This window comes from Phacochoerus africanus, chromosome 2, assembly GCF_016906955.1.
Source record: "Phacochoerus africanus isolate WHEZ1 chromosome 2, ROS_Pafr_v1, whole genome shotgun sequence".
NCBI classification, from domain to species: domain Eukaryota; kingdom Metazoa; phylum Chordata; class Mammalia; order Artiodactyla; family Suidae; genus Phacochoerus; species Phacochoerus africanus.
The window spans coordinates 152,993,239-153,137,417 of NC_062545.1; the positions used below are offsets into that span (position 1 = coordinate 152,993,239).

Consider the following 144,179-nt stretch of genomic DNA (forward strand, 5'->3'; position numbering starts at 1 on the left):
ATTGAAGAAAAATTATTGTGTATCTTATTGAAAAATAAAATAAACAATAATACCATATAGTATTCACTTACTGACAATTTGGGAGGTAATTTCAACTCTCCAATGATTTCATCAAAAAACAGCTTCTTTCAATATCCCACATCATCATCTTCAGTACATTAACTTTAGCCTTAAATTTGTTCCCTCACAGTCAGAGTGGCCATGAAATAAATCATCTCTCTTTTTTTTTGGCCACACTTTCAGCATGTAGAAGTTCCCAGGCCAGGGATCAGACCCTCTTTGCAGCAGAGACCTTAGCCACTGTAGTGACAATACCAGATCCTTAACCTGCTGTGCCACAAGGGAACTCTGAAATCATCTCTTTATACATCCCCAGGAAACATGTCTTTATAAGTATTTATCTGGAGTTCCCATCGTGGCGCAGCAGAAACAATCCCAACTAGGAATCATGAGTTTGCAGGTTCAATCCCTGGCCTCGCTCAGTGGGTTAAGGATCCGGCATTGCCATGAGCTGTGGTGTAGGTTGCAGACACAGCTCGGATCTGGCGTTGCTGTGGCTCTGGAGTAGGCCATGGCAACAGCTCTGATTAGACCCCTAGCCTGGGAACCTCCATATGCCATGGGTGCAGCCCTGAAAAGACAAATAAATAAATAAATTAAAAATAAATAAATAAAATATTTATCTGATATTGCTTATAATTGCTGCGGGCTTGCCTCTAGGCTTATGTCATAATAAAAAGAATAATGGATTACATCATCTGTAACTCAGCATTGGTTTTTCCTATAAAACAAAGCAGTCGTTTATCAATAAACAGCTAAAACATAGAGATGATGCTTTATTTCTTCTTCTTTGTCTTTTTTTTTTTTTTGGTCTTTTTAGAGCCGCATTCTTGGCATATGGAGGTTTCCAGGCGAGGGGTCTACCAGAGCTGGAGCTGCTGGCCTACACCACAGCCACAGCAATGAGGGATCTGAGCCTTGTCTGCGACCTACATCACAGCTCATGGCAGCTCCAGATCCTTAACCCACTGAGTGAGGCCAGAGATCAAGCCTGCGTCCTCATGGTTACTAGTCAGATTCATTGCCACTGAGCCATGGCGGGAACTCCTAGATGATGCTTTATTTCTTAAAATGAGCAAATAATATAATTTCTTTTGTATTCATCTAAAGAATATTTTGGTTAATTTAATTTTCCAAGGTTAGATCTTACTCTTAACATTTTACTAAATGTCAATTCTGGTAATTTGATTAATTTAAGAGATAAACATTATCTTTAAGTCTTATACTCTATTATTATGTCAATATTCCTTTTATTTATTTAACCATTGATTCATTTGCACATTCCTTCATTTATTTATTTTCTTTTTCAATTAAACAAATGTTAACATAGTGGGGAGGCGACAATAAAATGTTTAAATATGTGAATTCTACAGCAAAACTTTATGTTTGAATCTACTCCTTGTTGTAGCATTCAGTTTCACTGTATCCAAGTTTTTCTATCTGGGAAAAAGGGATAAAATGCACTTACCTCATATGCTTATCATTTTTGTATAAATTATATGTAAATTGCTTAGAACAGTGCATGGTTCCTAATACATACTGAATAATTATTAAACAGAAATAAGTATATACAACTGAAGTAAAAGTTACACTGTTTTAATAAGTGCCACATTTAGCTATTCTAATGTAATTAAAAATCATAGGCATCAAAAGCAAAAATAGGCAAGAGGGAGGGACTACATCAAATTAAAAAGCTTCTGAACAACAAAAGAAATAATCAACAGAGTGAAAGACAAATCTATGGAATAGGAGAAAACATTTCCAAACCATATATCTAATATGGAACTAATATTCAAAATATATAAGGAAACTAAATCTCTATAGGTTAAAAAAAAAAAAAAAACCCACACCCATATAACCCAATTAAAAATAGAAAAAGGATCCGAATAGACATTTCTTCAAAGGCATATAAATGACCAATAGATATATGAACAGAAGCTCAGTATTAATAATAATCAGGGAAAAATAAATCAAAACTGCAATGAGATCTCACCTCACATCTGTTAGGGTGGTCGCTATCAGATAGAAAAGAAACAAACAAACAGAAAATAACAAGCGTTGGTTGGGAATGTGGACAAACTGGAACCTTATATACACTGTTGATGAAACTATAAAATGGTGCAACCTCTATAGAAAACAATTCAGAGTTCCCTCAAAAAAATGAAAAAGTGAACTGCCATATGATCCAGCAATCCCAATTCTGGGTATTTATCCAAAAGAACTGAAATCAAGATCTCAAGGAGGTACTGGCACTCCCATGTTCACTGCTGCATTATTCACAATAGCTAAGAGGTAGAAACAACAAAAATGCCCATTAATAGATGAATGGATAAAGAAAATGTGGTTCATAAATACAGTGGAATATTAGCCACTGAATTATACCGTATGTGACGACATAGGTGAACCTGGAGGATGTTACTCTAAGCAAAGGACATACTGCATGATTCCATTTACACAAGGTATTCAAAGTAGTCAGTTTCATAGAAGCAGAGTAGAATCATGGTTGCTGTTCAGTGGTATAGAGTTTTAGTCATGTAAGACAAAATTATTTTCTACTCAACAACAATGTGCATATAAGTAATAATACTGTATTGTACACTTACAAATGTCTTTTTTTTTTTTTTTTCCTTTTTGCCATTTCTTGGGCTGCTCTCGCGGCATATGGAAGTTCCCAGGCTGGGGGTCAAATCAGAGCCAAAGTCGCCGGCCTATGCCAGAGACACAGCAACACAGGATCCCAGTGGTTCCCGAGTCAGATTCGCCAACCATTGAGCCACGATGACAGGAACTCCTACACTTAGAAACTTCTTAAGAGAGTAGATTTCACATTATGTGGGTTTTATTTTTTTAACCACAATTAAATCAATCGATTCAAACCAGAAAAACTGCATTTGTTTTGGATGGATATACCACACAACCCATGGTCAACTGATGGTTGTATTCCTTACTTTCAAATTCTACTTCAGATAGGACAAAACCTAAAGAGTTTGGGCTACATTCTACTACACCTGCTGGAGTAAGATTTTATTAGACAAAATTACTGCTGGAGTCCAACCTGACTGGAGTGAGATTTCATCAGACAAAATTACTTTAAATTGTCATATCAATTAAGACTCTTCCTGTGCAAATCACAGTATATCAAGGCAAAATGACTTTTGCAAAACTGGACTTATTGATTTGTAAAACTGAAAAACCTAGGAGTAGAACTTCAGGCACAATTTAATTCAGAAGCTCAAATTCATTCAAATATATCCCTGATCTGTTTTTCTCTCATTGGCTTTTTTTCTGAGGGTCCACATCATCCCCAGACTCACTTTTTCCTCTCTGGCAGTTGTCCCACCCCGAATGCCCACATGCTTCTTTCCCAGTACATCTGCATTATCCTATATTCAACAGGTACTATATTGTTGGAGGCATGAATATGTAATGTAACAAAGAATGGAAAGAAAAGACTGCCACCATACAGTGGCTGTAGAAGGTCAGTCTGTGCTTTACAAAGTCTTGTGACCCTCTCATGACCCTTGAGGCAAAACAAATGAGAGCAACATCAAAAAATGGCTTCTTGGGAGTTCCCGTCGTGGCGCAGTGGTTAACGAATCCGACTAGGAACCATGAGGTTGCGGGTTCGGTCCCTGCCCTTGCTCGGTGGGTTAACGATCCGGCGTTGCCGTGAGCTGTGGTGTAGGTTGCAGACGCGGCTCGGATCCCGCGTTGCTGTGGCTCTGGCGTAGGCTGGTGGCTACAGCTCCGATTCGACCCCTAGCCTGGGAACCTCCATATGCCGCCGGAGCGGCCCAAGAAATAACAACAACAACAACAACAAAGACAAAAGACAAAAAAAAATGGCTTCTTGAAAACCAGATTGCTGAAGCCCTGATGTTGCTGGTGGAAAACCATCAGCTCTGACATTCTCAGGACTGGAGCCTTGGGGGATTTATGGGAGAGGCCATAGATGGCTTGAAGCAAACAACAAATTACAGCCTGGGAGGGCTAAAACATTTATGATTACTTTATGTGCTTGGGAATGACTGTCCTAGCATATCTTGCTTGAAGTAAAATACTGATGTACCCTGCACATACAAAATAGTAAATAAAAACCATGAGTTGGCTCAGAGGGTTGCTATTGCCTTTTGAAGGCGATAGTCCCGGATCCCCATTCTATTTCTGTATCTCTTTCTTCTTATTTCTGCCGCACCACTGACTTAGGGGCCTGGGTTGACGAGCAGGCCTCATCACTATATATATCATATATGTAATATATCACCCTAGGTAATATAATTTATAGCATATATTAATTATTAAATAATAATTAATTAATAACATCATTACTGATGTAATCCAGTGTTTCAATAATACTCAACAGATCATCTAACCATTCTGTAAAGCCCTAAAGTATATAGATATCTGTACCAAATGACTCTCTGAATGTTTGACAGAAACAGTGTCATTAGGTCTTTGCCTTGATTTGGTCAAGTGTTCATTACTGACCAATCACTTTGGCCATAGAATTTAAAACATTAGTTGGCTGACCTTAAATCCCCTTCTATCATGGATGTAGGCGGGGAGTAATATATTTTTATACTGCATTTGAGGAAAGTGCAAACTTGTTATATTTTAATAATCTCTTTACAAGCTATGTTCCATATTTCATTTGTTTTATCCAAATTCTGCTTACAGTAATAGACTTTCATTTTACATTCAGTATTCCAGAAGAGCAGATTTTCTTTTCAAGCACCTCTATCCATATGCATGCAGTTATGAATCCTGAGTTATGTGCCTAAAATGTAAAAAATGAGTAAAAGGTATATACTAAGAATACATTATAAAAAATCCGTATTGCTAAGGGTAACAAAAACAATTGGTTTCATATTGAAAATAATATTCAGATTTTCTAGGGAAAGGCAAATCCTTCATTTCAAAATGATGGACAAGCTGGTACTTGAAAGCAAATTTTAAATTGATAAAATAAGGTATTACATTCCAACATGTGAATATTCATTTTCTCCTATCTGTCTGTCTATCTATCTTCATTTATTGAGCATTTTTCCCTGTTCTGGGGAATCAATATTATAACTATTTTATTCTTTTTTGAAAGTCATCTACACTATTAGCATTGTTACCCAGTAAGTTGGCCTTGATGTGAAAGCCTGTCCTGTGGCTGTGTGAGGTGTGCTATTTTAGGACATTGTGATGGCTCTTCATGGATCAGCCTGACCTCTCATTTCCTTGCAAATCTACTCTGTTTATTCAATACAAAACCTTCTTGAAAAAGAAAACAAACACTCAAAAAGAAGAGGCTTTCTGTAAGAGCTTTGTTCTTCCCTGGAGGACTTTGTTGTCTGAAAATAATTTAGGAGAAATGCCCAAAACAAACGAAAAAGATAAATGTCTACTCACTAAGATGACAATCCTGGCCATATATTTGGCATTAATCTGACTAACCATCTGAATTCTCTGGGATCATTCCTCATATGTATTTTAGGCTTCTCTAGCTGTAACATTTATTACAAATATTTTTCCCATTTTTAGTGTTGAGAAAAATTTTCACATTGAGTTTCAGGTGGAATCTTCACGGTAGCTACATGAGTATTATGAGGAACACCTCATTCAAACTTGGAAATAAAATTGTTTTGTAGAGCAAAAGGAAACAGCTGGGCATAAATCTAACACACTAACAACAACAACAAAAATCTAACACACTAGGTAGTCAATGTATAAAAACATGACTAGCTCTATTTTCTTATTTCTAAACTCAGTCTACTCTCATGTGTTAATATTTGTTCAAATACAGGAAAAAACCTATTTTCTAAGCTGAAGATACATAAGCACTTATGATTTGAAACTCAGTCTCTCAACCCCACCTTCACTGATTCTAGATCAAAGGCTGGGTTCAAGGATCACCAGGTCCCAGTTGGGGAAATTCTGTTATTTTCTCGAGGGGAACAAAATTATTAGTAGAACCTAGGAATTGATGTCATGCTGGGAACAAAATATAAATATCAATAAGACATTTTTGATATGGGGGACTTTACTATAACTCAGAATTTAATGACTTGCCAAGGATACCTCAAGCTAGTAATAAAAGTTAGCTACTAAATAAATCACTGGAGTATATCTTTGAGGCGTTTGAGGAAATGATGGCTGACAGTGAATCCTCTGGAGATGCTGCTATTGAGGGCAGATGGGACACTCATGCTGACCCAGAGGATTGAGGGAAATCTGAACATTCAAAGTTCTGGCAAGCCACCAGGGTCTCTCCATCCCTAAGAGAATAATTTCACTCTCCATTAAGTTAAAATAATTTTAACTTAGTCCTCTCAGATTTTAACTCAGATATTAACTTTGTTCTCATAATCTGACCTGTGAGAACATTTAGCTTTTGTAATACCAAAGCATGTGTCCCATGTTACAGTCGTAAATGATAACCTAGAAACAGACATTTTAAAATAAAATCTTCAATTTTTTCTTCTATGCATATATAACAATTATTTTTCTTACCTGTCTGTTTTTTGTTTGTTTGATTTCTGTGTTTGTTTGTTTTTTAGAAAGGCCCACTGTGCTCAAAGGACTGTGTTAAGACAGCTTTCAGAGTGCCCATGCAAATACTACTGCTTCATGTCTTCTTCAAAAACCTTTTCTTTCTTGTCACTCCATTAGAAAGCACCTTTGTAAGAGAAAGTGTAATTATGACAGGAGTCATGCTTTATATATAACCTAGTAATAACTATAATAATTTTTAAAATTTTCCAGAGAAATGTATTGAAAAGTTAACTGTGCATGTCAATTAGAAAATTATTCTGAAGGCTATTATTTTAAATGATGCATTTACTAAAAAGCACTGATGACATTTTCCCTTGATTAAAAAATATCATAACTATAACTGCTTGGCAAAAATTCTGCTGTGATATCACTCCTCCTTTCTGAAATTGGTTTTTGTCTTTTTTTTTCAAATTTGCACTAAAACTGGAACAAAGAGCAATTTCAAAATTCTCTTTTTGTCTTACAAAAAAGAAATGAAAATACTTAAGGCATTTCCTTATAATGTTTTGAGTATTACAGAGAATGGACAAAGAAAGAAGAATCGATAAATGACTTTGCTATTATGATATATATGTATATAAGATATAATTTTCCATTAATTTATTTCTGTGCACCAAAGCTTGTTTCTCTCTTCAGAATTATTTCATGAGTCAGATATAAATCCTGTCCTACTTTAACATTTGGGTTATTTTCAATAAGTAATTCTTGGCTTTTATTATTTTTCACATCATATCCAATAAATCACAATAATGTGATATGTTCTAAAATAGCCAAAACAAGTAAATTTAGGTGATAACTATTATTTTATATAATTAAGGATAAAAAATATATCTGGCATTCTCATCGTGGCACAGCTGAAACAAATCCAACTAGGAATGATGAGGTTGTGGGTTCGATCCCTGGACTCGCTCAGTGGGTTAAGGATCTGGCATTGCCATGAGCAGTGGTGTAGGTTGCAGATGGGACTCAGATCCTGTGTTGTTGTGGCTCTGATTTGACCCCTAGCCCAGGAACCTCCATATGCTGTGGGTGCTGCCCTTAAAAAAAAAAAAATTATATCTAACCCATAAGTATCATTCACATACTTAATTTTAAGTAGTTTTGTTTGTATTCATTAACGGATGTTTAACATGGAATATGTGGATTTATTCTTCAGATTAATTTATACTTTCTAAATATAATTAAATCCCTTTTTAACCTAGGATTGGAAGCCCATTTTCTCCCCCAAATAATAGTGAAGGGATAGATACAAAGATGGCTCAGTACATATCTTCAGAGATGTTCCTTTAATTTACACTGGTTTGCAGATTGCTAGCAATTTAGTTAGGTCAATGGTTACCAAAAAACTTCATGTTATTATTATTTTTATGGTTGCACACACAGCATATGAAATTTCCCCTGGCCAAGAACTGAATTTGAGCCTCAGTTTTGATAACCCACTGCACAGGGCTGGGAATCAAACCTGTGCCTTAGCAACCAGAGCTGCTAGAGTCAGATTCTTTTTTTTTTTTTTTTGTCTTTTTGCTATTTCTTGGGCCACTCCTGCGGCATGTGGAGGTTCCCAGGCTAGGGGTCGAATCAGAGCTGTAGCCGCTGGCCTATGCCAGAGCCACAGCAACTTGGGATCGGAGCCGCGTCTGCAACCTACACCACAGCTCACGGCAACGCTGGATCATTAACCCACTGAGCAAGGGCAGGGACCGAACCTGCAAACTCATGGTTCCTAGTCAGATTTGTTAACCACTGCGCCACGACTGGAACTCCGAAGTATTTTTTTTTTTTTTTTTTTTTAGAGTCAGATTCTTAATCTACTACACCACTGCAGATACTCCTCGATGCTATTTTTTATAAGCTACTATCAATTAAAAATGAACCAGGAGGAAAATAATTTTTTTTTTACTTTTTTTTAGGGCTGCACCTATGGCATATGAAGGGTCCCAGGCTAGGGGTCCAATTGGAGCTATAGCTGCCAGCCTACACCACAGCCACAGTAATGCAGGTTCCAAGCTGCGTCTGCAACCTACACAATTCACAGCAGTGCTGGATCCTTAACCCACTGAGCTATGCCAGAGAGTGAACCTGAAGCCTCAGGGTTCCTAGTTGGATTCATTTCTGCAGCGCCACGACAGGAACTTCCAGAAGGAAAATATTTTTTTCTAAAATATTGGCATAGATTGGAAGATCATGGAGTGGTTTTTTTTTTTTTTGTCTTTTTGCTTTTTCTTGAGCTGCTCCCTCGGCACATGGAGGTTCCCAGCATGGAGTTATTTTTATTCCCCTCACATTTCTCCAGATATAATAACGCATTGTTCCTGGAGGACAATTATCATTAAATGTGAAACAATATGGACAATGATGACATAATCTGTTAAGTCAGGTAAAGATGGCTGAGTAATGGAGTGCTATGAAAGTTTTTGCCCACAAGAGGCTAATATTCTTGTCATATAATACAATATGTATGAACTAGGAAGAAACTCATATTTTATTTCCCTAGTCATTTTAATAACATAGCCTGTCTGGTTTAAATGTGAGATTTAAAAGATTTTACCTGTCTTCTATTTTATGAAGGTTTTCTACTCTGTCAGGATACATTTACAGATAGAAAGGAAATGGCTTCATCAAGACTGCTTAAAACCACTTTCATATCAGAATATGGAGGATAACTTTCCAAAACACTCCCCTATTTGGCAGCAATTATTTGAGTGTTGTTGATAAACTAATACCATGACTTTCATATAGAGGTCATGAAATGGAAGAAACAGAACTTTACATCTCCTAACAATCTAAATTGAAATATATTAGGAAATTTTCAAGAAACAAATATAATACAGAATGTGTCAGAAGCACTGTTGATTTCAGTCTTTTGTGTGTGTGTGTGTGTGTGTGTAACATCAACCATTTTAGCTCTTTTAAAAAGCCTTGAAAAAGATGCCAATACTGCAGATCAATGAATGAAAGATCCCTAGTGGATGAGGAACTTTCTTATTTTCTACAGAGAACTACATGTATGTAGATAAACACTACTTGCTTTCAACTCAGAAGAACAAGTGTCCTATACCGATTCTTTTTACAGTTTTGAAAATCCTTCTTACTATTCATTGCTATAGGGTGCAGGCTCAAAGGTAACTGATGACAATTTGACTGGATTCAAGGGGCATTAATTCTGCCTTATCTTCTATAAGTAGTCTCTATTTCAATGCTAACTTTGGAGAACTGTGACAAAGCACCCTTTTCTAGAATAGCAGATTGAACTTAAAACAGCTATTGGTTTATAGGCTTTCTCTTTCAAAATAATTACATCTTGAAATGTGGCCATATGTGTGCAAAACCTTCCTTTGGAGAAGCTGAACTTTCCCCATATGTTGGTTTTTCTTAGAAAAAGATTGCGGTCCCCCATTTTAGGGAGGCAGCATTACTCTGCAAGTGGTGGTCCCGGACTCAAAAGTGAGAAGGAAGGCACTTTGCAAGGCAAGCGGGCTATGGTTGATGGTTCAAAGCACTTGTGCCTGTGTGTGTAGGAAAATGAAGGAAATCTTCAAGGAAAAAGTTTCAGCCAGAACCTGGAAGGATTCAGGGAGCATAATAAAGCCTCAGCACCTGCCTGTCTCATTTTCTTGGTGGGTGAAGAAGTGAACAGGTACCAGGTCTAGGATGCACACACTCACTCTATCAGCACTGAAGTTTGAGCAGAAGTGCAACTCTTTAGCCCCAGGTACTGCCCTGGAGGCAGGGAAGGTCAAAGATCAAAGAAGCCCTCACTGTTGAGAATTTTGTCACACCCAGGCATATTGGCCACTAGGATATGTGAGGGATAAAGAGATGGACAAAAGGTTTGCACGTTCTCTTCCTCTGGGATGTCCTTCTTGAATTTCCTGGATTGCGCCTTCTGATGCGAGGACCACCCACTAGTCTACCAACACTTCAGTGGCCACTTCCTTGGCCAAGTTACAAAATGTGTCCTAGGAACATGACCTGTGTCCTGGGAAAGCAAAGAGAAGGAAAACATGTTAGACAATACTTGAGCGGCTGGATCTAGCAAAAACCAGTTTCCCTTCTTCTAGCTTCCAATCGCTATTGAGAAATAACAGTGATTTTCCATTAAGATGTTTAAAGTCGTCATTGTTTCATTGAAGGATTAAAAAAATATCATCTTCGTATATTTTTGGTGGCAAAAAATAATTACCATGCAATCTTAAAGGTTTCAACATTCTATGATCAACTTGAGTCATTCGCCGTTTTTTCAATGACCCTCTCTCTTTCATTTGTCATCTATGCATATCTATTAACAGTTCTAATTGTCTACTAACCACTCTTCCTCCAATCCACTCCCATCCATTCACATCTCCTCCCCCCCCATCCCCCCCCCCATATCCCTGGCACACTAATCCCACGTGGGTCATACAACCTTCTGCCTATTTCCCCTCCTATCATTTCACAAGTCTTACGCGGTGGGCAGATACACCCCGGTTTTCTGAGACGCTCCTCCAGGAACTCCATCCATCCATTCACCCTTTGATTTTTTTCTCAAGCTTGTAGCTCCACTCTCGCAGGCACCAAGTTTTGGTGGAGTTGGCTCTCTGCGGCGCGCAGTTTCCCTCTCTGTGTTCTCAATCCTTCTCTCTCTCTCTCCTTTTCTCCCTCAAGCTCTCCATTCCCTCCTGCTCCATCTATCCACTTATTAAATCACACACCCACGCGTGCGCGCGCGCGCCTCCCCCCGCCCCCCGCTCCCAGTCGATCACTTTACCCCACCGTCGAGGACTCGCAGCTGCCTGGAATCAAAGAGCCAAAAGCTGGATGGAAGGAGTCTTGGAGGTTCCTTCCGGGTTCGGGGACGCGCTCCAGCCTTGGGGGTCACCACATTAACCCTCACCTCAAATTACTGGCAGGAAGACCTCCACCCTCTCCCAGCTGCTTTGCTGGGAAAATGAGGGCAGGATGGCGGCGAGCATCCCCCTAGCACCCGCGCGCACACCCACGTGGGCTGCCCAGCGCCGCAGCAGCAGGTGCCGGGAAGTGGAGGTCAGGGGTGAGCCCCGCGGCAGCAGTAGCGCAGCCGCGACCTCTCTCACCTCCCTTTCCTCTCTCCTGCACCTTTTGAGATGACCCTGGTCTAAGCAGCGCAGCCTCTCTCCGCTTTCCACCTCCTTTAATTTTTCTACGCCCACCTCCTAACCGCCATCATCCGCAACTGGAGCCCCAGTCCAGGCAGTGATGCTGGAGACACAGGGTCTGCGTCTGAGAGCCCCTGGGGTCCCAGGCCGCTAAGGCGGTGGGTGGCCTAGGGTCGATGGCCTCTGCGCGGCCCCGAGGTGCGGCTGGCAGCGGGCTGAGTCCGCAGCGGCCGGAGGGCGGGACGCAGCCGGAGGGAGGAGGTGGTGCTGCATCGTTCAGGGGGGGACTCCCCACACTCCTCTTGCTCCTGCCTCGTCCGGCCGCCTGATGTTTACCCTTCTTCGTATTCATCTATCGCATTTTACAAGCTGGGGCTTTTTCCTCAGCAACTCTTTCTTCTTTTTTTCCCCTCCCTCCGAGTTTAACGGGCTGCGCGCGCGCGCGCCTGTCTGTCCATGTTGGAGTGGGGAGAGGAGATGATCTGTGTTTGCCTTGGGGTTTTAAATATCTTGAGGAGGGTGAAGGAGAATTGCAAGAAGCCGGTGTCGTTGCTGAAGCAGCTTGTTGGGGGCGACCTCGGAATCAGGCCAGGTGATAAAACGCAAAACTTTTAATGCCGCCTTTGCCTCTGGCGCGCCCCTGCCTCGTCTCCCAGTCGGAGACCAGAGTAAATAGCAAAGCCTTAATCCCCGCTTCCCCTGGACAGATGGAATATTGGCGGGGAGGGGGGCAGAGCTACCGCAATTTCTAATAGTTAAAAAGTGAAACATTGAACCCAGAAGGGGATTTTCACATCATAAGCCCTCCCCTTTTCGCCTTTTTTATCCGGCATGAGGATTCAGCTCGGGATTTGCCCGCGCCCTTCTGGTCCCCTCGGCTCAGACTGGTAGAGTGACGGATCCTAGCTTCGTCCTCCCCCCTTCTCCCCCCTCCACCCGCACCGCCTCAGGATCGGAGCCGGTGTGATGTCCTTGCTGCTACCGCCGCCGCCCCATTCTGCCGCGCACCAGCCCCGGGGGCGCTGGCCGCTCGGAGCTGCCGGATTTCACTCCGGCCCCGGGCTTGCAGGAGGGTCGCGCAGCCCCAGGCTATGACTCAGGCACCCACTTGGTAACTCTGCCTTCTTCCTGCTCCCTCCCCCCCCGCCCCCGTCCCCGCCCCCCTTTGCCACCCCAGTTCTCCTCCACCACCTTCCAGCCCTCCTCGCAGACGCCCACCCACCCGCTCCTCATTCCGCAAGATCGCAGAGGTGGCGCGGAGCCCGGCGAGCTGATGACGGACCCCTTCCTCCTGTCTTCAATGCCTCAGCAGAAGATCCCCAAGGGCTGGATAGAGGAGGGCTGCTGGACAACCTCCCAGGGAGGCTGCTCCGACCTGCTGCTCGTGGTGTATGAAACTGGAGACTGAGCGAGCCCTAGCCGCCGCCGCCCGCTCCGTCGCTGCCGTCGGTCTACACTGGCCCCCGCCTCACCGCGACCGCCGCCCGGCCCCGGCCCCGGCCCCGGCTCGGGGCGCCCCAGGGCTCGCCCCGCGCCCGCCGCCGCCCGCGCGCCCTCCTGACAGCTGCGGCGGTGGCGGTGATGCAAAGGAGGAGGGTGCTGCCGCCGGCGGTGCTGATGCTGGCGATCGGCGCCCGGGTGTGAGGCGAGCGTCATGGTGGAGATGCTGGGTTCGCGGCGCTGAGAGAGCGAGCGAGAACGAGCGCCAGCCCGGGGCGGAGGACGCACGAATTCGGATCTTGCTGCTGTGTGGGCTCGGATCTCTTTCTCTCCCCCCCCCCACCCCCGTTTGGTCTGGGTTTGCATCTTTAAAACCTTTCTCCACTCTGTCCTCTCCCCGACCACTGGAAGTCTTCGCGTCTCTAAATGGAATTAGTGGAGATCGTAGCCTCTGGTGTAACGAACAGACATGATCTATGGACGCAGTTTGTTTCACAGTGAGTACCTTTCCCGCCGCGCGGGTCCACTCCCGGTTCCATCCTCCCCGCCTCCCCTCCCTCGTGGCCGAACGCACAGGGAAAGCCTCGACACCATCGCCCTCCCGCCGGACCCCGCAGTCCGCGAGAGTCTGGGGCAGATGTAAACTTTCTGTATTGCAGCATAATCAAAGCGGGCCTGGGGGCGGCGCGAGGCAGTGGTCACTGGATCTCAGCATCTGCCGAGGAAAACAGTCTTTCCGTGGTAGGAACATCCTGGGGCAGAGAACAGAGAGTAGTTCGGGAATGGGCACGTGCGGACGAGGAGGGAGAGTGGGCCCGAGTGAGGTCTCAGGTGGAAAGGGAGAGCTGAGGTGAAAAGGAATATTCCTTTTAGGGGCTTCTGGAGCCCAGCGGGCCCCTATTCTCGCTCGTATAGGTAGTTTGTGCTGCACCTGAACGCTGGGTTTGAGAGGAGGACGCGTGCCAATCTCAACTCTTCCGGAGAGTAGATAGACCTCTTGTGTTGCTTTGTGAGTGCGAGCGACGCGTGCCGTCGGCGGGGGGAGGGGGGGAATGGAATTGAGGAAAATAGCAGCAGAAATCATCAGGTAAACAGCAGTATTAGGAATTATGTGGTGGCAATCTCACAGTACAAAGCAGGGATTAGAGTGCGTGTGCCACGCAGTTAAAACAGCGGCTTTGTTGATGTGTTAATCTTAGTTCAGGTTCCCCAGTGTGATTCCGTTAAAACAGGAAAAGCAGAGCAAAAGCACCAAACCTGTATTTTGATATCGATGGCTGTGTACGTGTGTGTGTAGAAATACAGCAAGTTAAAGTAAGACACTTTTTTTTTTTCTGCTTAAACATAGGCAATAAAAACAACTCATGCTGTAATCTAAAAGCAGAGGACCAGGCTGGAGTAAAATAATTGATACCATGTCTCAAATATGAATATCAAGGCTAACATACTTTTCTTGGAATAATCTTTGAGCATAAATTTGTAAGATCCTGTAGTGAGCCTTAGGAAATAATTGTGAATTAGACTTCTCTTTTCCAAATGCATTTTAAGTGGACTTGTGATTATACATCTAATGGAACTTAGAGCGTTTAGGTAATCGAGCAACTAAATAAATAATAAAAATGAAGTAGCAAAGAAAAATCATAAATTATGAAGACTAGATTACTACTTTCTTGTTTTAGTTTTTGTAAAAATATTAAGTAAATCAAGAATAGGGAAGTAAAACTGAAGGTAAGGTTTCAGTGGTCCTTGTAAATGCACTGTTAAGTTACAGATCGGAGTCTCTTTCTGATACTGAAAAACTGACTAAGGTGTTAACAGAAATAACCTTTCTCAAAATTATAAAATATTTTTGAGTAACACTAAATATAAAATCAAAGTTAAGGGTAGAAGGGATTAATCTCATAGCTTAGACTGCTGAGGACTATATTTACTTGGTAGTTGAGTGTTTTATAAGAAACATTTTTATTATGCTGCTTAATGCGTTCAGTCCACTTAGTCTGTTTTGCTCCTGTTCCCCTGCCCCACCTACCATAGGACTTGCCTAAGTATTTATTTTCTAAAATCGATAACATTGTTGATGGAAATACAACTTTTTCAATATTTTACCTGCTGTCCCTCTGTCTTTCTTTAGAGATGCTAGCAAAGTCATTCACAAAGAGCAGTTCAGGCATACTCCTGAAATCCTGCTGTAATGTGACTTTAGTAGGTGACAATACTGTCTCTTAGTCTTGAAGTCTGCATTTGCCTTAGGAGTTTGGGTCTCAGCCATTCTTAACTTGCATTACTTCTTGAAGAGATACTACATTGTTCTCATTTGTGCACTCAGATTCAGTTTTTGCAAGTTCTGAGTCAACTCGCAACAGTTACCAAAAATAAAATAATCTTCCTCCATATCATTTTATCTTTAAATTGTTATTTTGTTACAGAATTTAATCACTTCAGTGTACATTAATCTTTATATTTTTTCTTTCTTTGTTTCAGTTGTAACAAGTTTACTCATCCTCCATCTCTCTGGGGCAACCAAGAAAGGAACAGGTGTGTTTCTTTGGAAAAATGCAAGCGGAAACCCTCTAATTTCTCGCATTTTCCTATTTTTCCCATATTTTTAATATTCCAGTATCTCTGCACATTTTGCAGTGCATATAATTGATTGGTTTTGACTAAGACAGCATTTAGAAGTTAATTTACTAATGGATAATATAAGGATGTCCTCTCTATTTTTATTTTTTAAATTGCATGTGTTCTTTCTTTCTTTTTTTACAGACAAGCAAACCACCTCAGAAACACAAAAGTCTGTGCAGTGTGGAACTTGGACAAAACATGCAGAGGGGGGTATCTTCACTTCTCCGAACTATCCCAGCAAGTACCCCCCTGACCGAGAGTGCATCTACATCATAGAAGGTGAGAAAGGCAGTGCCAGAGCAGGAGAGAACATTAAGCCTAGTCTGGCCATCTCTAAGCTTTAGATGGACAATATGCATATCAGTATTGCAAAAATTGGCTTTGGAGACCATGTACATTAATATCTTTGAATGAATCAAAAAGCTGTAAAATCTGGAAACAAGCTAATTATTGAAATTATTAGTAATGATTTACAAATAGGTAAATTCAGGGAGATAAATAGAAATCAACAACTTTATTTTGTAGTTGATTGAATGGACTTGGAATTCTAAATTAATGGAATGTATGCATGGTTGGCATACTGTAACCTAATGTGTAACACTGTTGGCTGCTAATATTTTATTGGCTTAACAATTAGTGGAGTAATCTATACATTTGTTACTTAACTCTTTAAAAATAGGAAGCACAAACAACATCTTCATGTCAGAAGTAAATCTATAATCATATTTTCTGAACATCAGTCCAAATAGCAGTTGCCTTAGTTTGTGCTAACAAGCGACATTTTCATATTCTTATGCCAAAGTGAGGGTTCCAAATGATGATGCTTCTTTTCATCATTTTCCCACAGCTTGAAGGATAAAAAGTGCTGAGAAAGGGATTCACTTCTCTTAGAACTTTTTCCATTTCCGTTACCCTTGTAAACACCTCCCTAAGTACAATTTAATATATATATATATATATATATGAACATTTCATGTAGTGATAGAAGTTTTCAATATTTTAAGTGTTAGTACCTAAAAACCCCAAACTTATAGCCTCCTCAACCTCTGAGCCACAAACACACACACACACACACACACACACACACACACACAAACATACACACACGCACACCCACCCCTACCTTACTAAGAAAGGTAGGTATGCTCACTACTTATAGGTGAGGGGCATGTTAATTTGGTGTCTTTCAGATAAAAAGATTTTCTGTTTAACTGATTTCAAGAATTTTATTTAGAAAAAATTCTTTTTCTTTTTATAATTTTTGGTCCAAGATCTTTCCTCTTTTCTTGTCATGCTTCAAGCTGAACTTTTAGCAAAGATACACCATATTACAAGATGAAAGAAAAATGATAAATTCTGAAAATAAAAGGATAAAGCTGAGAAACTGAGCTCTGGCAGTTTTTCTTCCTTTTGTGATTGATAGAAAAGGAAATCAAAATGTGGAAATTCTGGGTTAAAATTAATTGTTCTTTATATCAAGTTGATATTACATATCTGTTATATGTAGTAGTACATATAATACATAACTGTTTCATGTAGTACCTGTTTAAAATTCTCAGTGGATTGAATTTGAGAATGTGTAAACCTGAGGATACAGATACTGAGGGCCAGCTGAGGAAATTGAGCATCCTTGGATTTTGGTGTTTGAGCGGCTCCTGGACCCACTCTGCCACAGATACCTAGGGATTACTGTGAACTTCCATATGCCACAGGCATTGCTGAAGAAAAAAAAAGCGTAATATGAACAAATTCTCTTATTTAAAGGATTAATTCAGAAGAAAATTTTGGCATGTTGTGTTTTCAAGTTTATTGATTATTTAAATGCATTGCTAACATTTGATTTTAATACCATGCACATATTGCATTTTCGTAGTCATATCAAGGAGAAAACTTAAAAGTTGGGAAATAAATAGAACCTCTGTTACTATTAATCATACTTCTATGCCTTTCTTGAAATACTTCATATTGGCCTTTTCTTTCATTCATACCTTTATTTAACAAATATTTATTGAACAGCTACTAAAAAAAAACACTCTTATAGGTCCAGTTTAGAGAGTATTGGACAAAATAGATATGGCATGTGCCTTATTGAGCTTACGATATAGTCTGGGGACTATGCCAGTAAACAATCTACGTGGCCCCAAGCTTAGCAGTAGGGAGCAAGACAAGAAGGCTTTCAGGAGGAAAAGATGCTCACACTCAGTTTTAAGGAACATTTAGGAAGGTAGTCATTCACTATGTAGAATAGTATATGCAGAGATCGGAAATTTGATATGGCTGGTTACCCTAGGGCTTTTGCATGGGGTGAGGAGAGGCAGATGAGGAGGCTGAAGGGTAGGAGGCTCAGCTAAAGGAGAAGCTGCTGTTCCATTTTCTACCAATGAAAGTTTGGACTTTTTGTTATAGACGATGGAGTGCCATGTAAATAATTCAAGAAGAGAAATAATGAGGTGAGATTTTGATCAATAACTGGAGGGAAAAAATATAAACTAAAACTATCATGAAAGACCAAGTAAACCATAGGAAAAGCGTGAACTACAGAAGTGACATCGGTGGTGGAGTCCAGGGAAGAAATGAGAGGTATCTGGGAAACTGAATCTTGAGTGACTGGATGTAGAGATGAGAGAAGAGGCAACTCCAGGACTATCCTAAAGGTTTTGGCTTGGTGACTTGTTAGATGTAATTCCATATTTGGGGAAAGGGGGTTTAAAGGAAAAATAATATTGTTCACTTTGGTGTTTATGGAGCTGTCACATAAAGATATTGGGTATGTGGGTCTTTAACTCAGTGGAGAGTTTTGGGATGAAAGTTTATATTTATAGGTCATAAATATAGAGAGTTCTGTTGAGGCTGTTAATATGGATAAAATTATCCAAAGTGTATTTGGAGCACTTTAAATCTTTCAAAAAAATACAGATTCCTGGGTCTGCCTCCAGGAATTCTGATTTAACTAGTCTTAGAGGGACCTGGAAATATTATTCTGTTATAATCTCTCTCTGTGCGGAAGCCAGTGGCATCCAGATCACTGGTCTAGAAAGAGAGCAAAGACATAGAAGAGATTTCTGGAAAATAACAGCTAAGAGAGGGCGGAAGAAGGAGAAAGGAAACATGGCCTGGGAAGGAAAAGCCAGAGAATGTCAGGATTATATTTGATTTCATGTCTCTAATTTTCAAGTAATCATGTATCTCAGTTCTATATACATCTCAATACCCCTGCATGCAAGGCTTTAAAGTCTTTCAAGGGTGATATTCAATGTATATTTAAGAACTGGTGTGGAGGGGACAGTGGTCATTCAGAATGATTGCTGACCATGTGGGAATCAGGCCCTGCTGTGCCAGATTTTAACTTTCAAGTTTCTGGAGGGGGTTGGTCTTTGAAGAGGCTCAAATGGCTACAAAGCACTCAAAGGACTCCAGACAGCTGTTTACTAAGTAGGATAAAAATGTGGATATTTCAACAAGTGTAATGGCTATGATGAGGGTTCCCTGGCTGAGGATCAGTCTGGAACACCAGAATTTTGAACCATTTTGGCCTTGGAAGAATGGAAGGACACTGGCAGATATATCCATGTGGAGGTTTATAGAGCTGCTAGCCCTATCAGGGTTTTCTAGGATTGTTTAGTGAGCTATAAACACATTTATGAAGATAAACTTATTTACAACTCACCCAACTGAGATACTTTTGGAGAAATCTTCAATGACATGCACTGTACTTGTGTGTGAAAAAAAAAAAAGGTGAATAGATATGACTTTTGTTGTTAGTGAGTAGATTTAGAGAGGAGGTTTTTTTTTTTTTTTTTTTTTTAAAGCAAGATTTTCTCACAAAACAGCAGTTGGATCGGAGATATATAGAGAAGAAAGTGGGAAAACACATGAAAGTCTGCAAGAACAAGTTGGCTTAGAAAACATGATATGACTGGAGTGGCATGAGCTTGGGCTGTATATGAGGTGAAAAAACCCTGGGCAAGGTGGGTTTGGGATACCTGTTAGACCCCTCTACATGATGTGTTGATCATTTTCCTCTAGCTGATAAGAGAGTTGCTGAATAAATTTAAATCTGAGAATGACATGACAAGATTTGCGCTCTAGAAAAATTACTCTTAATATCCTTATACCCACACTTCGATTTAATCAAGACATCTGACTGGGACTCTTTTAATGGTTGCCTCACTTCTTGCTGAACAATTTCTCAAGTGGTTTCTGACCATAAAACTGGTTTCTCCTGAAGATGTGGGAAGAGTGACAGAAAGATGCCTCTTGACTTTTTAAACCGTAAATTAGCAGCCTTTCAGAAAAATACCATGATTTATTCATTCTGTTGGACATCAAAATGGCTATTTTACATCAGAATTATTTTTTGTGCAACCTCATCAGTCTTAAGAATCATCCCCTAGGCTTTCTTATAGAAATATTATCTCTTAGGATGTTAAGTATAAAGAAGTCGTTTTGTGTTTCTATTCATATCATGCTCTAAGCTTGATAAAAGATGTACAAATATAGTCTATAGCAAAATCAGAAAAATCAAACTGCAGATTTAAAAACCACCTTCTATTTTTTTCAGCTGCCCCAAGACAGTGCATTGAACTTTACTTTGATGAAAAGTACTCTATTGAACCGTCTTGGGAGTGCAAATTTGATCATATTGAAGTTCGAGATGGACCTTTTGGATTTTCTCCAATAATTGGACGTTTTTGCGGACAGCAAAATCCACCTGTAATAAAATCCAGTGGAAGATTTCTTTGGATTAAATTTTTTGCTGATGGAGAGCTGGAATCTATGGGATTTTCAGCTCGATACAATTTCACACCTGGTAAGTGGGGCTTTTTTTTTCCCCCTATATCTTTATCTTCCTTGGTTTTCTATTTTCATCTTATGACAAGTTTTGTAAGGTAACTTTATACTTTTCTAAGAGTTTCCCAGTTTTTTTGGGGGGGCCAGACCTACAGTGCTCTCTTCTCATTTCATAAATTCTGAAAGGAAAATTATTTTTCTTTAAAATTTAGCCTACACTAGTGGTAAAGCATAATGACTCAGGGGTCTACACATGGTCATCAGCAATACATTTAATTGATTGGACTTCCATTATGCTGAAATGTGTAATTTGAGAGGCAGTCTGTAATAGAGAAACTAATCATTCATTGAATTACAATAAACTTGAAGAGGCAACTGCAATATTATAAAATGTATCCATCAAATGATCTTCGGAGAACTTGGATAAAAAAATTCAGTTATTCTGAAAATTATAATTTTGAAAGCAAATGGATCTTAGTATAAAGCAGTCTAATCTCTTTTTAGAAATGCAAATTTCTAAGAGTTGTGATGAAAGGAAAAGGGAGCCCTACAGCAGCCAAATATTGCTTTGCAAGGCCTGGTGCACGTATCTGCTATTATGTAATTATTCATTCTATGTCAATTTTCCTTTTAACCTGTTAATATTAAAAAGGGTCTGTGATGTTGACTGGCTCACTTTATGATGAATTATCATTTATTACATAAAAACTTGTTATCACATTTTTAAACTGCAGGACCATCAGAGAGAAGCAATTTGAGATTTGATGAAGTCATTTTTTAACGGACAAATGACAAGTTACATAAAGTACATTATTTATATAAAAGTATATATTTTTAAGTTTGTACATATTGTTTTACACAGGTTATAACAGGCAATAAATTGATTCAGAATATATGTAAAATTTGTTCAAGTTTCCATTCCATGTTACAGAAATAACATCAGAACAGGGCTATAATGCTCAATTCAAAGGACTAAAATTTTAAAAATAACAGAAGGTTAGTCATGACTTTCATTATGATATTATGGTTTAATAACATAATTTAAGTAGGTCAGATGTTAACGTTACTACATGCATTAGCCTTAAACATTAGAGATATTTTTGTCACATTTCTAAGAGATCGTGGTTTTTATTATGCTTTGCTAATATTGTGTTGTTCACAGAAGTCATAAGTATTTCACATGCGGCAATCAAATTAATTTGATGTGTTTCAAAAAGGTGTAAACATTGAGATGATTAGTGCTAGAGCTTTCAATGGAAATATATATATTCTCTTAAATGATAATTTTGAATTTGACCAGGACCTAAAGATAATGGCAGATGGCATGGTCCAGGCTTTTGTAAGTTATATTTTCATCTTGAGATTGGAGATCATAGGAATAATGCTAGGATTTAAAATTATAGTTTCAGGAGTTCCCGTCATGGTGCAGTGGTTAACGAATCCGACTAGGAACCATGAGGTTGCGGGTTCGATCGCTGGCCCTGCTCAGTGGGTTGGGGATCCCATGTTGCTGTGGCTGTGGTGTAGGCTGGCGGCTATGACTCCAATTCGACCCCTAGCCTGGGAACCTCCATATGTTGCGGGAGCGGCCCAAGAAATGGCAAAAAGACAAAAACAAATGTAGTTTCATAAGAAATATAGAGTCATGTAACATTTTATCAACTTCAGCAGTGCTATCCAGGTTCCCACTTCTCCTTGAGATGCATAAATGGTGGTGCTCTAACTGTAATCCTGGGTTTTTCAAAAACCTCTTTGTCCCTGTGCAATATTCTTTGCTACTTGTTTCTTTCAAGCCACCTTACCTCATCTGTAGCAGGAGATTTTATTACCAGGAGCAACCGAATCAAAAGGGAAAGCAAGGAGATGATTCCATGAAATTAAGGATGAGTTAAGGATGGAACAAAGCTTCTGTTGTCACTTAGATAAACGAAAGTATGCCAGGACACATACACTTGACATCTGGGGGAAAAGTAGGATCATAAAAAGGGAACTTGTAAAGCTTCCATGACTGCAGAAGTGTGCCATTGCCTGAGTGGCATAGTAATCTACAACTCATTCTTTAAAGAGGCAATATTGAGGAAGCCACTTCGTTAATGAAGTAGGAGGGGGGTCAGGATGAGTGAGACTTTAGACAGCATTTAGGGAATAGGGAGTTAGGCAGGCTTTAGTTTAATGTGGGCTTCATTTTCATTTGGTGATAGGCTTCAAGTGGTGGTTTGTGGAAATCGAGGGGGGCAGAGTTACTCAAGTCAACCTAATCATTTAAGTTATCAAGCACTGCTGAAATCTTGAGGGTCCCCAAATAGGATGCACATTGCAGGGTGGGGGTTCTTCCCACCAGGTCACTCTGAGAGCCAGACTCCAGCACAGCTGTGAGTTTGGAAGCAGATGGCTTCCAGCTCTGGCTTTCTTATTGTTTGCTTGCTTTAATCTTTGGGCAAGATCCTTAATGTTCTATGCTTCATTTTATATATATATATATATATACACACACACATATATATATATGTATATATATATTTTTTTTTTTGTAAAAGGGGAATCATATTGACGACCTCACAAGACTGATTACCAACCAGTGCACATTTATGAATTTTTTCACTGCCTGTAAGATATCATCTATTGATAGCTAGTGTTTTATTAATTTGATCATGTGTTCTTTAAAAGTAAATAAGACTTGGTGTAGTTTATTGGGAGAACAGGTGTCCTAGATTTTTTAAATTACAACTGCTCTTTCCCTGGTTTTCTGGAGTGATTGTGCAAAACCAGTACATACACAATGTCACTCTTCCTTGTTAGGTTTGTTTAAATGGGCCTAGGTTCCTGCATGAGGGTTACAGTTATTTCTGATAACAGTCATAGAATATGTTAAAGCAGAAGTAGCAGTGGTAAGACCAGGTGGTCTTTATTATTTTTGAGAATTTACCACAGTCTGTGATCTGGGTCTTAATTTATAGTCTCAGAAATGATGTCAGCATGTTGAGAATTGCCCCAATCTTAGGAATGAATCACATCAACCAAGCTAAAAAGACTGAATATATGTATGTACATGTAAACATTTGTACACATATGTATAGGCACACAAGTAAACATATATACATTTTTCAATGAGAATTCTTGTAATCTAACAGCTCAATGTTTCTTGTAAGCAATGGTACATGAGTATCCGGATTATAATCAGAAGACTATACTGTGTGTGCGAAATCCAAATATTGAAGCTTACGTTTATAACATGCATGTTTAACAGCATCCGGCTAAGGTACGTGATGACTCATCTCTATACTGTGGGTCATTTTTTCCAATGATGCTCTAGTTCTCAAACTGCCATGAGTCAGTTCCCCTGTCTAGTCTTCAGCTTCCATCTTGCCTGACCAGGATGCTAATTTGTGTCAATTTTTATTTCAAAACTTGTTTCTATCTCTTAATATCTGAATGTCCTTGACTCTTCATACTCAACTTTAAAACATAGCCCTTCATTCCCTGACTTCAGCAGCTGTGCTTCTGAACTGGGGGTAGATGGAAAGTAGCCAACTGGAGGTCATGTGTGCACCTAGAGGATAGGAAGGCAGAGCTAGAGAAGATGCCAGAGAAACACTCGTAAAGGGGTTTTCCTGTATCTTCTGGCACATTTTGATGACTCCACAGTTTTTCTTTTACGGATTGTGGTTATTTCTGGAGACAGTGCCATTGCCTGAGCCCACAGAGCAGCGATGAATCACCTGGGATTATAGTCTAGCAAGCATAAAAAGGATTGCGAAATAGAACAACAGTCAGAGAGAAGTCAGCCAGTCAAACCCCAGGGTCTGCCGAAATGAAGGACAAAGTGAGGTTTGAAAAGGGGCCGAGGAGCCTAGAGTCTTGGTGGGAGGCTCCCAGCTAAAGCCTGTTGGGCAAACCTCTCATCTTCCTTTGTAGACAGAGTTGTGTGGTGAGGAAGAAATGAGTTCAGAATCACTAAAAATGTTAAAAAGTTACATGATGGCAAATTTGATAACCCACAGATAATTTAACAAGAAAACAGATAAAAGTGTTCATTGCACGCAAATGATAGTATTTTCTCCTCTTAATATTGTTTTCTTAAAAATGATTTAAACCAATATATATAGAAAATGAATAATGAGAAAATATTTTGTAATAAAGTTACTTTAATAATACTGGAATAATATTCACCAAACTTATAATGATGATTGCCCTAGATGATGTTGGGTGTGGGAGGTGGGAAGGAATCGAAGGGACCAATATAGAGAGATAGTGGAAATTTACCAGCATTATTAGTCATTCTTAATTTTTGAAAAGGATATTATACTGTTTTCAATACTACTTATATAAGTAGAATTTAAGTCAAGAAAGAAAATACCTTTGTTATCATTTTTCAATGAATTTTAATTAGAATTTAAAGTGCATTTTTAAGTTAATTTTTAAATTAAAATGACTTTTTAGAAGGGGGAATACCATTTCTCCACATTCCACAGTATTTTTTTTACTTAGCCTGAGAATGCCTTTTAAGTAGAGAATAACTCTCCCCTGCAGCCAGCTGCCTCCATGCCTCAATTCTCTTTGCCACTTGAAAGTGTAAACTAAGGAGAAAGCGTGTACCTGCACCTGTTCTACCCCCAGCCCAGAGGCATTTTGGGGGACCTTACACAACATTAAGAAAGAGAACGTCCAGGAAGTGCTACTCTTGGAGAAAGTAACCCTCTCAGTCTCTTTAGGAAGAAATATCTTGTTAGCCTTACGCTTTCCTTAGTAATGGAAAGATTTTTATCCTCTTTCCAGACATAAAATATGATGTTTTTGGAATCTCTGTCTTCTGATGTTATTTTTTCTGAACTTGTTTTATGAAACAATGTTCCACTCACACTATTGGAGAAATTTAATTTAAGGATTATACCTCCAAGCACCAAATAGGCAAATAAGGACGAATGAGGTATTGACGTGACAGTGAATGGAGTTGTCAGATATGCTGAAATTATTGCAGTACTGTGTACTTAAATGGTGCCTCTCATTTGAGGAGCCCAGAGTGTTTTAGGGAACATTCTGTCCAGTTCCTAGACTCCTCTCAAACTCCTTGCTGATCAACTTCAAAGGCATTGAAGAGGTTACAGTGCATTGCAGTGATTTAGATGGAGTGTTTTAAGAAGATTTCTATGCATATTAAATGAAATATATTATTTAGGTAAAATATTGTCATGGACTTGATGCTACTTTAATTATCCAGTGCAGTGCTCTTTATCTTCCCATCTGAAATGTAAACGCATGTGTGAGTGTTAACCGTGTTGAAAACTCCTAATTTTTCTTGTCTAGATAATCAGGTATACGTGCTGGTAAGAAAGAGAAGAAATATTTCATCTATCTAGCTATGTCTTTTTTTCAACAACCACATGTTAATTTGGATGTCATACTAAAAGATGAAAGCAGTAAAGAGTTTACAGGCTAAGGTTAAAAGAAGGGCTTTATCTGATTATTTTTTGTATGTAAACAAAAGATTGAATAAAGTTAGGTCAGATAGTATTGTATTGTCTTTCTATTATATTTATACTATAGACCCAGAATACCTCAGCCCCAGCAATGGCTGTCAAATGTATGAACAAAATCTCATTCCTTCTTGAGGCTTATTTTTCAAGAAATAAAATTAAAAAACTTGAGAGTCACTGTAGGCACAAAATTATTAACATGAAATAGGTAACAAAGATATTTATATGCTGGCAATTCATCTATCTCTTGCTCTCATCCACCCAGCCTGTGACTGGGTTGATCTGCGCTATACAAAAGAGGACTCAAGGGGAGGGTTGAGGAATGCAGAGAGAAAAAAAAGAGAGAGAGAGGGAGACAGAACGCTGTTTGGTCTAGGTGGGTGTTCAGGAGAGAAGTTAAGAGTGGGAGAGAAAATTTCCAGGATTAGCTCCCATCTGTACAGAAAATATTGAAAGCTGAGGCAAAGGAGTCTCAGGAAAGATTTTTTGAAAAGGTTCCTGTACAGAAAGGATGCCTTCCTCATCTTGTTTCCTGGAAAGGTGGAGAAAAGTGTTCAGATGTGCTTATACTTATTCCCTGGTTAATAGTTGGCCTGCATGTTTTTGAATGTGGTACGCTTGAGTCTGGACCACTTGGATGGAGTCTCAGGTATATTTCCATTGTAATCGGTGTGTATTTTCTTTGAATCTGAAAGAGACCTTGGAGTTCATCTCATTCAACCTTTTATTTTTAAAGAAACCAGTGATTTGGTGGAAATGCATTGCCCAGGTTCATGAGCTCTGTGTAGAAGTTAAGTTACTGCTTGTATATTAGTTATATAAATACTGTGCTGATCCACCTTCTACAAAGGGTACAGACTTTAATTACATCACATAGGGCAAGTACTTTCAGTTTAGTTATATTAAGAAATTTAATCAAGGGTTAATACTATATCACTCATATTTCACAATTACTGGTGTATGAATTTTAGAATTCACCTTTCCCATGTGGCCTGAAATGTCTTTCGGTTCACACTGATGAAAAAGGAAATGATTTGTTTTTCTCCCTCTGCCTCTATTATAAAAACCCTCCTTTTCAACCTACCTGAACCTGAAGTGTATGATTCATTTCCTGTTCTTCTCAAATATCTGCTCTTACTGACCTGATCAGTTGTGTGTATAACGTTTTCGGGAGCCTGGGACTTATGTGCTAAATACTCAAGTGAAAAACTTTAACTTCTTTCTCCTAGATCTCCCATAATCATCCTTCCTTCTTAACACGGGTGTCACTTTGACTTTTTCTTGTGGCCAGTTGCTCTTAGTCACCAACATCATCCTTCTCTCCAGGGCTGTTGTGCACAGTTGTCATGTTAAGGACACCAGGTTGAGGGAGAGAGAAGGATTGATTCTGTTCACATCCAGATGCTCAGGAGCAGAGCGATATCCAGAAGTGGGTAGTGTTTACTAATTTTCGTAAAGATGTCTTACTAACCAGCCCAGAACAGGTAATGATAGATCATAATATCACCTCTGATCTACACAGTTGTCCCAACATCAAAGCACCAGCATCTACCCATTGCTTAAATTGTCCTAAAGTGAAATTGTATGATGTGAGCCAGAGAAACATCCAAGAAACAAAAGAGAGAAAGAATGCATATACCCTGTCTCCACTTTGGATTCTCATAACTATAGACAACTATAGGTGTCTATAGTTACCAAGCTCTTTGGTAAAATCTTCTAGAAAACTCTAGCATTTAACTTACTATTGCATATTCAAGAAGTATGCTTTTCAGATTATAAACTTCCTACCTATTTTGCTTAAGAAAATATTATAATCTAGGCTTCTCTTTTTTAAATTTAAATTTAACTATTTTAATTTTTCTAGGCTTTTCTTTTTTAACATTTTCTTTCACAACAATTGGCAGATAGTTTGAGGCTTACGGTCATTTATGTGCAAAATAAATCAAGTAATTATCAGGAAAACAACCCACAGTGTTATCTTCTTGACCAAGAATGTTTTCCTGGTTTAGAATTTGTATGCTTTTATAGCTGTTTAAACATAGCTCATGTAACTATTCTTAGGTGATTTCACAGAACAGCTTAGTTCCCACTATGCTGTATTTGCCATTCACATTTGTTCAACAAATATGTATTGATTTATTATGCTAATACTGCAAAAATACAGCACGTTCAAGACCCTATTCTCCCTACAATGAGTTCATATTCTATAAAAAGAGAAAAATTGTATGTAGTAGACAGAACAGTGCTCTTCCACCTTCAAAAAAAAGGAAAAAAAATATATCTATGACCTCAACTTTGGAATCTGTTTGTATATTTTGTTACATGGCAATGGGAATCAAAAATAATATATTGGATTAACAATGTATTGAGCTTACTTTAATACAACAATGTTAGATTCTCTGGTAGGGACTAAAGTAATCACACAAGTCTTTCAAAGTGGAGGAGGGAAGCCAAAAAGTCAATGTCAGAGTGAAGCAGTGTGACAAAGACTCAGATGTCCATTGTTGGCTTTGAAGATGGGAGGGGCCCATAAGCCAGGGAATGTGGGTAGCCTTTAGGGGCTGGAAAAGGCAAGAAATGGATTTTCTTCTAGAACCTCCATAAAAGCAATAACATTTATCAATGCTTTGATTTTTACTCATTGGAACCCATTTCAGATTTGACATCCAGAACCACAGGGTAATATATTTGTGCTGTTCTGATAAATTCCTGAATATTTGTTACAGGAGCAAAAGGAAACAAATATAGCAAGTAACTAATGTTTAAAATATGTGTTAAGATTTGAGAACTCATATAAAAAGTAAATGAATGATGTAAGAATTCACCATTGAGACAGAGTATGTCACAGTTTGGGTCTATCAATTCCAAATTTTAAAATACTTTTGTTCCAAATGTAGAATATCCAATGCTCAAAGCTGGACTTTCCTATATTTAAATTGATACTCTATTTCAATATGTACATCTCTCTCTATATATATATATACATATATAAATATATATATATGTCATTTGATTTTATGTGAATGCCATCTTTTTGCATAAATATGGCAGAAACCCCCACAAAATAGCAACTTGTAATCCTTTCCAAAGATGTGCATGGTATGGTGGTATTTTTGTTTGTGGCAATAATAGCTATTTGTAGAACCTGGCACTCTTCAAAGCCTCTGCCTCTTCATGGCATATCTGCCTGATGCCTTTGCTTCAAAAGAGCGATGCTGTCTGTTCTTGCTTGCACAGTTGGCTAGCTTCCCACCTTTCCACAGCTATGCTGACTTGCTTGAAATTCTGCTTCTGCACATCCTTCTGGCATTTTCCCTTTCCAACTAATCAGATACCTCACTTCAACCAGACTATCACAAGAATTACAAGAATTACGGAGTGATTCTAATATAGTAGGACTATTCACAATCAGCTGGGCATGTGCCACAAAAGAACTAAATTTGACTTTTTTAAGAAGGAGGACATATTAGTCGTATATTTGTCACTTCTATTCTGTTGTCTATTGATCATAACCCAAATCAGAAGACTGTTCTATTCCCTTGGAGCTTTTCTTCTGAAATTTGCACTTCAAAGCCCCAAGGAATTTCTCTAAGTGATTCAAAGAGAAATGAGATACAGAAATCAGTACTACCTTAACACATTCCCAGACTCTATTATGCTTGCTGGTGCAGTCTTGAAAGGAAAGTGTATTTCCTTTAGCAGATTTGGCGGGCAAACAAAGTAGAATTTGTGGAAGGGTCAGTGGCTATGATGATGAAGTAGGAAAGCACAGATGAGGGTTGTCATGGCAATGGTAGGTGAAGTCTGAAATAGAGGGTTTCCATGGGCATGGAAATGAGTCAGACTCTCAGAGATCTGCTGTTTTAGATAATTGATTAACTAGTGAGAATGTTTTTACTGGCTTTTTTGGATGTGCATATTACTTTCAAATATTTTCAAATAATATTTACATCTCTTTTTTTTAAATTTACAATATTTCTTCAATACCTGCCACAAGGCAAAGTGACCAAACCACACACAGCTCCCCACGCTGCACAGTAGGACCCCATTGGTCATCTACTCCAAACACAACAGTTTGCATCCAAAAACCATGAACTGCCCGTCCATCCCACTCCCTCCTCCTTTGCCGAGACCTGCCTCTGCCTTGCAGATAGGACCTTCCATGCTGTAACTCGGACTCCATAAAAAAGTGACACCATATGGTACCTGTGCCCCTCCTTCTGGCCCACTTCACCTAGCATGAGAATCTCCAGTTCCATCCACGTTGCTGCAAATGGCATCAGTGTATCTCTTTTATGGCTTAGTAGCATTCCACTGCATATATGTACCACATCTTCTCAATCTACCCATCTGCTGATGGACATCTAGGTTGCCTCCAAGTTTTGGCTATTGTAAACAGCACTGCATTGAACATAGGGGCAATTACCATGTAAAAATAATAAAGCTATGCTTATTTTTGGGTGGCTGCTGTTTTACCATTTGTATCATTTCCATTCTGTCCACTCCATGTGTTATCCTCTTGGATCTTGCTCTGCTTCCTCCTGTCACCCATCCCTTCTCAAATCCTTTCAGTGACCTGAGCAATGGTTACACACCTCTTTCCTTGACAAACGCTAGGCAGCAGGTCTCCCTCTAGATTCTCCTTTCTGCTTACTGCTTTCTACTCACAGGCTGCTGAGTTTCTAGGCTCTACATCCTATCTTTTGACTCTGCCGGACCAATTTTTGGGTCTGCCCCCACATTTGCTAGAAAAAAAATTCAGGTATTATTTCCATCTTAACTATTTCTGAGCCCTCAATATCAGAGACATGTAGCAATTGTGTGAGTAAATACATTATTTAGTTTCTGATTCAAAATTTCAGTGTTGGCATTTATGTTTATTGGGCCAAACTTTTCATGTCTAGCTTAAATTGGATATAGTTTTTTTCTTCTAGTAACAATTTATAGGTTCTGTTCTAGATCATAAAGTAATCACAATAAAACCTAATTTTTTGTTAACAGGTTCTGCTCTAGATCATAAAGTAATCACAAAAAATGTAATTTTTTGTTAACTTTAGGCAATTTGGTTCTAAGAAGGTGATCTGGTTGGTGTTCTCATTATCTGTGAATGAAATGTTCTTTTGTGCCCATGAGGTACCCATGTTCTAGAAAAGTTCTTCAATGGTTTCAAGTTATTTTCAATATACCTTATATTTCCTCATCAGGGAAAAAATTCATAATTAGAGGCCATAATTTAACCATTTAACATATTTAACTAAAAAGAGTTTATTTTAAAATATGTCAGGAGTTCCCAACTGTTGTGCTGTGGGTTAAGAATCCGACTACAGCAGCTCAGGTCTCTATGGAGACGCAGGTTTGATCCCTGGCCCAGTACAATGGGTTAAAGGATCTGATGCAGTTTGCAACTGTAGCTCAGATTCAGTCCCTGGCCAGGGAATTTCCATAAGCTATGGGTGCAGCCATAAATTTTTTAAAAATATAAATAAAGTAAAATGTGCTGGATGCTCAGTTCCTTTTAAAGAACACTGACAATAGGAAAATCTTTTCTATAATCTATCTGTATGGGTCTTCAGTTTTCCACCTCTGCGTAAACTCATTTATCTCATAGTTTCGTATATAAATAATAGTGACACATGGTCAAATATGGGCCATTGTCTAAGTTTAAATTTTGTCTTGGAAACTTTCTTATGTGACTTTTGGCAACAGCAATTTACTTCATCTCTTAAAGTTTCAGTTTCCTCATGAGACCAGCACCTGACACGTTATCATTATGGATTTTGCTACCTAATGATACAGTCAGAATACTACCATTACTTGACATGTGACATGATATTCCCTGAGACCACATCTAAACCTCTGATTCATTATTTCATAGATTCATTCAACAACAGTAAAAGATCTAGACTGTACTAAATGCTTAGATATGAAAATGATTGAGATGCAGAATTAACTTCTGAGGAACTTATGGTGTATTTGAGGAAATGAATATTTATACCCAGTATACTAAGTGCCATGGCAAGTGTGCAGAGTTCTGGCATGTGAAGGCTAAGTGGAGGCATCACCATATGTGACATGAGATTGGTACCTCAGGAGCATTTCCCTACACAGTCCTCACTGCATCTTTAGGATCAGGATCACGGGTCCTCCTGTGCTCTCCCAGCCATAGCTCCATCATGCCCTGGTGAAGTGCATTATTAAAGACATTCTTTTTTTTCCCATCATCACCAAACTTCTCAAAAGGAAGGAACTTTGGTTTACACCTTCAACTTTCTAGAGCCTCATCAGCGTCTAGCTTTAGCTGATGTTTACTGAAATTTGTGTGAATGAGTAACTGAATAAGTGAATGAATGAATGAAGAAAAAAAAGGAGGAGTGAGATACCAGGTATGGAAAAGTTGGTAAAATGTATAGTGGGTAGTCAAGACCGTTTGGAAAGTAGATGCGTGCCTTTGAAATGAGAGAAGTTGAGGCGTTCCTGTCATGGCGCAGTGGTTAACGAATCCGACTACAAACCATGAGGTTGAGGGTTTGGTCCCTGCCCTTGCTCAGTGGGTTGCCGATCCGGCGTTGCCGTGAGCTGTGGTGTAGGTTGCAGACGCGGCTCAGATCCTGGGTTGCTGTGGCTCTGGAGTAGGCCAGTGGCTACAGCTCCGATTGGACCCCGAGCCTGGGAAGCTCCATATGCTGCGGGAGCAGCCCTAGAAAAAGCAAAAAGACAAAAAAAAAAAAAAAGGAAATGAGAGAAGTTGAGATGAGCCTGATTCAGGTAATGAGTGGTTCTATAAAGTCTGTTGATGATATAAACATAATTTCAGGAGAAGTGGGAAACACACTGATATTTTGAACTGAATCGCAATTTTGAGACCTCTATTGGAGGCTGTGACTTATCAGAATGTGGAGAGTGGAGTGAGGAGAGAGAGAATGGAAGCACAGAAAACAATGATAAAACAATGAAAATAATGCCGGTAAGAAATTTTAAGAATCAAGATGAGAGTTGTGTGTGTGACATTGTTGTGAAAGAACAAATTTGGAATCAGTAAGATTTAGTGACATATTAGATGTGCATGTCGAGAAAGGAAACCAAAAATGACCCAAGTTTCCATTTTCAGTGATTTGGTGATTATATCATAATTTATGTTGGAGAATAAAAGAATGGAAAACAATAGGTTTGTTTTTAAAGATGTGGAAAGAGGAGCACCAACATGACATTTTTGTGGGCACATTGCAAAGGCTGTTAGCAATTTAGAGCTGAAGCACAGAGGAGCAGCCAGGAAAGGTGAAGTAGCGAGATAATTAGAGAACTAAGCACAAAACCTCAACTAATTATGACATCCACAAATTAAAATAGAACGTTATGTGCGTTTGAGCCAATACTCTTGACTAAGTAAATTAGAACACAAAATGTGTATTTTGGAATTTTACATCTCATTCAGTCTTGGCTTCTGCTTTGTGGACGATTTTAGCCAGTTATCCTTGGCATTGGTTATCGGTGAACTTTAACAATGCACTTTATTTTTTGAAATTAAGGGAGAGTAGTTCGTTCCGTCTGATGCTTGGGGTCCTCCAATGATTAGGGACTTTTTCCCGAATTATGAAAGGAACTACTTCCATAAGACTGGTTACAAAAGATGAGCTTCCTTGGAGTATTTTTGGAAGGTGCTAGAGTAGACATGAGCTGCTGAATATTAAATGATAGACCCATTTAATAATATTTTCTTTTTCTTTCTGTATGACTTTTCTGTACCCCCTTTTAGGAAGGATCTCATTTATTTATACTTACTTTTGAAATATATACCTTCTCTATTATCAGGATGATTTCAGGTGTCCTGCAAGATTTGAAGAAATACGTTTGGTCCAACTTAATAAAAGGATATGGGGGGGGGAGAATTACTTTTTCCTCTTTGTATTTTCCATGTCATTCAGGCAATATTTACTGCTCTATCTGTTGCTTGAGTCTCTTGGATTTACGCTAATTGCAATTACAAGTTGTAAAACTGTAAAATAGCAATGGTATTCACTATGGGCTACCATTTAGATAGTAGGCATAAGAACGGGGAAAAGGTTTTGGAAAATATTCTCATACATACATCCTACATATTTTTTAAAAAAATGCTTTCTTATCAAAAGTTTTTGGATTTGTTTATTAGATAAAACATCTCCCAAGTTTCTTCACAAAATTGTCCAGCAGAACGATATGTGATAAATGCAGCCATTCAAAATTAACTTAAGTGAAATAGTGGTATAATTATGCAATGATTCTTGCTTTCTACAATGTGATTATAGATATTTGTCTTAATAAAACTAAGGAAGTATTGAGTTCTTATTATAAGCTGGGTGTTGTTCTAAGCACGTTACATGCTTTATCTCATTGGATTTTTATAGCCCAACTATGGGAGATATTATATATCATCACCATTCATGTTTTGAACTTTTGAAAAAGTATTTTAAATGTTTCAATATTGTGCTCAAGGTCATCTGCCCAGCAAAACTCATATTTGAACACACAAAACAGTATATATTTAGGTATTTGGTTCAGGGCTTAACTTCTCAGAATGATTAATTTTTTCACCCCTTGTGATTTTATTGCAGAGTATTGAGATATTTTCAGTGTTCCTAAAATCTTTTCTGTATACTTTGCCATCTTTCACACAACAGCAACATTTCTCCCTATGTTGTAATTAAGCAAAAAAAAAAAAAAAAAAACCTGGATTCAAAAAAATCTTAATTATGATCTATTTTATTTTTGGCATCATCATCACCTTCATCATCGTATTAATCATCAATACTAGGCATCACTAATAAAAATAATAATATAGCTGCTTATCATTTAGACTTTATAAATCAATTTGAAACCCATACAAAGAACATTTACTTTTGTTAAGCACATTATAATGTGTATTTGCTGTAGGAAAGGATTTAACTGCCAACAGTTAGATATCAAATAACTGTTCTCCAAATCTATGCTGCTGGTAGTGGTGAAGAAGGGTCTCCCTCCCTTGGAAAATACTTAGTATAGTGCCTGGATGACATGGGTTAGTGGTGCTCTGTAGCGCCCAGCCTTATAGTTACCATGCATCTGTTCAACTTCATGTCTACAGAGCTTTTTATTACTCTTCTGCTGTAGTCATATCTTGTATCACCATTCTGCTTTGAATCCCTAAAACAAACACTGATCTCACTAGAAAATAACCTTCCAAAAAAATAAAAAATAAAAAAATAAATAAATAAAAAGAAAATTGACCTTCCTTTAAACTTAATTAGCCATAATCTTTTATCTATAGTATTGGTTAAATCCCAGAGCATGCTTTCCAAAAGGCTTTCTCTTTTTCTTTACCTCTGAATATGCTGTTGGAGCAAACTCAAGTTTCTTACTGGATTATATAATGTGTGTTTGTGGAAAATTTCTCTAGGCCACCACCAGACTTTGTGAGATCTTTATAAATCATCTTTGGTAATTATGTCCCTGTTGCTTGCATCACTGAAGGACTAATCCTTGAAATATGAAATGCTTGACTGGCACCCAATGTTTGTTTGCTGGAATGTTTGTTTACTTTTAATTAAAACTCTGATAATATGCATGATGGCATCTAGATGTAAGGCAAATAACTGCTACATATAGTAATTGGATGTTACTAAATCAAAGATTCAGACCTCAGAAATATTCTGTCTTCCCGTGGGAATAAAAGTCACATTGACCAGGAAGAAAGGAGAAAGGGAATTGTGTTTAGCCTCTTAATATCATCCATTTTCGAACTTTCCAACTCCTGCTTACCATGCTTCCTTCTCATCTATTTTCCATGTTCACTTTGGAATTCTATCTGTTGCCTCTTTCATGCAAATAGTTATTCTGAGCTAGTGTCCTGGCTGAAGAATGGCCCAATAAACCAATGTCTACTGGTGAGGAATTTTATTCATCCCAGCCAGGGAGATCTGCACTTTCAATGATGACTCCCAAGGACTGAAAAAATAGGTTGGTCTCGAAGGAATGAAACATGGAGATTATTCTTCCAGGTGATGAGATAGACTATAGAGAGACAGAAGGCACTGCTGACTGTGAGAGCCTGGCAAAGCCTTGCTCAGCAACTCAGTACCTTCATCACCTCCTTCCTACAGAAGCTGCTAAATAACAGGTGCAGAGACCGTCTCTGTCCTCCAGGACAGGAGCCTATCAGACACATCTCATTGTGGTAAATAGAAAGGGCTGAACTAAAAACAAAAGCAACTTAATACTTACCTTTCTTAAATATGCACGAATATTGGAACCTCAGGAAAAAATTAGCCTTTTCTATTCTCTTAATGTGGAGAGTATCTCTATTTACACTCTCTATATATTTTAGGGAGAGTCTGTACTTTTTTGCGACAAGAAGTGGGCATTTTAAAGGCATTTGGGCTGTTCCACTATTCTGTGTTAGGTAGCTGACTCACCTTCAATAGAACTGAATTTATCTCACCTTCAAGGCACTTACATGGCATAGTGATGCCAGGCCCTGGATTAAGAACGGGGCCCTCTGACCTTGGGCCAGTCCCTCACACTTTAGGTTTCCATGCGCTCACTTATAAAAGGAGAACTTGATGTCATGCAGGACCGTTGGAGCTCTTACATGCTAAAATGGCAGAATTATGCACTCTCCCATTAAGACCTTTGTAAGAAATATCGATCACTTGATTTTGCAAAACACATTTGAGCTGTTTTCCTGGCTCCCCTGTTTTGTAGATGAGCAATTTGAACTTTGGAGTATGTATTAGTTAGGGCTGCTGTAACAAAATATCATAGATTGAGTGGCTTATGAACACTAGACATTTATTTCTCACAGTTCTGGGGCTGCAAGCCCAAGATCGAGGCACTGGCACATTGTGTCCAGTGAGAGTCCACTTCCTGGCTCTTCCTCCTTGGTGTGTCTTCAGAGGGTGGGAGGGAGAAGGCAGCTCCCTTCCCTGGGGTACCTTTCACGAGGGCGCTAATGCTACTCTAAGGGTCACCTCCAAAGACTTGTTACCTCTCAATACCATCATCTTGAGGATTAGGTTTTCATTATATGAATTTTGTGAGTGACACAAACATGCAGTCTATGGCAGGGCAGTTAAGTGCTTCGCACACACCACGATGACCAATAACTGGAGGGGCTAGTGATCACACCCACTCTTTCTAACCCTTCTACAGTCTTTATGTTTACATGAGGAGTCAGTGCAATCTGACTCTTCACTTCCTATATTCAATAAAACTTGCCCTTGATGTTATTCAGTTCTCACCAGTAGCCCTGAAATAAGAAAACTATCATTTATTTTATTAACTTTTTTTTTTCTACTTTATAGTAAAATAAGTTTAAACTTGTTAAAGGTCATGTGGGTGCTGATGTTTTGTGGAACAGTAGAAAAAATACATAGGCAACGTCTGCTTAGGTTCTCTATGCATTATTTCCTTTAACCTCCACTTCGCCCCTAAAATCTTAAACATTGTTGTGAATATTAATAGGATATGATTTTTTTCCTGTTGCTTGCAGATTTTATTCAAAGCCTTACATTTGCTAAAAAATAGATTTAAAAAAAAAATCCTAAAACTCTAGCAACTACTGTTAGATATGTCTATGTAGAACTTAAGCGACTAAGTTGTGTTTCAAATTTCACACCCAACTTCCAAACAGCTTTTATTAAATAGAAAGCTGAAAATTCACCAAGCCTTAGGATAGGAGAGTTTTGGTCTTAGGGTTTCTCTAAGAAAAACTAGTCTTAGAAATTGTGGGTTCCTTGTGCTCGCTGCCGCAGTACATATACTAAAATTAGAAATCGTGGATTCCTCCTAGATGCGCAGGAGCAGAGCAGGAGAGAGGAAGACCCCAGAGGGATCTCTGCCTCCTGGAGTGTGGGAATGTGGGTCCTGGAGTGTGGGAGGGATGTGAGCAAAAGAATGGTGGCTGCTTCTTCCTGGTAGCCTGTGACAGGCTAGAGTCTGGGTGGAGCAGCCTGATGGCCCTAGAAGTGTGGGGGGAGGGAAGGGCAAGCCTGTGCTCTCAGGCTACTTTTAATGTAGCAAGAATGCAAATTTCTTGTGGGTCATGTGGTCACTGTCCAGCCAGGTGGACCAACAGGAAGTCAAACCGAGAGGTGTCACAGCAGTTGTCTCAAGATGTCAGTCAAAGAGAATGGATCAGGGAGGAAGGATCCAGATGGCTCACAGAACTGTGCCCTGTGCATGAGAAGCACTCACAGTGACACAGCAGCAGCCAAGAGATAACAAACTACGTATTTCATTGGCTAAACATACAAACCTCAAACCTCTGCTCTCCCTTTCCTTTTTTTTTTTTTTTTGTGATTTTAAGATGTTATTAGTCACTTACACCTGAGAGTGAATGAGTTTATCGGCTCTTTCCTGAGATTAGGGGGACTGGGCACCAAGTGCTTAGCCAGAGCAGCAGGTCTGGACTTGAGGGAGAACAAAGCAGTGTAGAAGACCAGGAGACAGTGTGAGGTCTCCATGGGGTGGGGCAGGGAAAGAGCACTGGAAGCAGCCCTGGGGATTGGGGACAGAGGGGATGGACCGGCCTCCAAGAGGTAAGTGGAGACACCTGCTGGACTCAGACCAGACACATGATCCTGGGCTTCTCACAGGACCATTACCTTCTGCAAATACATAGTTGCAAAAGATGAGCCACGCATGGGAACCAGGAAGAAGAAAGAGCAATCTCCTCTTCCCTCCTCAGGGTTCTCTTAGACACTGATTAGGGATAGAGATGGGGGAGGGGAGATGTTTGATGTACAGTTATTTGATTTGGAAAATCTGGAACATCTCCAAGTGATCTTAATGGTCATAAGAAGAAAGTTCTAAAAAATTGAGAAGTTATAGGACGCTCCCAAGCTCCCATTCACTGATGGGGAAAGAAAATTCTACTTCTGACTAAAGCTGTAGTTGGAAGTAAGATTATTCCTCTTTGAACCCTATAGTGATATGCCTAATAAATTGGTTGGGTATGTAATTACTTTCCTATATTAGAAAGAAGAAAATAGAAGCTTAGGAAAGTTTAAAAACTCACCCATTCTCACCCAGTGTTACAAGTTACAGTAGAAAAATTAAAATCTTTTGCAGTCTGACCCTATCTCTTGCTCTTCATTTCTAAGAAAATTAAAAGTACTTCCTAAGAAAATTAAACTGATGAATTAAACATAGTTATAGATATCTTCACAGTAAGGAAGAACAATATTTTGACTCAACTTTTCTGACTAATGCAGGGATTTTTTAATCTTAAAATCAGGCTAGGAGTTCCCTGGTGGCTCAGTGGGTTAAGGATCTGGCAATGTTACTGCTGTGGCTCTGGTTACTGCTGTGGTGCAGTTCAGTCCTTAGTCCAGGATCTTCCTAGTCCAAAAAGAAAATAATAAAAAAACAAATAAACTCAGGCCATTGGTATTATTTCATTTATCTTACTGCACTTTCTCTCAAGATCCAATTTTGAATTCTGAACAACTTACTAGGAGTCCCCCAGATGTACACATAGATATTATATTTGTGATATTCAAATTTAAATTCATTAATTTCACATCCCAAATGAACACCACACACTGAAAACCTTCCCAAGTCTAAGCCTTTTCCTATGTTTTTGTTGTTATTCAAGAGCATCACGGATCACCCAGAAATTAGCTCCAAATTATATGAACCATATTTAATTTTCTTTTTCCTACTCATTAAGTACTCATCACTCACTAAATTCTCATGAATCTATCCTAAATGTTCTGTGATTTCAATCTTCTTTCTTCCTATTCACATTATGTTTGCCCTGACCCTTAGTAGGTCTCCTCTGGCCAAGTATAATATCCTCTGTCCTTTCAATCAGACACATTTCCCCCATCTCTCTAACCCATTACTGCCAGAGTTAGATGATAGAAAAATCTAATTGTTTCCATCTCCCAATTAAAACCATTGAGTAGCTTAGTGTATCAGTTCTTATCATGACAACTCTGGACCATAACAACCTAATGTCTGTCCAGCCTTCCTCCCCCATTTTACTTTTGACTCAAGTCTTCCATTCATAAAAAAACTATTTGCAGTGACAGTCTTCTGTACTTTTGCACATGTCTCTCCTGTCTAGAAAGTCTGTCAAGTCATTCATTTATTTAGGCATTTATTGATTGATCAAGAAATGTGTTTTGCACTTGTGTGGAGTAAGTCCCCACTACACTGGGCATGGGACTGATGATCCAGACAAGTACAGATCTTAGTCTTAAATATCTTGAATACCTGGTTACAGATATTAAATAACATATTTGAAATGACTAATTAGTTACCCCTGTGGATACCAGGGGTGCTTGTATGTCTATCTCTCTCTTGTTGCTCTTTCACATTGCATTATAATTATCTATTTACATAATTTTCTCTCACTAAACTGTGAGATTCATGAGGAAGTAACTGTGAATCATGAGTCATATCTGTGTTCCAAACATTAGCCATATTGTCAACATATGGAAGAGTGTACTTCAAGTATTACCTCCTCACCCATTTATTTCTCAACCCACTGCTATTTTTCACACTTCCAATTAAAGAATACCAATATTACCTCCCCAGAAAACTCTCTTTCCCCTCCGAATTTCATATCTGGGGTAATGGCACCACCAATCCCATGCCTACCAATCCATAAGCTTTGCAATTATCCATCTTTCTTCTCTCTCACGCAACCTTCACATCCTTCAGAAACACTTTCTGAATATTTCTTGAATCTTTGGCATACTTCCCTACTTCAGCACTAATTTCAGACTCTCCTAATTTCTTACCCGGGTTGCTAGAGCAGATGTTTAATTTGTGTTGCTACTTCAGAATTGCCCCTCCCATAACACCCAAATATCTACTAGAGTAAGTTTTCTAAAATTCGCACTTGATCATGATGGTGGCCTAACTAAACTCCTTTTTTGGTGGCTCTTTGCCTCCAGAATCTAAGCTCTTTGGCAGGAAACATGGGGGCATTTTGCGATCTTCTTCCTTTTCCAGTTGGATGTCTAGATGCTCCAAAGTCCAAAACTCGATCTAAAGTATCTTGCACCACACTCACAGCACCCCATGCACCACGTTTTGTGCTACCGAAAACTCTATCATTGACTAAAAAATGTATACAACCTAAAAGTTGAGAGTTATGTTTTATTCAGTGGACAAAACTGAGGACTTAAGCTCTGGAGCCAGTATTTCAAGTAAAGAAAACTGCTCCAAGTGAAACAGACAGCACTAACAGCCTGAATCTAGCCAGAACAGAGATTGGGATTTGAACCCACGTGCCGTGCCAGGACTCAAACCCAATTTAAACCCAGATTGGGACTTAAACTCACGGTTTTAAATTAGAATCACTCACCCTGTGTCTGGACCTACTGAGGTTCAGGTTCTTCATGCCTTTGCGCAAAAGGAATTCAGTAGGAGACAGAATGATACGCAAGACATATTAAGAAAGGACACTTGTGAGAGATGCAAGCCTGCAGGCAAGGAGAATCTGATGGGCTACAGTTTTATCCTCCCAGGGGAGTGTGGATTGGAAAAGACCGACTCTTCCTTTCTGGGAGTAGTATCTCCTCCTTGGTATCTGGTAAGTTGTATATTCAAATCAGCAGAAGGGGGGTCCTCAAACTCTTGCCCTTGGTCTGAATCTGAATGCAGGCCTCACCCATCCCCCACCCAATGACCAGAGGCACTTCCACTAGTCTAGCAAGCCTGCTTTGTTCTGATGGCTTTTTTGAGCAATTTAGTAATTTACAGTGATTGCCCAAAGACCCCCAGATTTCCCTCTCTGTCTTCTCCAACTACCTGTGTCTACTCCATCCCTATCACAAGGAGGTGAGAATGAAGCAAAGATATATAGAAGTTACGCAAAAAAGGGCAAGTAGTTGGAACAAAATATGACAGTTATGAAAAGAAATCCAGATATCTCAAGGTAAAGAATTTAGTGCTTTTTTCTTTATGGGAAAATGCAAGGTCTGGGCTCTGAAATCTTTCCTTTGATGTCCACCTCTGCTTTCAGGGGCTTGTGTCCTGTGCTTTCACACCCAGAGGGCTCTCCTAGGGAGTGGCTGCAGTCTAATGGCTGCTAGCTGGCAGGTATTCTTTGTTTCTTTCCTGAGTTCCCTCAGGGTTCAGGGCTCACCCTAGGAGGTGGCTGGAATCACTGAAGACTGTGACATCCTTTGTTTACTGATAGGGCTTCTATTATTTTTTTTCTCATCTCCATCGGAATAACTCTTCCATTTAGGAAACTCCAAGTTCTAGCACAAACTCAGATGATTACCCGCCTCTGTGATGTCTGTCTTGTGCACATCCTACTCTGGCTTTCAAGGTCATTCTAGTACAACCTTAGCAATAAGGCCCCACTCCCTGCCTAGCATTCTGTGCATTCTTCAACCCAGAAATTATGTCCTAGGATTTAAAAAATCACCAGGGCCTGGGAATTACCATATAGTTAACATATTTTTGCCCAAACATTGTGCCAGTAACAGCTCAAGATAGTATCTTATTTCTCCAAACACTGAGGAATTTGGAGATGATTTCAAGGCCAAAAAATAATACATGAATAAAATAATGAATTACAAAATATAAATTTTTTCTCCAACCTCATTATGATCTGAACAGTAATGTTATGAAATCAACTACTAAATTATTTCCATTAGTTCTGTGTTACTCACAAAGAAATTAATGTTCAGGGAGTTCCCACCATGGCTCAGCTGGTTATAAACCCAACTAGTATCCATGAGGATGCAGGTTTCATCCCTGGCCTCGCTTAGTGGGTTAGAGATCTGTTGTTGTCATAAACTGTGGTGTAGGTTGCAGACTCAGCCTGGATCCTGCATTGCTGTGGCTGTGGTGTAGGTAGGCAGCTGCAGCTCAAGTTTGCCCCCTAGCCTGGGTGTGGCTATAGGTGTGGCCCTAAAAAGAAAAAAAAAGGAAGGAAGGAAAGGAAAGGAAAGAAAAAGAAAGAGAAAGAAAAGGAAAGAAAGAAAGGAAGGAAGGAAGAAACAAAAGAAAGAAAAAGAGAAAAAGAAAGAACAATTCAATATATTGGTGAAAGTTTGTGTGCCTTGCACAGTGAGGCCAAATAAACTGAGACCTTGAAGTTTATAGCAGAGAAGGTTTATTGCAGGCAGGCTAAGCAAGGAGAGAGGTGGCTTGTGTTCCCCCAGAAAGCCTGAACTCCTTGAACCAAAATTGAAAAGCATTTTAAAAGCCAGGTAACGGGGGATAGGGGTTGCAGGGTAAGTGATCAGCTTGTTACAAATCTCTGGCTCATGATATGAGGAAATAGGGTGGTGTCACAGAGGTTAACAGTACCAGTCCTTAGGCTTCTGGAGGCCTGGGGAACACATTCCATTGGAAGGGAGTGGGATGGAGTTTCTGCCTTTGTAAAACAACTCAGGGAATATGCATCAGATGCTGTTATCTAGTTACTAGGGAGAGAAGCCAAAGCAGAGGACATGAGGGGAGGGCCACCAGGGATGGGGGTGGGGGTGCCCCCATAGAGTCCCGCTCAGTTGCAAGAATAGTTTGATAGCCCTTCAAAATATCTTACCACTTAAAAGCGGAATTGGGAGTTCCCGTCGTGGCGCAGTGGTTAACGAATCGGACTAGGAACCATGAGGTTGAGGGTTCGGTCCCTGCCCTTGCTCAGTGGGTTGCTGATCCGGCGTTGCCGTGAGCTGTGGTGTAGGTTGCAGACGCGGCTCGGATCTGGTGTTGCTGTGGCTCTGGCGTGGGCCGGTGGCTGTAACTCTGATTAGACCCCTAGCCTGGGAACCTCCATATGCTGCGGGAGCGGCCCAAGAAATGGCAAAAAGACAAAAAAAAAAAAAAAGCGTAATTGGAGCTTGGGCCCAAATATTGTTTTATGTGTTATATTGTCTAGTATTGAAACTGACAACACTTATGATTTGAACCTAGCCAGAACCCAGACTGGGACTTGAACCCACAGTTTTTAAATCAGAATCACTCACCCAGTGTCTGGATTTACTGAGGTTCAGGTTCTTTGTGCCTCAGCACAGAAGGAATTCAGTGAGAGACAAAAGTGATAGGCAAGAAATAGATTTATTAAGATAAGATGCTTGTGAGATATGCAAGTGGGCAGATGAGGAGGCTCTGCCCCCAGGTTCTGGTGGGCTACAGTTTTATCATCCAAAGGGAAGCGGGAGTGGGAAAAGACTGCCTCTTCCTCTTTCTTAAAGTAGTAGCTCCTCCTTGGTATCTGGTGACAGAGCATTTGACCCTATAAGGTCACACTAGGACTGTCATGGTACTTATTCAAATCAGCAGAAGAGTGGCCCTTAAACTCCTGGCCTTGTTCTGAACCTGAATGCAGGCCTCACTCCACCCCCCACTCAACAACCTGAGGCATATCTCACACCTCCACTGGTCACGCAAGCCTGGCTCTCTTTCTGATGGCGGTTCCCCCCAACCCACAGTGATCACCCAAAGCTCCCCAGATGCCCCCCATCCATGGTCCCCCACTGGGACCCCCACAACTACCTGTGCATCTGTCCTACTCCATCTTTATCGTTATAGACTGTATTTCTGTGGAAATGGTTCTTGTTAAATACTAGAGATCTGGCATAAAGTTACACAGATTTAGAGCCCTTTAACTGGTGTTCTAAAGGTTTTGATACAGCAGAATAACCTGGGGTTCAGAGGGAAGTATCTCACTTCAGAAAGTTTGTCACTTTGCAGTCATGTGGCCTTTGGTGCCCTTCAGATCTCACACCCATAAAGCGGCAACAATACCAAGCTCATTGCGTTACTGTGACAATTTAAAGTCTAAGGCAGAGCATATGGCAGAGGTTGCTTTATAAGCATTTGTTGCATTAATTATTTTTCTCTAGATTAGATGTAAGTATTAGCATCTTTAATGATCATTTTAGCAAGAAACATAGTTAGATCTGTCCTCAGGGCAGGAAAAATACTTCTTTCTTTCTTTCTTTTTTTTTTTTTTTTTTGCTTTTTAGGGCCACACCCATAGCATATGGAGGATCCCAGGCTAGGGGTCGAATCAGAGCTACAGCTGCTGGCCTACGCCAGAGCCACAGCAACACCAGATCCGAGCTGTGTCTGCAACCTACACTGCAGCTCATGGGAACACCAGATCCTTAACCCACTGAGCGCAGCCAGGGACCAAACCTGTAACCTCATGGTTCCTAATCGGATTCGTTTCTGTTGTGCCATGATGGGAACTCCAGGAAAAATATTTCTAATGGGCACTTTTAGTCATAAGCTAAATGAAACCTGCAAATTCCTTGTTTTGATTGAATGCATTATTTAATTAAATGACCATTTTGCCTTATTTTTCCCTGTTTTTATTTTGTATATCAAAGTCTACTTGGAGGTTTTCTGGGGCACCAAAGCAACAGAAGTAGAGAAGGGACTGATAAGACAGTAACTTTCTGTTTTCTGTGAAAAGCTCTTTGCTGCCTTTTGCCATGTTCTTGTTAGATTTCTCACCACTAATTGTTACAAGTCCACCTCTCCCTGCATTTACCCTGTTGAGAGAAAATGTTTTCTCTTCATAAAATATTTCTCTCTGAATCTGTCTTCCTTGGTGACTTTTATTTTCTTTAAATGCCTATAGCATACCATTTATCCACTATATCCCTGGATTTGGTAGTAGTTATTTTCTATTGTAAGTTTCAAGTCAATGTGGTAAATATTCCTAGATAGGTTTTATTTCCCGTCACCTGATGCTGTGTCTTAGTGCCTACCCTGGGTCATTTTAAATCAATATATACACAATGATTATAGATTGGTGACCAAAGAAACTAAAGTACCATAAATACTTTAAAAATCTTTAACTTAATAACCCTTTTCTACTAAACAAACTTCAGACTATCCAAGAGTCTTTCTAACTTTGGGGTGTTTTATTTGTTTCAAGTTACCAGAATAATAAGCCACACATTAAAAAGTTGAATAAAATAATATCACTCACTAGTAAAAATTTGCCATTATGAACAGCTTTTTATTACACTTCTATGTTAATAAAATATATGTATAAACACCAAAACCATAAAATTTTAACTAAAGCTGAAGTATAATAAAGATGCTTCAGTTTATCCATTTCTAGCAGCCTGTATAAACATGAGGGCAGCCAGCAGAATATATTATGCTAGTCTAGTCACATATCAATCCCTTGGATGATGCTAAGAAACCAGAAGATGTTGTGTAACAGGTAAACATCAACCACCAGATGTTACCTACAAGCTCAAGAGATAGAGTTATAAGCATTGCAGTGTATGGGTTAGTAAAAGCCATGACTTGGCTTTTACTTAAAGAAAGATGACTTGGCTATTTCTTACATCTTATGCAGTATAATTTGGAAGTGGCTCTTCCTGAAGGATAAATGTAAAAAAATAAAATTCAAAGTATTTACATTTCCCTGAAAGAAATTTGATCTTTATGGGAGTGATGCAAGCAACTCTAATTTCACACCTGAGCCTTATTAACTATTGCAAACAGTAATGGTTTTCCTAAAATTATTTTGAGTTATACTGAAATGTCTAGGAGGTTGTGAAATATTTTTATAAATGAAGTTCAGGGACTACATTTGTATTTTATTTTCTAAGAATTACAAGACATTTTACATGGCACCAAAATTTAAGAGTAAGCACATGGAAGAACTAGCAGGAATTTTAAAGATATCACCTAGTTCTTCTACCCGTTACTTATTTATTCATGTGCTAGGCACTGGCAATAACAGAGAGATAAAACTCAGAATTCTCGTATCTTACCTTGGGAGATAGAGCGTACAATGTGTTATATGTGTCATAATAAAGGTAACATGATTTAAAGGAGAGGTACCTTGAACTCAGATGAGCCTAGGCAACAGATAAATATTCTCAAGAGGTAAATCCAAATCTGATCTCAAAGCACTTAGAAAAAGAAGCACTAGAAAGAAGGTATGAACAGTCCTTCCAGATTCTTGGACCACAATACCCAAAGGCAGAAATAATTGCTATTGCTTTTCCACTAAAGAATTGCAAGCCATTTGGCTTAGTTGACATAAAGGCTATGCACAAAGGTATAATGAATGGTGTATTTGGAAGAATTATCCAAAGTGAAAGTCAGTATTTGCTATGCTAATGTATTTGAGTTTAGTCTTGAAACAATGGAAACCACCCAAAGATTTTATGTATGGAGATGATCATAGTTGAAACACAGAAATATTGTTGGATCACAAGATAAAAAGTAAATTGGGAGAGGATGGAAGTGTTTATGAATCAGGAAGCTGTAAAAGATGTCCAGGTGAATTAATATGAGTTCTGGTGGTAGCACTGGAGATGAACAAGAAGATATAGCTTCAAGAGTTATGGAGATGTTAAAATTTATGGTGTATGTTCTCTGATTATATGTGAGGAGAAAAGACAGTGAGTTACATTGGAATATCTCTGGTTTGAGGCACCTTTGAAATCAAAAGTGAAGTAACCTAGTATCTTTTATTATCTGACATAGCAGATTGTAATTCCTATGAAGAGATAGATCATTTTTAATTCATTGCTTTACCTCCACTTGTTGAATAGAATTTTAAATTGTAGGAGAGATCTGGTCGGAATCAATTATGTTAGTCATTGGCATGGAAGTGGTTATAGAAATCATGGGTGTAGATGGTATTTTTCAGCAAAGAAATATCAAGAAAGATAAAGACAATATTTGAGTAGGTATACTGGCAAGAAAAAAAGATAGATTGCTATCTGAGAAACCTAAAATAAATACTCTGGTGTGTACTAACTAGTGTCAGAGCTTCACGTGGTGGGGGTACCAGAAACCAAAGAAAAGAGAGCTTTTTTCAAGGAAGTTAGTTTGTGACGTACAAGATGGAATATAATTATCAACCACTTTTTTACAATTAGAAGAAGTAATTGATATTTCTATCAAAAACAATTTCTCTGACAACAAGGGACTAAGCAGTGAATAAATCTAGGCAACTGGAGCCTGAAAGTATGGAATAATCTTTCAGGGACTCTGACTCTGAAGGGAATAATATGATGGGAGGATGAATAAAGAGTAGATGATTGAATGTGAGGGGCAATCCAGGGGCAAGGAGGGGGGTTAAAGTTCATCTTTTGTTGCTTCATTATGCAAGACTTGACTTCACTAGGAATTAGCCTTTGCTTCTAAATCCACCTCTTTCCTTCCCATCCAACCCCCAAAACGAACTCTGCTGCCCCCCAAATTCTGACATTCTTCATTGTATTTGCTTATTGAGGAATCACAAGCCAAGCCACAGCCCCTATGACCTTTGTTAATTTTTCTCATATTTCTGCTTCTTGCTTGGAATCCTTGTTTAGATGTCCCAGTCCCTTCCAGTGGCCAAGAAAAGTGATATGACAATGATTTTCTGAAGACATATGTGATGCTGCCGACATTGCTGAAGTTCACACCCAGATGCCAGCCTGTTTCCAATGCTTTGGATACTGTCCGTGGTGCTGAACATGTGGACACAGATGCCACAGCTTTTGCCAATTTCGGCAGCACCCTTCCCACTCTCTCAAGCCTGAGCCAATATAGCACTGCTGTTCCTGTCTCATGTGGGGGCTGCTTCCTCACCCATGCTGTTGCTTCCCCAATTCTGCAGATGACTTATCTACGCCATACGATAGGATGATAAAGCAGTAGATATTTTAGTACTTCCTCTTTGATTTCAGCCATATATGTAGCTCTGAAGACTGGTCTGAGATCTCAGAAACATACCTAGGAACTCTTGCAAATTGCCCATCTTCTTAATTTGTACAACCAGGAGTCTCTTTTCTTGGCTGAGATTAATTTTCCCTCCTCAGTGGATACACTCCAAATATATTCAGGAGCATCTTAACTTGCCTGGGTCAATCCTGCTGTAATGCACTTTAGCCTCAAACTATAATAAGGTGATGCTTATCCCTACACATGGGCATGTTGTCTTTAGAGTTACACCGATGTGATAGAACAGTACAGCAATAACAGCTCTATCTTCTGCTCCTGACGAAAGAACAGTGTGTGTGCTGCCTCAGTTTCAGAGAAATTGGCCAACCATTGCAATTGTTCCCTAGGGTTTCTATCCTGTCTTTGTTATTCCTTTTATTTTTCAGTTTAATTTTTGGCAAAGGAAGAAATAATTTGCTCAAATTCCAAAAAATAAACATATTCTAAAGTAAAACAAACACAGATCTATTTTAATAGAGAAAGTAGAAGCTGGATATTAAAATACACATTTATATTTCACAGGTTTGAGTCGTGACAGGTGGGTCAGGAATGTGCTATGACTGAAAATATAGCAAGAATAATAATAATAAATTGTGTTATAATAAAATTTAAAAACTAGTTGGAGTGTCTTAGTTATTTTGGACCCTTATTCTTCCCCCATCAAAGAAACTGAGACTTGCCTTGTCATGTTCCATTAAAGAAAATCACTCTTGGGATTTGAGTTGGTCTATAGATCAACTTGAGGAAAGCTAGTGTTTTCAATATGTTGAGTGTTGTATTTTATGACCATGGTGCATTGTTTAACCCTCCTCCTATTTAGGTCTTACCTAATCCCTTTCACTGACATTCAATTCTAATTCTTAAAATTTCTTCTTTTATCCATTCTTTATTCTTTTTTGCAATGATTGTGGTTTTCAATGTCTAAATGAAGTTCCTTTATTTTTGTTACTAACTTCTAATTTAAATTGTATTGTGCTCAGAAAATGTAGAGTATGTCTTGTTACCATTTCCTTTGTTTTCTAATTTTCTTGCATTTGAAACTGTGCTCAGATCATTTTTCTTTGGGAACTACAGCCTTGAAATTTCCTTTAGAACAGGTCTCTTGGAGATAAAATCTTCCCTTGTTTACTTACTGTCTAAATATCTTTATTTCCTCTTCATCCTTGAAAGATCCTTTGGCTGACTGACAATTCTAGGTAGACAGGTATTTTTTCCCAGCTCCTAGTAGATATTATTTGACTGTGTGTTGGCTTGTGTTTTTGCTATTTAAATGTCTGCCATCACTCTAACTGTCATTTCCTTTAATTGACATGGCCTTTCTTTCTGCCCCTTCAAGGTTTTATCTTCATCTTCCCTTTAGTAATTCTACTGCCACATGTCTACATGGATTTCCTTTTATTTATTTTCCTGAAAGGTATTATACCTTCTAGATCAGTGACTTCATATTTTCATCAGCTCTGAAAAATTGTTTAGCTATAATTTCTCTAAACACTATCAATTTTCAGTTGTGTTCTTTAATGCATTTATATATAGAAATTCTGTTTCAAATCTTTATTTTTTATTTATTATCATATATTTCCTTTTACAAATACTTCTTTTCAAAACATCACATATATGTCTACTGAAAGTATATTCTATATTTGTTGACTCCAAATTCTAGGGCCTATTGTATATTGTTTCTGCTGGCTGTTAGGTAGAGAGGTGACCCTTCTCCTTTTTGTGAGCTTTTTATATTCTCTTTTAATCTATTGCCATGTATGGACTAATCTGGGGAAACTTTCCTCTTAAGATGGCTTGTTCTGCTTCTGCTTTGTTTCTGCTGGTTGCAGAAGGTAACACCTGACCAGTACTACCTCAAAGGTAATGGTTTCCAAAGTTGAAAGCCCCCATAGAAGTGTCCATATAGGAATCAGGTATTAGTACAACTCTGTTTCAGCATGCCTGAACATTCAGACTAATTTATATTTGTATGTCTGTTCCCCAAATTCCCACCTCCTCCATGTCTACCTACCTTGGATTCCAAGGGTTTGTCTCCAAGCTACTGCAGGTTACTTCAGCCCGGGCTCCATCAGTACAGCAGGGGCCCAGCTCAGGCTTTTGGGATTGTTTGAGCCCAAGAGTCATCCTGCGACTAGTGAACCAGGGAGGTGTCCATGAGTGTGACTGTCATGGGCCTATCCTTAGGGAAGAGTGTGTACACGTGTACATGCATGTGCATGTGCATGTGTGTACTTGTGTATGTATGAGTGTGCTGCTTCTCAAAACTTCCAGTCAATTAATATGACAAGAAATAGAAGTCCTCAGAGTCATTTTCAAACTGTTATTTTCCTACAATTATATTAAACATCAAGAAATAATGGAGACACTAAATATTAAATCTTGCAAATGTACTTCTAGGCCTTTACAAATATCAGAAGGTTACCATTAAACAGGTAACTTATAAATTTGAGAACAACCGCTGGGTATATAGAAATACTATCTACAGTTTCCAAGCTATCAAAGAGTTAGAAGGGAATACAGAAATCTAATCAAGTGGAAGGCAGGAAAATAGGAAGTGTGAAGAAAAAGGAGATTTAAGAAAACACAAAATTTGGTGGCAAAAATAAACCCAGATGTGTTACTAATCCATGTAAATAGTAACAGTAAATTCTCCAATTAAGAAAAAAACTGTGAGAAGTAGACTACATTAACGGAAAATATCACCAATATGATATTTATAAGAAACACACTTAAAATTAATTTAAATATACACATACAGGAAGATGGAAAATTAAAAAATATAAAAAGATAAGAGAGACATTAACTAAAAGAAAGCCACCCATTTCTCATCTCTTTCCGTGTCTACCATGAGTGGTTTAAGAGTTCATGGCTGGAGATTTCTTATTTTATTTGCACCACAAGAATAAGTGATAGCTTTTCTTGTTCTATTATTCTAAAAGCAAGATATAATTTAGTACTTAATCTAAACCTCTCTTATGGTAATTTAAGTTACTTTTCTAGTCTCAAGAAATGAAATGAATATTGGGGAACAATTTTCATGTCATGATGTCTTCAGTAGCTAATGAATATTTCCCAGAACCTTTTCTACTGTTCAAAAGGGACACCTAATTCATCTGTATCAAGTACACAGAGCCAGATAGTTGTAAATTCAATTCAAGATCATAATTCTAAGATTGAGGCTCAAAACTTTTATGAGAAGAGAAACATACTAATAGAAGAATGCCATAGAAATATAATTAGAAATAAAGATACCTCCAGCCAAGTCCCAGCACATGATTTGGGTGTATTACTCATTATTTCATGAATACCCACTAAATGTTAGGAATTTTGAGAACTATGTTTATTGAGATTAAAACAAACTAAAGAACTCTACCTAATCTCAAAGGACACATCTACTCCGTTAGGGGTTTTGGATGAGTAAACATTATTGCCATAGAACAAAATGCTGTAACCCAGACATAAAATTGTATAATAAAGTCAGACGCTATTCCGAAGAGAATACTTTCCACATGGCAGCCAAAGTGATCTTTCAAAATATTGTCCAAGTCATTCCTCCACGCAAATATCCACTGTTTTTCTTTTCGATCGGAGCCCTTCCGTTGCCAAGCTCCCCTTCAGTAAACGGCCAGAAAGTAAATAATTTGGGGCCACACCACCTCTGTGGCATTTATGCAGCTCTGCCATAGTGCAGGGAAAATAGCCCCAGATGAAGCTTTAAAGAGTGGGTGCGGATGTGTTCCAATAAATCTTGTTCATAGACAATAAGTTTTTTCAAGATTTTTCTTTCTTTTTTTTTTGGAAGGAGGGAGGTTGGAGAATTTATTGCTTCTGCTGCTTTTATTGCTCTTGTTTTTCCAGAAATTTGGTTGTATGTGCAAGTTTAATCACTTATTTTTTTAAAGTGCTTAGAGTACAGTGTCTGCCGAGAGTTAAGTCTTCAGCTTTTATTCCTATGACAACTCATGTTATTTTGATAATAGCAGCACAATTATTATCTATCTTACAGTTATAAGATACACAAAACTTAGGGATAGAAAATGCCACTCTATTTTATAACTAAAATTATGTTCTTGACTCTGATCTCATGGTTTGGCTTGGCAGTAAACAACTTAATTTTATCCAGTGAGTTTTCTTTTTTTTTAAAAGCCATAGTCAAGAGTCATTCCAATTCTTTTGAAGCCTCCTCTGCAGATGGCTCTTGCTCTGTGCTCCACTTCCCAAGTCCTGTAAGGAGCCACAAGAAGGGTTGTGTTCCTGATCTTGTTTGCTTTGTTATCCGAGTCAGGGCATTGCTGTAGCTGCCATCCTTGCAGTCTGGTCTGTGGCTTGTGTATGCCCAGCACTCATTCTCTTCCATGGCCCATGGGTCAGTCTTCCACTTCCTGGCATCATGAGCCCACAGGGGCTGACTCCCTTGCCCAGCCCACCCACTTGCCCAGTGATCAGTTGTCCCTCTACTGCCCACCTCTCCCTATATCTTCCTCCAGTCTCTGGAGACTGGAGCCCCAGTCAAGTTCCCACATAACTTCTTGTGTGTATGTGTGTATATGTCTATTTTTTTTGGGCTGTGCACATGGAAGTTCCCAGGCCAAATTAGGGGGTGCAGCCACAGCAGCACCAGAGCCTAGCCACATCTGTGACCCACACCACAGCTCATAGCAATGCCGGATCCTTAACCCACCGAGGGGGCCAGGGATCAAACCCGTGTCCTCATGGATAGTAGTTGGGTTCATTACCACTGAGCCATAATGGGAACTCCCTCCCACATTACTTCTAACATCTCCTGTATCTATAAGTCACACACAAGTTCCCCTGTAGCAGTGCGAAGTCAGAGATACTATAAGACTTCTACTGCCCTTCTCCCAGAATCTTCTCTACTGGGTTTGTTATGAGATAGCTGTGGTCACAGAGGCATCTAGGGGATGCCTCTCACTCCTCAGACCCCAGCAGGGGAGTAAAGTATCAGCATCTCTGCTCTTCAATTTAGAGGAACTTGGGACAGTTGAGAAGAGTAACAGGAAGCCAGCAGATGAAGGACCAGCATGTAACCAAGGTGAGCAGTGAGCATTATGACCCATTATACCCTCACACCTTTCCCCTTGCAGTTCCTTTATTCTAAATGTTTATTTATTTGTTTACTGCCTTTTAGGGCTACACCTGGGGCATATGGAAATTCTCAGGCTAGGGGTTGAATCAGAGCTTCAGCTGCCAGCCTACACCAGAGCCACAGCAATGCCAGATCCTTAACCCACTGAGCTGGGCCAGGGATCAAACCCACATCCTCATGGATACTAGTTGGGTTCATTACCGATGAGCCACAATGGGACTCCCTGTTTACACTAAATCTTGGAAGAGCACTTGAACCATGTAACAAGTAAGAGTGTGGATTCTAGAGTAAGATTGCAGGCATTCAAGTTCTGGTTCTCAGGGTTCCCATTGTGGCTCAGCAGTAACAAACCCAACTAGTATCCATGAGGATGTGGGTTTGATCCCTGGCCCCGCTCAGTGGATGAAGGATCCAGTGTTGCCATGAGTTGTGGTGTAGGTCGCAGACACAGCTTGGATCCCGCGTTGCTGTAGCTGTGTTATAGGCTGGCAGCTGCAGCTCTGATTCTACCCCTAGCCTGGGAGCGTCCATATTCTGCTGATGTGGCCCTAAAAAGACAAAGAACAAACAAAAAAAAGTTCCAGTTCTACTGCATTTTTGAGGTATGACCTTCACCAGTTTTCTCAGTTACCTGAAGTCTTTCTTCAATTTTAAAAACTGGGATGATAGCCACCCTGTGAGAGAGGTATTACTTCCAGGATTAATGAGATCATCAATGTTAAAGTTCCCACACAGGGCCTGGCATATCGTAAGGGCTTGCTAAATATTGCATGAGTCTTCTGAGATAATTCCTATACTTTTATTTATTTATATAAAGAGGAGGACAGAAAGGACAAAGGAAGCTCAGCTCCAGGAGACAGAATATAGGAGGTAAGGAATCAACAATATCAAGTAGTGTGTCAGACAGGTCAGGAAAGGAAAGGGTTGTGGGGCTGTTTCCTAGGCAAGAGGTGGAGGAGAGAGAGGCAGGATGGAATACAGGGACTTGTGTGTCATCTGCTTTGGTCGGGGTTCTTCAGAGAAACAATCAATTATATAGGCATATATATGAGACATTATATGGGATTGGGCCCCATGATTTGTGGAGGCTTAGAAAGCCAAAGCTTTGCTTTGCAGCTGGAGACCCAGAAGAGCCTGTGGTTTATTTCCAGTATGTATCCAAAAGTCTGAGAACCAGGACAGGTAATGGTTTATTACAGTGTAAGTGGACAGGCTCCAGACCTAAGAGCCAGTGTTTCAGTCTGATCCAAAAGCAGGAAAAGATAGATGTCTTAGCTCAAGCAGTCCGGCGGGAGGATTTTTCTCTTATCCTAGCCCTGTTTTTGTTCTATTTTCATCTTCAACTATTCTGCGGCTAAGGTCCACCTCTGTGAGGGAGGGCCATCTTCTTTACTCTCTTTACCAATTCCAAATTTAATCTCATCCAGGAACACCCTCACAGACACACCCAGAATAGTGTTTGGCCAAATGCTTGCGCCCCAGTCAAATGGGCACCTACAATTAATGGTCATACCATTTTATGTGATTTCCATGACTGCAGACCAAAGGCACCACTAGTCCAAACAAATGGCCTGGGTTGAGAAGGGAGAGCACTCTCGTGCTTAGTTAGGTAAAGATGGAAAAGGATAATGTGTCCTGCGTATTCTGAAATCAATTTTGCTTCCCAGTCTGGGTGGTTTCCAACATAATAATCTTCTTTGTTTAATTGCTCTACATGGAGGTACCTTGTAATGAGTGGAAACTTTAGAAATGGGAGCTTATAAAATTTAGTCCTCCCACAGTTATTGTTGGTCTTTCCTGAAACATGAAAAGTAAAAATAATTTATCCTTCTCTTATTGTCTGTATAGAAATTAAATGAACATCAGTGGACATCCATATGTCAAAAGGCCTTTCTGAATTTTTTTAGCATAGCTTATAGATTTGAATTTCCTCACTTACATGGCTTTAATGTTGATCATATTCTTCACTCCCTTCTAATACAAAAGCAGAAACAGAACCCTTTTAATTTTTCTGGTGCAGAATAATGCCATCTGTATGTTTAAGTTTTTATTGCATAGCTCACATCAAGAAAATAAATCTTGAAGTAGAGACTAGAGAAATTAATGAAATAGAATGAGAATTTAAGTCTTAATATAATATGTAAATTTAATACCCTGAAACTACAGTCTTTTTATATCAAATATATTTCAAAATTAATTTTATGTATTTAAAGAAAAGGTAGTTAGGAAGGGCAAAATGGGGGTATAGGATTAAGAGATACAAACTACTACGTATAAAATTAACCAGCATCAAGGATATATTGTACAGTACAGGGTAATATCTGCATTATTTTATAATAAATTTAAATGGAGTAGAACCTATAAAAATATTGAACTGTTTTGTATATCTTAAATTAATAGAGTATTGTAAATCAACTGTACTCCAATTTAAGAAAGAAAAAATATACTTTTAACTTTTAGCATGTTTTATTTAGAGATTTTTCTGTGTTTAACAGGATTTTTTTGCTTAATGTTATTTTATTATTGTTGTTTGTCTCACAACGAGAAAAGTTTCGTGACAGTTGACAATAAGAAATTTAAATGTTTGAAGAAAGAAGTTTAAAATACAAATTAATAAATGAAATGATAATTATATCAAAAATTTTAATGTTTTAAAATACTTCAAGTTTTTTTTTTTTTTTTAATTCAGATTTCAGGAGTTTCCATTGTGGCACAGTGGAAATGAATCTGACTAGTATCCATGAGGATGCTGGTTAGATTCCTGGCCTTGCTCAGTGGTTCAGGGATCCGGAGTTGCCATGAGCTGTGGTATATGTAGGTCGCAGATGCGGCTCAGATCCTGAGTTGCTGTGGCTGTGGCGTAGGCCGGCAGCTGTAGCTCTGATTCAGCCCCTAGTCTGGAAACCTCCATGTGCCATGTGTGTGGCCCTAAAAAGCAAAAAAAAAAAAAGAAAAAGAAAAGAAATTCAGATTTCATTATATATTTTAGTGTTGGCAGTCTTAAGATTAATTAAAAATTTTATTGCTAGAACAAAACTTAGGAAAGTTATGAAAATACCCCTGAAATTAATCCTTTATTGATGTCAAATATTTTTGTAATCATAGCATACTTAATTATGAAGTTTAATCAATTGTCAAAATTTCATCACTTTTACAGTTCTTCAGAAGCTCATCATTTTCTGTAAAGCAAGCAATATCAAATGTACGAAGAAACTAAGGTTTGTTAGAATTGAATATACATCATTGGAATAAAATGTGTCACAATTTCCCCATGTCACAGTTTTATATGGCAGACCTCTCTTATTCCTGTCACTTTGGGCATGATTACCCCATGATTGCTGTGGCCTTACATCCAAGCTCTCCAGAAAAATTCTCAGTAGAATTTGCAAAGAAAATTGAGGGACAAAAATAAAGGGAGAAAGAAGATGAGAAGGAAGGAGGGAGAAAAGGGACCCATGATTTAGATTAGCCATGGCATTATGTCAATGGCAGATTAAAAAAAGATAGCTCTGTAAAGTTTATGCAAAAGTAATTCATCTAAATCAGTGGAAAAAAAGATCTCATTAGAGAGGTATATTTGTGTGTTAGGAATAGAATATATATATATATATATATATATATATATATATATATATATACTAAATATATATACACACACACATAACTATACTTCCGTTTTATATTTTTAGCTTATTTTAATTTTCTGTGCTGTTAATATTGGAAAATTATACACATAATAAAATTACAATGACCATTATGGGAGTGTCGAAACAATGCATTACTTATTTGTTTTATTTGACTATTTGATAAATAAGAAAATCTTTTAGAATGTTATAATTAGCATAATATGTTACAGTATAAAATTTTCCCAAAGAAATATTGTAATAGAAATAAAACATTATAATATATATTTTTATCAAGTCAATCATATCTCAATAACCAGTGAATCCTCTAGGATAAGAAATGCCTCATGGGTTTAATTATTTATTTATTTATTCTGATGCCTCATATTCAATTTTAAAATGCTAGGCTGCATAGAGTCTTGTTTTCTAAAGAGTAATCTAGAGAATATGGTAAAGGGAATATTTTGTTCTGAAAGCAAAACCCTATATTCTTATTTTGAGGAAGAATGACATGAGAAACTTCTTCAGAGCAGAATCCATGATATATGATATTGTGAATATTTTTCTTAATATCCTGAAATTGCAAGAGGCAAGTGCATGAGAGAATTTTATATTTCCACTTGAGAATTTTATTGACTTTGAGAGTCTTCTAAAACTGAATACATGGCATGGTTAAATTCATTTTATATAGTCTCCCTACTAATTTCCAAATAACTATTGTTAAATGTGTAAGTATCCTTTTAGTTTCATTTTGGATCATTGCATGGTATTTTTGATTAATAATAGCTACTAAAAATCAGGATGTACAAGTGTTGGATTTTTTTACTGTCAGGCCATCAAAGACTAATGTTATTTAAGAGAGAAAAAAAAAAGTGCAGGTCGGTGTGCAGGGTAACTGCAGTCCTGTCAAGACTCACTGGATGGGGCTGCACTAGTTTCTCCACACGGCTCTTAACATGGCTCAATTCTCACTGGCTGTGGGGGTTTTTTCTGTTGGGTAGTTCACAGTATGAGGACTGAATTTTCTTAGAGCAAATGAGAGAGAGAGAGAGAGAGAGAGAGAGAGACGGAGACTGAAGTAGAGAACTAAGTTGAAGTCACCATTTCTGGAAAAATCTTAGGAGTAACACCCCATTACCTTTGCTGGAAGTGAGTCATTGTTTGTTAGAAGTGAGTTCCTAGGTCCAAGAAGTGGGGAATGTTGAGGGCCAACCTCGTAGCCATTTGTTGCATGGTATTTCAATCTCTATATGTAGAATATCATCTTTCGATATTGAAAACAACTTTTGTTGGAGAAAAAGAAACTAAAATTTAGTGGATTAAAACAATAAAGATACATATTTCTCATGTTTTTGTTAACCGACTAGTTGGTCCTTTTGCTTCACATGAGGATGAGCACTGGGGTGGTCCAGCGCCCACTCCCATGGTAAGCAGTTGGTGTTGTCCAAAAGTTGGGAATTCAGCTGGAGCTTTCTTCATAGCATGTTTGTTGGGCTCTGTAAGAGGGAGTGGACCAAGACTGAGTGCCTCTGAAGGAAGCAAGCTATATTCTTTAATATCTAGCTTCAAAAGTCCAAGATGGCACTCTTTTCTACTGGTCAAAGCAGTCTCAGGACCACCTCAGTTTCCCAGGGAGGGGACATGACTTGTACCTCTTAATGAGGACCTGTCATCCCTCTCAAGGGAGAGAAGGAATATTCTTCAAGAGCACCTTTGGAGATGGACCACTTCAGTGTGCCCTTTGGCTGTGACCATCATATACCATTCACAAGCTATAGATACTTACCTCTTTCCATAGCCCTCAAAAGTGTCATCCCTTATGGCATCAGCTTGAAGTCCAGTATCTTATCCACTTTATCTGGTCCAACTATACAGTAGATTGCAAAGTAGCACTCCATTGACACAGGTCTTCAAGTGGGGTTCCCTGAATGGTGAGACCATAAACCAACAGAACACTAAAATCTAACAAAAGTTGCTATTTCCTCTGACTCACAGAGGGCACCTTCTTTGTTCCAGGCCCCTTTTCTGCTCCCTGGAGAGGTTCTCCACCTCTACTGGCTCTGTTCTGTTAAGATATCTTTCCTTCCTCCCTCAAACTGTCCCAGGTTTGCAAGTAAGTGGCTTTCTCAGCCTTCCCGACTTGAGGGAGTTGGCACCCTAGAACCTTCTTTTCATCTTAAGTTATCTGTTTCTTTCAGTGAAAGCTGGGATACGAGTCACCAAAACGTCGAGGCTTTGCTGTTTACAACGTCATCATGCATTCTATTGAGCACATTCCTGCATGCTTTGGGAAGATGCCCCTGAGATTCTTCCAGCCTGTTACCTAGCTGTGTAGTTGTCTCAGGTTTTTCTTTATGACTTTGTGAAGTTTTAACCAAGAGTCTTAACAGATGCTCTGATCGTCCCCCTTGAGAACACAGTTAACTGTCAACACTCTAAATTTGATCTTTGCTCCAGACTTTCTGCTACTTTCAGAGTCATTTTTACACTGGACAAGTAGGAAATAAACAAACAAAAGAGTCCAGAGTTGCAAGATTCCTCTTAAGAATCTGTACCTTATTTTAGGCACCTAAGAGAAACCATTTGGCACTTTCCACATTCTGCCTGGAAATCTCCTGAGTAAAATCCACAGCTTCATTGAGTGTGTTTCCTCTCTTCCATGTTACCCAGGCGATAGTGTCACAGAACTTACGTCCCTAAAAACACAGCTGCCTGTGTTGTATCCAGTAAGATTTTTCTAAGCTGTTCTCCCAGCCCCATTGACGGTTTTTTCAAGTGATTCTGACCTCCAGCCACCCAGTGCCAAAGCACAGAAAAAAATTCTTTTACGTAGAGCAGTAGCAGTGTCTCCCATCATCAACAGAGAATGAGTGGTCTCATTGTTCTGCACCTTCACAAAAAACTTGACATTGTCCATCTTAGGTTTTATTTTCAGTCCATTAGCTGAGTGATGGGATCACGTTGTTGTTTTAATTGACCTTTTCTTGGTTATTTGAAGGTTAAATGCCTTGGATTTTATGTTTTCTGGATACCTGGATTTCTTCTTTCGTGCAACATATGTCAGGACGTTTGGCCATCTTACACTGTGTTCTCTGTCACATACCATTGGTCTGTAGATATGCTGGATGTCATGATTTGAAGGTTATGTATGTTGATAATACCTTCTTGTAGGGTGTGACTCAGGTTGGCACTGAACTTTTGGCACACTGTCTACATCACTCCAACATCTTCTGGATTCTATTTCATATAAGTGCTGATCTAATTACTCTTCTTTTGAGGAAATGGCTTTTCTTTTTCCCTGGCTGGTTAAAATATTTTCCCATTCTCAGCAGTTTTGAATGCTCTGAATAATCATTTTCTTTCTCTTTCTAGAGATCTGTTAAGATTAGCATCTCTCAGAGTTCCCACTGTGGTGCAGGGGAAACAAATCTGACTAGGAGCCATGAGGTTACAGGTTTGATCCATGGCCTCACTCAGTGGGTAAAGGATCTGGCATTCCCATGAGCTGTGGTGTAAGTCAAAGACAGGGCTTGGATCCTGCGTTGCTGTGGCTGTGGTGTAGGGTGGCAGCTGTAGCACTAATTCAACTTCTAGCCTGGGAACCTCCATATACAGCAGGTGCAGCCCTAAAATGAAAGAGAAAAAAAAAAGATTAGCATCGCTCCCTCTGTCCTGTCTTTCAACATCTCTTGCATTCTCTCATTCTTTATCTCTCTGTGCTACACATCGGAGATGTCTTTCAATGCATTAATTTTAATCTGCTGTTAAATCTGTCTATTGGGTTTTTATTTCAGTTATTATTATTTTTTTGAATTTCAGTTGTTGTGATTTTCATTTCTAGGTTGGTTTGGTTGTTTTTCAAAAGTACTGGGTTCTTTTTGACAACTATCCCCTGCAGAGGTCAATCTTGTTTATAATTTCTTTAAACATCAGCATAGTTTTTTGGTTTCATTTTATTTTGTTTTTTAATAGTCTGACTTGTAGTTCCATTCTCTGGAGTCTTTGAAGGTCTGTTTCTGCTACCTTTGTTTGCACTGGCTCTCACTTGGTTTATGTTTTGTTGTTAACCTTTTGCTATAAATAGCTCATTTCTCCTGGAAAATTATTTGTGGAAACTCTCTAGTGCCTGTACTTAAACTATATTCCTACAGAAAGCAGCTGTATTTGCTTCAGCCTGGGCTCTCTACCCATTTATATTCCTTGTAAATTAAATGTAAGGTTTAAAGTATTTAGGTAATCCAGGTAATTTGTATTGGGGCTGCAAATCTATTGGATTGATAGGATTGGGCTAGAATTTCCTATTCACATCCCTCATCCTGGAAGATGCTTTTATTCAGTTGGATGCTGTGGTTTATGTAGTCCAGTTTCTTGTTTCCTTTGATGGGAACCTCAAACCCACTGTTACAGGCTGGAGAGCAAGATGGGTTATGAATTAACATTATAGACTTTCCTATGAATCAGACATGAGTATATTTTTATGGTCTTTCCTACATTCTTCTTGAATTTCTTGTTATTGAATGTTGTTAAGTTCCCCAGCTCTATCCCTGCCTATTATTTTCTCAGGGACATGCTCTAGTTCTTCTATCCTGATAATTGTTAAAGAAGAATTATATATGATCTGTATGTTATTTGTTTTGCCGAACTTTGGCAAGACATCCTTTCATCCTCATTTTTCTCAAACTTTTCTCCAACCTTTTTTTTTCTGTTTATCTTCATAAAGAAACTTTTCCATGCTTATTGACTTTTTTCTTTTATACTTCCTTTTTGTTTTTTCCTGGTTCCTTTGATTTGTCCCTGTGATGTGGTAACCAAGTGGCCAGCAGTGACATGGCTATAGATGGGTACACCAGAGGGGGAAGTGTTGACTGGTGGCATTCCTGGTGATGCATAGTCTTGTAGAATGGGAATTCTAGGGCTCTGCGGGAGAATTAGGGCTTCTCAGTGTGATAAAGCTCCCTTTAATCCACACCCCGTGGTGTAGGGCCCCCTGGTGGTGACTGTGCGTTAAGTAGATCCCTAGACAGTTCTGGCCACTCTCACTTTATTTTCCTCACCTTCTGGCCCACCCCTAAATTCAAGTTTTCCTGGGCCATACAGTTTATAGGAATAATGGAAATTATTTATAACAGAATCAATTTTCTTCAGGTTAATTAATTGCAGGAAATTTATCCTGAAGTGTGCTATACTCTGCTAATTTCAGGTCTTACATTATGTCTTTGATCCATTTTGAGTTAATGTTTGGATATATTGTTAGGTTAAGGGTCAGAATATATTATTTTGCTTGTGGATGTATATATGGTCTTCCCGGCACCATTTGTTGAAAAGACTGTCCTTTCACAGTTGAATGTCTTGATGCCCTTGTCAAAAATCAATTGACCATATATGGGAGGATTTATTTCTGCTTTTTATGTTGATACAGCTCAAAAATTACATGTGAAGCACTGGAGAAAGGAAGGACTAAGGCAAAGAGTCTGGCTAGGATTCTGATGCCTTAAGGTGATGAGGGCTGGGATTAAGATTGTAGTGGACTGGAGAGAGAGGTTGGTAGTAAGAGATTGTGCAAAAATAATTGAAGCTCTTGGCATCTTGCTGATAGAAGGAACAGTGTAAAGAAGTCAGGTTAATTGTGTTTGTGAAGTTCTCAGCTCAGGAAAGCTCATAAGAAGGCTAACAATTGATAAATGAAAAGTCTAAGGGAATAAAATTAATGGGATTCTATCAATTTTACTCTCTGACTAAACAGGGGACAACTGATTCTCTCCTTCCAACCTAAAATTTATGATATTGGTTTATATTGCTGTAGACCATTACTCTGGGGAAACCAAGGGTTATTTTCACAGAGTTTTTTTTTTTTTTGGCTTTTTAGGGCCAAACCCCTCAGCATATAGAAGTTCCCAGGCTAGAGGATGAATCAGAGCTGCAGCTGCCAGCCTACCCACAGCCACAGCAACATGGATCCGAGCTGTGTCTGCGACTTACACCTCATCTCGCCACAACAACAGATCCTTAACCCACTGAATGAGGCCAGGGATCAAAGCCACATCCTCATGGATACTGATAGGATTCGTTTCCGCTGAGCCACAATGGGAACTCCCTATTTTCACAGCTCTTAATGAAGTAACTTTAGGTGCTTTTGTATTTGAAATATAGAAAAATGAGCAAAGAGAATGTAGATTTAGCATGTGTCTCAATAAACAGGTCTTAAACTGTAGTCTAAGAGCAATTGAGCCATTTCAGGGTTTTACTAATGCAATGCCATTTTCTCAAGTACACAAATACATTTTAAATACCAGTGGAAAGGAATGTCAGTATAGCACTATTAAAAATTTGAAGACATATTTCAGTGAACACTTCGATTTTGTATTCGATGCAGGCTGAGAATGAGCTTGATTCTTACAATCCTTAGGAAATGATAGGTTTCGGGGCCAAATGGACCCTGACCATCCAGTTCTGCCTGGAGCTCCAGCAACTGTAATTCTTCCCAGTCTCCCAAGATGCAGGTTACATTTTTGAGAAATAACTCTTTCTTGGAGACGGAAGACTTTAGGGAGCTCCCAGTCTAACTTTCTTAACCTGTGGTTCAAAACCAGGTAGCCAACTCTGATCACTTGTATTCTCAAGTGAAATACTCATGAAAAAAAAAGACCAGTTTCTGACACTCAATTCAAACCTGCAGAATCAGTGTGATATTGAGGAAATGAGTGCCAGGAAGATGAAGAGAGATGAGAAAAATGGAGAGGGAGGGATCCTGATTTTTTGGTAATTGTTTAATTCCCATGTACTTACGATGGACCAGGGCTACTTGCTAGTGGAAAATACCAAAAAGTGAGGATCCTTGCAGTTTTCAGATAGCTGCAAACAGCTAGGGGCAGAACTTTGAAATTGCCAATCATGGTCTTAGACACAATGCTTTCTTAAGTGGCTTTATACATACTTAGATTAGCTTCATTTTGTTGTTATTTAAAATTAGGGAAGTTCCCTGGTAGCTCAGAGGGGTAAGAATCCTGTGTTGTCGGTACTGTGGCTCAGGTTGCTGCTGTGGCACATTCCCTGGCCAGGGAACTTCTGCATGCCACAGGTTCAGCAAAAAAAAAAAAAAAATTGGGGTGCAATTTTTTTTTTTTTGCCATTTCTTGGGCTGCTCCCACGGCATATGGAGGTTCCCAGGCTAGGGGTCTAATCAGAGCTGTAGCTGTCGGCCTAGGCCAGAGCCACAGCAACGCAGGATCCGAGCTGCGTCTGCAACCTACACCACAGCTCACGGCAACGCCGGATCGTTAACCCACTGAGCAAGGGCAGGGATCGAACCCGCAACCTCATGGTTCCTAGTCGGATTCGTTAACCACTGTGCCACGACAGGAACTCCTGGGGTGCAATTTTTGAGCTAAATTGACTTAAAAGACCTTTTGCACCTAGTATATATTGTTTTATATTAAGGGAAAAGTGAATATATGGAAATTTAAAAGGTATCTAGCATTGTTTGGATATTTGTAAACATTCAGAATGAACTATGTTATAAGTTTCCTGCAGGAATTCACCTGCTGATCTCAGGAATTTGAGGAAGTGAGATGAACTTTCCAAAGTTAAATGCTTTTTTTTTTTTTTTTGTCTTTTTCTTTGAGGGCTGCACCCGTGGCATATGGAAATTCCCAGGATAGGGGTTAAATTGGATCTGTAGCCCCTGGACTACACCACAGCCACAGCAACTCGGGATCTGAGCCGTGTCTGTGACCTAGACCACAGCTCGCAGCAACGCCGGATCCTTAACCTACTGAATGAGGCCAGGGATCAAACCTGCGTCCTCATGGATGCTAGTAAGATTCGTTTCCACTGAGCCATGACAGGAACTCCCAGCAAAGTTAAATGCTTTCTAATAGAAATAATTGCAGTATGCAGACTAGGTAGTGGGGCTACAGCACTGGTATTTAATTTGTAGCTAGTGGTTTTAGAGCCACAGTAATATTTTAGGTATATAAACAATAATTTTTTATCCATTTGCCTCACTCAGGAGCTAAAATTCTGAATTGCATGTGGGTAAGATTACTTATATTGATATACTTTATACTTTAGGGACTCTATATCCTATCCATTATTTAGTTGATACTTGTGAGTTCTCTGCTTCTTTTTTTTTTGTCTTTTTTTTTTGCCATTTCTTGGGCCACTCTCGAGGCATATGGAGGTTCCCAGGCTAGGAGTCTAATCGGAGTTGTAGCCGCCGGCCTACCCCAGAACTACAACTCAGGATCCGAGCCACGTCTGCAACCTACACTACAGCTCACGGCAACGCCGGATCCTTAACCCACTGAGCAAGGCCAGGGATCGAACCTGCAACCTCTTGGTTCCTAGTTGGATTCATTAACCACTGAGCCGTGACGGAAACTCTGAGTTCTCTGCTTTGTATCAAGCCTTGTTGATATTTTTATCCTAATTTTTTAGGAAGAAGCTTTATTGTTACACAAGTTCAACATCATTAGAGCTTTCTGGTGAATTCTTCTTTATGAAAGTAATATTTAACCTACTTTTTGATCTTATATTTTGACTTTTAAGTCCATTTTGTTTAATAGAATATCATTACATAATTTTTTCATTTTTTAATTACTTGTACTTGACTGGCACATCCTTTTGTGCCCTTCTACTCTCGGTCTTTCCACATCACCATGCATGGCTCATGGCTTTTCTATAAAGTTTGTGGCTGGGTTTGAGAATTAAAAGAGCAGAAGAATAGCTGGAAACCAAAGACTCTGACTGTGGTGGAAGGAGATGAGAGTTGTTACTTAAAATTAAGAACACTCTTACATTTAAAGACAGAACAAGGTAACTTCAGTGCCTTGTCCAGACTGGCAGAAATTCATCCTATTCAAATAATTCCATGCCTCCTGCATGCTCCAACACTGATCTATAGCCAGTGCCAGTGCTTGGCTTTTTACATTTGCTGTTTTTTTTTCCAGTCCCACAATGGCTCTATTTGTCCATGTGCGCTGCTAGTGCCTGGCGTGACAGAGGACATTCAAAGTTTCCAATTAGAGGCAGTTCCAGTTGTATTTAGAAGGGGCTAACGCTCATCAAATTGACCAGAAGCACAGGAAATCGTGTCTTAAAGCTAAATTGCCTTGGCTTGTACAGCTTTATTGTGTTCATAGTGTATTTACTGAGTTGTAACCTTATAAGGCATCTTCAGGATACTTGCATTTATGTATTTACATAATATTGAGAAAGCATGATTTTTTTCATACAATATTTTATATTTTCCATTTTCTGTGATGTAATTTATTTACCTCATTTTTAGTGATGTATACAGTGACATAAGTGAGATGAAAGATACTAATGCCCAGATAACGCCATTCCTCACCACTCACACACACATACAATTTGGGGTGCCATCCCGACTTTCAACTCTTGGCATGTCAGAGACAGGAGGATTCTATGCCTCTGTAGCCATGTGCCACATGTGCTGGCTTAGGTTCCAAAGTAATGCCATTACTAGTTACCAGCCTCTCAAATTGCTCTTATGAAGTAATTTCCTGCTCTGACTCTTCTAGACATAAAAGCTCAGATGTAGGAGTTCCTGTTGTGGCTTGGGGTTACAGACCCACCTAGTATCCATAGGGAGGCAGGTTTGATTCCTGGCCTTGCTCTGTGGTTAAGGATCCAGTGTTGATGTAGGTTGCAAATGTGGCTTGGATCTGGCACATGGCAGGCTGTAGCTCCAATTCAACCCCTAGTCCAGTTCCATACAACCTGCCGAGATGTGTGTTCCAAACTCTTCCATGGCCACCATTCCATCATTCCTCCTGATGACTGAACAACACACGTCCATAACCATGAATGGGTGCTGAGAAAGGAATGAATGGGAAGTAATGGAGAGAGGAGGGCACTGGAGGTGTTTTAGTCACAAACAGAGCTGGCACCACTGTTGTGCCAGCAAGAAATGTCCCATTAAACCAGTTCTAGTGAAAAAGATGGTTCAGAAGATGGACCCCCCCTTTTTTTTGTGGTTTCATGTAATTTAGGACATACTTACCGGATGAGTGAATGAGGGCATTGCTGAGAGAATTTGGGGCTGGGAGCAGTTTGCTAATAATCATTAAGAACTTCCCTGGTTCCCCTTGGACAGGAAATTTAGTATGTTCTTTGATAGCTAATTCAGATACACAAACACCAAACACTGTTTGGAAAAATCTAGTTTTTAAAAATGGTTTTTATGATTCTTTTGGTCTTCTGATGATTTCTTCTTCCCTCCTGCCCTCAAAGTTTTTCTCTATTCTGTATAGCAAATACATATTTTCCTCATAGAAAAATTCAGTTGTGATTCACTATCAAAGTCAAACATTGTAAAGCTTATTTAATGGAAACAAAGCAAAATCCAGCGTCTGTGCATTCGTTTTACTAAAAAGAGTATCTTTTTTTCAGTATATTTAATATTATGTATATAAGCATCATGAAGAGATGTAATATAAACAGATAAATAAAATTTAAAAAGCAATTCATCTATACAAGCCAAGGAAATATCAATAATATTTTACAGGGCTTGCAAACTTCCTTCTTAAAATTTTTATAAGTTTTTCTTTCTAAAATTTGTATATGAGTAAACTTTACGTTAAACTAGAAAAAAGAAGTTAGGATATGTAAACTCTGTGTCAGCATTAGACCCTTAAGGAGGCAAACTCAATGCCATGCTGTAATTGTCACAGATAACAGTAAACCTTAAAAAGAGGCTTAAGATATTGTGCTATGGATTTTATTTTTTTATTTTTTGTGCTATGAATTTTATACTACAATATGTTGCTTTTAGAAAAGAGTGAAATAAATCAGATTATTAAAATAATATGATGGTGCAAGCTATTTTAGTACATGCTGTCAAGATTTTTTTCCAGTTGGTTTTTAAAACAGCATCTTATATTCAGGTAACCAATTTAAAAATCTACAAACAGTGCTTTTCAATCTTGAGTAGGAAGCAAGGTGTCAACACTGATGAGCTGCAGGCAGGTAAAGCAGAACAGAAAAGTGCCCATTGAAGTGGGCAGTTTCACTGAAAGAGCTGATTTAATAAAGACATGCCTACAGATATTACAGGCTTTCAAAAGTAAGTCAAGATGAAAAGTGGAGACATTATAGAGCTCAGGACATAATTCAGGACATGTGAGATGGTGGAAATTTAAGGACAATGTTGATTAATTTTCTTTAAGACCAGCCTGTCAGGTAATTGAGCTGTGCATTGCAAACATGTTTAAGTATCAACATTGAATTCTGTAATCAGAGGGCTTTGTACATACAGTTACATGGCCGTGACAGGCAATTACATTTTCCCATAAATTGTTGTTCTAGGAACACTCCTGTGTTCTGTGGCATAATAGCATACTTGGGATGTTGAAGCCTAAACTGGTAACACCTTGATTCTAGCTAAGAAAAACACATTTCAGAACTACTCAGTGATTTGTTCAAAGATAGCTATGAGGTGCTTTAGGTTTTAAGTCAGAACAAGTTTATTTTTCTGAAGTTGTTGATCCCACCTTTTGTTCATTAGTAAAACGAAGATGCCTTTGATTTTGATTTAGTCATAAGCTAATTAGGCAAACAGTCATTTACTGAAAGTCCAACCATAAGGTGGTTAGCATAGTGAAAATTCCTTTGGAATGGAAGCTAAATGAATTGCATCTGAGTTAATCAATTGTAACTAGAGTTTTGTTGAGAGAAGGCATTTGTTCATGATTCAAAAATGAGGTTGGTTAGGAGCCCTATCTTCTCTTAAAAAAAATACTGAAGACCTCAGAGTGCTTTGGGTTATACAGCTCTATTATTCAGTATTTATCCTATTAGACATTTAAAGCTGATAAAAATTTAAATAGCTATTTATTAATTCATAGAAAAATTACCCTGGAAACCAATTATGCATTAACATAAAAGCATATATAAAAACATTGATTAATACTAACATATCAATTAATAAATATTAAAAAATAATTAGACGAATTGTATTGTTCCACATTTGTATAAATTTAACGTCTGGCTTATTAGGATGCAGAGAGCTTCTCACATCTGCTTCTGCATTACATCTTTGCAGAGTAGTCTTAGGATTGAAATATATGAAGAAAATTCAACCTCACAGAGAAATGTAGATGGAAAAGGGAAGAGTATTTTTATAGACTTTTCAGATAGATACTACCTCGAATTTCAAGAAGTGATAGTTTCTTAAAAGTTCCTTGCAATGAAGAATATGAAACTATATCAATGAAGTTTTCATATTCTCTTACATTTACATCTATTAATGTATTTTGTTCTTCACACGCTCCCTTTACCCATGTACAATTGTCAGGAAACATATTGAAAAATTATTTATGTATGTATTGAGAAGCTGTCAAATACACAGTGATGGATGTGTTTTCATTTGCTTGAAGCTTGCAATTTATTGTTGGCAGCAAACACTGTCAGTTGGTTTTCCTTAAAGTCAGTAGATTCACTGTGTTCTTCCTGCAGGAAAGACATGTACTCAAAATTTTACATTTTGAAAAATTAGTAATTTTGAGTGTCTCATCAAGGAGACACTTATTTTAAAGTAAATAAGCTTTTTACCCCCATGAATGCAAGGGAATGAATTATACAGTGAACACTAAGAGCTAAGGTTTGGTGCCATTGTCTTGATTCCTGGTAAAGCATCCGTTGTACTCACCATTGCTTTTGCACTATTAACGCAAAGGTCAACATAGATGTTTCAGTATAAGTCATAAGATTTAAAACAACAATTTGCATATTTCAGTACTACTTGCACTTGTTGCCAAGCATTCACTTAACAGAAGATCAGCGATGATTGGTCTATGCTGATACTGAATTAATTCAAGCAAAATAAGCAAGCTCACCCATGCCTGTACACCCAACTGTGAGACAAAAGTGAAGTTCAGTAGACAAATATTAATTCTGTCTTCTGGTTAAAGCTAAAATTTTAAATAAGCAAGTTATGATAAGGGTGGAAAGCAGCAGTGTCCTGGGTTTTTTTTTGTTTGTTTGTTTTGTTTTGTTTTAAACCACTTTTCAACCAGGGAACATTCAGTGATGGCAGCTGACAAAATTCATTGCTTTCTTATTTTCTCAGGTGTTGTGTGGGCTTCTCCAGCCAACACAATACAATAACCTACTTTATAAGATGTTTCAGTGACTGTCATTTTTAGTTTGAAAAGTATAACTCATGATTTGATTTTTAGCTTTTTCTTGTTTTGTTTTGCAATATTATTTATTTTTTCAAAATTTCCCAAATAAAAAGTTACATATAATAACTATTTATATAATTGTATGACATAATCTTATTATATATTTATACAATTATTATATTAACATGTATTCTTTTGCTGTAAGATAAGTGAAAAATTATTTGGCTCTTTTAATATTTCAAGATGTATTGTAGACTTTTATATGGAAAATTAGAAGAGTTATTTTCTCAACCCACCTGCACTGTTTAACATGTAAAGATGCTGGAAAAGACACTGGAATAAGAGTTCTCTGACTCATGGAAGTGAAGAATCTACACCAAAGAAAATGAACCAAACTCTAAATAAGAAACACAGGTATAATGAAACCTCTTCCTCCCCAGGTTTCATAGATGTTAAAATTTAACTGACTGTGTTATACAGCAGGATATTTTTGAATAGTGTTATTGCAGTAGTTCAGTTGGAGCGTAATTTTGAGGTCAATTCTTAAAGAAAAATAACTGATTTTTCAGCCATCAATGTGATGATATCTTTGAAATCCAAAAATTTGTTGTTATAGTCTTCAAACTAGAAATAAAAAAGCCACCAAAGTGTTTTACAAGGTTAGTTGTCACACTGGCTGGAGAAGTACACACAGTGCTGAGAGATTCTTTAAAGAGCCTATTATGCCTACATTTAATATATTCACTATTTTCCAACTATTTGTCTCAAAATAATGTTGCAATCAAACTGCCACAATAAAATTACTAGAAAATATTTTTCTTCCTAAATCGCAATCAGGCAGATTATTACATCTATAAAGCTGAAGGAAAGATAGCTTTTGTCATCTTTTCATATCTTTTTTAATTAAATTTTTTTTTTTTTTTTTTTTTGCTTTTTAGGGCTGCACACGCGGTATATGGAGCTTCCCTGGCTAGGGGTTGAATCAGACTTACAGCTGCCGCCAGCGTATATCACAGCCACAGCAATGCAGGGTCTGAGCCACATCTGTGACCTACACCACAGCTCATGGCAACGTCGGGTCCCCAACCCACTAAGCAAGGCCAGGGATAGAACCCACATCTTCATGGATAGTAGTCAGATTCGTTTCTGCTGAGCAATGACGGGAACACCCATCTTTTTCTTATGTAGAGCTTTTTCATTTCATTTGGAGGAGATGCCTGCTTTTCATAAATAAAAGTCCTCCTTGAAATGTCAGCTTCATTCTTTTCTCCAGCTTTTATTTATTTATTTATTTATTTATTTATTTATTTTAACCCACTGTGCTGGACCAGGTATTGAACCTGTGCCTCTGCAGTGACCCGAGTGGCTGCAGTCAGATTCTTAACCCACTGTGCCACAGCGGGAACTTCTCCAGCTTTAAATAGAGACAGTATAATAGTGATAGAGGAAAGTGAGCTTTAGTCTTCTTTATCTCTGACAAATGTTCATCCTTCATAGTAAAAAATATATATTATAAGTATAATTTTTTTTATTTCAGGGGAAATACTGTTACATTTCATAATACATACATGTGTGTAAGGGGGATATTTATGAATGAGGACAGAAAATGTACTGATTTTAGTTGTGTTTCCATGTAGGCTCAAGACAAAATTCAAGGTTTCAAAATTAGAATGTATTAGATGAAAATGGGCTACTGGGATTATAGCAGGGAAAATTAAAGATTTGGTTTGTATTTTTAAAAGTTCATTCAGGTTGCTTAGTGGACCACCGATTTGGGAAGCTCTGGAATAGAAAATGATGATGAGTGAGTCCAAGGTCATTGTGCTTCTGCATGGTAATTTATGTCATTGCCTGGGACAACCCTAAGCAATAAATCAATCTCAATATTCTTAAATTCAGTGTAGGCTGTTTTAAAGAACTATTACATTGTTTATTTTCTATCTGTTATTGCAGTTCACAGGGACCATGTATTGTGATTGTGATATTACTGGTCCTAATAGAAATGGAATTGCAGGAATGCTTTTTTCCTAAAAGTTTTTTTTTTTTTTTAATAATCAGTTCTCTTACCATTAATACAAAGGCAAAAATACATTTTTATAAATTTTTAATTCTTAGAGCTAGAATTTCTCTCAATGTTGTCTGTCATGAGTTATAAAAATGACAGAGGTTAGCTCTCAAACTAGAGAATAGAATACCAAGTACATTTTCACAAGAATCATAGGAATAGCCATGCAAAGCTGAAACATTCTCATCAAAAAGGAGAGAGTGGGTAGTAATAATGCTATTATTAAGCATTATGCAAAATAGTAAAAAGGATACAATGAATAATAAAGAATCCGGATAACTGAAATAGGTGGGCTTGATGGGTGGGTCTTTTCAATACTAGTAAAACCGCTTAATAGTGACAGCCAATCTGAGTAATTCTCTACAAACAGTTCTTTTTTTTTTTTTTTGCCTTTTCTAGGGCTGCTCCCGCAGCATATGGAGGTTCCCAGGCTAGCTACACCACAGCTCACGGCAACGCTGGATCCTTAACCCATTGAGCAAGGCCAGGGATCAAACCCGCAACCTCATGGTTCCTAGTAGGATTTGTTAACCACTGCGCCACGACGGGAACTCCCGACAGTTCTTTCTTGTACACAGTAGGTATTACATATACACTTCTTGAAAGAATAACCAAATATCCATTGATTGATATGAAGGAAAAAAAATCTCTCCTAGGAGGAGGTCTGGTCCAAATGAACTATGTTTTCCTCATTTCTGTTTCTTTCATGATATTTCCTTCTTTCTTTTCTTAAAAGGCAAAAGAACTGTTTTCAAAACAGTTATGCAGACAGTTTTTTCAAAACTTACTACCACTGTTATTTTAATAGTGTCCTACAATAAAATGAGCCTAAATGGGAGATACAGCTAAATTGTGGCAGGGGGGGGTGGGGGGGTGGGGTGGGGGGAATCCAGGTCTTTCAGAGTCAACAGATTACTATTAAACCACCAAACCTGTAATGAAAAGTACCCTAGTACCATAAGCCTTCACTTATAGGTTTAGTTCATTCACACATGCAGACATACTAAGAAGCACACTTAGATTCACATGGATATACATGCACATATGATTTTTCTAAAATCTTTTTAGGGCTATACCTGAAGCCTATGGAAGCTCCAGCCCAGGGGTTGAATGAGAGCTGTAGCTGCTAGCCTGCACCACAGCCACAGCAACATGGGATCCAAACCACATCTGTAGCCTACACCACAGTTCACAGCAACGCCAGATTCTTAACCCACTGAGCCAGGCCAGGGATCGAACTCAACGTCCTCATGGATAATAGCCAGGTTTGTTACCACTGAGCTACAATGGGAACTCCCACATATGATCTTAATTTCCAGAACTAATTCTATTAAGAAAGAGAGCTGCCCTTTAATATTTTTGTCCTAGGGAGTTCCCATCGTGGCTCAGTGTTTAACAAATCCAACTAGGAACCATGAGGTTGTGGGTTCGATCCCTGCCCTTGCTCAGTGGGTTAAGGATCCAGCATTGCCATGAGCTGTGGCATAGGTCGCAGACTCAGCTCGGATCCCTAGTTGCTGTGGCTCTGGTGAAGGCTGGCAGCTACAACTCTGATTAGACCCCTAGCCTGGGAACTTCCATGTGCCTTGGGTGCAGCCCTAGAAAAGACAAAAAAAAAAGTCATATTTCTGTCCTAGACATTTTTGAGCAATGTCTTGCAAAACATTTCTAACTTTGTAAGATTTTTGATTTATCACTAATACCATAGTTGCAAAAAGAAATTAAATTTCAAAATCATCTTTTAAATTGAATAGTATGTGTCTCCAAAATAAATCATAGCCTTCGATGCCTTTACTCATAAATAAAAGAAAATCAATTCACAGTAGCTGAGACTATAGGGACGTGTATTGTTTCAAAAAGCAAGAAACTCAGAGAAGTACAATTCCAGACAAGGTTAATACAGTGCCTCGGTGATATCCTTAAGGACCCACCATTCTCCACAGTTCCATTATTCTCATATAGTAGCCAGCATTTTCTTACCTGAGCATCTATTGGTGTCATAAGTTGGCCACTGCACATGATCCCAAAGGCTCTAACCAAGACACGACCTCAACAAGATCTGGAAAACTATATGCCTTGTCTCTATTTATTATAAAGGGAAAGTTTCTCAGAAGCCCTCGGATAGGCTCATCTTTGTACTACGTGGCTGCGTACCTACCTCTAAACCCATTACAGGAAAGGGAAAGGAGAATAGCATTTTTGAATTATAGCAATAAGGAGGTTTTAGAATGCTTATGATAAATCAAGCCTCCCCCAGCATACATAAATGAGCAGAGATGGACAGACACCTGGACTGTGGTAGATTGAGAAGAATGAGGAGAGACTGGAGGCTGAGTTAACAGAGCAGAATAGTGAGGGGCACTTTGAAAACCAGCATAGGATGAAAAGTGAGGGAAGAAGAGTGGTTAAGGATCCTGCATCGTATCTGCGATGACAGCGTAGGTCACAGCTGCAGCTTGGATTCTGTTCCTGGCCTGGGAACTTCCATATGTCATGGTTGCAGCCAAAAAAGAAAAAAAAAGTTGGGGAAGAAGATTTGATAAAAACAAATAGTGCAGTCAGCCAGGGGAGAGGGACCCTAGGTTTTACATCTTAACTTTGTGCTTCCAATATTTCAGCTGAAATTGTGTTTCAACAATTTAAAGAATCTTTTAAATTAAACAAAATAAATGTATCTAGAACAATGGGAGTTTGCCCAAACTCTGAATTATCTATGATACATTTTACAAAAACATCTATTGTCTGATTATAGAATTAAGATGATGAGTAAGATTTTTGCTTGATTATTAGATGAAGAATGCTATTGGAATTTTTTTAAAGGCTTCTTTTAATTGATAAAAATCTTCTGTGGTAATTAATATAGAAATTAACTTTTCAGTATTAACATTATCTTGCACTCTTTAACCATTTCATTTCTCCTAAGGTATTTTTAATGGCAGATTCCTGAATAATTTACCAGTATCTTACTCAACATCATTTTAAGTAGTAAAGTCCAAATAAGACTAATTGTCTTTTTCTCCATTTTTAAGATCCTGACTTTAAGGACCTTGGAGTTTTGAAACCATTACCAGGTTAGTAAAATAGATATTCAATACTGTTCAGAGGCCTTTGTTTTCTGCTATGATGTATACTCTTGGTTTATTACTCAAGCTCCATTTTTGTATGTTTGTTTGGCATTTTGTTATTTAGTGTGTGAGTTTGAGATGGGCGGTCCTGAAGGCATTGTGGAGTCTATACAAATTATGAAGGAAGGCAAAGCTTCTGCTAGTGAGGCCGTTGATTGCAAGTGGTACATCCGCGCTCCTCCACGATCCAAGGTCAGTCTTAAGGTGAAATGCAGATGTGATGGTCCACTTGAAAAGTGTCTCAGGCATGCATTGCTTTGAACCAACTGGACATGCTTCATACATTTCAGAGTGCAATCATAAGCTACCCTCTTATTTTTGGTTTTGAAAAGCAGCTTGTCTTCCTCTGTTGAGTGTAACTTTGAAGGTCATAAATAATATGGAGAGGGTGCAGCAGAAATCCTTGAATAACCTGGATAAGAGACTCTAAGGTAAATCTACCTGTCTGAAAAATGGATTGAAATGTCATATGTAAGCTATGGTTCTATGCATAATTAACTTATGTTCTTATTGCCAGTGTCTGCAGATGACTCGCTTTTTAACCTAAAATCATATCTATGGAAGAAAAATTCCAGGGATCACAAAGTCATGAATCTGGTATATAAAATAAACCTGTGATAGGGAGCTGAGGGACAGTGGTGATCAGGACCATGCAAAGTGAACAGTAGGTGCTTAACTGTCTAGTTTTAGTTTTAGTTTTTTTAAAAACAAACTCCTTTTTTTAAGCTCACCTGTTAAGTTTATTTTTCCTTTTTGGGGGGAGGCCATTTCCATGGCATGGAGAAGTTCCTGGGCCAGGGTTCAAACTTGAGCCACAGCAGTGACAGAGGTGAATCCTTAACCACTAGGCCACCAGGTAACTCCTATTAAACTCCCTTTGGTGGTAGTTACCAGAGAAGTCAGCCCAGCATTACCAAGTCCTCCATTTCTTGTGTAACATGCTACAAATCTAGATGTTATACCGTTACCTTGATTTTTCGCTGTAGACAGTCAATTTAAAAAATTGGAAACGTTACATATATTAAACTAAATTTACTATGGGACAGATTTAGACCACTATTTAGGAAACACTTGTTTAGAACAACCATTTTTACCCTTTTATGGATGTATCTTAAGAAATACTGGGATGAGTAATTTTTCACCAGTAACTCTCACAGGTTTAGAGTGTCAATTATTTGCTTTTTCTCCCTTTATTGTCATTCTTCAGTTATTGAGTATAGTTACAACCAAGTTTTACTGATTGATTAGATTTAGGGTTGCCTATGTATTGAAGTTGAAACATTTGATTGATTGACCTAGTGACTGTAAAATTTCAATCACTGAGCTGAAGAAATGAAAATTGATCCTGTCTGCAGGTTTCCAATTTAACTCTTAGACAAATGTATCAAAATAATCCACACACTGACACAAGATCCTTGAGGGCTCATAGGGTTTACTAGAGTGGGGAAAAGATCACACACCTGGTGAGGTAAATCAAAGGTTCAAATAGCATCCAGGGTGTCCACTGAATCTTAATGAGAAACAGTGCTGTTAGGCAGAAAAGGTGGGAAGGGTTCTCCAGGTAGAGTGAATAGCATCTGTAAGGTCATGGGATCATAAGACCAGTATGGTCTTTCAGGAATTAAACTAATTACAGGTGACCAAATGGAAGCAGAAGCATGGAGATGAGTGGTGAGTCATTAAGCAGAAGGGTCTGTTAGTCCCCATAGATCCTGGATTCATCCCAAATGCCTTAGGATACATGAAAGTGTGTGAAACAGGAAATTGATGTGATCAGATCTGCATTTTGAAAAGAGATTTTCCTTGTCTGGAAAGGACAGAGATGTTAACACCACAAGCTAGATACAAAAGAATTTGAAGGCTGTATATTCAAGGTGAGGGAAAAATAAGACTCATCTCTGAGGTAGTTGGTATTTCAGGAAATATTTTTGTTTTCTTTCACTTAATTTTCCATGAATATGTCTCTGGGGTTCACATCTATTTGGGAAGCGTGGTGTATTTTCTCCAAAATTCTGGTTTTAAAGATTCAGACCACGGTCTGTTTTCCAGCTTTGCCACTTCAGGTCTCTTTGCACCTGGAAAAATCTTTTAAAAAATTAACTGCATTATGAAGAAAGACACAGTGATTCCTCCTTTAAAAAAAAAAAATCCAAGGCTACTGGTGACATAAAACTCAAACTACTACAACGATTATGTAAGAACTACAGTTTTATTGTGCTCTCAAGTAATCCGTGGGTTCACATGTGCTATTCATTTTCCTTAATCTCTGTGAGTGAGAGATGCTTTAGATTTTTTTTTTTCAACATTTGAGCTCCGCCTCATGGTCATAACGAGCATCTTTGTCACCACAGTGTTAAAGAGAGTGTTTCTATGGAAGTGTAAATACACACCATTTCCTTCAGCTGGTAGATAAGCTGCCTTTTGTACAACCCCAGAACAACAATAGCCAGTATACCTGCCTGCTACAGAATCTGGCATTCTGTGACCCAAAGGGGCAGCTGCCTGCAGAGCTAGACAAAGATGGCTCTATTGTGACAGACTTTCTCTGTTAAATTAAAGGTTAGGGGATAAGAAGTGGCTTTGAATAACTGTTGAGAAAAGCAAGAACCGGAGATGATGGCTTATGTGGGCTTTCTCTTTATATGGAGTTCCCAGCAGCTTATGTGGATAGACTATCAAAGCACAAGTTCAACTTTAAATGGTTCATGTGAATATTTGAATTATTACTGGTCATTGAAACATATTACATGAGGAAAGTACTAAATAGCTTACCATGGTTCTATTAAAAGTATATATTGCTTCTCAGCTTTTAACAAATAGAAAATACAGTAGCTGATATCTTCTTTGAGAATCATAATGCAGATGATTGCCTTTAATGAAATGTGATTAATGCAGATTGCTTAGAACTTGGAATAACAGAGCCAGAAAGTAAGTTGGAAAATCCTCATTAAATAGATGAATTAACTGCGTCAGGACAGTGAAGTTGTTGATGGCTAAACAATGGGATGTTGAAATAATGCCTCTGTAGGTGACTCTATTTTTCATATAAATTCTGGAGCAAAGACGGTGGAAGGGAATTATGGTGTCTAGTTCTGGATCTGGTGCAGAAAAAACCACTAGAAAAGAATGTTGGATGAGCCCATCATGGTAACAACATTAATTCCATGAAAGTTGGGGCTAATTTCTCTCCAGGTACCCAGGGCCAAGAAAAATCTCTGTCATTCAGCTAAAACTGATTAACTGATGAATGTCTAAAAAAATGGACAGGGTGGCAATCTTCAAACAGTTGAAGAACTGTCATAATAGAGGAATAAGAGGATAAGGCTTAATTTGCATGTTTTTTAAAGTATTACAATTTACATGAATGCTTGAATCTGGAGAAATATTCAATATAAAGAATGTTTCTGTTTTTTTTTTTTATTTTAATAATGGAGGTCTAATGAGATTCCATGGGAAGAGTCCAAGTAAAGTTTGGCAGAGATTTTTATATAATAATTAAAAAGTCAATTAATTTTTGGTATAGATAATATTAAACTCCTCTCTAGACCAAAACTTAATGACTCTATAATAAGTGGCTGTCTAAATAATTGATTAATAACAGGGCTGAAGAAAGTTCTCCATTCCTAGTCCTTTGTGATGTCACAAAATCACACTAACTAGAAGACATTGTCAAATTTTTTAGCACCGGAGAAGAGTTAAGTCAAAAGACTTATGAAAGTGTGTAAATGAAGGCATTCTCATTATGGGTCAGTGGTAATGAACCTGAACTAATACCCATGAGGATGCATGTTCAATCCTTGGCCTTGCTCAGTGGGTTAAGGATCCAGTATTGCCATGAACTGTCATGTAGGCTGCAGATGCAGCTCAGATCCTGCATTGCTGTGGCTGTGGCATAGGCTGGCAGCTGCAGCTCCGATTCAACCCCTAGCCTAGGAACTTCCCTATGCCACAAGTGGAGTCCTAAAAAGCAAAAGAAAAGAAAAGAAAAGAAAAATAATTAATTTAATGATTAAGGTCTGGGGAGAATAAAACTCCAGGCTTTAGTAACCATATATCAGGGGTTCCCATTGTGTCCCAGTGGTTAATGAACCCGACTCGTAACCATAAGTTTTCTGGTTCTATCCCTCGCCTCGCTCAGTGGGTTAAGGATCTGGCATTGCTGTGAGTTGTGGTGTAGGTCCCAGGTGTGGCTTGGATCCCTCGTTGCTATGGCTGTGGTGTAAGCCGGCAGCTACAGCTCCAATTTGACCCCTAGCCTGGGAACCTCCATATGCTATGGTTGCGGCCCTAAAAAGACAAAAGAAAAAAAAAAGTAATCATACATCATTCAAAACTTCAATTTCTTTTTTAAAATGTTGCTTCAAAATGTTTTGAATAAAATTAGGATTAAAAACTTGACAAGGTAATAAATCAATATTTTATAGTGAAGTTGTGTTACAGATAGTGATATGATGAACTTAATTTTTGTGGGCAGCACCTTAAAGATGATTCCCAAGATTTCCAGCCCAGTCCTTGGGACCATGAATATGAGAAAATGTCACACACCTGATTACCTTGAATTACTCGACAAAAGAGATTTTGCTGATGCATTGAAATTATCAATAAGTTGACTCTGAGTTAATTAAAAGAGAGTTTACACAAGTGAGCCTGATTTAACCAAAGAATCCTTTAAAAGCGGAGTTTTCTCTGGCTGTGGACAAAAGGGGAAGTCAGAGAGACAGAGGCATCTATGAACATTTTTTAGGAGCTGCCAACAATTCCTGGTAAAAAGTCATGAAGAAAACAGGAACCTTGGTCCAGAACTGCAGGGACCTGAGGTTTCAGCCCCTTGTGTCCTTAGCAAAGAACACAGCCCAGCCCACCAATACTTCTAACTTACAGGACTTGGAGATAGCAGGATAGGTATATTATTTAAAGAAGGTCAATGTTTGCTAATTTGTCATGGGAGCAAGGAGAAAATAAATGCAATAGGCGAAGAGTAGCAACCTCAACCATAGTTGAGGACAATGATCAGTTTGGGGGTTCTAAAGATTGAGTCTGCCCTTATTGTCTCCAAAAAGGAAAAGGAAAATTGGGTAAACCAAATGAAAAATTTAACTGATTAGATAACTAACTACAGTGAAAATATTATGGTTCGACTTCATTTTTAAAATGAAATTTCAGTTGTGTAGCATCAGATTTTGGAAGGTTACTCAGCTGGACCTTACATATTTTGATCCTTGTCTGTGCATGTTAGAAAATCATATTAATATTGTTGTATCAAGATTTGTTGTGTGGGGTGTGTCTTTTTCTCAGCATTTTGGAAAATAGTAGGATGTTCTGGTTTTCTCCTTCAAATAAAGTGCATGATGGAACAGCCTACCTAAAATAAAGGCTTGGTAAATCCAACCACAAATAAAGCAGCAACCACAGAAGTCCTGGACTATACACTTTTTAGAATGTGCTTTATCCATCAAAGTGTAAAATAATAATATTGAAATAATATTGAATAATATTGAAACTGCAGTCAGTTTTCTTAGACTGTGTCATATTTAATTTGTATTTATTGTAGAGAAAACTATTCTGGCAAATCTTAAATAATTGCCCCCAACAATGTTTGTTTTCTGCACACTATTGTGACAGGAGGAGGGGGATCAGGTTGAATGGTTGGTATTAAATGTTTTCTAAGTATATTAATTTAATAAATTGTTTCCTAAATTTACCTGCTTTAAGTATACGAAAGGGATTCTGCTCTCCATACAGTGTGATTTGGAGACAGATATTACCAGAAATTGTTTATATATTCTGAAGCTTCCTCCATCCTATTCAATACATCATTTTGTCAGCTCAAACTCCTTGTGATTGATTAGAAAGAGGAATGCCTCAAAATGATTCACTGAGAGGAGATTGTAATCTGACTATTTTACTGGAGTTATATATGATTCTGTTTATCATCTTTTTCTTCAGTAGAGAGACTAAAAAGCTTTCTATAGTTTTTTTACCTTAAGTAAAAACATTGTCACATAGCATTCTTCCCCTCAGTGATATTATGGCACGGCTTTAAGCTGACGAGATATCACGTAAATCATAATGTGGGGAGGGCTTTTATATGATATATTCTATAGCTAGTGTGGGAAAACTTGACCTCTTTTCAGGTAATGGCATTTGGCTTCTGCAGTAACAGCTCTGCACCCACTTAAGCTAATACTCACTAGAATATTTTGTTTCTTTTTTTTAACTAGAAAAGATTTTAAAATGATTGAATATTTCAGAAGTGAACATATAAAATCCAGTGACTGTAATTGTTCACTTCCTCTATGAATAGTATTCTGTCTAATAAGAATGGCCTTTGAATATAGAAGGTTCTCAGACTTCAGCTTTAGGAATGCAAATCATTCACCTCTTGTGGAAAATACAAAGTTGTGAAATGAGACGGCCAGCTATGCAAACTGCCTTCCTAACTCTTGCAATATTCTTGCATAAAAAAATCTTATTTTAAAAGAAAATTTAAGACAGCCATTTATTTCAGAGGGCCGTATTTATTTTCTGTGAATCTCATTTATATCTCCATTGTCAACATGTTTCTTACTCTCTTTAGAAAAATAGACATGGTTTTGCTTTGCTTGCTTATTTGTCAATTTTGTTGTAGTTTGTTTCTGTTTAAGACAACCAGTTTCTTTCAGGAATATCAGTCTTTGAAAAATTTCAGAAAATTTTAGATGGGGCTGTAGAGTGTGATACTAAGGAGACAAGTGTTAGGCAGATCTGAGTTCAAACCCATCTGTTACCTAAGGGCCCATGTCACTGTGAGAAAGTTATTTGGTTTTCTAAACCTTGGTGTTTGTTTGTTTTTTCATTTTCAAATAGTTATAATAAAAAGTTTGTATCGCCATTGAGAGATTTGAGTGAAGTAACACATTAGCACGATTAAGTTCTTGCCAGTACAAATAATAAATCAGCATTTTAAACTGTGCTTCTTCATGCAATGTAAGAAAGAAACCTGAAATAATTGTTCACAGATATCTAGCTACCCAAAAACATCACACAATCAAAAATCTTTCTTTCTTGAATTAGTCAGATGATTATTATTCTTTCTGTGGGCATTATGTTTGTTTTTGATTACTTTGTAAGAACATTGGAAGGAAGGGTTTTCAGCCACCCTACTCCATATTTTCTCTTATTGTAACTGTGTATGTTTACAATTGTAATTACAATTGAGAGGTAATAAGCTACGTTGGAGTCATTATATCATTTTCAAAAAAATAAATATATATTTGATTTTGGGTGCGTTTGACACATATTTTACCTTCTGAAAAAACCTAGATTTTATAGGTATTTATATATTGTGTATTTTTATAGTTTTCAGTTTGTTTTACTTTTAGTCAGGATGGGGCCACTGAAGAGATTGTTAAAATAAGAGTTTGGGATTTTAATCCTATTTAAGGCTCTCACATTGATTTGCGTGTTTTCCTTGAGCAAGCTATTTTATGTCCTTTGCTCCAGTTTCCTGATACAGGTCATCTTAATGACAGATCCATTTCCTTTTTACAAATCCATGCGAAAATCTGAAAAATAAACTAGTTAATAGAAACTGGAAAGATTTACCATTTTCAGATATGTCTTCCTAGGGTGGACATTATTGGAATTTCCTAGATAATTTATAGGAATGCAGTACTTGGTTGGAAAGGGTAGATCCAAGAAGGGCTACATGAGTAACATTTGAAATTTTTTTTTTTGTCTTTTTGCCATTTCTTGGGCCGCTCCCTCGGCATATGGAAGTTCCCAGACTAGGAGTCTAATCAGAGCTGTAGCCGCCAGCCTACACCAGAGCCACAGCAACGCGGGATCCAAGCTGCGTCTGCAACCTACACCACAGCTCACGGCAACACCGGATCCTTAACCCACTGAGCAAGGCCAGGGACCGAACCCTCAACCTCATGGTTCCTGGTCAGACTCGTTAACCACTGCGCCACGACGGGAACTCCACATTTGAATTTTTGATAGAATAAAATAAAGCAATAACCTGGGAATGAAGTCCAAGCAGACTTTCCCAGGCGGTATGTTTTCTAAGGCTGTGGTAAGGGCTGCTACCTTAAAGTCAGCATCAAAGTATTTGGGAATTTTGAGATAGCTTCCAACTGAAATGTTAGAGATTGCCTATACATGAAAAACTTCTCATCATGCAAAGCATAATAAAACTCAGTGCTTTCCACTGTATCTCAGTTCTGTCTGTTTCCCCCTATTTTCCTGTTTTTGTTCTTCCTTCTGAGAGTTCTATGAGGATTTCCTGACTTGAGATTCACATTTTATTTTCAGTCGATTCCTTATGAGTCTATAACATACTACTTATATGCTTTTATGCCATAGTTTCGAGTTATATTATAAACACCTTGTTTTGAGTATTACTGCATATTGTTTCCCACTGATGATAATAAAATGTCAATTATTCCATATAATTATCATTATTTATAGCACTCAAAGTCTGCTGTATAGGTGCCTGATAATTATGTGATGGATGCTGAAAAAAATGAAGTCAATAAAGAAAACAGAATTTCCAATCAGTTGGTCATTAAAGGTACATCCACTCAAATTTTTTGGAGTGCTTAACATATGTCACATGTTTAATGCTTAGAATAAAATAAGTACAACACTGCTCCAACTTTTCAGGAACACAGGGTTTAGCAAAAGATACATATAACCTGTAAATAGAGCTTAAAATATGCTCAAAATAATGTTTTAGCACGAAAGGAGAATAATGCCACTGCGGTTGGGGAGTGGGAGCAGTGAACATTTTTTTAAAATTATTATTACATAAGTTACAGATGTTTAGCATTATAATTCAATACCTGTACACTCTACAAAGTGTCTACCAAAAGTCTAGTTACCAGCTGAGAGTTGACCCTTCCACTCATTTTGCCCACCCTCAACTCCCTTCCCCTCTATAATCACTAATCTGTTTTTCTGTATCTGAGAGTTTTATTTTATTCATTTTTTTTTTTTAGAATCCACATATGAGTGAAATCATAGAATTTATCTATCTTCACCTGACTTATTTCACATGGAATAATACCTTTAAGGTCCATCCATATTGTTGCCAAAGGCTAGATTTCATTCTTTTTTATGGCTGAGTAGTAGGGCAGTCCCATCAATAGCATATGGAAGTTCCCTTTCCTTGCCACATCCTTCCAACATTTGCTTTTTCTTGACTTTTCAATCATAGCCATTCTAGTTGATGCGAGATGTCATCTCATGTTGGTTTTAATTTTCATTTCCCTAATAATTAGAGGTGTTTCATATGTCTGTTGGCCAGAAAGTAGAAAATGTCTATTTAGACCCTCTGCTCATTTTTTTAATGAAGTTGGTTTTTCTTTTTGTTGTTCTTGTTAATTTGTATGAGTTCTGTATATATTTTGGATATTAACCCCTTATTGAGTTTATTATCTGCAGTATCTTCTTTCATTCAGTAGTTTGCCTTTTTGTTTTTTGTTTTTTGCTTTTTAGGGCAGTACCCATGGCATATGGAGTTTCCCAGGCTAGGGGCCTAACCAGAGCTACAGCTGCCAGCCTACGCCGTAGCCACAGCAATGCCAGATCCGAGCTGCATCTGCGAGCTACACCACAGCTCATGGCAATGCCAGATCCTTAACCCACTGAGCCAGGCCAGGGATCGAACCCGCAACCTCATGGTTCCTAGTTGGATTCATTTCCACTGTGCCATGACGGGAACTCCCCTTTTTGTTTTGGTGATGGTTTTTTTTTTCACTGTGCAGAAGCTTTGTAGTTTGATGTAGTTGCATTTATTTATTTATTTTTTTCTCCTGCCTTTGGAGTCACAGCCAGGAAAACATCACATAGACTAGTGTTAATGAGGTCACCACTTATGTTGTCTTCTCAGAATTTTATGGTTTCAGTTGTTACATTCAACTCTTTAATCCACCTAGTTAATTTTTGTTTATGTTATAAGATAGTGGTTTAGTTTCATTCTTTTGCATGTGACTGACCAGATTTCCCAACAGTATTTATTGAAGACACTGTTCTTTCTCCATAGTGTGTCAGTTGCTTCTTTGATATAAATTAATTATTTATAGGTGTGGGTTTATTTCTAGACTCTCAATTCTGTTGTATTGTTCTGTGTGTCTGTTTTTGTGTCTGTAGTATACTGTTTTGATTAGTACAGTTTTGTAGTATAATTTGAAATCAGGAGGTGTGATACCTCCAGCTTTGTTCTTCTTTCTCAAGATTGCTTTGGCTTGTAGGTGTCTTTTGTATGTGTATACAAATTTTAGAGTTATTTGTCCTAGTTCTAGTAAATATACTCTACCTCAAAAATGAAGCAGTATAGTTATGTGAAATAATTAAAACAGATTATTTATTTCCACACATTTTTGGAAGTAAATGAATGGCAAAGGAATGTGTCAGGAATATTTAAAACACATTTGTTCTGATTAAAATAAAACTGTAAGTATGAAAACTTGTAACTGATTCCAGATAAGTTAGAGGAAATAAGGAGTGTTTGGGTAAAAATGCTCAGCTGTGGGAAATGGTGCATTTACCTTAAGAAAGGATAATAACATTCCAAAAAATTCTTAAACACAAATTGATCTGAGTCGTATGTCTTTACTTTCTACCATCCACAGGGGGAAAATAATAAGGTTGATTACAATCAAGACTGTCTTGTGAGACTGAGAAAGAGAAGGAAGTCCTGGTGCTTTCTGAACTACTTCCATATCTTCATTCTGGGAAATTAGTGTGTCTTTGTTGTTTTACAGATCTACTTGCGGTTTTTGGACTATGAGATGCAGAATTCAAATGAATGCAAAAGGAATTTCGTGGCCGTGTATGATGGAAGCAGCTCTGTGGAGGATCTGAAAGCCAAATTCTGTAGCACCGTGGCCAATGACGTCATGCTCCGCACGGGCCTGGGGGTCATCCGCATGTGGGCAGATGAGGGCAGTCGGAACAGCCGATTTCAGATGCTCTTCACATCCTTTCAAGAACGTAAGAATCCCTGCACCTCACTGTTTGTCCTTCAGATGTGTCATGTGATGCAAATCTCATAAACTGTTAATGGTGTTTTCTTCATGCAGTTTGAGCACAGCAGGGTGAGCCTTAATAAGTTGTTAAAATCGCTGCGATTCTATTTCCTTCACTTTGATCCAGTGACAGGAGGGTTACAGATTACATTTTGATTACTTATTTCAGCATATGCATCATAGCTTTGCTTAAGACAGTTCACACTGTTCAACTGGGAAATGATGAATTTTGTCTATCTTTGGCTTATCACTTACGAGGCTATAGCACTGATGAAGGTTGAGTTCAATCTTAAAAACCTGCATAGAAATATTTGGCAGTTCTCTTTAGTAAGCTTCTCTTGCAGTCCTGCTGATTTTGAATAGGTCTGTGACTACAGAGTTCCAATTAAAGCAGGCAAAGAGGGAGAATTGCTTGGGAAAAAAGTACATAGAAAAGGTTTCTGAAAATATTTTAAATGGTGCCATGGATGATACTCAGAGTTATGGGCAAAGCACAGCAACTTTGGAAAATCATGTTCTAACAAATAATGAGTCATGTTAATAGACATATATTTGGAATGTTCCTCAGAAACTGAATGATTCATATTTAATACATTTATACAAATGAAAAATAACCCTAAGAAATTCAGCTTTATAAGGACTGAATACCTTGTCATTTGAAACTACACTTTTTTTAAAATAGAAAAGACAGCATCTTTTTGAAATGTCAGGGATTTGTCAGTGATAGGCATAGCAGCCACTCTTTTTTCAATTTGTAAATGTTAAATGTGTTAGACGTTTATTTTATATGGTGAATAAATTGTTCTCTAATTATCCAGTTAGAGAATTCTAGGGCACCAGAAGTATTGAATGTCACTCTGTCTTTCTAAATCTTGATACCATCCCAGGGAATGTTAAATCTCTCTCCCAGCACTATTGCAAATTTAAACAGCCTGTTGCTATCTATGTCTTCATTTCAATAGTTGATCAAAATGTTAGAGGAGGTAGTGCATCTTCATTTCAGCAAGGTACAGACCAAAAAACAACAAAAAAAAACCCTTGTCGTTTTCTTGCTTAGGATTTCAAGAGATTCAAGAAAGCACATTTGGTGTTTTTGCCAATGATTGTTCAACCACATCCAATCCACTGCACCTTTGGTGAGGGTCAGAGTGTACCTTAGTAAATATTTTTATCAGTTTTGGATAATCATGGATTGAGAACTTCTTTCTAATTTAACAGGTATGGGAAGGGTAATTAATTTTTGAAATGATGTAAATCAAGTTTTTATTATTATTATTATTATTATTATTATTATTTCTTTTTTGCTTTTTTTTAGAGCCGCACCTGCAGCATATGGAAGTTCCCAGGCTAGGAGTCAAATCGGAGCTACAGCTGCCGGCCTACACCACAGTCACAGCAATGCAGGATTCAAGCTGCATCTGCAACCCACACCACAGCTCATGGCAATGCTGGATCCTTTAACCCACTGAACAAGGCCAGGGATCGAACCCTCAACCTCATGGTTACTATCAGATTCATTTCCGCTATACCCCAAAGGGAACTCCAATTTTTTTTTTTGGCTAAGTTTAAAAAAATGTATCAGAAAATAAGTAATTTTTTATCACAGCTACACCATAAAAGTAAGGATAACTTAAAATATATATTCTTACATTTCATATATCAAATAAAGAACAATAATATAAAGGAACCCTGACTCTTAGGGTTTCGTAAGATTTTTATTACACTCAAACTCACTATTAGCCAATACTTTTCTAATAATCAACAAAAAACGTCTTAGGCAGTATTAGCTTATACTAAGGAAAATACAAAAAAGCAGCTCAAAGAAGACTCCCCCCCGCCCCGCCCTTGGGAAGCTGCACTGGTCAAAATGCAAATCACATAATCACATAGTCTGTTCTTTGTTGGGTGTTATTAACAAGGAGCAGAGTAGTCAATTAGGAGAGGTTGACCAGGATGCAGAAGCATCTAGAATCATGAGAAAAGGCCAAAGGAGAAATATGTTTATCTTAGAGATTTCTTTGTTCCAAATGTGATAACTACCTTACACTTAGGTGGGTGATATGGATTAAGGCCTGAGAGGTAAGATTAATGTTTGTTTAATTAATGATAGGAAATCATTTGAGTGTAATTCAGGAAAAGAAAAATGCCCAGCTAATAGGAGCTGCAATGTTACAAAATCAAATGGATTCCCACAGAGGATATTCCACAGATGATACGGGAGAAATCTATTCTTATCTGGCAAGAATGGGGCAGGGAAAGTGCCTAAGTTGAGTCCGGGTAAATGAGACGAGCTAAGGTCTGAGGTCCCTTTCAACTTGAAGATTAAAATCTGTGAATCTTTAAAATTGTGCTTATGTAAGAAATGGTGAATTATGTCATCCTGTATATGTATCATTAGAACTATTTCACTTTCAGATAAAAGAGTTTTCATGCTGTAATTAAATGATCTCCGGAAGTCATCCAAGTGGGTGGACATTCAGTGACTAATCTAGAAGAAACTGTGTATTTTTACTAAGAAAGCACCCAACCCTTTATGTTCCTACATGGTGGTTGGATGGTCACTTTCATTTGAATGAGTATTATAATAGCAATTTCTGTGACTATCTCATTAATTCACAGTGAGCTTTGATTGAAACAAATCCATCCTCTGTGTCATGTTGCCTGTGTAGTTTTGTTATGGTATTTTGTTTTTTCTTCATTGACTAAAACTGCAGGATTCTACTGTTCTATGCCTAGATTAAAGTCAGCATGTGATGAAACATGTGGGTGTAGATTAAATATTTGCTTTGAAATCAGGTATTCCAGATAAGGGATGAAAAATGTTCAAAACAACATGAAGTGGACTTTAATCAATTCTTTTATTCAAAAATGAATAATTCTAGGAGTTCCCGTCATGGCTCAGTGGTTAACAATTAGGAATGACTAGGAACCATGAGGGGCGGGTTTGATCCCTGGCCTTGCTCAGTGGGTTAAGGATCTGGCGTTGCCGTGAGCTGTGGTGTAGGTTGCAGACGCAGCTCAGATCCCATGTTTCTGTGGCTCTGGTGTAGGCCAGTGGCTACAGCTCCGATTTGACCCATAGGCTGGGAACCTCCATATGCCGCAGGAGCAACCCAAGAAATGTCAAAAAGAACAAAACAAAACAAAAAGAATGATTCTAATCTTTATTCCACACACACACACACACACACACAGAATAAATATTAGAGATGATATTTTTCTTGGTTCCTTCATTTATTAGATGGTGTCCCTAGTGCAGTGTTGAGAAGTTCTCAGGATGTAGTCAGCAATATTCTAACATCTGTCAAAATATCTTATTTTAGGGCCATAGGATATTTTAGGGGTTAGATAAGATCTTAGAAGCCACCTATTTCAGTCCCAACCATTTTATGAATTCAAGCAGAAAAAGAAATGACCCAAGGAAGTTAACTGACTTTCACTGAATACCCTCAATGCCATGAGTAATGATATATTAACAGCACTGAGGCAAGAATGTAAGGCCTGGATCCTAATATCAGAAAGTCTCCTGTGGGTAACTCTGTCACCTTTATAGAATCAACAAGGCTCCCATTTTCTGAAGATGATGATAGTGATGATGGTGGTGGCAGTAATGATGATGATTCTGGTGATAAAACTAAGTAGAATCTTTGCACCACTCATGTAGCTTATAGATGTCAGCATAGTTTTACTTGCTTTACACACTGAATTTTTATTTTTTTGTCGTATCTATTGCATCTTAATGTTTACATTTTATGCTTACATTCTATAATCATATGTCATACAGTATCCCACTTTCATGTGCCTACAATACTAGACCAAAGTAGAATCATAACAAGGGGCCTCTGCTCTGGGACATACTAATCCAGGGACTAATGCATGTAAATAGGGATATATTTTGAAATCATTTTGTTTTGACATTTGTATCTGAATAAGTTACAGAAAAGGGAAAGAACGGGTGTATGAGAGAGGTATGAAAATTCTTACAATGAGTCATTGGACTCTGAGGTTTCACATGCACATTAGAAACATTTTGTAAAGTCTGGATTAAACACTAATATTTGCAACAGCGGCAGAAAAATATTCTCTAATATAGTGGGGAGAATATAAGATCACTGAATGGAGAAATATTTACCTTCAACTGGGGCTTGAGAAATAATGTCTTCCCTAAATTGTGCCCATAAATATCATACTCCTGCCTCTACTGTCTTGCTAACCCTTCACCTCAGCCTTTTCTCAGCTCTACCTGAGATTGTTACCCTGATAAATGGTATCATGCTGCTGCTGGCCGTTGCCAAAAAAGGTATACCTCAGAGAAACAGCATCCAGAATTTATCCTAAAGAGCAACTTTGAAATCTAGCAACTAGAGAAAAAAACAATCAATATTATCACCAAAGAGGCACAGTCTTACTTTCAGTAGATTATTGTCTTTTTAATGCTTAGAATAGCATTTTGTACTCAGATTACTCAAAGTGCTCAGTCCACTCTTAAATGATGTATCTGTAATTCCTGCTGTGGTTCAGTGGGTTAGTATCCAGGAGGATGTGGATTCGATCCCTGGCCTCACTCAGTGGGATAAGGATCCAGCAAAGGCTGTGAGCTGTCTCGTAGGCCACAGATGTGGCTCAGATCCAGCTGCAGGTCGATGCTGTGGCTGTGGCATAAGCCTGCAGCTGCAACTCTCATTCGACCCCTAGCCTAGCAACTTCCATATGCCACAGGTGAGGCCCAAAAAAGAAAGAAAGAAACAGAGAAAGAAAAAAAAAAAGACACCATGTACCCAATAGAGATGAACACATAGATAGCACAAAAAATACCTTAATCTTAAGCATTAATTTTTGATACCATTCTCTAAGAAAAATCACATTTAAACCATAAATATATTCTGAAATAAAGAGAAAAATTTATCAACCATTGTAACTAATTTGTTTTCTTGTGTCAAAAATTAAGAAATATCAAGGAGAATTGGGTTAGAAACACACTTGGAGATAAAGAAGAATGAGTCCAAATTGAGATAAAGAGAGAAGGCATTGAGTAATTCTTATATTGATATAGGAAGCATGCTATATTTTATCTTAGTGACTCAATTTAAAATTGCATCTAAGAGTAGGGTTTTACATATTTGCATCACTTTTTATAAAGTCACTGGGCTTGGCGTTCTCTTGTGGTGCTGGGTTAAGGATCCAGTGTGGTGACTACACTGGCTTGTGTTGTCGCTGCTGTGGTACAGATTAGATTCCTGACTTGGGAACTTCCACATGCCATGGGCGTGGCCAAAAAAAATTTGTTTTGCTCTGAAGAATCCTCCAAAGTTTTTAAAATTGATTATAGTTGGTGTAATTTCAGTTTTGAGTGTACTTATATACAAAAATGCATAATCAATTATGATAGAACTGTGTATTAAATATTGGAAATACATTATGGAGACATAGTGAAATGCACCTGTTCACAATGAGTGACATGCCAGATTTTCTGAGCCAGACTTTTCCTGTGTTCCATGAATATGCAGTAACTAGACTGAATGAATACTCGGAGTGATATCTCATGGTGACTTTTGAAGTTCCACTTTCAGTTGCTCTTCTGCTCTTATTTAGAGCACAGTAAAATCTCAGTCACTTAATGTTTGATTTCTGGGCAGCATGTATCTGTTAAAAACAGACATACAACTAAAAAGGATGAAAAGCAAACTGTTCACTTTAAGGATGTGGGGATATTGTTTACAATAATTTGCCTAGATGAGATGATGTGTTTAGTTTCAAATCAGTTTGTGACAAAATACAATCCAGTCTAAACTATAGATTTACTTACAGTAAAGAAACATACATACAGTAACATGTAATTTCAAAGAGGAGTTGAAGGATTCTGTAAGAGGCAGAATTCTGAGATGACAAAAAATTCTCACCTCTTTGTGTTGTTTCAAGATATTGCTAACCTCCTCCCTTGAGATGGGCAGAACCTGTGAGTAGCTTGGGATATCATTTTGTAATTAAAATTATATCCTATGGAAAAAGTTACTGTGCAGGTGTAAATAAGGTCCTGTGTCAATTGATTTTGAGTTCATCAAAAGGGAGATTATTTGGGGTGGACCTGACCTAATCAGGTGAGCTCTCTAAAATAAGGTGAAGCATGAATCAGAAAGACTGCTATCCTGGGAGAAGAAGGCAAACAGGTATGATGTGAACCACCCACCTCTTAGAGGGTGAACGCTGGCAGCTTAGAGCATCCCTGGCTGTTAACTAGCAAGTAAATGGGGACCCTAGTCATATAACTGCTAGGAACTGAATTCTGCCAACAACATGCATCAGCTGAGAAGAGAACCCTAAGGAGTGAGTGAAAACTGCAAGCCCCGGCCAAACCTTGATTTCACCTTGTAAGATCCTAGCAGAGGATCCAGCACCTGGGCTTCTGAAATTATGTGATAAAAATTGGGTTTTATTTCAAGATATCAAAATTGTGGTGATTGTTTGTTTCACAGTAATAGAAAACTCTGGCGAGTTTTGGTACTGCAAGTGAGATGCTGCTATAACACACATGTGGAAAGCAGGTTTGGGATCAAGTAGGGGTCATAAGTTGGATGAAATTTGAAGATAATGATTTTAAAAAGTATAAACTGCCTTAGACAGATGGTTGGACTATGCCTGGACTTGGAGGGCTGCCAGTGGGGCTCAGATAGAAGTGAGGGTTATTTATTAGGAACCAAAGGAAGGGAGATCCTTATTGTAGTGGAAGAAAGCAAGGTGAAATTAAGTGAAATTGTGTCCTTCAGGGAAGTTGGAGGGCAGACTTCTAAGTGACAAACTTTGGCTCTAGAGTGAAGTAAGTGACTGAGAAAAGCAGTAGAGGTATAGCCTGGTTTCACTTGATCCTTATGGTAACATGAGAAAAGGGAGAAATAAATCTAAGGAAGAATTATTAACAAAAATGAGTTCCCTTTGTGGCTTAGTGGGTTAAGGACCCAATGTTGTCTCTGTGAAGATGTGGGTTCAATCCCTGGCTTCGTTCATTGGGTTATGGATCCAGTGTTGCCATAGCTTCGTCATAGGTTACAGATGCAGCTTGGATCCCATGTTGCCATGGCTGTGGTGTAGGCTGCAGCTTCAGCTCTGATTTGAACCCTGGCCCAGGAACTTCCATACACCACAGGTGTGGCCATAAAAAGGAAAAAAAAACAACAACAAAAAAAGGAATAGGACTGGATGGTTTTGAAAGCTCCCACTTCTCCAGGTAGCAAAGATGTTAAAAGTTAGAAATAAGGCTGAACATGTGGCAGAGAGAAAAGGCTGAATGTGATCATATAACCTTGGCCCAACCATCAGAAACATCAAACGATCACAGCAAGTAGTAACTGAAAGTCCCCTGAAAGAAGAGATTAAATGTGGGCCTCACAGATCCTCTAAGTCAATCTGGAGAACCTCCAGAAAGGCAAGTGCAATGACCCTCAGCCATCTCAGCAGCAGCCAAGGAGACAGAAAGGGTTCCCTCCAACAGATTTAGGGGTGTGGTTTTGTCTAAGAGAACAAAATCCACAGTGAATTTCCAGCAAGACCCACAAGGCTCTTGAGAAAATGATTTCAGTAGAAACACTGTGGGCTTGGACTAAAAGGGACAAAGAGAATCAAATGTAAAAGTGTTATCTGAACCCTAAAATTCTAGTGGCATGAGGCAATCTTATGCTAATATTCAGCTGAATTTCATGAGAAAAGAAGGATGACCCAGGGAGCAGAACCAGGAGCCTGGAGGGAAAAGTCTCCAGTTATGGAAGATTAGTCATAGAACTGGAAACAATCAGGAAGAATCCAGCATTTACCTGCTGGATTTCAAGACAATTTTGGATAAGTGACTCTTGTTTCCTATCCATTCCTTTTTTTTTTTTTTTTTTAAATCAGAATCTCTATAACTGTTATTTGATGGTTGTCCAACCATTGTGCATGGGAAGTGTTGGGGGTGACAGCTTGTCTCTTTGGCTTCACGGGTCCACACATGAGAGGAACTGTACCTCAGGAACTGAAGCCCAGAACCCTTCAAGGACTTCCCCCAGGAACCTCCTCTGCCCAACATTTAGATGATTTAGATGGCAAAGTTTCAGACTTTGAGATGGTGAAATTTAGATGAGCTTTTGGACTCTGAATTAATGCTACAATAGGATGATACTTAGGAAAGTATAAAAGTATGATTTCGTTCTGTGCTCTCTATTCTGTTCCATTGATCCACATGTTGGTTTTTGTGCCAGTACCATACTATTTTGATTACTGTAGCTTTTTAGTATAGTCTGAAGTCAGGCAGTGTGAAACCTCCAGCTCTGTGCTTCTTTCTCAAGATTGCTTTTGTGGTTCTATAAGAATTTTGAAATTGTTTGTTCTAGTTCTGTGAAAAATGCCATGGGTATTTTTGATAGAGATTGTATTGAATCTGTATTGCTTTTCTTGTTTCAAATATGGTTTGGCCTGCTGTCTGCCTCTTGTACTCAATTTGCATTCTGTCCTAGACAGTGCACATCCCCAGTTTTGTAATGCACAAATAAAATTACCATATCACTTCAATAAGCTAAGTGGATCCTAAAGGGAAAAAAATGAACATGGATTGTAATTTGATTATTATTATGAAAGTGCACAGAGTTCAATAACACTGAGAAAATACACCCAAAAATGTTGATAATGGTCAGCTTACAACAATAGTATTTAGTTTTTCCTCTAGAAAAAGTTGGGCCAAACACATTTACAAGTTTGGGGTAAATACTAAGATCAAAAGGAGTTATATTCTCTTTGTGTTTCAGCAAGGAAAGAAATTTGAATATGCCAGAGGAAGCAATGTGACCAGTTACAACATAGAGTGTAAACTGACATTTTACTGATACAGATTTCCATGTCTCATCATTATGAATTGGTATATTTTAAAAAGTTTAAGACCACTTTATTAGTATAGGAATTATTTACTTATGTGTGTCATACAGTAGCATAAATACCAGATGGCATAGATTTAACTATCAGCAATGCACAAAACATGATGGGGAAATTGCTGAATATGTGTCAGATTTTGGCACATGTCTTTAAAGTTGACATAAAAACACACTATGGATAAGGAAAAATATCACTGTATACACATATACAAAATTTCAGGTACATTATTATTTAAATGTAAACTTAAATATTTAAATTTAAGATATATTACTCATATAAAACCATAATTAAAACAAAAAGGGAAAAGCTGAACTAGAGGACAGTTGGCAACATAAAGGATAGGCAGTTGGTCAAACATTCTTAACCCATAAAGAATACAGATTGTATGGTATGTAATCTATAAAAATACTAAGTCACTGTGCTGTACATATAAAGCTAATACAATATTGTAAGTCAACTATACTTCAATAAAATAATAAATAAACAAAAAAGAATACAGATTGTATAAGACAATAAGAAAATGTTATACTCATGTACAAAAGATTAAATGAAAATTAATTCAGTTAATGGGGAAGTAAAGTGAAAATTAATTCATAAAGAAGCATAAATGGACTAATGGTATAGGAAACAAATGCTTACTTATTCATATTGGTAAACAAAGAGACTTAAAGTCCAATAGAAATGAGATATTTTCATCTATCAAATTATTTTTTTTAAAAAGGCAATAATGAAGTACCCAGTTAGGGAGATGGGGTGGTGAAATGAAATTATATGTATGCTGGCAGGAAAGTAAAAACTTTTCCAAAAGGATATTTAGCAGTATATATCAACATTCTGAAATAGGTAAAAAACAAAAATAAGGTCTCACCTGTTGATCTAAAAAATTAACCTAAGAATAGATACTAGTAATGAGAATGTTTAGAATCATTTGAAAATGAAAATTGCTTAAATGCAGAGTTCCCATTGTGGCTCAATGGTTAACGAATCCAGCTAGGAACCATGAGGTTGCAGGTTTGATCCCTGGCCTCGCTCAGTGGGTTAAGGATCCGGCATTGCCCTGAGCTATACTGTAGGTCGAAGATGTGGCCTGGATCCTGTGTTGCTGTGGCTCTGGCATAGGCCGGTGGCTACAGCTCCAATTAGACCCCTAGCCTGGGAACCTCCATATGCTGTGGGTGTGGCCCTGGAAAAAGACCAAAAAAAAAAAAAAACCCACAAAATTGCTTAAATGCTTGGTTAAATGGTTCTTGAAACATGCATAAAATTCTTTTAATTGTTAAGATGATGTGTTAGATTGATCCTGACAATGAAATATGTTAAAGGAAATAAAATTCTAAAAATAAGTAAAAAACATAAAGCATATACATTACAAATATATTCTTATAAATACAGTGATAATTATTTATTATATATTATTTATTATATATGTAATACATATATATAGAAGGAAATGTAATTAACTGATTATTTTTAGGTAATATATTTATTATTATAATGTCATTAATATAAAAATAATTGATTATTTTATACAGTGAATAGTTATTGTTTCAGTAACATTTTTTAAAAAGCAATAAATATAATTTGATATGACTTTCTAATAAAGGGATTGATTAAATCTAGGAAAACAATATATACATTATTTTCTTTTAAAAATGAAACATAGTTTAGAATATTGTGTTAGTTTCAGGTGTACGGCAAAGTGATTGTTTATATATGTATTTTTTCAGATTATTTTCCACTATAGGTTGTTATTACAACATACTGAATTATGCATTTTTTCTTTATTGAGAAAATTAAGACTTATTTACAATTTCAGAAAATAATAATTGATCGTTAGAGGTTTGTTTGGGGGTTGGGTGACAATCATACCAGCAGTTGAGGATAGCACATTGCTACCTAATAAACTTGTTCTCTTTCTCACGTCAGAGATCTCACTCTTCACTTTTCCCGTTTCTGATCTCTCCTTCTCCCCACTTTGGTGTTGTGCAGCCACAGCTACGTCTGTGGGAGGTGGTGGGGTGAGGCTCTGATTACCCTGAGAAATCATCTACAAGGTTTATTGATTTCCTGTTGCTGCTGTAACAGATTACTGCTAATTTAGTGATTAAAACAACACAAATGTTTGAAATAGGTTTTGCTGGGCTGAAACCATGGTATCCACAAGGTCACTCTCTAGGAAGCTCCAAGAAAGAATACATTCCCTCACCTGTCCCAGTTTCTGTATTCCTTCTATCCTTCTCCCAGAGCCAGCCAGCAAGTTAACATCTCATCGCTTTCTACCAAGTTGTTAAATCACATTCTGTCCCTTCGAACTCTTCACTTCCTCTTGGGAGGACTCCTGTGATTACACTGGCCCCACCTGGATTATCCAGACTAATCTCCCCATCTTGAAACCCCTAACTTTATCACAAAAGCCCTTTGCCGTAAAAAGTAACATTCACAAGTAATTTAGCTGACTTGGAGATCAAAGATTCACAGAGCCAAATGGGAATGGTCTATGTAAACACATGCCCCCCTCACACCCTGCTACTGAAGAAACATTCTTCTATAGGAAGAAATTATTTCAAAATTAAATATTTTATTACTATAGAAAAATGTGAAAAAGGAATGTATCATGTAGATACACATATATAATTTGGGGCAAGTATATATGTGTTTGGGAATTTTAAGATTAATGTTGTTATTTTATTTTATTTTATTTTATTTTATTTTATTTTATTTTATTATTATTTTTTTGCTATTTCTTTGGGCCGCTCCCGCGGTATATGGAGGTTCCCAGGCTAGGGGTCCAATTGGAGCTGTAGCCACTGGCCTACGCCAGAGCCACAGCAATGCGGGATCCGAGCCGCGTCTGCAACCTACACCACAGCTCACGGCAACGCCGGATCGTTAACCCACTGAGCAAGGGCAGGGACCGAACCCGCGACCTCATGGTTCCTAGTCGGATTCGTTAACCACTGCGCCACGACGGGAACTCCCAATGTTGCTATTTTAGAGAAAAAGTCACACATCTATCATTTGAAAAAAAAATTTGTTGTTTAAAAAAATATGAAATAGGATGAGAAAATGTGAAAAAGCATGAATTTTCCAGAAAATGAGGAAACCATTACAGGGCAGCTGTAAGTTTTAAAGATTTGTGTCTGGAACGGAGTAAATTGTCAATAGATGGCGTCTATTCTATTAATAGGATAACTGTATACTGAAACTTTAGAGTCAGTAGTTTCTTACCTTCAAATATAATAAGGCTTTTGAGCAAAGGACAATGATGTAAAATTGTGTAATCTGCCAGGAATTCACCTTCTTCCCTTCCTTTCTTTTTAAATGTTTAGTTTAGTTGAGTCCTATTGTACCATAAAAAATATTATCAGAAACATCTTGATATTTGAACTTAATTCTTGATGGACATTTATTACTGGATATTAAATGACTTGGTCATTTAACACAAATCATTGAAGAAAATGTATGTATACAGATTTACACTTTAATGAAATATTTAAATTTTAAGATCAATTTCCTCAAATAATTTTTAGAGTAAAATAATGATCTTTTAAATAATTTTGGCTACTATATTTATGTGTTGAATTACTTAGAAAATTTTGTAGAATTTTTTTAGAACTTTTTAGATCAATATTGTCTTTAGTCAAAGTGTAGGTCTGCCAGGGATCTTGGGACAAAAATCAAAGAAGCAAATTCCTTGTAATTTTTGGTAGGATCCTTGGAGTTAATAGATATTGGTCTCATTGATTCTGGCTTCACAGCCATTCTAATTTATGTCTATCAATGAAAATAAACAATGCATGTTTGCTATGAAAACAGAAAATTATTATTCCAAATGATTAGTCATTGAACTAACAGAACCACAAACCTGAGGCTGTGGTGGTACATTTATGCTTGGCTTTGGTGGTTATTTACTTCAAGTCCTCCTTTGGGGAGTTGCCGTGTTCAATAATGAAACCAACCATGCATAGTACCTTTTAACAGAGCAGTGAATCCATACTAACTACTGTTGCAGATGTGGATGCATTGGCTGTAGGAAAAAACCCTAGGCCACACGTCCAAGTTCTAGTAATAATCAGAGTGCAGACCCCAGAGAAATATATCCTACTTATTAACTAGAGCCATGTCTAATTGCAAACAATGAATAAATCATTAGGTAGCTGACCCAAGGCAGACATCATCATAATAGCAAAACATATAATAATTTCTTGGCATCAGCAAAACGAATAAATCACCATGTGGTGCATGTGCTCTGTGAGGAAAGAAATGGTCTCTGTGATGGAATACAATTTTCTCATGAAGATGGTTCTCTTTTCATAAGAGCATGCTTTTTGGAAGAGTAGAGATATGCAATTTTAGCAGAGAGATTGGGGGAATTTAATAAATGTGAGTGGGATTAGATAGTGAATAGAATTTGTTGTATTAGAAAAAAGATTAAGCTATATCTTAATAATAATACTGGATATTTTGACTGATAACTAAGTCACATTGGAACATAAACTTTTGGAAGCAGATATTGATTTTTTAAAAAAAAATAGGAAGATGATAAAGGAGATGAAGAGAAGATGCACAAATCTATTTCTGGCCTCAAATCTGGTCAGTATTTTTCAAATAAAATGACATCTTCTCTAATTGCATAGTCCAAGGGCCATTTTATGTTTAAAGTATGGTGACAGGAAAAATTGTTCCATTTATTCTGGGAAAAGCAAAACAAAATATTCATTTTAAGAAATAATTCTAATAGCCAAATATCTTTTTAAAAATTTTCTTTTTCTGTAATTAGAATCCCACCATTAAAAACGATACTCAACAGCAATCTATATATTTTTCAATCCAGTTTTTGAAGTCTTTGAAACCTGACTCAGATGCTGACTCATAATTGCTATCCCTGATGTTTTAGATATTTTCTTCTTTCAAGTTCATTAAGAAAAGTTCAGTAGTTCCTTAGAAATTAAACTCATTGTTAGAATTTAATGAGAAGATGGCATTTCATATCCTTTTTAGTGCTTAAAGAAGTTTTGTTCTGATATCTAGTGGACAAGTATTTTTTAAGGACCCTCAAGATGGCGCCTGTTGTTCTAAGCCCTGGTGATAAAGCAGTGGACAGAACAATTCCTGTGCCTCTCATTCTTATGAGGAACAAAACGATGTACAAGGGAGTTAATTTAAAAAGAGGAACTCAAATCTGAATAAATGCTGTGGAAAAACACAATGTGGGATAACGTGATGGAGAAGAATGGGGGACATTTTTCCCCAGGGTTGTAGCGGGTGATACTGCAGCTAAGGAGGATGCCGGGTAAAGATTTGGGGTAAGTAAAGGGGTACTGAGGAGTTTGGAATTTGACCTCACTTTATTGGGAAGGTTTTGGAGTGTTCCCCCCGCCCCCCCCCCCGGAGGGGGTTATGTGGTTTTATTTTTATTTTTTTGCTTTTTAGGGCCGAACCTGCGGCACATGGAGATAACCAGGCTAGCGGCCGAATTAGGGCTGTAGCTGCTGGCCTACACCACAGCCCTAGCAACGAGGGATCTGAACTGCATCTGAAACCGACACCACCGCTCACGGCACTGTGGATGCTCAACCCACTGAGCAAGGTTAGGGATCGAACCTACGTCCTCATGGATGCTAGTCAGATTTGTTAACCTCTGAGATACAACGGGAACTCCAAGGTTTTGGAGTGTTTTAAAAGCTGCGAATCTCCACTGTTGTACACTTAAATGTCCAAGGCTTCTCTGGCTGCTGTGTCCATGGATCCGTGTAGGAGACCATTTGGAGAAAGATGACTTAGTCGTAGTGATGGAGACTTGGAGATGTTACCAGGAGCTTGGAGCTGAGACAGAGCTGAAAACTGTACAGAGTAGTTTGGTGTGGGTGTATGGGCAGAAGGGACTCATGGATGAGCCTGATCTTTAGCCTGACCAGCCCCTTATTAATGTCAGGAAGGTGAGGGGGAGGATTGAGGCTGGGAAGTAATAAGAGAAATAGGATGATAACTGCTTTCTGCAAGCCCATCTGGCCCTATTCCATTTGAGATGGTGACTAGAATGCAAAATGAAGGAGTTCCAGGAGTTCCTGTCGTGGCACAGGGGAAATGAATCCAACTAGAAATCATAAGGTTGCGGGTTCGGTCCCTGGCCTTGCTCAGTGGGTTAAGGATCCAGCGTTGCTGTGAGCTGTGGTGTAGGTCGCAGATGCTGCTCGGATCCCTCGTTGCTGTGGCTCTGGTGAAGGCCAGCAGCTACAGCTCCGATTAGACCCCTAGCCTGGGAACCTCCATATGCTGCCCTTTAAAAAAAAAACAAAAACAAAAAACAAAAGAAAAACAAAGTGAAGGAGTTCTGGTTGTGGCTCAGCGGAAAGGAATCTGATTAGCATCCATGAGGATGCAGGTTCTTTCCCTGGCCTCACTCAGTGAGTTAAGGATCCAGTGTTGCTGTGAGCTGTGGTGTAGGCAGCAGACTTGGCTCAGATCCTGCATTGCTGTGGTTGTGGCATAGGCCAGTGGCTACAACTCCAATTCGACTCTTAGCCTGGTAACCTCCATATGTCATGGTGTGGCCCTAAAAAGACAAAAAGAAAAAAAATGCTAAGTGAAGATGTCCCATAGGGATGTGGTTGCACAGGGCCAAGTCTGAATCTCAGAAGTCAGAGCTGGAAGTGTGAGCCCATGACAGAATGCAGGTAGCCTGAGTCTGACCAAGATCCCCCAGGAGATGGCTGTGGGTGCAGAAAGGAAGGGACCTACAGTGGCCCCAGGAGCCTAGCTCCAGGGGTCTGTAGAATCCAGTCAAGGGCTTGAGAGGGGGTTCCTGTTGTGGCTCAGCTGTTAACAAACCCAACTAGGATCCATGAGGATATGGGTTCGATCCCTGACCTTGCTCAGTGGGTTAAGGATCCGGCATTGCTGTGAGCTGTGGTGTAAGTCACAGACGAGGCTCGGATTCCACCTTGCTGTGGCTGTGGTATAGGTAGGCAGCTATATTTCCGATTAGTCCTCTAGCCTGTGAACTTCCATATGCTGCAGCTGCGGCCCTAAAAAGCAAAAAAAAAAAAAAAAAAAAAAAAAACCAAAAAAAACAAAAACCAAAAAAACCCCAAAAAACAAAAAACAAAAAAATGATTGTTGAGGGAGTTCCCATTGTGGTTCAGTGGTTAATGAGCCTGACTGGATTCCATGAGGACGCAGGTTTGATCCCTGGCCTTGCTCAGTGGGTTAAGGATCAGGCATTGCCATGAACTGTGGTGCAAGTTGCAGATGAGGCTTGGACCCTGCATTGCTGCAGCTGTGGCTGTGTCTGTGGCATAGGCCAGCAGCTATAGCTCCATTTAGACCCCTAGCCTGGGAACCTCCATATGCCATGGGTGTGGCCCTAAAAAGCAAAAAAACCAAACCAAAACAAAAAAATAACACCAAAAAAATGATTATTGAGTAAAAGTGCTGGAACTTTTAAGTATGCCAGATTTTGCTAATTAATTGGAATTCATTACCTAAATATATAATGTAGGTACATATCACGTTTACATCATTATAATAATTTTACGCTTTGTTTCTATCTCTCAGGCAAAGAAGTGGTAGACTCTAGAGCATCTTGAGTGTCAGAAAATTTGAATAAGTCGGTGTCTTCAACAATGATAAAAGCTGAGTTCAAGAAATGAAGCAAGGACATGTAAATGCACCCCAGCTACTTCCTTGTCCTGATGCTTCTGCACACATTTTTGTGACCATTTCCAAAGTTATGATTGGGAAAATAAGAATAAAAAAGAGCAGACGTAGAGGACTCAAAGATGGTGTGTGTGTGTGTGTGTGTGTGTGTGTGTGTGTGTGTGTGTGTGTGTGGCTGTTTCGACACAGGCCAGCACATAGCGGAGAGAGCTTTTGCCAACCCTGAAGTTAAAGAAGTTAAAAGAATTTGAGGGAAGCAAGAAGTAAGGAGAATGCCCCCACTCTGCCGGAAGTGAAACAGGATTTGGGTTGGGGGCTGGGAGACTTGGGGTAAAGCATCTGACCATGAGCCACAAGCAGTTTTTAGATGATATAATCATTTTTAAAGAAAAATAGGATTGAGCATCATTTCTCTTTCCAGATTTTCTTGATGAAATATGATGTCATTTGATTTTGAACTGATCTACCAATGACCATTTTATTAATTGTAAAGCATAGGTATTTGAAATATCAATGTTTCAGAGAAAAATCTGCCAGTTTTTATTTCCATTTTGTTTTAATTTTTCCTGAGTAGTATTTCGTGGATTTCTGGAACTGCAAAGAAAGGGGGTGGATGAGGAAAGAAATCACGCTAATAAAATGGAACTTTAGTGGAGGTAGCATTAAAGAGTAATCATAAATTAAATACCTTCTAATTATAGAATTGGAGCAATGTTTATCAAATGTGACAGGGTACTGAAAACTGATGATACCTCCATGATTATACTTATAACATTATATGTTTAGTGATTATTATTTGTTCAAGATAATATATTTTGATTGTGTGGCTGCCCTTCTTTCTCATCCTCCTTTAGCTAACTAAAATATGCCAAAAATCCATTTAGTTATCTCCTGATAAAGCTTTTATTCCTTAGGAATCAGCAATATATAAAGGTTGTTTGCCTCAGATGCATTCATGTTTTAAGCATCAAGGACTGAAATGCTATTTCACCAAAGAATAGTGCATGCTCATCACCTAGTGGTAAGAATAGGAACATAGGAGGATTTACAAAAAGAGAAGATTTCCAAAGGAAAGCAATGAATTCAGGGAAATACTGAGCTCATTGAGTATCTTCAAATATAACGAAATCTAAATAGTAAGTATTAGGTGAAAACTATTATTATTATTATTGTTTGCTTTTTATGGCCTCACTCTTGGCATATAGAAGTTCCCAGGCTAGGGGTTAAATCGGAGCTGCAGCTGCCAGGCTACACCACAGCCACAGCAACGTGGATCTGAGCCACATCTGTGACCTATACCATAGCTCAAGAAAATGTGGGATCCCCAACCCATCGAGTGAGGCCAGGGATCAAATCCACATCCTCAGGAATACCAGCTGGGTTACCCCTGAGCCACAATGGGGACTCCAAAGACTATTCTTTTACTGGTTAAAATTTGGAAGAGAAAACATACTTTTTTTTTGGATTAATATTTGGCTTTTTTTTTCCTGAAATTTATCAGATTTTCCCAGTTATAAAAAGTGACTATACTTGTGTATGTATGTGTATATACTACACACACACAAACTTATATATATGTAGATGGAAAATTTTCCAACAAAAACTAAATATAACTTGTAAGTATCCTAGAAATAATAATTGCTAACATTTCGGCTTAATATTTCCAGTAAATTTTTCCATATGTGTGCTTGCAAATGAGGCCTTATAATGTAAAACAATGTGTATCCTTATTTTTCACCCAAGTTTATATCTTAATAATTCCCATACTCTTCTATGACCTCTTAAGAATTAAGAATACTATCACGATAATGATTTTGAACACCAGGGCAACACTTGCCAAGCTGTTACATTTGATTTTTTCTGTTGCATATTAAGTAGTATGTGAATAAATCAGAGCCATTTGGATTAAACAAAGTTAAATGGGCTTTCAGGTATACAACTTCTCTGAAAGGGCACTGAGTCATGAGAAAGTAACACAAAGGAACAAATTGTATTTCTCAGTCTTAGTACTCTGTGACACACATCTTCCTTGCCAGAGCAAAATATTGTGTTAAATTTTGTGTTTCCCAAGAATTTGCTATGAAATATTTGAATAACTCTTCATTTGAGATACTTTAAATTGAAATTTAAAGGACCTTTAGGTAATCTCAAAATCTGCATCTGTGTATTGTGTTTCTCTGTACCAAAAATTCTATTAGGACATTTGTAGGACAAATGTCACTTTTATCCAAACCTTGATTTCATAGGATCACTAGAGACTTCCGAACACTTCTGAATTTGTATTGGAACCAAAAGACCAAGATTTGTTCTCTTGTACACACTGCCTGCCTTGGTTTTCCAGAATGGGGCCTGAATATCTCTCTTTATAATTTGGTGTTAGAAAATTTGCATGTTATCTTGATGACCTTGTTATTCTGTGAATGATGGAATTTCACAGGTAGCTTATACATCTAAACCTTTCTCCTGTAATGTATCACAAACTCATGGTACAATCTCCATTTGTAAATTCTATTCTATTTCTTTTTTTAGAATTGAACTTTAGAGCTATTTTGCACTGGGCACGAATGTAGCAAAGGAATATACCCCCCCAGAATACTGAAATAACCTAGTCAGGAGGTCTTAGTCTTAGGAAAGTCCCAGGAATGTTTTAGAAAGGTGTGTTTATTGTGTACTTGATATAAAAATAGAGACTGGTTGTAGACTATTTTTTTCTTTTTATATGTAAATAGTTCAGCAAGGTAGAATCAAAGAGCTTGGACTCCAGTGTATTATTGTTGACTTTGTTTTCACATTCAAATATATTACTGAGCTTATATAATGGCTTTTAGTAGAGCAAGAGGATAAAAACCTTAATTTCTGAAAGTGGTAATCTTAATTTTTTGTATGGTCATGGAGCTACTTTGTGTAATATCAGAATTAATTTAAAACCACTTTTTGAACTGCAGAATGGAGCTGTCCATTTTGCCCTTGGGATTGAATTTTTGTGAAATTACATGGTGTGCTAGGCTTAGAGGAAGATATGTTAGGAAAATTATTAAAGTAAGCATTTCCCAGTAATTTTTGAGAAAATTATATTTCATTATGCATTAATTTACTTTCCAGTTTCTTTCAAGTGGATATAAACTGAAATGTCACAGAGGTGGTACACACAGGTAGGATAGGACACACTGGTGTGACATGGCCACCAGCATCTATTTAACTCTTGGTTGGTTGGTCTCAAGGAAGTACTGATTGTTAAATATGTTAAATATTATTCCCGGATATAATATCTTATAGACCTGTGTAGTAAGCCCATTTAATTATGTTATTTTCATTATAATAGAATTAAGGAATAACTATCTGCTGTTTTGTGACATGAGAAAACAAACCGTTCTGTGTTATAATTCAGCTTTTTAAATGGCATTTACTGGCATTCCCACTGTGGCACAGTAGGTTAATGATCTGGCATTGCTGCAGCTGTGGCTCAAGATTCAATCCCTGGCCTGGGAACTTAATGTATGCCGAGGATGTGGCCAAAAAACAACAAAAAAACACATTTATTGCACACTCTTCTGTGTGAAATGTTACGCCTTGTTCATACATATTTGCATTCTCATTTAGTCTTAACAAGAGGTCTGTAAATGTCCATCCTCACTACACATTAAGAAATATAAGTCTCGGAGACAGGATTAAGATGGTGAAATAGAAGGACTGGAGCACAACTTCTCTCCTAAAAACAACAAAATTCACAACTAAACACTGAGCAATCTCCACCCAAAGGGACCGGAAACCTTAAAAAAGATACCCTACTCCAGAAGAAAAAGAGGAGGCCACATCAAGAGGTAGGAGGGGCAATTTCGTGATATAAACAACACCATACCTCCTGGGTGGGAAGCTCCACAGACTGAAAACTAACTGGTTCACAGAGACTCACCTACAGGAGTGAGAGTTCTGAGCCCCACATCAAACCCTCACGTCTGGGGATCTGGCACTGGGAGAAAGAGCCCCTGGAGCACCTGGCATTGAAGGCCAATGGGGCTTGTGTGCAGGAGCTCCACAGGACTGGGGGAAATGAAGACCCCATTCTTAAAAGCCACACATGGACTTTCACATGCACTGGGTCCCAGGGCACAGTGAGGTCTCCATCGGAATCTGGGTCAAACCTGACTGCAGTTCTTGGAGGACATCCTGGGAAAACAGGGGTGAATGTGGCTTGTTGTGGGGGAAGGACATTGAAGGCAAAGCTCTCGGGAATATTTAGCAGCTGCCTTTCTCTGGAGGTGGCCATTTTGGGAAAATCTGTCCCCACCCATCAGTCAGCACTGAGAAGCCCCAGGGCAAACAACAATCCAGGTGGGATCACAGCCGCACCCCTCAGTAAACAGGCTACCTAAAGAGCTCTCAGGCACACAGCTTCCTCTAATCCCATCCAGAGACTAAGCCCCACCCACCAGAGGGATTAGAATCAGCTCCACCTACCAGTGGGCAGGCATCAGCCCCTCCCATCAGGAAGCCTACACCAAGCCCCCATACTGACTTCAGCTACAAGGGGGGCAGATATCAGAAGTAAGAGAGGCTACAACTACAACTCTGTTATCTGTAAGAAGGTCACCACACCAAAAACCTATAAAAATGAAAAGACAGAGAACTATAACTCAGATGAGGGAGAAAGGAAAATCAGCTAAGTGATGAGATTCTCAGCATCCAGGAAAAAGACCTTAGATTATTGATGCTGAGGATGATGCAAGACATTGGAAATAAACTGGAGGCAAAGATGGATAACTTACAGGAAACACTGAGCAAAGAGATACAAGATATAAAACTTAAACAAGAAGAGATGCAAAATGCAATAACCGAAATAAAAAATTCACTAGAAGCAGCTAACAGCAGAATACAGGAGGCAGAAGAATGAATAAGCAAGGTGGAGGACAGATTAGTGGAAATTATGGATGCAGAACAGAAAAGAGAAAAAAGACTGAAAACAAGAGAGTCTCAGAGAACTCTGGGACAACATGAGACACAGCAACATACGTATTATAGGGGTGCCAGAAGGAGAAGAGAGAGAGAAGGGGACAGAAAAAATATTCCAAGAGATAATAGCCGAAAACTTCCCTAACATGGAAAAGAAACCACTCACTCAAATCCAAGAAGCACAACGCGTACCATATAGAATAAACCCAAGGAGGAATACACCGAGACACATATTAATCAAACTAACCAAAATTAAAGACAAAGAGAAAATCTTGAAAGCAGCTAGGGAAAAGAAACAAGTAACATACAAGGGAACCCCGATAAGGTTATCGGCAGATTTTCAGTAGAAACTCTTCAGGCCAGAAGGGAGTGGCATGATATACTTAACATGATGAAAGGAAAAATCCTCCAGCCAAGATTATTTTACCCAGCAAGGCTTTCATTCAGATTTGAAGGAGAAATCAAAACCTTTACAGATAAGCAAAAGAAGAGAGAATTCAGCAATACTAAACCAGCCTTACAGCAAATACTAAAGGAACTTCTCTAGGCAGAAAAGAAAAGACAGCAACAGGAAACAAAAATGCCACAAATGACAAGGCTCACCAGTAAAGGTATATATACAGTAAAGATACGAAATCATCCATGCACAATTATACCACCAAAATCAGAAATCATGAGAAGAGGTGGGTACAAATGCAGGACACTGTGGATGAACTTGCAATTAAGAGAACAACATCTTAAAACAATCTCATATAGATATATACTCTTATATCAAAACTTCAGAATAACTGCAAACCAAAAATCTACAACTGATACACAAACAAGGAATCTGGAGAAGAAATATATCTCATAGTAAAGAAGTGCATAATCCACCATAAAGGAGGTCATTTGCCATCATTCTTGGAATGCTGAAATCTTCTTAGATCTGATTCTGACTTCCTCTCCATCAAAGAATTTATGATAATTATAATTAAATAGTGCCACTGTACAATTAAATAATACAGTTCTACAATTGTATTATTAATAACCATTTCTCTCCATGGTACAATGTAAGGTCTATGATGTCTTGTTTATCACATCACCTAGAATGGTTTAATGCTTATATTGGAGAATTGATAAGATGTAACAAATTGTGAGGACATATTTATATAGTTACATTGTTTTTTAACCAATTTATGCATTTTATATTTTACTTATTTTCAGAGGGTATATTATTTTGTTATTCTTACCAGTTAAGTTATTCTTTTTATTATGCTATATAAAATATTTAATGGTATATAAGGCTTTCTTCTTTATAAATTTTAGTTGCAAAATATAACAATTTTAATATAATGCTAATATTTAAAGAAAAATTGAGATGTAATAGATAATACTAAATAGTAAGGATGAAAGCCATACAAAATGGGATAAAGTATAGAATAAATTTCCTATTTGTCTCAGCATATTTTCCATTACACTTCTCCAGAGGGAGTCACTTAATCTCTTTCTAAAGATCCATGATATAATAATCTGTGTGAATGTAATTTTGTTTAAATGTATGTATTTTATTCTGTAAAAAAAGTAAAAAATTTCAATTCCAAAAAAAAAAAAGAAATATAAGTCTCTAACTTTTATATCATGTATCTCCTAACTTAGACCCATTACACAGATGTAAACTAAAACAAATTAAGACAAACTTAAACAAAATTAATTTTTGTTCAAGGGGTATAAGTTGGGATACATTTGTTTCTTAGCCACTGCAAGATTTGCCTGTTTGTTTTTATTTCTTTGTTGTTTGCACAACAATTCTGTAAATGTTAGCAAAGGTAAGGAAAAAAAGATGGAGTAGTACCCAGAATAATAATGTTTTCTTTTTTTTAAGTGAGGATGATTCCAGTTAACTCACATTTCTGCATAATTATGTGATATCGAGTAATGTGTCAGGAATGTGATTTATTTTTTTATTTTTATTTTTTTGTCTTTCAGTACTTTATTTTATTTTATTTTATTTTTAATTTTTTTATTTTCCCACTATACAGCAAGGAGATCAGGTTATCCTTACATGTATACATTACAATTACTTTTTTCCCCCAGCCTAGGAATGTGATTTATTGACAGTCCTGGATCACCTGTTCCATTCCCAATCAAACTACCAATATTTAATGATAACTGATATTCATACATCGATTGGTACTTTATAAGATATTTTTGCAACAATTATGTAGCAGAAACAGAAAATTATATTTAGAGAATTTGGAATTCAAGTCTCAAGTGCTCTTACTAACATACTGTTCTACTTCATTCAGATTATAATGTCATTTTTATTTCTATATTTAACTTTTAAAAACAAACCCATCCTACTTAATAGTAATTGTAATACTTTTTCCAAACTCATTCGGGAAGGTCAGTAAATACTTATGCTCTTTTAAAGGTATACTTTACTTAATGGATTAACTGTACTTTCAAAACCACTGCAATTTATCAGGTAGTAAGTGTTTTTATATTTTTGACTAAAGCGTTTTGCAGCTGCTCTAACCTCTGTGCAGAAAACTCCTTTTTGTTCTGTGTACACATTTTGACAATATTCATTATCTGCTTAACAGACCGTATCAGTTCTGCAAAATGGTTGACTACAGAAATTCAAATTTAGTTCCTTACTGAAAAGCAGATTTTTGCAATAATATAGTGGATCATTAAATTTTACATTCTAAAAGCTGTACACCACATTGAAAGCAGGAGCTCAATAAAATGTTAAGCATGATGCTTTTCGAAATGACTCTTGCATCTGCATCTTTTCTATTCTTTAATACTTTGTTTTTCAAAATGACAATTACATCTTTTTTACTTTTTATCCAGGGACTTAAAGGCAAACCAAGCAGAGAGAAAAAGAAACTCTCTTCTGGGAATTAGGGCTGGAGGGGAGGAGCAAGGAGGGTCAAAGGGACCCCAGGTCCAAGTGACCCTGGTCTTTGCCATACTTATGGTTTTTAACACCTGAGCATTTTTTAAAAAATGATTCCTCTAGGAAAGTTAAAATATATTGTTACCTTATGCAAAGCATTTTCCTAACCATTTTGATTAATACAGGAAATACATTTAAGAAGATGACTTTCTTTTTTTTTTTTAAAAAAAAGACCCTGTAGTATGTCCTTTCGAAGGTGAGAAATTATGACATGACTGAACTGTTTAGATGATATTGATCATTGACAAAACTTTACTGATTAAACACTGCAAATTATGTGTTTTGTGTCTAACATCTTTTTCTAGAATGCATATCTTTAAAAAGTTTGAAAGTAACTGTACTTTCAAAACAGTTAATCTGAAAAAAAAAACTAATAGCACATTTTATGAGATATGTGGGGTGATTACAAAGGTTAAAAAAATTACCTGAAAGCACTATCTATAAACTAGATAGCACTATTCTGAATATAATATTACTCTGATAATGAAGGAAATTGATTTTTTATAATATTAAAGTCAAATCTGACATTATACCCTGCTATACTATAGACTCATCATGAATGCCCATATGTCTATAGTCAAATTGTATAATCATTGGAGTTCTTACTTTGCCTCCTAGTGCTTTAAACGTGCATTGTAATCTGGAGCTCATGGATCATTGTACCTAATGTTACTAGAATGTGTGAAATTTATGCAAAGTAGGCTAATTTCATCACCGTATGTATGGTAAATCATCACTGTATGATGAGAATATTTTTCTTATGTTGTTCAGGATAAATTTTCTCTTGTTCTGAATTTCCATGACATTCTTTGCTTCTTTCATATACTTAAATAATGTTATAGTGTGTTGTTTTACATATGCCTTCCAAAGTAATTTGTAAACATATACTTTCCAAAAATATTTCAACATTTCCATTAAACTGATTTGCGTGCACAGTACAATTAAACCTATCCAAACAATTTCAGTGTAAAGCATATTGTTGTGCACGTGCTAGGCACGTAAGTTTTGTTAAATGAACACACGAAGTTAAAAGCAAAGAGGAAGAATGCATATGGATAATGGACTTCATTTTATGATGGAAAACCTCCCGTGCCAGTTTTATAAGTTGAGCACATCTAGAAGAATGCCACCTCTGCTAGTGACACAAGAAATAATTACCATGACGGCAACATTTCTGAGAATGGAATGTCGGTTCTACCATTGATCTCAATTTGATGGCAATTATCATACTAATCTTTTTGTTTTTAGATTTTTAATGCGAGTGATTTATAACTAAGCATCAGTTAAAATTTTTTTCTTCATCTTCCTCTTTTCCTTTTTAGCTCCCTGTGAAGGCAATACATTCTTCTGCCACAGTAACATGTGTATTAACAATACCTTGGTCTGCAATGGACTCCAGAACTGCGTGTACCCTTGGGATGAAAATCATTGTAAAGGTAAAGATTAGTCCCCCAAATCTGCAAAATCCCTCTATCTATAGTTTGGGAAGGCATGTATCCAATGTATCAGGCAGTCTTAAAAATAGACTATTTATAGGCTTTTATGAACTTCTTGTATGTGTTATAATTGACCTGTAAGCCTTTTTCTTTGCCTTTACTCATCCTGTAACCAGAAGTTTCTGCAATCATTACTGCACAGTGGACTATCTTTTACACTTGAGTCCTTATTGATGAATGGCCTTATTGGAGCCTGCAGGACCACGGACAGGGCATTGGAGCTTCTCCTGCAACACAGGTTTCCCATCAGAAGTCCCTTCACCTGTGACTGTACCCCTCACATAATGCCAGTCTGTCCTCATGGAACATTGTGCACATGTTCTAGAGATGAAGTGTAGCAAAGGAACATCAGGGCTTTCCAGTACCTTAAAACATTTACCTCAACTCCAGTTTTCCTTCCTCTCCAATGATACTAACTTCCGATGTCCCAGCTTCCTTCTCTAGCATGTACACAAAGATATTTTACACAGAAAGCAACCCTAAGCTTGGTTATGAATGTTGTGAGTTTGGGTTAAGTTCAAAGTGCCACATATCTCCTTTTGTCAGATCCAATATTAACCAATTTGTAAAGGCAAAAAACAAACAACAAACAAACAACACACATAAATCTTCATGCTTAAAGTCCAGTATCCTCAATTAAAATACCCTCTGTGGATAGAAACAGAGAGGCACTGCCACAGTATTCATGGTTGATAGAGTCAATACAAAAAGCAGATCCAGTACTAACATTTTTGAGGTAGGATGTGGGCAATGAACCATGCTGTGTCCTAGGCACCACTTTGGAATAGATAGGAAATTAAATGTTTTCATGAAGCACTGTTTATATACAGTGAAGTGCTGTTTATATACAGCACTGTTAGTGATTAGTCTCTTTAAAATTTTTTGCTATAGTTGATTTATAGAGTTATTTCAACTTCTGCTCTGCAGCAAAGTGCCCCAGTTATACATATATATATTCTTTCTCTCATATTATCTTCTATCATGTTCTCTCACAAGTATTTGGGTACAGTTCCCTGTGCTCTTAGTACCTAAAGTGGATGTATTCCCATGGTTCTTATAGCCTACTTCTCTCCATGAACAAAATATCTGCCCAATGGCTCTGGATGGTGGGGGCAGGGACAGTGGCTGCCTTCTCAGAGTAAGACCCTTGCTTTCTGAAGAAAGCACTGAGCAAGGATGGTGACCCCTAGTTCTCAGGTTTCCTCTACAGGGATCTCCTCTCCATGAATAAGCTTGGGCAAGTGTGATTGGAGCCCTGTATTCTCAACCTGCTGTGCCTGGTATAGACCTTCTGTCCTACCAGTGGGGCCTGGGAGGAGGAGAGGAGCCCCCAACATTTCAGCTACTCCTGCCTGGAATAGAGCATCTGGAGTACAGACCTGGGAGTGGAAAGGGCACTGAGAAATGTTGGCAGCTCACCCTTCCCAGGGAGGTATTGTAGCTGTAGACTGGCAGCTATAGAGACAGGGGACTCATGTTGCCTGAAACCTCCCTGAGCAGAGTTTCCATCAAGAGGAACTGAGGATGGGGGAGCTCAAAGGCACAGACTCTCCTTGTTCCTAAAGATTTTCTTGAATAAATATACCTCCATTTGCTGTGTGCCATTAGGACAATTTCTAGAAACTTTAAATGCTTTTTTCCAAAATTTTGACCATAACTGATTGTTTCACTGGGCAAAAGACCTACAGAAGCCCTCATGTCAATATTTCAGAAGTATCTGTCTTAAAGCATAATATCTTCTGATATCAGAATATTGTTACTTTGACTTGAGTTATGCACATCCAGAATAAATTCAAAACAACACGGGTACATCCATGTTGCCAATAGTGGAGTTTGTGGGGGTTTTTTATACCAATAAGAAGAAAAAGAATTTACTGTTTTTAATCTTGCCGGTTGATTCCCTAATGTCATGCTAAAGGTTTTATTAGACCTTCTCTAAAACTCATATTCACATTTAAAATAGGGATGCTGAGCAATGGAAGAGCTGTTTCTAAGACTAGAATATAGGGCCTTTGTGAAGAGTGAAGCTTTTTGTTTTTGTTTTAAGAGCTGCTTATGTTTACGATGGTAAACATTTTATACTGAGCCTATGACATTTTAAAGTTCTCAGCATAGCCTTTGACTGCCATATTAATGTGTGGTGGGTTGTTTCTGTTTTGTTTGTTGTTTTCACTCTCCTCAACCTGTAGAGAAGAGGAAAGCCAGCCTGCTGGACCAGCTGACCAACACCAGTGGGACTGTCATTGGCGTGACTTCCTGCATTGTGATCATCCTTATTATCATTTCTGTCATTGTGCAGATCAAACAGCCTCGTAAAAAATATGTTCAAAGGAAATCGGACTTTGACCAGACAGTTTTCCAGGAGGTGTTTGAACCTCCTCATTATGAGTTATGCACCCTCAGAGGGACAGGAGCTGCAGCTGACTTTGCAGATGTGGCCGATGACTTTGAAAACTACCATAAACTGAGGAGGTCCTCTTCCAAATGCATTCATGACCATCACTGTGGATCACAGCTGTCCAGTGCGAAAGGCAGCCGCAGCAACCTCAGCACAAGAGACGCGTCTGTCTTGACCGAGATGCCCCCACAGCCCGTTAAACCTCTCATCCCGCCCATGAACAGAAGAAATATCCTCGTCATGAAACACAACTACTCCCAAGATGCTGCAGATGCCTGTGACATAGACGAGATTGAGGAGGTGCCCACCACGAGTCACAGGCTGTCACGACACGACAAAGCCGCCCAGCGGTCAGTATCTATAGATTTTTTGATGACACCTATAACCTGAGGACTGAAATGCTTCCAGAATATTGCCTTCTATTTTGTCTTCATATTTCATTCAGTTTCTCTTTTGAGTAATGATTTAAGGCATAGTATTTCAACTTTTGCCTCTTCTTTTCCCTTTTCCGTGCTATCCATACTTTTCCTAAATCCCATTTATGTACATATGCGTATGTGTGTGAGCACACACAAACCAAAGAGATTTCACTTGTTTCTACACATACATATTTATTTCTATAAGAATTTTAATTTATATGACAAGTTTATATCACTCATTTGCTTCCAGTGGTCATCAATATTGCTGCAAATCTATATTTATATATTTTATGATATGAAATGATATTTGAAAACAAATGCCTTACCAAGATGGTTAACCCATCTAGTTGAATAATTTTAATGTAAAAATAACATATTTTGCAATATAGTGTATTATATTTTTGGTATGAAAATTAAATTTTTTTTTCCACATATCACCTAACACTTATATTACAAATTGCATATGATAGCATGGTATGCCAAAACTAAAATTTGAATGTAGCAAGGATTAGTAGAAACATTTTTCCTTTTAATATGAAGACAATAGTATCTATATTGTATATTAGCCCTAAAATTAGTAAAACACTCTAAGAAAGAAAATTTAAATAGAAAAAAATATTTTAAATCCCCAGATCCAATCTACTTATATTTTGTTTTGCATGTTTAATAGCATTTAGTTTATTTCATAAATGTACATACTTTCTCAATGCATTATATGTCCTCAAAACCTAAAATATTTTAATTGATTTAACATTTTTGCATGCTGATGGAAAAAAATCTGTTTCCACAGTTTTATGAATTTTTACGAATGCTTTTAAGTAAATATTTGTGTGAATATTTATTTTCTGTGAAAATATTACTTTGTTGAATGAAATAGCCATAACATTCCAGGTTCTGCCTCATTGGGTCTCTAAGCAAACATGAATCTGAATACAACACAACTAGGGTCTAAAAAGAAAATTCAAGGTAAGCAAATGCCATTGGTTCCTTCTCCCACTTTGTTGTATTCTGTTTTGTTTTGTTTTGTTGCAATTGTCTTGTAGTTTTTTAGGGAATGTGCTATTTATTCATTATTTCTTGAGATATGTGTTTCATAACATTTCACAATTAGAAATACCCTGGATTCAATGCTGATGGAAGGATGTTCTTAGTAGATGTAAAATAAATGTTAATACTCTTCCCATCAAGCATTGTACTGCAATGTTATTAAGAGGATGTTAAGTTAAATTTTATGTGTTTTAAGGTAAAAATTGAAATTTAATTAAAAATCAATTAAAAATTACTCTTAAAAGAAATTCCAGAAGAAACCCAAGGTTTTCATCATTAAAAAACTGAATACTGTCTCAATATAACTGAAGTCAGTATATAAAACTGGTAATAATTGTATTGATTTAATGTGGCAACATTCAACTCAGAACTCCTACACTAAGTATTTGGAGGTACTTATACAATTTGTGCAGTCTTATTTTTGCATGAACATGTAGCTTATTTCATCAAAAATAAATGCAGCATGTTATGTCAAATTTTATAATATAAAATTTGAATGCTTGATAATGTAAAATGTGTCATAAATACCAGTTGTCTATGTGTACATCTCTTTTGTCATTGGGTACCATAATGGTTTTACTTTTAGCACTTAATAGTCTATATCTCTATAGACTAACTTGTCTCCAATTAAATTTGCTTGACAGTTAATCTCTTCAAAACTCTTCAAACTTATCAGCTATCCTTGAATTAGGTGAATGCATTTCCATGCTCTATATTACCTTGATAAATTGGTGTATTTGTATGCATATTTCACTGGGAGAAAATGTTTTAACTGTGTTTTATTTTCAGAGAAGAACTATTTATACAAACATGGGGACTGTGAAAAGAAAATTCTATAGTGAATTGTGAAAAGTGGACATATTTCTAAATTCATTCCACTGCCTTTATCCAAACTTAAGAATTACAGACATTTGTTATTCCTTCGGCAAGACATCCCGCTGCACAATGATATGTTCATTTCGTAATTTGGTTGCTGGCCACCAAGTGCTCCTTAGTTTTTAAATACATTTTGAGATTTACTGGAAACTTGAAGAAGAAATTAGTTCCTGATTAAGACTATCCCAACTTTATTTTTACTATCAGTTTCACTTTGTTTCTATGTTGTTTTATGTCTTTGTTAGATAATTGTACATTGTGTGATATGTGAAAAAAACACGATTTTAGATGAACTTTATGTTACCTGTACATTGTTTCCATTATATAGACTGCTTGAGAATAGTGCGTTCCTGAGTGATTTTGAACATGCTACAGTGAAAAGTGAAAATATGGACCATGGAAACACCAGCTAGAGGTTTTATGGACTACAAACATCTGTTATTGTATTACGATTAAATGCAACCAAAAGTAATGAGTAAAATTACTAGTTGCAATAAGAAAAATCTCATTTTTTGGTCTTTCCTATATACCCCCATTTCCATTTTTTTTTTTTTTTTGGTATCAAAGGAAGATAATGAGTTTCAGAAATAGTTTTGAAATCATACCCTTCATTAGAAATGATTTTTGATTAAGCACTTAGCAATATGATTGATTGACAGTTTGAGAAAATACCCTGCATGTCAGTACTGGATATTTGAGTTGGGAAAATATCCTTTTTATTAGACACATTGTAAAAAGCATGCATTCTCCAATACTGCTGTTACTCTTTCATTTCCTTGTGTCATATGCTTGCTACTTGTAACTTTTTATATAAAGATATATAAAATGTGTAATAATTTCCTAACTTGAGTTAAGAGAAATGTTTTCTCCTATGACAGTGATGAAAACTGACTTAAGTACACACATTTTGTCAACTCTTTTCCACCTTCTAGGCTGCAGGATGTCCTTTAATTTTAAGGCATACTTCTTCAAAATGTGATTTCCAAAACTTTATGAAAGATGTTCTCCTTTCAGAATAGGAAAATCTTTCTTTTTCTTCTTCTTTTTTCTTTTAATTGCCATACCCACAGCGTATGGAAGTTCCCGGGCCAGGGATTGAATCCACGCCACAGCTAATCCTACGCCATAGCTTGACAATCCCAGATCCTTTAACCCACGGCGCTGGGCTAGGGATAAAACCCACACCTCTGCAGCGACCTGAGCTGCTGCAATGGGATTATTAACCCACTGCGTGATGGCAAGAACTCCAGGAAAGTCTTTTTTAAGTGCTTTAAAATCACAAGCCCTTTAATGACCCAAATTACATAATTCTGAGTTGTCCTTATACTCAGGCACACATGTTTCCTAAATGCTTACTAGTTATGGTGTGTTTAGCATAAATAAAGGAAAATAACATTATAATGTGTTTAATTGCTGTGGAATTATATACATACTCTATAAAGTTTGATTCAGTGAGTGGGTACTTTTAAAATATTGAATGTAAGTTCCTAGAAAATAATTTTAAAAAACCAGATCACTATAAATCTGCTTCCCAGCATTTCCCAAACTGCTGAATTCTACAGAATTTTGTCCTCCAAATAGCAAAGCCATCTGGTCTATCAAAATTTGAACCTGGTAAATCTAACAAGCTCTACAGGCCCAAGAGATGGATTACTCCCATACATCCCTGTTAGGAATTCAACTTCACATGTGCAACAAAAACAAAGGAGAAAGAAAATAAAATGTTATAGAAAAGTGAATCAGAGAAATTCTGAATAGTCTGTATGGAAAAAATGTCAGTCTACAGAAATAATCACTTCCATGAATCTGATAAACTAGAACATTATAAAGATAATTTTTATTGTTTTGCCACATATTTAATATGATAAACATAATAACATATAACGTATTAATCATGTTAAAACTTTGCCCTTTTTTTGACTTGACTGATTCATTCATTCCCATGCCTATTTTCATGCCCTTTATTTCAAAGTTAATACATCCAGAGATTCATTTAAAGTGATTAGCCATATTTTACATTACTGTCTCTATTTTGAAATCTTCATTGGACCTTTTACACTTTGAATGATTAATCTCAAAAAGTATAATGTCCATGTGAACCACTTACTATTCATTGTCCTTTCAGCCCTTCCATCTCTCCAGGTCTTCCTAAATATGCAAGATACTTCTGATCTGCTGGTTCACTGCTGAAAGGATATTTGCACCAGAAATCTGGGACTTAAAAAAAAAATTGAGGAGTTCCCATCGTGGAGCAGTGGTTAACGAATCCGACTAGGAACCATGAAGTTGTGGGTTCGATCCCTGGCCTTGCTCAGTGGGTTGAGGATCCGGCGTTGCCGTGAGCTGTGGTGTAGGTTGCAGACGCAGCTCGGATCCCGTGTTGCTGTGGCTCTGGTGTAGGGTGGTGGCTACAGCTCCGATTAGACCCCTAGCCTGGGAACCTCCATATGCCGCGGGAGCAGCCCTAGAAAAAGCAAAAAGACAAAAAAAAATTGAACTACACTAAGTATCATGATAAAGATAGGTCACTTACATTTATTTAATACACAACAGCTCCATGGGAAAACAAAAGTATTTCAAAGGAAGACTCGGCCTCCTCAGTGGTAATACTGAAAAGATATAACTATGGAGCTTTGCCTCATCGCAAAGAACATAATGATGACTGAGCCAGGGACCTGGCCTTAATTCTAGATGCTGAATCTTGGGAGTGTGGGGCTCCACAATGCCTGGGAGTCGCCCTGAATGAAGGTCATTAAAAGCCAGTATTGAAACCTATCAACATATTAAAAAATTCCTATTTACTGGTTACATCAGACCATGTCACCTGAACATCAACCTTTGGTTATATTCAGATAAGGAGATGCATGTAGATAAGAAATGAGATGTTTTAAAATGTTCAAGACATTTCAAATTAAATTATTTTAATAAATAGTTATATTTTTTGATAAAGTGAATTCAAATATTACTTGCATGAGTACTTTATTAACCCCTTTAGATGCTTTCTAATAGTGTAATTACACACCCCATTAGTTAATTTGAAAATAGCTGTTTTTGTTTCATTTCTCCATGTTTGAATTCACTTTCAAAACCTAGGAGGCATATCATGATTATATGCAGCACCTATGAAACCCTGAATTAAGCTTTTTACTTCTGCCCAAGTGCATTTTAGTTGCCTGATTCAAGAGTGGTGTGCTGATTTGGAAATACGATTTTTTATACTTGATTTTATACACATGCCAATTTTGTGCATCATATTGGAAAACAGATATTTGCAATGTTTGATTTGCCATAATTAAATTCCATTTGATTATATAATTAAAATGTGGCTATAGACCTAATTGGAAATCAATGTCTTTGGGCTTTTAAAAGGAGAAAAATCCACATTGTGGAGATATTGGCTTTCCTGTTTTGCATTATTTTTTTTTCCACTAAAATGATTTCAATGGATCTGACTTCATAAATCATTATTCTTGATGTTTAATAGTTAAGTCTTTGACATTTCTTGAATATTCACTTAACCTATTGCATCAACACTTTCTATATTTTTCTTTTAGAAATTTGGGTTTTCCTCAAACTTGGGAGCATTTTAAAAATTCCACATACGTGTTTTCCTCAAACTGAGAATATCTTAATGAATAGCAAAATGTGATACTAGTTCCTGTTATTTTAATTAATGACAAATAATTTATTGATCTTTTGTTGGCAAAATAAGTAGTAGCATTTTATCTTATTATGAAATTTGTATATTTTAATGATTAAAATAATTCCTGTCAGATTCCCACTCTGGAAGGGGATGAAATAAATAAAATCATTACATTATTATGAATCTAAATGCATATGATTTGAAAAGTGAGTTTTGGTTTTTTCCAGTGTCAAGCAAGTTAGCTTTTGTATCATGTCTACCTGTGCATTCTTCCTTCCTTGGCTCATTTCTTGGATTGCCCTCATGGCACAGAAGGCCCATCAAGGAAATTGTCAGATAGAAAAAATAATAAATAAGACATGAATTCATTATTATCCTCCTATCCATTTAATTAATAATTCCCATTTCTTTCTTAAAGATGGAATAACATAGAATAAAATATATTATTAGAATAGCCAGAGATGTGCTTTTGGTTTTATTTTCTTTTTGGCCGCCCCATGGCATGTGGAGCTCCCCGGGCCAGGGATGAGCTCCAAGCCACAGTTGCAGCCTATGCCGAAACAATGCTGGATCCTTTAACCCACTGTGTTGGGCCGGGGATTGAACCTCCGTCCTGGCACTGCAGAGATGCTGCTAATCCTGTTGCATCACAGAGGGAACTTTGAGAGATGTGTTTCTATAAATAATCTTGTAAAATAAATTAGAGCCCTTTGTCAATGTAGAATTATCCTGATTAATTTTATTAATGAAGTTGTTTAAATTATACCACAAATTTCCTTAACTGAATTATATCATTCAAATAAACCCAACAGTGTGATAAAAATAACAAATCTAGTGACTTCTTTCAGGCACTCATGGCATCTCATCTTCTTTTATTGTGGCCCCTGTTCTGCACCTCCTCATGTGTTATTAAAGAAGTAAATGCCTTTTTAATATGCCTTTAATTCTTCAGAGGTAGGAATAATAAACTCAGCCTGCTTAAGACTTCACACTTACTAGGGCTGGTTTCCAGAAGGTTCTTACTTCTGTACCAGTATGATCATAATGTTAAACTGCTTCTTCAAATCCTTAATTGTACAGTCAACATCTTGTTTATCCCCAACTTCTACCACCTCTTCAAACTCTGAGGCATGTCATTTTACATTGGTTTATTCTTCCAAAAAAAAAAAAATTGCCCTCCTTTTAATAATAACAGATCTAGACACAAAATGTAAAAGTAGCCAGAATACGGAGTTCCCGTCGTGGCGCAGTGGTTAACGAATCCGACTAGGAACCATGAGGTTGCGGGTTCGGTCCCTGCCCTTGCTCAGTGGGTTAAGGATCCGGCGTTGCTGTGAGCTGTGGTGTAGGTTGCAGACGTGGCTCAGATCCCTTGTTGCTGTGGCCCTGGCATAGGCTGGCGGCTACAGCTCCGATTGGACCCCTAGCCTGGGAACCTCCATATGCTGCGGGAGCGGCCCAAAGAAATAGCAAAAAGACAAAAAAAAAAAAAGTAGCCAGAATACATAACATATAAATTACTTAAAAGAAAGTCTTCCTTATTATCACATTATAAAATTTGTGCTCTTTATTTGCTTTCTCATGAGTTAAGTTTAATATCAATACAGCCAGACTTTTTTGAGTCTATACAATCTATATACCAGGATTCTTCCCAAGTGCTTTGGGGATGAAAATAAAAGGTGGAAAACTAGTGGGGAACATAACAATGGAGCTTTATAGAAGAAAGGGTTCTTAGAAGAGCTCAACAAGGAAAATGATATTTAAAATTATTTGCTGAGCTTTCCATTTTGAAAAGCTAATTACTTCCTGCTAATCTTACATGGAAGATGAAATATATTCAACTGTCAAGAGAATATAATATAGATAATGTTCTATAATAAAAATGTTAGTAGCATAGATATGGGAATAAAATGTATTCTCAAGAAGATCGAGAGAGGCTTAATTAATAGTTGTTCTACTCAGCAGGTCTTGAAGATCGAAGACTGTTGTCAAATAGTGGAGCAGGGAGAGATTTCCACCTAGAAAAATTGGAGCAGAGAGTAGGCTCCCAAAGCCATGTATTTGAGTTGGCTGGAGCATAGGTGTCAACCGAAAGAATAATGGTCAGTATAGTTGGAAGAGCAGGTTGGCCTTTTCATCATGATTTCCAAATGCCATCCAAAGGACTTCATTCTGGGGTGGGGGGCACGCCCATGACATGCAGATCAAACTGGGCCTTGGGATCAAACTGGAGCCACAGCAGTGACAACACCAATCCTTAACTGCGAGGCCATGGGGGAACTCTAGAACTTCACTTTTTATTCCAAGGAAAATTTCAATGTCTCTTAGCAGAGTGTGGCTAAAAAATTACTCTGGCAGCAGTATATTTGCTAAATGGAATGAAACTAAAATGAATAAAGGAAATCAAAACAATACAGAAAAAAGATATTAGAAAATAATAACTGATGGGTTGTTAGTCAGAAATATCAGTCTTACTGTCCATTACTTTTCAACAATTTTTTAATTATTTCAAGATCATGGTTGGGTAACTAGCCAAAATACTGAGTATTATATGCTGAACATTATTCTGAGGGTTTTCCATGTAAATATTCCCTTTAGTGATCTTAGTAATTCTATGACTAATAATAATACTTGTTGTTATGGTTGTTGCTGTTGTTGTTATTCCATTGTACATATGAGGAAACTGAAGAGAGTACTGGTCGCTTTTCTAAGATTTCACAGTAAGGATTGATAAATCCAGGTCCAAACTCGAGCTGACTAACCCCAGAGTCAGTCAGCAATCCTCACCAATGTGAATACAACCTTTAATATTCAACATAGTATGTTTCAATGAAATAAGTTGATAACTTATTTGTAGAAACCTCATATGTTTGTGTTTTCTCATATGTAAAAATATGTATTATAGCAACTTCTCTACACTCTACAGCTTTTGAGGACCAAATGACTATGTGTTGGAAGATCCTTTTTATACCCTATAATACATTATAAATAAATCATTTTTCCTAAGTCATGTGTAAACTTCATTTTGTAATCGACCTGGATGAAATGCATCATCTACACAGAGCAGAAATGAAAAATAACCTCCAGCCTCCTCTTGTCCACAGTGAAATGTATGCCTTCTGGTATCCACTGATTTTTATTTCACCTGAATGATACTTTCTCCAGTGCTTGTTTTGTTGCATGATCTGATTAAACACCATTGAACTCTAGAGGCCCTAAGGGACCCCAGAAGCCCTAGTCATCAGTTCAGACAGAAATACTAACACTTGACAGCAAATTCTGTTTTTCCATCTCAGGCAATTGTTTGGTACACATTTGCATGGTAGCATAGCAGTGGGACAAGCAAGCATATAGAGGAGGTAGGGACCTGCAGTGTCACAACCATAATTATGGTACACAAGTGTGGTATAATGCAGTGAAAAATAGCTTTTCACCAAGTCAAATTCAAATTTAGATTTTAGTTTCACTTTATACTTCTCACGTGTTTTGAAAAATGGCCTTGGGTCTCCTGAACTTCACTCTCTTTATCTGTTAAATAGAGTCTATACCTCACAAAGAACATTCCTAGGAAAATTAGACGACACTGTCCATGAACAAAAACCATGAAGTTGCCAATACCAATATGTGGGCTGTAGTTTTTACATTTGCGTCTTACCAGTTTGTATTCCAGAGTATAGAAGATGCCATCTCTGTGCCCAACTTATAGACCTTTGAACCAGCATTGCTGACAAAAATGAAGTCTTCCATCTCTATGATCAACCTTGGGTTTAGACAACTCAGAATAAGACCTCACCTTTCAAAGGCACTGATTCGGCTGGCATCAGTTTAGAAGGGCTTCTTAGGACAGGACCAAATGAAAAGAAGTAAGGGTTAGGAAGGTGGGGAATAGCAAAGTTAGCCACTGCCTCTTAGCTTTTCATATGTCACCATTTGTCATAGATAAGGTTGATACCAGAAGAAACATCAACACAGATATGTATTAATGATGTGTAATTGAGAATAGCTGATTTCTAGACTATCAGTATTTTCAAAGTTGGCATCAGGAATGAGCTACTTGGGTTATCAAAGTAACTGTTAACTGCATAGTCAACATGGCTCTGTGTAAATGAGCAAAATGGGTACAAAAATTACATTTAAATAAATGTCTTTTTTTTTTTTTTTTTGTCTTTTGAAGGCCTCACTCGTGGCATGTGGAGGTTCCCAGGCCAGGGGTCCAATCAGAGCTGTAGCCACCGGCCTATGCCACAGCTCACAGCAACACTGGGGATCCTTAACCCACTGATCAAGGCCAGGGATCTAACCCACATCCTCATGGATACTAGTCAGGTTCGTTAACCACAGAGCCGCGATGGGAACTCCAATAAATGTCTTTACTTTTCACAGAAACACTGTCTTGACCTGACACCTGGCTTGCATTTATTAATCTTCCTTCTAGAAACTATAGAAGTAAGCCAGATTCAGAGGTAAGCTTAAAGAAGTAGTATTTAATAACTATTGTTATGGGCATATTATCTTTCTCCTTTAAAAAAAAAAGTTTAATTTGCGGATTCCATTTTCAAAACAAACACACACAAAATATAAACAATGTAAGTTTTAAAACACAAAAATTTAAATAACATTTAAGTGGAATTGATTGAAGTACATATCAATTCAGTATACTGATAAACCACGGGTCATTCTACACTTTTATATTCTTACACATGCTAACTTTATGAAGAAAAGTATCTTTCTTTAGAAATCACTCTTTAAAAGGCAGCTTTTCCAAGTTGATCACTATTGTTAAGAGGAATATAGTTTCATATAATATACTTACAAATTTTCTAGAAGAGCTCTCTCTTTTTTTAGGAAAAAAGGAGTAATGGGGTGTGTGTGTGTGTGTGTGTGTGTGTGTGTGTGTGTGTGTGTGTGTGTCTTTTTAGGACTGTACCTGCAGCATACGGAAGTTCTCAGACTACGGGTCAAATCAAAGCTATAGCTGCGGCCTACACCACAGCCACATCAACATGGGATCCGAGCTGCCTCTGGGACCTACACCACAGCTCATGGCAATGCTGGATCCTTAACCCACTGAGCAAGGCCAGGGATGGAACCCACATCCTCATGGATCCTAGTGAGGTTCCTTACTGCTGAGCTACGATGGGAACTCCAATAATGATTTTTATTCATTAATACTACTGAAGTATTTTATAAAATATTAATGCACTTGTGAGAGAACATGTTCTCTCTCCACTCCTTTTCTACAGCCAAGGTTTTTTACACAATATATAAATATTTCCTGACCCTATTCTTATTCTTTAGTTACTTGTAAAGAGGCATCATTTTTTAAGGATTGTGCAAGTTGCTAAGATGTTATATATCACCTTCAGATAAATTCTGCTCTGAATTAGTAGGGCTGGGGCTCTGCAAATGAATCCTTTGCCAGCTGATCCCTGTTCAGATCTCTTCACAGAGGGTAGTGGAGGAAGATGGAAGGACAGATGAGGACACAAAGGACTTTTATGTATGCTTCTTGTGCCTGTCAGCATCCTCCAAGAAACAGCATTTGGCTTCAAGGGCAGCCTCCAGCCATTTCAGCACTTGGAGACCAAGCCTCCCGGCTCTCCCGAGAGGTGCTATGTGCACCAGTCTGTCGTGTCCCCCTCAGGCTCTGAGCACTGCCTTGGAAGGACCCCTTCTAGAGTCTAGATTCTGAAAACTCCAGTTTATTTCCATTCTTCCTTCAGTCCTAGAGCTAGCCAGGCTTGTGTGGCTCATTATCTGTTACCTCCTTCTTCCCTTCTTGTTTTTCTAGTCTTCCAGCCTGTGTAACAGAATGCCTTGATCACAGTCTGTCCGTTGATATATTTGCTCTGTTTTCTGTTTCCCTGACCCAAGGCTTATGATAGATTTTAACTGCAATGTTTTAACTTGCTAAGGGCATTTTTAAATTCTTCCCTGAGATTCTTTGGCTTAACTTATGACAGCTTTACCTAATTAAATTTCACACTTGAATGAAATATTTGGCTAAATTATTTCTGGAATATTAGTTCTATGGCATGTGACATTAAATTAAACGAGTACAATACATATACTTATCATGAGTAGGTGTTCTCTTTCATGGGGTGGATAGTCCTTAATTCTTATGAGGATTAAAAAAGGGAGAATATCATTTATATTAAAATGATAGTGAAATGAAAAAGCATCATGGATCCCCTTTCTAATTTATATTCCTGACCTAAAGAGTTCTAGTAAACTCTTCCTGATTTATTTATGTGGCCCTAAATCAATTCTTATGGTGTTCTAAGTTTTTCTTTATTCTTTGAGAATATAGTCTTTTTAAAAAGTTGGCTGGTATGGGCCTTCAAGAGAGCCTGAAGAATCTGCCCTGGTCTATTAGACATTTCAGAGCATCTCCTGGGAGGGTTAGTAAGTTAAATTCTAACTAATCAGCCACAGAACCTAGAAAGTTAAAATTTTATAACTTTCATTTTTCACAGGGAATGACTTCAAATCTAATCACTCAGTGATAAGAATTTTAATCTTTCTAAAGTCAACCACCATCAAACTTTTATCTCAAGGGAACAGGGAGACAACGAAATGTGGCTGATAGGTGCAAGGAGTAATTTGACTAAGTCTGTGGTCTGTTAAATTGTGACTCCCTGCCGTTTGTGATTATACAAAGGGAAAGATCAATATTTCTGGTTTAATCAGAGGAAACTATAGCTTGTTATGATAAACTCATTTTAGATAAAACATATTCTTGATACTATTTAAATCTGAATTTTTCCCAGAACATGCATATTCCTGTTTTCCTAAGTCTAACAAACTGAACCGTTTTGGAAGCCACAAAAGAAAAGGAGCTTTATCTCAAAAGAGGGATGGCCAGCAAAACATTAACTTTGCATTAAAGTATTAAAAATAAGTTCCCGCATGGCTCAGGATCTGGCAGTTGTCACTACAGTGGTGTGGGTTTGATCCTTGGCCCTGGAACTTCCACATGCCACGGATGCAGCCCAAAATAACAAAAATAAAAATCAGTTAAAATAAATAAAAGTTTAAAAAATAAGTAACTTTGGTTGAATGTTCAATTTGTGTGAAAACAGAGTTCTAAGTATTTTACAGGTATTTACCCAGTCATTCCTCATATCAACCTTAGACAATAATTATTACTAGATTGATTTTATTGATATGAAAATGCAGTCCAGAGGAGTTACATAATATTCCCAATCTCATGTAACTAATAAATTATATGTTTAAAACAGTTTTTCAACTGTGGAAGTTGAAACTAGGTACTGAAACTAGATACTGAAACTAGTCTTAACCAATGTGTCATTTTGCTTCTCACTGATTACCCAATTCTTGATTTTGATAAATGGGAAAGGAAATGTCGGCCACTAATTTAAACATACCCTTCCTAACATATTGAGCATGGACAGAGAAGGGAGACAAGGAACACAAATGGAAGTAACAGTCAATTCTCCTTGAAAGTAGGCTTTAGGGATTCCTGATAGGAATCCCTGGGGGGAGGGGGGAAATGGAGAACCTTCATATGTGGAGTGATTGTAGTGTGATGTACTGAACGGTCTTAGGTTGCCTATGGTAAATGAATTTGCAATTCGTGGATTTATGGTACGAAACCCGCACCAAACTATAAGAGTCAGCATGTGGTAAATGACAATGTTTCCATACTGAACTATCTCTCTTGGTGTAAATGATGCACCACTTAGAGTGATCCTATGCTTAAACTGGATCAGGCGGTCCCACAGCAGCTGTAAAGGACCAAGGGTATTGTGTTTGCTCTGCTGTACTTCCACATGCTCCACCTTCAACTCATAATTTCCCGTATCCTTTGAAATATTTGTGAATTTCCATCCCGTGTAGCACGAGAGAATCTTGCATGTATAATTTGAGAGTCTGACACTTTTTGTATATCAAGTTATTCCTTGCAATTCAACTTTTTGGAGTTCCAATAAGTTCAGTGCTGAAGCTGTACATTCCTTTGGCTTGCTTTGATAATTATCATGGGCATTATTAATTTATTCAACAAACATAACAGAAACAATAACAGCTCATTCAACAAATATTGTAAGCAAGTACGTGCACCAAATTATTTTAGTCACAAAACAGAAATAGTCTTTTGTGCCATGCAATCCAGTTAAGGAAACATGCAATAAAGAGCACACAACAACAGCAACAATAAAAACCATATGTCATGAATGTGCCTTGACCAAAAAATTAAGCATATTGGGGAATAGAGGATGTTGTAGTACAGAAATGGCCTTTTATGAGGAAAAGACTGGAGCACCTCTGAGAGTGTAATGTTTGACCAACATCTTAATGAGGTAAAATAGTGATATATGACTATCTGAGGGAAGAGGTTTCCTGGCCAAAGGAATTTGTCTCGTCTGTTTGAGAAGACAGTCTGGCAGGAATGGAGTGAGAGCATGACGGCGGTAAGAGATAAAGAGAGAAGGAGATTGGGATGAGGTCAGATGGCTGATCAAAGAGTACTTTATAAATGAGGTTTTATTCTGACTGAAAGGCAAAGCCGCTGAAGGGTTTTAACAGAGCAGTGGCTGAATATGGCTGAGCTGCCCCTGGTCTTTGTCACTGTACTGAGACTCATCTATATAAGAACGAGGGCTGAGGTCTGTGAGAGCAATTAGCAATCAGCAGTGCAGGTGAGAGAGGATGGAAGTGTGGAAATCTGCCAGGAGGCAGTCAGGAAAGTCAAAGCCACTTGAAATCCTCAAGGCATGAAAGACACATCAAGGAATTAAGGGCTTATGTAACTTTTGGAAAGCCTGAAGGAACAGAGCTCAGAGATGCTTCAGCAACAGTCTCAGCCTGAAGTACCAGAGTAGGTCTGATGCCTAGAAGATTCTGCAATGCTCAAGATTCTCTGGAAAATGACCCCAAACCACTTGAGTCTCTAGAAGTAGGTTGAGGAGGGGAGCTCTGAAGAACATGCCTGCACACATGTGAATATCATACATGCCCATGCATCTGGCTGTATGTGTCTTCGGAGATGTTTCTTCCATTTGTCAAATCTTGCATGAGCGCTTATCTGACAAATCCTCTCATTAGTTTATACTTTCTGAAAGTCCTTAAATAGGAATTGTGACCTGTTTATAGTCTTACTTTCAGTGTAATCTTCTTCTCCCAAGTCATTCATCACTCAGTGGGTTAGTTGGTAGCGAGGGGAAATAAATATTTTGTCTTACTTTCTCTCTGGAAGTAGAAGTCTACCACAACATATTTAGTTAACTAAATAATTAAGTTGCTTTTTTGGTTTCTTTTCTTCCTATTAGTGTACCAGCTTTTTGAGGGAAAGAAGAAATCTTTTCCATTTTTCATACTTCCAGAATATAGCACCATTCCTGGAATATACTGGATGAACATAAGCACTTTTTTTTTTTTCTTTTTAGGGCTGCATCTGCAGCATATGGAAGTTCCCAGGTGAAGGGTCAAATCAGAGCTGCAGCTGCCGACCTACAACACAGCCACAGCAACAGTGGATCAAAGTCACATCTGTGACCTATGCTGCAACTTGCAGCAAGGCCTGATCCTTAACCTACTGCGGGAGGCGAGGGATTGAATCCATATCATCATAGATACTAGTCTCTTAACCCAGTGAGCCACAATAGGAAATCCATCACCTTTTGGCTGAATGAAAATCTTTTGCATACTAAGAGGAGTAATCATGGGGCAAGCTGGTGCTAATAGGCTTAAAGAAAGAGGTGAGCAAGTAGAGGATAAAATAGCATGATTTACCCAGAAAAAAATTAATTTAAAAAATTTTAAAATTAAGTATGACTTGAATTTGAGAAAGTTTATGAAGGAACTATGGGACCAAAAGGGGAGGACATGAAGAGCAGAAAAATATATAAGAAAACAGGAAAATTTGAAAATAAAATGTGCAGGGCACAATCAGGCTTAAAAGAACTGCAATACATTTTGAGTATACCATTTCATTTTTCTCTATCGGGAAAAATCTTTAATCAGGGAACTCTTTCAACTATTCATGATGGACTTGGAAAATAGAAGATTAGAGATTTACATTCTCCTCAAGGTTTACCAAGAATGATTGAACTGATATGTTTGTATTTATTTTCAGATACCGTTATATTTCTTGGTGCAAGTCTTTGTTAAATAGACAGCTCAATCTTGTCAAGCTCTGAAAGGATATATCTAAAGATTATCCAAGAAATTATTTTGGAAATTGTGCCTGTTAAAAAAAACAGTGATGCATTCACGACAAAACCCTTTTAGAACCAGACTTGATCCATTGATTTCCATGGAGTACTCTCAATTTACATGATGATCCCGTGCATGTTAGAGTGTGGCAGAGGCTGGAGTTTGGTCACAGCAGTGGCAAACCACATATGCATCTGTTAGGGTGCAAAAGGCACCTAGTTCTCTCAAGTCAGAATAAAGCACTCCTTGTGGAAATAACAAGTACTATGAAATAAGATAAGGTTAACTATGAAGTGATTCTTGGACATACATTGTTCTGCCTAATTGTATCCTGACTATAATTCTGGGTTGGGCAGTGTGGCAGGTGCAGTGGCCTCCTGGGCACGTCCAACAGGTTCCCATTTCTCCACAGCAGTGACCAGACTTGAGCCAACATCTGGGCAGCCCTGCTTCAGTGCTAAGTCCTTAGGGGAACTTGTCCCCAGCCCTTCAGCTGCTGCCTGCCAGACCCGTACCACCCACCTCCCCTCATCTGTGGACTCTCCAGGTCCCTTGTTGAATTGCTTATTCTTATCATGCCACACGTTCTACTTTCCTGATCAAACCCAGACTAAATAGAGGTGGAAGATTTGTCCCGTGACCGTATCCAAATTGTGATATTGCCAGTAGAGGTGCAGTGATTCTTTTCTGAAAGTAAAAGGCGTGGTCAATGGGTGGAACACATTTGAAATTTTAAAAAGTATATATATTCCAATAAATTTGCTTCTTTCAATCAGGTTAACTATATGGAAAAAAAAATTAGAGTTCTCTTGTGGTGCAGTGGGTTAAAGATCTGGTGCTGTCATTGCAGCGGCTTGGGCTGCTGCTATGGGAGCTCCTGAATTTCAGTGGAAGCCTCCAAAAAAAAAAAAGCATTGGAGAAATAATTAACATGTACAAAGAAGGCTGTGTATATTAATTAGATGACTGTCTCCCTAATTGCTTTTTCTGATCAAGCAGTGGCATGCAAAAGGATTTTGACATCATAGAATCAGAAATAGCAACAATATCCTTATCAATATCTAGGAATGAGACTAAGTATTTAAATATGCTGACTATGATATTTGTATAGTATATATTGACTATACTTTTTAAACTTTTACCCTACAGAATGTACTTCACTTTTTTTTTTATTAATATGGCTACCATTTATTGGGTACATATATTTTGAGCCCACTGAGTTTATAAGAAATGTTATATACACACACACACACACACACACACACATAGTGATTGGTAACATAGTGCAATAAATAACACTTTCAGGTAAGCATATATTTAAAAAGTCTGGATTTTTTAATCATAGATTGTAAAGATGAGCTCTTACTATACACCAAGTGGCAGCATATTGAATGATACATGACGGGACAAAACACCATTTTGTGTGCGTGGTATACAAACCTAAACATATAAAAATGATAGCATTGTCACATTGATGCTGTTATCAATATTAATGCAGAGGAAGTCCTTCGAAAACAAAACATAGTATAAAACGCTCAATGCAATTACAGTCATGAGATTTAGTTCTGTCTGGGTATCCAATAAAGGTTAACAGCCTTCTCTATAACAGGTGCTATTTATTCCTATTCTATCTGTGGCTCTGAGGGATAAAATAATCTTCATTCCCAATACTGCTGCAAAGTTACTATTGAATAGAATTACTATCAATGTATACACAAATATAAAATTTGAGTCTTAATAATCCAATCCAACAGTTAGACACCCTGCTGTCTATCTGTGACTAAAACAGATTTTAGGCAAAGTTTAGTTAGACATAAGTGAATACTGATTTGTGAAACACAAATACAAAACACAACATATTGAGTATAGTGTTTCCAAAAGTAGCATGAAAAAAACTATTAAATGTGTAGTGAACCTTTCCCAGGCAATGTCATCAAGAATGCTTCTGTGCCCCATCCCAATTAAGAAAATCATTAAAAAAGACAAAAAAAATTACCCACTTTCTGCCTCTTTTACTTCAAATGCTGAATCCTTTGCAATCATCACAATGATGAATCACAGAAACACCCAAGAGGAAAGTTACCTAGTGCTGTTTGTGTTCACAAATATTCAATAAGGTCATGCCAAGTTTTAATGTATAAACATAAAGAATAAATCAATTATCTCAAAAAAATTGTTACTGTGTTCTTGGTAGATTTGATCCTGGTTATTTAATTTTATAGCTTCTATAAGATCCACTTTTCCTATTTATCCTTGTTGTTTGACCTTCACTTTGGCTAAAACACTATCTGTAACTGGTCTTCAGTCAATTCTCAGCATCCATATTCCTGTTGTTTCTACTGAGTGGTGCTCATTCACACCTTCTTCCATATGTTCCTCTACCTACCTCCCTACTGAGATAAACACTTCTCCAATATGCCAACTATTAGTATAGAAACAGTCATCCCTACAGACTGAAAAATCCATGGAGTGCAGGTACTATGTTTTGTATGTTTTGATTACTTGATTACTTCTCTGTATGCATACATTCTCTAATATCACTCCAGAATCATAAGAGGTCATCAATGTATATAACAATTTATGCTATTTTTTTCTTTCCATATCAAGGGGCCAGTGAGCCTTTAAATATTCTAGAATGACCTCAGGATGGTTAACTTTATCCTTGGCAGTTTTCTTCTATGATATTTGGCTGCAGTAAGGTATGACCCATGACAATGGCTCATGCAAACACACTCTAATTTCTTACTCTCCTTTCATGTCAGAGGCTATAGGTCAGCTCTTATACCTTTGTTCCCCCTGGTTCTAGTCTGGAGGAGGAGCTCTTTGTGAATTCACACTATTCTCATTGAAGAGAAAGAAACAAGAGAGTTGGAGGACACGCAAGTGATATTTCTGAGGCTTCTGCTGGGTCTTGGCTTGTGCCACACGTACTTGCATCCCATCAGTGAAACTTCTAACATGGCCAGAGACAGAATCCATGAGGAGGGATGGAAAGTCATCTCACAAAGAAAGAGGAAACAAGTGTTTGGAGGTAATAATATAATCCACCTCACCTCTCTATAAAAATGATCCTGTAAAGGCAGTATGTTTCAGAAAGATATCCCCATTTTAAGAATTATTTAAGGGCCAGAATGTGTTACTCAAAATGTTTAATTAAAATCATAGGAATCAGAAAAGTCCTTGTCAAGCAAGACATTGAATTGGAGCTTTATAATTAAAATATCTTTGGAATTTTATGTTTCATGGTTATTTGCCCTCTCTTAATCTTAGTATCAATGTTAGAAAAAAATGAATGAAAATACCCACCTCAAAGAGTTTTTGTGCAAATTATATGATAGTTTATTGAAAAGTACCAAGGACAGCTCCAGACTGAGCCCTGCACCTACTACCCTCCTCTCGCTTCCTCTCCCTCCCTCTTCTGCTATTTTAGCATTATAATATTTCAGCTACTTCTCACTAACTGCCTTTGACCCTGAAAGCAGGGGATTGTTCTCCACCTCTTGATCCTGGGACTACATTTGATTTCATATCCTTCTGCAGGCAAAATAATCTCTCAAGCCACACTGTTAGCTATAAATGAAGGAGTGGTTTTGTTTTTTCTTTATAATTCTAGAGATCTGCTAGGTCACTGTCATTCCTTCAGCCTTTTCCTGGGTCCTTCTTCATAAGGAAGGTATTCAGAGACATGACTGTATAGTTACTGGCAGCAAGAAACTTAACTTTGCAATTTTGTTCTTGAAGAAAAATCTCTCTTCTCTCCCACCCACATTCTTTCAAAATATCACAGAATAAAGTGACTGTTTGTACCATCTTCCAACCTGAAATAATTTGACAGATTGCTTCTGAAATGAATCTAAACTTAAATCAAAATATAAAGCTTTAATTAACAAATAGAAATGATGCTGTACCCATAGATTTCACAGCTTCAGGACAATTTTGGTAAAAATTGGGTGTTTATTAGTTTGACTCTTGACTAGCAACACCAAGAAATAAATATGGTAAATATTTGAAGTATTATAATGAATGTATAATTATATATGTACATATTGTACATAGATATATAATATACATATATAATGAAACTTGGCAATGAAGTAATTTGATTGTGCTTATAAAAAAACTTTCTCATTTTTATATTTCAGAAAATGTCTACTGGAGTTCCCGTCATGACTCAGTGGTTAACGAATCCGACTAGGAACCATGAGGTTGCAGATTCGATGCCTGGTGTCGCTCAGTGGGTTAAGGATCTGACATTACTGTGAGCTGTGGTGTAGGTTGCAGATACAGCTTGGATCCCATGTTGCTGTGGCTCTGGTGTAGGCTGGTGTCTACAGCTCCGATTAGACCCCTAGCCTGGGAACCTCCATATGCTGTGGGTACAGCCTTAGAAAAGACCAAAAAAAAAAGAATCTTAATCTTTCAATCATGGCATTATGTATTAAATTAACATTTATAAAGTGAAGCCTCTGTGCCAGACACCTATTGGAACATAGAAATTTAAATACGGATATTCATATTCTCATGAGGAAGACAAATGAACAGATAGTTACAGTCGCATAGATTCAAGCTATATAGAGGGATAAAGTATATTTATACTTATTTAAATATAAGTTGAGTATTGTGAAAGCAGCTAATTCCCTAAGAAAATTAAACAGATATTTCCTACATGACTGACATTGGTCTGATTGTTTTACATATATCACCTTTTTTTTGGGGGGGGGTGGCGCACTTGCAGCATATGGAGGTTCGCAGGCTAGGGGTCAAATCAGAGCTACAGCTGCAGGCCTATGCCACAGCCACAGCAACACCAGATCCGAGCCACCTCTCCAACCTACACCACAGGTCATGGCAACGCTGGATCCTTAACCCACTGAACAAGGCCAGGGATCAAACCCACAACCTCATGGTTCCACAGCCACAGTTGGATTCATTTCTGCTGTGCCAGGACAGGAACTCCCTGTATGTCACCTTCTTATGAATTCATAGGAACCATCTTCTCCAGCAGAGGGAGGGATCAAATGCAATTTTCCTGACTACAAAGCCTGTGCCACTTAAATGACCCTCAAGCAGGATGTTAAAGGAAAATTAGTTTTCTGGGTGAGAAGGTTGTCAAGGGTTTTCCAAGGAAAACAGCTCCTGGTGGTAGAAAAAGGAAAGAGTGTTCCAGATACTATACCTGAGAGATGAGAACAGCTAGTGAGTAGAGGCCAGGTTGCCAAATTTCCATGTCGATGATCTTGCTCAGCTTACCTCTTGTAAATGAATATAACCACTCACCGTTCACTCTCGCAAGTCAACCTTTCTGAGCACCAGGCCAAATCTCAAGAGAGACAATGATGAACAAAAAGAGGGTGCTTCCCTGACTCTGAGAGGCTTAGAATCATTAGCAGAGGAGAGGAAATTTATAGAGTTCTCACACAAACCACTGCAAGACCATGGGGATGAGAGGATCAGATGCTTGGAAGGTCAGTGTGAGAGAAACTACCCAGTTAGATCAGAAAACAGAAATATAATTAGCCTGAGCCAGATGAATATCTGTTATGCTCTTGACCTCTGAATTGGGAAATTTCCTAAATTTCTGTCACTTTTGTTAGGCAGGGTTTTCTGGAGCCATCTGTAAATTGCCCATATATTGTGAAAGTTAACACTGGCCCATCTCTTATTCTGCAATCTTCAAGGGTTTTCTAATGTTTCTTAACTTCATTCAGTTCAGACCACAGTTAATCAACTCTCAACAAAATAAGTTCCTCTTTAAGTATTTTTGACTTTTCTCTGGTCTTTCCTTTCTCAGTCACCACGTATATTATTTCCCATCCATCACCATTACTGACCTTCGGACATCTAAATTGTCTAACCTGACATCCTAGATTAATTCACCTTCATTTTGATGAAGCGCTTCCTGGCTTAAGTATGTCTTTGGTGCCAAATTGGCATTTTGGAGAACCCATCTGAATTACAATAACTTCTGTTTTAAACCCAGAGCTTCAGTCTCTTCTCCTTCCAGACTGACTCTTAGAACCCCTTAAAAGATTCAGTGTCTTTCTGGTGTTCCAGAATACACCTACCTTTCTTCATCTGGTATGTTTGCCCCTTTATTCTGCTCCCTTAGATTTGAATTCATCTATAATTAGCCTATCCTTGCAAAATGGATTTTCTTGGTTATTTTTCTTCATTGTATTTGAAGATTTGAGATAAGGGATGATCCAATTTATAGCAAAATTTCTGATGTACAGTATGCCCAAAAGTGTTTAAAGAATTTATTATTATTTAAAGAATTTATTCTGATACATATTATGTCCAACAAGTGTTTCAAGAGGGAGAAAATTTCCTTCACCCTAGTCTTAAAAATTTTGCTAAGTATTCTAGTCATGATTTACTGTATTTTTCTTCAATAATTACTATTCATTTATTAATAATTAGTGTGATTATGTGTGAATAGAATTTTTAAAAATCAATTAACCCATCTGAACTGCATTACTGTGAGGGAGGGAGTGGTTGGGATTATTTGTTTTTCTGTCATAAAATGTCCCCAAGGATGAAGTGGATGCTATAAGGTTTTTATTCCTTTTGGAGTTTGGGGACTGAAACTGTGCACTTTAGGAGGAAGAGCAAAGTGAATTTAAAAGAAAAAATGCTTTCCTAAATAAAACTGCTAACCAATAGTAATTATAGTATTTCCTTATATAGAGATAATTAGGGTCTTGGAGGTAATAATAAAAATATATGGTTTTAGAGAATTCAGATATAAGGGGACAAGATAGGAAAAATAGTAAAACTTTAATATAGAGGTTAGCTTAAGTCATATTTCCTTATTAATTTCTATTTTCTTCAACTCTTTAAATTATTAACATTATTTTAATTTTTTAAGCAAATTATTCATGGAACAAATGGAACAGTAATAAATATAAAGGGTACTTCTTTCATAACAGAGAAATTCAGTGATAGGCTGTTAATTAATTTACATTAATAAACATAGTACACTTACATTGATCATTGTTTATCATTTCTTTTCATACTTTTTCATTACTACCCCCCCTCCAAAAAAGATTCCTGTGTCTAGGCTCCACCACATCTACTATGGCACATATTTTGTATATAGTGTTGACTAAAAAAAATACAACCTGAAAGTTGAGAGTCATTTGGGGTGAAATTAGGACTTAAGCCTGGAAGACAGCATCTCAGGTAGCCCAGAGAAACTGCTCTGAGGAGACGGGGGCGGGGGTGGGGGGGGGGAGGGCGCGGGGAAGCTAGGATATATGAGTGTTTGCAACAATGGGGAGGTAGTAGGAACAAAAGATTTACAGATAATCAGATTTATAGAAAATTTACAGAAAACCATTTCTATGGGAAGATGTGGGCTTACTGGAATCACTCCTTTGATATGCTTTCCTGAGTTCCCTTAGGGCTCATTGGCTCACCCTTGGGAGTGGCTACTCTCACAGGTGACCATGACATTGTGTTTTGCCCACTAACTACAGCCCAGGAGGCAGGATTTCAGATCTAAGGAGGAAAGGGGGAATATCAAGATATAAGTCATAAAGGTGAAGGGGGAGGTGCCTACAGCCATGCGCACATCTTACAGAAGCTTTTCTGCTGGTCTCACGAAGGTTCCTACTAGTCACAGATATTAATCATCATTGATGGATTTTAGTGTTTTCCTAGATATGAGGAGATGCAAGTATTGGGCTCACAAAATCTCCTCCTGAAAATATCTGACTATCTGAAGGCCCATTCTTCCAGTTTTCCCAGAGCACAGTGCCTCACTCCTGGTCTCCACCCTGAGCTCCGCTTGGGGGTGCTGGGTTGGTAGCTGCAGTGGCTCATGTTCTACTCCATGTAGAGGCTGATGGCAGATGCCAAACTTCAGTCCACAATAGAAATTTTGCATATAATGCATTTTGTATACAGCATATTTTGGTTCCTTAGCAGGAATATGTAATTATTCTTATGAATTTACAAATAATTGTCATGGTCTAGTGGCTAAAACTGAGAAACATAAACTGCAGGTGAGTGACAACAATTACCATCAAGGTTGTACTCAGTATCAAGTCTAGATGTAAACTAACATTTTTACACTTTCATTTTCAGTCTTTGCCAAAATTTCAGTCCCCTGCAAGTGTCCTTCTACCTGTTATGCTCAAGCCAACAGAATAAGACTAGGTTGGGTTCTGAAGGAAAGGAAAGCTTTATCCTTTGATCAGAGAATGGCAATGGAGGTCATGCTCTAGAACAAAGGGTGTTTCTGCAGGCTGTGGGCAGGCCTGATGTGTAGGGATCTCCTTCAGAAAGAGGAGGTGGGGGGCGGTCTCACAAGACTGGTGCAGCTGCCCAGCTCCCCCTCCGGATCTCAGTGTGGTCCCAGCATCTCTGCACTCAGACCTGAACTGAGGTGTCATGCGTGGCTTCTGTGTATGGCTTCTGCACATGGCCCAGAGCTGAGTGCCTGCACAGCTGTTTTGCACCAGGAGCTCTCGTCAGAAGGGTGTGGGTATGAAGTGAAACCAGACTAAGCACAAAGGAGAAAAAAGGTTAGACTTTATCTCAGTCTTCATTGGAAACTAAAATGAAGGCCTAAAAAAAGAGTAACTCTGCAGGACTCATTGACCCACCCAGATCATCGACCCACCCAGACCCAGACCTGCAGTCTCTACCTTATCAGACCTCCACAGGTGAAACAACCAAGCCCATGGAGTGGCTGACTTCCCAAGGATGAAGACAGTCCCAAGGAGAAAGTTTAATTTTATACCATGATCTCAACCACCATCCAGGTCCTATAGCTCTCATCACATGACTCCTGTCCCTATGAAACCTGATTCTCTCCCAAAGACCGAGAGCTCTGGAATTCTCTTTCATGGTGCTCCTGGCCACTCTTCTGGTCAGTAAATCTGGCCTGAGATCTCACTGCTCCAGTCAACTGTTTTTCTCTCCTCAGTACTCTAACATTTTTGGTGCCAAAACCAGCCCCTACATCCCTTATCTCTTCTTCTCCCCCTCCCACCATTATTCTCCCTCCACCTCCTCCCACACCCCAGAATCCTAATTCCCACTCCCATTCCCAAATGCCTCCCCTTCCTGGAATAACAACCCCTTTTCCTCCACTCCCCTTAATGAGATATCGATCAGCAGTACCCCGTGAGGCCCCAATCCTTCCTTTAAGAGAGATTGCAGGAGTTTGAAGGCATAGTCAGAGTTCATGTACCTTTTTCTTTGGGAGACTTATCCCCAATAGAAAAATGCTTAGGTTCCTTCACCTCAGACCCAGCTACCTACACAAAAGAGTTCTTCTGTTCATTCCCATGACTTAACTTGGCAAGATATTTTTGTTATCCTTCCCTCCTCTCTCCCCTGAGAAAGGGAATGAATGTGGCTGGCAGCCCAAGCCCATGCAGACACCTTACTACTCAAGACCCCACTAATAATCCTAGTGGACCTCTAGATGTCTCTCGTGTGGACCCTAATTGGAGCTATCAGGTGGACTCCCAGACAGAGACAAGAGAGGCCACTTTATCTCTTGCCTAATAGAAGGAATGAAGAAGTCTTCATTAAAAATAGTTAATTGTGATAAAATTAGAGAAATAATACAAGAACCCCAGGAAAATCCAACACTTTTTATGTCCAGGCTTACAGAGGCTATTCTTAAGTATACTACCCTAAATCTAGACAGAGAAGAAGGAAAAATTTATCTCCATATGAATTTCATTTCCCAATCAGCACCAGCCATAAAAATTTACAGGAGTTCCTGTTGTAGCTCAGCAGTTAACGAATCCAACTAAGATCCATGAGGATGTGGGTTTGATCCCTGGCCTTGCTCAGTGGGTTAAGGATCCAGCGTTGCTCTGAGCTGTGTTGTAGGTCACAGATGGAGCTTGGATCTGCTGTTGCTGTAGCTGTGGTGTAGGCTGGCAGCTACAGCTCCGATTTGACCCCTAGCCTGGGAACCTCCATATGCCATGGGTGCGCCCCCCCCCCCCACAAAAAAGGAAAAAAAAGAAAAATAAAGGAAAAAAATTACAAAAACTGGAGGATGGTCTTTGACCCCACAAAAAGATGTCATTAAAGCTGGCTTTAAGGCCTTTAGCAAAAGAGAGGAAGAAAAAAAACCCCTAAACCAACAGAGTCCATGACCAAATATCAGCTTCTTGCTTCTGGCATACAGGGAAATACCCAAAAACAAAACTGAGGACCCTCCCACCCCCCACACACACACCAAGGCATGCAAACTTATAGAATAATTTTCCCTCCAGGAGCCTATTTCAAATGTGGCTTAGAGGGGCATTGCGCAAATAAATACCCTAATCCCAAACCCCCACCATGCCTTTGTCCCAAAGTTGGTCAAAATGGACATTGGCAGGGAAACTGTGGGAAGCCAGAGCAGTCCACCATCTCCCCCGCAAAACCCACCTCAGAAACCATCGATGTGCACAACCCGTTGGGCCCAGCCATGACAACTGACAGGGCTCGAGGCCACCAGGCCTCCACCTTCCCACCACCGCTTTGGAGCCTGGGGGATCTATGGCAGTAGCAGGTAAGACTGTTTCATTCTTACTGGACATGGGGGCATCATACTCAGCATTACCTAGTTTCCAGGGTATTACCTCCACCTCCCCTATTTCTATAGTGGGAGTAAATGGGTTGTCCACTATACCCCAACAGACTGGACCCTTAGTTTGCATGCTTTTTAACACCACTTTTTGCCACTCATTCCTAGTCATTCCCACATGTCCAATCCCTATAGTAGGGAGGGATATTTTAATTAAGTTCCAGGCATACATTCAATTTCCTACACAACCAAATGCAAAGTTCTACTCCTGTGCTAGCCAGATTCCAGGCCCACACCTCCCAGTCCTTCCCACCTTCTCTCTGATGTAAATCCAATTGTTTGAGACACCAGTATACCCTCCATTGCTAGACATCATTCTCCAAATCTCATAAGACTAAAGGATCCTACTACATTTCCTAACCAATCTCAATATCCTATTAGCCCAGAAGCTCCCGGTCGTCACCCCAAGGTCAGATTAAGCCACCCCCTTTTCCTAAGTACCAGGCTCAAGGATGCCTTCCTGGACAAGACTGGTGCATAGACTTCACTCACATGCCTAAAATAAAATGTTTTCATTAGTCACCTGGGTAGACACTTTCACAGGATGGATTGAGTCATTTCCCACCACTAATGAAAGGGCCTCAGAAGTAGCAAAGGTTTTACTAAAAGAAGTTCTGCTTTGCTTTGGCCATCCTGATTCTTTTCAGTCAGATAACGGTCCTGCCTTTATTTCCAAAATAACCCAAGAACACTCTACACCATTGGGAATTCAATGAATTATCATATTCCCTATCACCCTCAGGCCTCAGGGAAGGTGGAAAGGGCCAATGCCCTCCTCAAACAACGGGTAACCAAATTAGTCCTAGAAACACAACAAACATGGTTTACTCTCTTGCTGCTATTGGCCATTGACACTCATGCATTTACAAGCCTTGCCTAGAAAGCCTCTTGAATTAAGTCCCTTTGAATTAATGTATGGGAGACCATTTCTATTATAATACCTAACCACCAATATCTCTGATTCCTTGATTTCTAAAACCTGGCCTTCTCTCTACTTAATCAGACACAATACTTGGACAACACGCAAATGATTTTTATCCTCTCCTGTTAAAAATTATGATCCCCCAACTCTTATTCTAGAACCAGGAGATTGGGTTTGGCTGAAACAAACGATTTCTCCTCCCTTAACACCTAAGTAGACTAGCTCCTTTCAAGTAGTACTCACCACCCCTACTGAAGCTAAATTAAAGGTACAAATGGGATGGATTCATCATACCCAGCTTAAGAGGGCCCCCAACCCTGAACAAATAGACCACCCCCTACACCCCTTACCCCAGCCTACCTAGATATACAGCTACTCAGATTTGTCCCACCAGGTGGTGACTTTCTTGAATTCCAGAGGAAGAAGCAGATCCTCAAGAAAACAACTAAGATAACAGCTGAAGAAAGGCTATGACCATACACAAAAGACTGGATAAGCTTCTTGGATAAGCTTCTTTTTTAACCTAACTATCCTCCGTCTGGAAAATAATTTCAATCCTCTTTGCCCTTCTTACCATTCCTTGTAACCCAATCTCTTGGTACTCCTCAGACTCTCTTCACAACACACATCAAATTCTCTTTTAGTCAAAAGAAAACAGTACGAAAAATTACCTGATGACAAATCGGCCCTTCCTTGCTTTTGATCAGACAAATCTCAGGACTGCTTACTGAACCAGTATAGTTACTAACCTGTCCAATAACCCAACCTATTATTTTACTAGATACGAAGACTTCCTTTCTTTCGTCACTGATCTCTGTCTTCAAGGAGATTTCATAGAAATCCCTCCAGACTTCACAACATGGCACTGTTTCTCTCTCCTTATTTTCTAACTCCTTTCCTGGCCTCCTTGCACCTTCTCAATCTCTTCCACAGTACTTAGTTCCTCTGTTACAGACCTCTGTAGATATCGTCTCGGACAACACTCACAACTCCTCCATACCCTGTTGGATCCGTTTCCCCTTTGCAGCACCTGCCTTTCAAGCACATCCAGCCCCTTTACAAGCCTAGGAAAAAACTCAGTCTTTTCTAAAATTACAGAAGGGAGATGACATTTCAGATTTTGGCAGATCTAACTTGCATATGATAGGGATGGAGTAGGCACAGGTAGTTGTAGAAGTCCTGATAAAGGACCGTATTTAAAGAGGGAAACTTAAGGGACATTGGGAGATCACTGTAAGTTAATAAATAAATTGCTCAAGAAAACTATCAGCACAAGGCAGGCTTGCTTCATCAGTGGAGCCTTGAGAATTGCCTCAGGTTATTGGGTGGGGGCTGGGATTAGATCTGCATTCATATTCAGACCAAGGGCAA

General features: G+C 38.1%; 1 protein-coding gene across 2 annotated transcripts; it reads left to right on the plus strand.

Annotated features, from left to right (window-relative positions):
- Positions 1-12,949: 12,949 nt before the first annotated feature.
- On the plus strand, positions 12,950-118,316 carry NETO1 (neuropilin and tolloid like 1). 2 transcript variants are annotated; one of them, XM_047769474.1, is made up of 11 exons: positions 12,950-13,651; positions 15,636-15,689; positions 15,918-16,055; positions 20,338-20,586; positions 75,679-75,720; positions 75,839-75,966; positions 86,523-86,751; positions 112,554-112,667; positions 114,917-115,475; positions 116,436-116,510; positions 117,381-117,994. In XM_047769474.1, exons 1-10 carry the CDS (start codon positions 13,624-13,626, stop codon positions 116,494-116,496), a joined length of 1,602 nt encoding a protein of 533 aa, XP_047625430.1. In that variant the 5' UTR covers positions 12,950-13,623; the 3' UTR covers positions 116,497-116,510; positions 117,381-117,994. The 2 variants fall into 2 exon arrangements, with proteins under 2 accessions (XP_047625430.1, XP_047625431.1); XM_047769475.1 differs by having other exon boundaries at positions 13,396-13,651; positions 117,796-118,316.
- Positions 118,317-144,179: the final 25,863 nt, after the last annotated feature.

Bases quoted from the DNA above. Each gene is read 5' to 3' on its own strand.
- NETO1 (XM_047769474.1), top strand. From the start codon at position 13,624: ATGATCTATGGACGCAGTTTGTTTCACA. The intron at 13,652-15,635 runs GTGAGTACCTTT...TCTTTGTTTCAG, and splicing joins TGGACGCAGTTTGTTTCACA to TTGTAACAAGTTTACTCATC. The intron at 20,587-75,678 runs GTAAGTGGGGCT...TCCATTTTTAAG, and splicing joins TCGATACAATTTCACACCTG to ATCCTGACTTTAAGGACCTT.